The sequence below is a fragment of the Bos taurus genome, chromosome 17, assembly GCF_002263795.3.
Source record: "Bos taurus isolate L1 Dominette 01449 registration number 42190680 breed Hereford chromosome 17, ARS-UCD2.0, whole genome shotgun sequence".
Classification (NCBI taxonomy): domain Eukaryota; kingdom Metazoa; phylum Chordata; class Mammalia; order Artiodactyla; family Bovidae; genus Bos; species Bos taurus.
Window position 1 is genome coordinate 63,002,882 of NC_037344.1, and position 144,179 is coordinate 63,147,060.

Below are 144,179 nucleotides of genomic sequence, written 5' to 3' on the forward strand. Positions count from 1 at the left end.
CCACTTGGTCATCGTGTATGATCTTTTTAATGTGTTGTTGGATTCTGATTGCTAAAAGTTTGTTAAGGATTTTTGCATCTATGTTCATCAGTGATATTGGCCTGTAGTTTTCTTTTTTTGTGGCATCTTTGTCAGGTTTTGGTATTAGGGTGATGGTGGCCTCATAGAATGAGTTTGGAAGTTTACCTTCCTCTTCATGGCAGTGCTTTCTCTTGTTGCAGAGTGCGGGTCTAGGGCAGGGGCTTCAGTAGTTGTGGTGACGGCTTAGTTGCCCTGCAACATGTGGAATCTTCTTGGTCCAGGGATCAGACCCGTGTCTCCTGCATTGGCAGGTGGACTCTTTTTCTCCCCCACTTTGGAAAAGGAGTACGTCAAGGCTGTATATTGTCACCCTGCTTATTTAACTTCTATGCAGAGTACATCATGAGAAACGCTGGGCTGGAAGAAGATGGAGTCAAGATTGCCGGGAGAAATATCAATAATCTCAGATAATGCAGATGACACCACCCTTATGGCAGAAAGTGAAGAACTAAAGGGCCTCTTGATGAAAGTGAAAGAGGAGAGTGAAAAAGTTGGCTTAAAGCTCAACATTCAGAAAACTAAGATCATGGCATCTGGTCCCATCACTTCATGGAAAATAGATGGGGATACAGTGGAAACAGCGGCTGACTTTATTATTTTGGGTTCCAAAATCACTGCAGATGGTGATTGCAGCCATGAAATTTAAAGACACTTACTCCTTGGAAGGAAAATTATGACCAACCTAGATAGCATATTAAAAAGCAGAGACATTACTTTGTCAACAAAGGTCTGTCCAGTCAAGGCTATGGTCTTTCCAGTAGTCATGTATGGATGTGAGAGTTGGACTATAAAGAAAGCTGAGCGCTGAAGAATTGATGCTTTTGAACTGTGGTGTTGGAGAAGACTCTTGAGAGTCCCTCGGACTGCAAAGAGATCCAACCAGTCCATCCTAAAGGAGATCAGTCCTGGGTGTTCATTGGAAGGACTGATGTTGAAGCTGAAACTCCAATACTTTGGCCACCTCATGCAAAGAGCTGACTTATTTGAAAAGACCTTGATGCTGGGAAAGATTGAGGGCAGGAGGAGAACGGGACAACAGAGGATGAGATGGCTGGATGGCATCACCGACTCGATGGACATGAGTTTGGGTGAACTCTGGGAGTTGGCGATGGACAGGAAGGCCTGGCGTGCTGTGGTTCATGGGGTTGCAAAGAGTCAGACACAACTGAGCAACTGAACTGAACTTGGTTCTTTTTTTAAAAAAAAGTTTTTAACCAGAGGATAATTGCTTTACAATGTTGTGTTGGTTTCTGTAATACATCAACATAGGTATGCATATGTCCCCTCCCTCTTGAACCTCCTTTCCACCCCTCTAAGTTATTACAGAACCAGGTTGAGTTCGTTGAGTCACACAGCAAATTCCCAATGGCTATCTATTTTACATATGGTAATGTGTATTTTTCAGTGATATTTGTTTTTCTGACCTACTTCACTCTGTATAACAGGCTCTAGGTTCGTCACTCGAACTGATTCAAATCCATTCCTTTTCATGGCCGAGTAATATTCCATTGCATACACACACACACACACACACACACACACCCACCCACACCCACACACACACACACACACCTCCCCCGCAACTTCTTTATCCATTCATCTGTTAATGGACATCTAGGTTGCTTCCATGTCCTGGCTATTGTAAACAGTGCTGTAATGAACATTGGGGTACACGTGTCTTTTAGAATTGTGGTTTTCTCAGGGTATATACCCAGTGGTGGGATTGTTGGGTCATATGGTAGTTTTATGGAGAAGGCAATGGCACCCCACTCCAGTACTCTTGCCTGGAAAATCCCATGGGCAGAGGAGCCTGGTAGGCTGCAGTCCATGGGGTTGCTAAGAGTCGGACACGACTGAGCGACTTCACTTTCACTTTTCACTTTCATGCATTGGAGAAGGAAATGGCAACCCACTCCAGTGTTCTTGCCTGGAGAATCCCAGGGAGGGGGGAGCCTGGTGGGCTGCCATCTATGGGGTCGCACAGAGTCGCACGACTAAAGTGACTTAGCAGCATGGTAGTTTTATTCCTAGTTTTTAAAGAAATCTCCATACTCTTCTCCATAGTGGCTGTATCAATGTACATTCTCATCAGCAGTACAAGAGGGTTCCCTTGTCTCTACATCCTCTCCAGCATTTGTTGTTTGCCAAGTTTCTGATGAAGGCCGTTCTGACTGGTATGAGATGATACCCCATTTTCGCTTTGGTTTGCATTTCCCTAATGATAAGTGATGTTGAGCAATTTTTTCACGTGCTTATTAACCATCTGTACGTCTTCTTTGGAGAAATGTCTGTTTAGGTCTTCTGGCAAGTGGATTCTTAACCACTGGACCACTAGGGAAGTCCAAGGAGGGATGTTTTAATAGCGTTTGAGATAATTGTGGATTTTTTAAAATGACTGTATTTATTTGGCTGTGTCAGGTCTTAGCTGTGGCTCTCAGGATCTTGGTCATGTCAGGCAGGATCTTTAAGCAAAGATCCCGAGACTGCTCAGGCTTCAGTAGCTGTCGTGAGTCGACTTCGTTTCTCCAAGGCACGTGGGATCTTTGTCCTCTGACCAGATAGCAATGCCTGCTGCACTGCAAGGCAGATTCTTTAGCCCTGGGCCACCAAAGTGAAAGTCGCTCAGTCCTGTCCGACTCCTTGCCACCCCATGGACTATAAAGTCCATGGGATTCTCCAGGCCAGAATACTGGAGTGGGTAGCCTTTCCCTCCTCAGGTTTTTATATTAAATGTGTTCGGTTGGTTTAAAAGTGAAAACCACTTCATCTGAACACCACCACCAACAAAACCTAATTGCTATACCACAGATGACCTCTGCCTGCATTTGAACTTCATGAAATTACGGTACAATGTGGACTCTTTGCAGTCTTTTTTCACTCAGCACTGTCTGTGAGATTCATCTGTGATGTCAAAGTATGGTGAGCAGTTTATTCTTTTTTCCAAGCTGTGTATTTACTGCGTGAATATGCCATGAGCTGTTTATGCATTCTACCGTTGATGGGTTTTTGGGTGGTTCCTAGTTTTTCATGTAGGTCATGCAGATATGAGCATTTTTTTGCCTGTGTCTTTTGAGACACAGCTCTCAGTTGTGTTGGATGTATGCCCGGTGGGGTGGAATTGCCAGTCACGGGGCACGGATATGTTTAGGGGTTACTGGGCACTGTTTCTCCACAGCAGTTCTACCTATTTACTCCCCTGCTCACAAGAGGGACAATTCCAGCGGCTCCATGTCTCAGCTGACCCTTGTTTTGAGATGCCTTTTTCAGGGCAAGGGGCAGGTCTTTTTTTAAAATTCAGTTTTAAGACTTTATTATTATTATGGCCTCACGGCATGGCATGTGGGATCTAGTTTCCTGACCAGGGATCGAACCTGCCCTCCCTGCATTGGAAGCATGGAGTCTTAACCCATGGACCATCAGGGCAGGGAAGTCCTATTATCATTATTCTTATTTGGAGCAGAGAAAGATTTATTGCAGGGCCATGCAAAGGAGAACAGGCAGTTAGTGGTAAAAAATGAACAAACAAACAAACCGCAAGCACAACTGAACCTAAGACTTTATTTGAGAGCAGTTTTAGGTTCCCAGTCAAATGGGGAGGAAAGTAGTGAGATTTCCCATTTCCCTCCCCCCAACGCGACACTCGCAGCCTCCACCATCGTCACTGTGCCCACGAGATGGGGACTTTGTCACTAGTCACGGCCCTAGGGTGACACACACTTACCCAGAGTCCAGAGTTTATATCAAGGTTCACCCTTGGTGTTACGTAGTTTGGACAAGTGTATAATGGCATGGACCCTCCTTTATAGTATCATATGGTGTTTTCCCTCAGAGGGCAGGTTCTTAACTGTTTTTTCAATTTGTTCTAGACTAACTGGTCTAGTCCTTTTTTCTGCCCCCCTGCTTCTTCTAGGATAAATTCTGTTAATTTCTGTTTCCCCAGAAAATAGACCATTTATGTAGATTTAAAATTTCACAGGTGTAACTTACAGGTTTTGACATATACTGTTTTCATTTTATAGTAATTTTTTCCCAAAATACAATATGCAAAGATTAAATCATATTGCAAGTCTTCTAACAAAACAAAACCCTCGGTGTCCTGTCTCACCTTCTCACTTTCCCAGATTGGCTCCGTACTGATATACATATGCGTTTTAAAAATAAGTGAATGCTGATGTTTACATATTTATTCCATTTAGGCTGTTTTTTTAAATATTTATTTACTTGGTTGCATCTGGTCTTAGTCGTGGCATTTGTTGTTGTTGTCTGTCGCTAAGTCGGGTCTGACTCTGCGATCCCACGGACACAGCACTTCAGGCTTCCCTGTCCTCACTATCTCCTGGAGTTTGCTCAAATTCATGTCCGTTGAGTCAGTGATGCTACCAAACTATCTCATCTTGTGCCACCCCCTTCTCCTTTTGCCTCAGTCTTTCCCGGCATCAGGGGCTTTTCCAATGAGTCAGCTCTTTGCATCAGGTGGCCAACATAATGGAGTTTCAGCTTCAGCATCAGTCCTTCCAATGAATATTCAGGGTTGATTTCCCTTAGGATTGACTGGTTTGATCTCCTTGCAGTCCAAGGAACTTTCAAGAGTCTTCTCCAGCACCACAGTTCAAAAGCATCAATTCTTCAGTGCTCAGCCTTCTTTATAGTCTAACTCTCCTCATGCATGACTACTTTGTACATACATACATAGCTTTGACTGTATGGACCTTTGTCAGCTAAGTGATGTCTCTGCTGCTTTTTAATATGCTGTCTAGGTTGGTCATAGCTTTCCTTCCGAGGAGCAAGTGCCTTTCAATTTCATGGCTGCAGTCACCAGCTGCAGTGATTTTGGAGCCCAAGAAAATAACATCTGTCAATGCTTCCACTTCCCCCTTGTGTTCACCATGCAGTGATGGGACTGGATGCTGCGATCTTGGTTTTTCCGATATTGCATTTCACGCCAGCTTTGCCGCTCTTCTTTTACCCTCATCAGCAGCTGTGGCACGTGGGGTCTTTTGTTGCAGCATGTGGAATCTAGTTCCCTGACCAGGGATCGAACCAGGCCCCCTGCATTGGGAGCACATGGTCCTAGCCGCTGGACCACCAGAGAAGTCCCCTAGTCCATTTCTGGATTTATAATTTTTGAATTTCCTTGTTCGTGTCCCAGTTGTAAAGGTTGAAATTGTAGCACTCTTTCCCCAAAGCATCCTCCCAACCCTCTCCCTCACATTCGCTGTCTAGCTCCCGACTCTACTCTTGGCTTAGCTAGTACTCAGCGTCAACCCTTGTCACACTGAACCAAGTTGTGATTTCCTTTTTTTTTTTAAAACAATGCTCTTTTTTCCTGGAGTTAGTAATTGCCTCATTTTCCCATTCATTAGCTCTGTGTATCTGTCACTAAGTTTTTCCATCTCTGCATCAGAAGGAAACAGCTCTTCTGATTCTATTTTCTGCATATTCACACACATCACTTGTCCTATAGGATCTGAGTTTTTCTTGGTACCTTCCCTTCAGAAGGCCTCCTGTGTTGGTCCAGGACCTTCAAGAAGGGACACCAGAGTGAGACTAAATGTGCGGGGTTGGTGGGGGTGGGTTATCTGGGGAAATACCCAGAGAGACAAGGAAAGAGCTGGTCAAGGCTGCAAGGACTCCAGGGAAGATGAGCAGCAGAGAAGGGTGGACAGAAGCTCCCGAGACGGCCGTGCACTCCCAGGAAGCTTCCGCAAAGCTGCCAGGGAGTTCTCAAACCAAATTTGGCTCAGAGGCGTCCTGGGTCCCCCAGCAACCAGCCTGCCTCAGCATCCCTGATGTCCTGTGCTCTCAGCAGGGGGGAGGCCCGTGGGAGGCATGGCCTCGACACAGACTGAAGGGTGGGTTTCAAAGCTCCGCAGTGGCTGGGGCTCTTGGTCAAGGATCCTCCGTGAAATCGGAGGGCTTTGAGGCATGTGTTCAGTTCCGTTTCTCCACAGGTTTGGGGAGCTGCAACCCCGTGGTTTCCGTGGGTCCTCTTTCCTCAGGGGACACCCTGAAGTGTGCTCATCCTCACCCTCCCCCACTGTCCGTTTCAAACTCCTCTCACCCCCCGGCCATCACCCGAGCAGGCGCTGGGGGCCTGCCTGGACGAGCAGCCCAGACCTTCCTTTCTGAAGCCTCTGAACACTTACCGTGCGTCTCCGGCGGGGGTTCTGCACATCTGTTGGCCATTGTGGTGGGGTGAGGGGAGACCAGCCGCGTCCAGGTGGATCACCTGAGGTCCACCCACGTCGTCTCCCGTCCCCCCGCCTGCTGAGGGTCACCCCCACCCACGTGGCAGTTCCTCTCTGCTCCCGCCCGTCCTCAGGCAGCAGGAGCCACCGTGTCCTGGCGGGAGTTGCAGCTTGCAGCACGATAGGATCCGGGCTGTTGGTCCCAGGGCCGTCCAGCCCTGCAGAGCCCAGAGTTGTGGTGAAATGGGAGTGGGGCCACTGTTGCCCTTCTCTGTTTCAGCCAAGAGCCTTGTGTCCTTCCTTTGGGGGAAGGAACTAGTAGAAACCTCTGATTTAATAAAACAGTCCCATCCGGATGGACAGCACTCATCCTATGAGAGCACTTCCTCAGCTGGCCTTTCAGCTGTGCCTTTAGGCTATTCCAGTGTCTCCCCCCCGGCTGCCTCTGGGCAGTGTCCAATCTGAACGCCATCCCACGAGGTGGCTCCTTCACGGCCATGTGCTGTGCCGGGCTCTGGGCCCCTTACCCGCCGGAGTCAGAATCACCATACTGTTCTCCATAGTGCCTGGATCCATTTTATTCCCACCAATAGTGCAGGAGGGTTCCCTTTTCTCCATAGCCTCTCCGGCATTTAGATTTTTCGATTAAGTGTTTTTAGATTTTCTTGGTGATGGCTGTTCTGACTGGCATGAGGTAGTACCCCACTGTAGTTCTGATTTGCATTCTACTGATAATTAGCGATGTTGAGCATATTTTCATGCGCCTCAAAGAGGCCATCTGTATCTCCTCTTTGGAAAAATGACTTTTTTTAAGGCAAAAAATAGGTCTTTTGCCTATTTTTTGATGGGGTTGTGTTTTTTTTGGGGGGTGGGTATTGAGCTGCATAAGCTGTGTATTTTGAAGATTAATTTTTTTTAATAAGTTTTAACATTTATTTATTTTTGGCTGTGTTAGGTCTCTGTTGCTGTGAGGAATTTTTCTCTAGTTGAGGCAAACAGGGACCGCTCTTCATTGCAGCGTGTGGGCTGCTCATTGTGGTGGCTTCTCCTGTCACGGGGCTCAGGCTCAAGAGCACAGGCTCAGGAGCTGTAGCGCTGTGGCTCAGCTACTCTGTGGCATGTGCAATCTTCTGGGACCAGGAATCAAACCCATGTCTCCTGAATTGGCCAGTGGATTCTTTACCACTGAGCCACCAGGGAAGCCCTAGATGTTTATGAATTTTAATTTGATCTTCTCAAATAATTGGCTTTTGGTTTAACCCCTGTCTCTATTGTTTTTCTGTATTTGATTTCATTGATTTGTGTGCCTTTATCTGTGTTATTTCCTCTTGTGCTGACTGTGGTCTTTGTATTCTACTTTCTTAAGACAGAAGCTTAGGTAATTTGAGACTTTTCTTCATTTAATTATAAGCATTTAAAAGATAAATTCTCAGGAAATCTCCGACAGTCCAGTGGTTAGGACTAGGAACTTTCACTGCTGGGGCCCAGGTTGAATCCCTGGTCAGGGAACAAGATCCCACAAGCTGCATGGTGTGGCCAAAAAAGCAAAAGCAACTCCTGTGTATCAGTGTTTATTCTGTCCTTTATTAACCCCTTGTATGTTTGGCTGGGTGTAGAACTCTAGTTTTCTATATTTCTTCAGAATTTTAAAGGTATCCATTGTCTCGTAGCTTCCATTTAGGCTTACCATTTAGGCTTTACCATTTAGGCTTCTCAGGCAGCGCTAATGGTAAAGAACCTGCTTTCCAATATAGGAGACATAGGAGATGTGGGTTTGATCCCTGGGTCAGGAAGATCCCCTGGAGGAGGGCATGGCAACCCACTCCATGTTCTTACCTGGAGAGTCCCACGGACAGAGGAGCCTGGCAGGCTAGGGTCCATAGGGTTGCAGAGTTGAACACGACTTAGAAATGCAGAGTCCTTTTGATTCTCGAATGTTTGTAGGTGACCTTTATTTTCTCTAGGAAAGCTTGTAGCATTTCTGTTTCCAGTGTCTGCAACGTTAAGGCGATGTGTGGTCATTTTGGGTGTGGGTGATTTTCCTTTTTTTAAGTTGACCTATATTTGATTTACAATGTTGTTAGTTTGTGGTGTACAACAAAGTGGCTCAGTCATACATGTATGTGTGAATATACATTTTTTCAGGTTATTTTTGATTTTAGGTTATTACATAATATTGAACATAGTTCCCTGTGCTGTACAGCAGGTCCTTGTTCTTTTTCTGTTTTATATATAGTAGAGTGTATCTGTGAATCCCAAACTCCTGAATTGTCTGCCCCTCTTCCCCTTTGTAACCAGCAGTTTGTTTTCTATGTCTGTGAGTCTGTTTCTGTTTTATAAACAAGTTCATCAGTCATATTTTAGATCTGGCTGTGATAGCATATGTATGTTTTTTTCCATCTTAGTATGATGGTCTCTAGATCCAGCATTGTTGCTGCAGATAGCATTATCTCATTCCTTTTTATGGCTGAGCAGTATTCAATTGTGTGTATGTGTATGTCACATTTTTTTTTTTAATCCATTTAGTTGGGTGCTTGTGGGCTTTCTCAATCTGGAGATCCATGTTCTCAACTTCTTAGAAAATTACATTATTTCTTTGATCATTTTATTCTGTTTTCTTTCTAAAATTCCTGATTATTCCTTCTTGATTGAACCTCTGATTTTCTCTCCTATCTTCCTTCTTGTCTCTCCATCCTACTCTTTGGGGGGTTGTCAATTTCATGTCCATGTTTTTTTGTGTTCATTTGCAAATATGTATCAACACTTATTTTAAGTGCCGGCGATACAGCAGTGAATAAGTCTATGCCCTTGCTGTTTCTAATTTTCCTATGTGTTTCTAGTGATATTCCAAAGCAATTATGCTAGCATATTCTAGTGCTTTGGAGAGAAAGCAATCAGTTGTTTGCACATTACAGAATATGTGATTTTGTGAGGGTCTAACTTATGATCAGTTTCCATTGCTATTCCATGGGAAACTAAGAAGGCTATGTTTTCTGTGACAGTAAATGAGTTGAATCAGATCAATCTAATAAGTATTGATACTTTGATTCAGGTTCATTTACGGCTCCCATGTTTATTGCAGCACCTACTATATTTGAGATACTGTGCAGGCCACTGGGGGAAATGGTAGGTGAGCAAAAGCAGGATTCCTTTACTCAGAACTCTCATAGGCTGGTGGTGGAGGTTGTGGTGGGGGCAGACATTAACCAGATAATAGCCTCAATGGGAGAAGTCCTGCACGGGAAAGGAGCCGTGCTCTCTGGGGGCATAACACAGAGGCATCTGAGCTGGAATGGAAGGTCACAGAAGGCTTTCCTGGCAAGGTGACAGGTGAGCTGAGATCTGAAGCATGACTTGGCCTTAGTGAGACAGAGCCGGAGGTAAGCAGTCCAGGTCCAGGATATGGCTGGTGCAGATGAATGCCCAGAGGTGGGAGAGGAGCCTGGTCTTGAAGGAGTGGAAGGATGTCCAGAGGACGGAGTAGTGATACTTGGTGTGAGAGGAGCTGGAGAGGCAGGGAGGGCCATGGTGGACACGGCCCTGAGGGTTGCAGGATGGATTTCTGCCATACCCTGAGAGCAAGGGCAAGTCCTTGGCTCGTGGACCCAGCAGAGTGGTAAAAGGTTTCCATTTTGTAAAGATGGCTCTGGCTGTGGGGTGCAGAGCAGGTGATGGGAGGTGGAAGGGGAGGTTTGTCAGAGTGAGTTAGGAGGCTCCTGTCATAATCTAGGGGCAAGACCCTAGTGTCTGGTATCAGAGTGGAGACAGAGGTGATGGAGAGAAATGGACAGATTCCAAGGGCATTCAGGAGGTTAAGTGGACAGGACTCAGTGATGGATTGGTTAGTCATGGGGGTAGCGGGGCTCGTCCGGCTGTGTAGAGGGACATAGCTGTCAGAGGTGGAGCTGGGGAGAGCACTGACCTGGCTCAGACATGATGAGCTTTTCCTTTCTATGCACACTTTTTTTTTTTTTTTTTAAATGCACACTCCTTTTATTCCTCAATCCCTACTTGACTTGTCCAGGACTGAGATTATGTAATTCTTCAACCACGTTTTAATTTCTATCAGTTTCTTGTCTTGCATTTTCTTCTTAGAGTTTGATATGTTGACAGTTAAGGTTCATAACGATGTCAGATCTTAAGATTTCTATATTTAATTCTTGTAGTAATGCCTGAGACTGTTACCAAATATTTGAAATTATGGGCAGTCCATATTTGTGCCACCCCCCCAGCCCCATTCCCCTTTCTGAAAATCGTGCCGGTTCACAGCTTGAGCTGAATGATGAAATACTGAGTGGAGTATGGTCCTCACACTGTGAAACTTTTGTTGTGCTTCATGCTTGTTACTGAATTCCAGCTCTTCTGGGTGTGACTGTCACGGCCTTCCTTCTCACGTGTGTGTGCTTGCTGTATCTTTTCTCTTTTACTTTGGAATTGAGTCACTTACAAGCGTTTGGATTTATCTTTTTGGTCGAATATGAACTTTCTCTTCTAGTAAATGACTTTTTCCCTCCTGGATTACTGCCAGTCACTTGACCTTCACTTTCCTATTTTTCACACTACCCCCTGATTAATGCTGCCTAAGTTTTTCCCAGAACACAAGTACAACTATGTATAAGATAAAACATCTGATGGTAACAGTTATATAGTTGACTGATTTAAGGCAATGCTGATGGAAACCATGAGAAACACTTATTTGTGCACATCCAGAAACATGAATTCCAGGATAACATTTTCTCAGATTCCTATTTTCTGTTGATTTCCTTCAACATTTAGTATGACTCTTGTATTTCAAATTAATTTTTATTGGAGCATTGTTGCCTTACAGTGTTGTTAGTTTTTACTGTACAGCAAATGAATCAGCTGTATGTACACGTATATTCTCCTTCTGGATTTCTTCCCTTTAGATCAGTGCAGAGTACTGAATAGACTTCCCAGTAGGTTCTCATTAATTATCTATTTTATACATAGTATCAGTACTATAGATATGAAGCATAACTCATTTTTTGTAGGTGCTGTTAGCAAACAAGGACGTTCCTTTCTGTTGCTAGTTTGCCAAAACCGTTGAAAATGAATGGATGTTGGATTTCGTTAAATGCCTAAATGGGTGTCGGCAATTTTTCTTTAGTCTGTTGATATGAATGTTTTTTAAAAAGTATATGGTGTGCTGGTTTTCCCGTTATGGAGTGTGGGCTCACAACACGGGCTCCAGGGCACTCGGGGTCATTGTTGCAGCGTGTGGTATGCTGGATCAAGACCACAGGCTCATTAGTCGTGGCGAACCATCTTAGTTGCTCCACACCATGTGTGATCTTCCCGGACCAGGGCTTGAACCTGTGTCCTCTGTTTTGCAAGGCAGATTCTTAACCACTGGACCACCAGGAAAGCCCTGAATAATTGAATGTTAAGCCAAACCTGCATTTGTTGAATAAACTCCACTTGGTCGTGATACATTATCCTTTTTATATGTTGCTGGATTCAGTTTGCCAAAAGTTTAAGGATTTGTATGTCCAGGTTCATAAAGGATACTGATCTGTAGTTTTCTGATGTTGCAGCCATCTGTCTGGTTTTGTTACCAGGGAAATGCTTCCCTAATAGAGGAAGTATTTCCTTGTTTAATTTTCTGGAAGAATTTGTTTAGAATTGATAATCAGTTTAGTTGCTCAGTCGTGTCCAACTCTTTCCAACCCCATGGGCGGAATTGATAATATTTCTCTTAAATATTTGTTAGAATTCACAATTGATGATATCTGAACCTGGAGTTTTTTTGTAGGAAGGTTTTTAATTAGAAATTTAGTTTAATAGATCTAGGGCTTTTCAGGTTATCTATTTCCACTTCACTGAGCTTTGGTAGTTTTAATCTTTCAAGAAATTTGTCCATTTCAGGGATTTCCCTGGTAGTCTTCTGATTAAGACTTGGCACGTTCACTGCTGTGGCTGGGGTTTGATCCCTGGTTGGGGAACTAAGACTCCCACAAGCTGGGTGGCCAAAAGAAAAAAATCTGTACAATATACATACACACAGACACACACATATGTGAATTCTCTGTAAGCACTGCTTTTGCAGTATCCCACAAGCTTGACATGTCATGTTTTTCTTTCCATTCAAAGTATTTTTTTCTAGCTTCTCCTGCGATTCTGTTTTGAGCCGTGAGTTATTTGTGCCAAGTTGCTTCTGTCACGTCCAACTCTTTGTGATCCTATGGACTGGGGCCCACCAAGGCCCTCTGTCCATGGATTCTCCAGGCAAGAATACTGGAGTGGGTTGCCATGGCCTCTTCCAAGGGATCTTCCTGACCCAGGGATCGAACCCCCATCTCTTATGTCTGCTGCACTGGCAGGTGGGTTCTTTACCACTAGTGCCACCTGGGAATTAGAAGTGCATTATTTAGCTTACAAATATTTGAGGATTTTCTCTATTTTTAGTTTTGTTGTAGAGGACATACTTCGTATTGTTTCAGTACTTTCTCATTATCTTACTGCTCAGACTATGGTGTATCCTGGTAAATATTCTTCATGCACTTGGAAGGAATATGTATTCTGCTATTGCTGGTTGGAATGTTCTATAAATGTTAATTAGGTCAAGGAGTTTGACTGCGTTAATTCTATGTCCTTCCTCATTTTCTATCTACTTCGTTTATGGATTAGTGAGAGAGGGGTATTGAAATTTCAACCATACTTGTGGGTTGGACTATTTTTCTTATTTATATCAGTTTCTGCTTCAAATATTTTGAAGTTTTACTATTAGCTACATAAACATTTAGGATTATTATGTACTTCAGATAAATGAACCAATTTATTATTATGGAGGGATCTGCTTTAGTCTCAATAATATTCCTTGTCCTGAAATCTATTTTCGTATTAGTATAGCCACTCCATCTTTCTAATGATTGGTGTTAGCATGAAAATGTTTTTCCACTCTTTTAATCTTTATGTCTTTATGCTTTAAAGTTGGTTTCTCAAAAGTAGCATATAATTGAACCCTGCTTTTAAAATCCCATCTGAGAACTTCTGCCTTTTAATTGGGGTGTTAAAATATAAGTAGTCCAATGTGAATATTTATGTTTCGTTATATATCCACCCTCCTGCATTGTGTTTCCTATTTGCCTCATTTCTTCTTTTGGATTATTTTTATGATTCCATTTTGTCTCCTTCACTGGCTGACTTTGTGTTTCTCTAGGATTTACAGTATGCCTCTTTATCACAGTTTATTTTCAAACAATATATTACCTCATATGTAATAAAGAATGTTGATGTTCCTCTCTTCCAACCTTGTGTGATAGCTGCCATACATTTCTTTAATATTATGAACCTCACATCTTCTTTTGCTTGAAGCTATTATTCTCTCTATCTTCCATAAAAATAATTATTTATACTTAAGTAGTTAAGACAGAGGGAAATAAAACAGTTGGAAGATAACAAAGGGGAGCATCTCAAGATTGTTAGAGGCTAATTTCTTTAGCATCTCATTTAGTAGTATACTTGATAAGGTCAGTGTGATGAATTAGCATTGGGAGGAAAAGCTCACCCCCAGACTTACATGATAATCAGACAAGTTTTCCTGAACCTGTGAACTCAAGATGCTATTCCTCAGCCCGCACATTATCCATCTGCCTGAAGAGTCAAGATCTGCTGGCACTAATAAATCTCAACCGTGTGTTCCCTTCAAGGCCCATTCATCTGTCACAGATGGCAGAATATCACTTCTCTTCTTTATAGCTGAGTAGTATTCCACTGTGTATCATATTTTAAAATTCTTTCACCATCAATGGACACAGGTTGTGACAGGCAGATTAACTCAGGAACAGCCAGAGAGACAGATGCATAGGGTCCTGTATGGGGAAGGGCACACATTTTATGCCAAGTCATAGGTATTTCATCTTTATACAGCATACAACACATACAGTGTCTACCAGACGATGTCAGAAATGTTTGCTGTTATATGCATTAAAGAAATGGAGACAAGCCTTTTTAATATTTAATCCACACATTTACTATCGCCAGTTTTATTTTGTATTGCTCCATAACTACCCCACAGCTTAGTGACTTAACGCAGTAAATGCTTGTCTTCCACAGTTTCCATGAGTCAGGAATCCAGAATTGGCTTGTGGTTTCGTGTGAGATTACAGTGAAAATACTGGCCAGGGCTGAGTCGTTTGAAGGTCTGACTTGGGTTGGAGGATCCGCTCCAAGATTTCACATCACAGCCCTTTGATACAGCTCCTCCCCAGTATGAGCGACCCAGAAGAGTAAGATGGAGGGGTCCTTTTGGGGTAAGTTTATATATAATTCTCATATAATTCACCCTTTAAAAGTATACAATTCAATGTTGTTTTTTTGTAGTATAGTTGTGGGATATTTCTTATAATTGAAACCTTGTTCCTCATATAGTATGCCATTTCTATCTTGTTGGCTTTCAAGATTTTTCAGTTTTTAGATTCTATAATCATTAAGTTTGATTAAGAAGTCTCTGGGAATGGGTTTCTTTATATTTATCCTACCCGTGGTTTGCTGTGATTCCTGAACTATCCCCCAATTTGGGAAAATTCAGCCATTCATCTTTGAAAAAACATGCCCCAATTCTCTTCTCATGCTGGGACTGCAATTATGTCTATGTTAGGGCTGATGTTGGGCTTCCCTGGTGGCTCAGTTGGTAAAGAATCTGCCTGCAACGCAGGAAACGCGGGTTCGATGCTTAGGTCGGGAAGATCCCCTGGAGAAGGGAATGGCAACCCACTCCAGTATTCTTGCCTGGCAGGCTACAGTCCAAAGGGTAGCAGAGTTGGACACATATGAGCAAATAACACTCTCACTTTAGACTGATGTTAGATGTTTATGTTAGATCAATGTTTACAATCTTTTTTCTCTCATTAATTTTTTTAAAATTGTCGTTGTTTTACCATGTTGTATTACTTTCTGCTGTACAGCAAAGTGAATCACTTATACATTATGTCCACTTTTTAAAAAGATTTCCTTCCCCTATAGGTCACCACAGAGTACTGAGTTCCCTGTGCTGTAACAGTAGGTCCTTATTATCTATTTCATATCCAGTAGTGTGTATATGGGGAGAAGGAAATGGCAACCCACTCCAGTATTTTTGCCTGGAGAATCCTGTGGACAGAGGAGCCTGGTGGGCTGCTGTCTATGCAGTCGCACAGTCAGACAACACTGAAGTGACTTAGCAGCAGCAGTGTGTATACATCAATCCCGATCTCCCAATTTTACCCTCCCCCAACCCTGGCAACCGTAAGTTTTCTATATCTGCGACTATTTCTGTTTTGTAAGTAAGTTCATTTGTACCCTTTGTTAAGATTCCCCCTATCAGTGACATATGATATTTATCGTTCTCTGGCTTGCTTTACTCAGTATGATAACCTCTAGGTCCATCCATGTTGCTGCAAATGAATGGTAATAGTTGATTTAAAACTCTGAGTGTTAATGTTAACATCTGGGTCATCTCAGTTTCCACTAATAGCCTTTTCCCTGGAGTATGGATCTTTCTCTTGTCTTTTCATATGTAGTGATTCTGAATTACAGCCTGGCTATTGTTAATAATACACTGTAGAAACTCTATTTCCATGTATTTTTTCAACACGAATCAGCCATAGGTGTGTATATGTATGTCCCCTCCCTCCTGAACCTCCCGCTCCCACCCGCCTCCCCTGAAGAACACTTAAAGTAGGCAGTCAACTGGGCTGAACTCATACTTCAAACCCTGGCTCTTCTGCGGCGGGCAGCGGCTGAGAACTTCCCTTTAGTTCTTTTAGCCGCTGCTTGGAGTCTGCTCTGTGGGTGTGTATTTACAGGCCATAGCGTCGGGCGGAGTTTGTACACAGGCTGTGGGGCCAGAGTTTTAACTACCCCACACAGTGCCCCTTGGGGCCTGTCTTCAGGCAAAAAGCCATAAAAGTGGGCACTAACTTGGTGCCACTCCCTTCCAACTGTCACCTCCCCTCCAGTGTCTCCTGAGTTTGGTTGTCCTACGCGGCCTTAAGGTTGCTTCTGTATTTTGTTGAGAATGTATAGCTGTCATTTGTGGCAGGGTTGGATGAAACAGGAGTTCTTCTCCCATCATTAGCAGAAGCAGAAGCTTCTCCATTGCTTTTCAAAAGATATTTTCGGTATTTCATCTTATTTTTAGCAGGAGGGTTGGTCTGAATTACAGCCCACCATTACTGGCGATCGGAACAGCAGCTGACAGTTGTTTTCGTTTATTTTTATGGTTTGCTGTTTTAATGACAGCGACGAGGGAAACTGAGGTCCGGATGTGGCTTGCCAGGAGGCATGTGCGCTGGTCCCTGTGTGAGGCCGTGAGTGCCCTAGCTTAGCAGTCACTTAGCACTCACCTTGCTACAGCCTTCCGGGGAGGGAGGCGGGCCTGCGCACCCTGTGGGCAGCAGCTGCGTCAGCGCAACGCTCAGGCAACCAGACCCCAGCTCCTCCTCGCCTAAGATGGTCAGTGGTTCCCCCACTTCTAGTAGGAAGTTGTTGGCACGGTCCTTCCCTGTTGACAGAAACTTTAAGCCAAACAAAACGTGGGTGTGACTGTCTTCTGATAATGAGCTCAGGCTCTGGAGGCAGGAAGATCTGGGGCAAATTAGCTGACCATGAACCTCCTCGTCTGTTATAACGTGGGTAACAAAATTTGCCCTGCCTACACTGTATCATGAGATTTTACTACAAGTCTGAGATGTCTGACCACCACTCTGGCCCACGGTGTGGAATACACACTGGGTTTGGATTTGGGAAGACGAGGACAGAGGTGGCTGTGACAGTCCTTGATTCCTACGGGCAATGGTTGGACTGAAAACGTTTGCGAGCAGGGAGTAGGCCACTGAGCCAGCCGAGTGTGTACTGACTTCTCTGTATTTCCTGAGGGCGGGGGCTGTGAGGGATTCCGCGGGGGGAGGAAGGACAGTGGGCAAGTCCTCAGGCCTGTGTTCCCGCTGCCACTTCGCAGGCGCTGGCCGCAGGAGTCCTCTGTGCACTGGTGACAGCAGCGCCCACCGCAGGGGCCCCGGGCGCTGTCGCCGCTTCAGAGTGTGGCGCTCAACACCAGACTCCCCTGTGTCTGATCTGACCCAAATTTGCTAAGCTGTGTCTGCAGCCACATTCTCAAGAGACGTGTGGGCAGGGCTGGGGACAAAGGCGAGAACCTTTGGGATAACAGGACCATTCAACTAGTTATTTAATCTGCTTCGTCAATGATACTCTGGATGCCCCCACTTCCCCACCTTAACCTAGAGGATAGAGACTCTTCCAAATGCTTTGTTGACATCTTTTATTAAGAGTGGACTTCTTGAGAAAAGACAGTCTTATTCAATAGAGGTGCTGGGAAAACTGGGCAGCTACGAGTGGAAGAATGAAATCAGAACACTCCTAACACCAGACACAAAAACAAACTCCAAATGGATTAAAGACCTAAATGTAAGGTCAGATACTATAAAATTGTTAGAGGAAAACATACTCTGTGACATAAATTACAGCCAAGATCTTTTTCAATCTACTGCCAAAAGCAATGAAAATAAAAACAAAATTAAAAAGGACCTAACTAAACTTAAAAGCTTTTGCACAGCAACTAAAATCCTAAACAAAACAAAAACAGCCCTCAAATAGGAGAAAATTATTTGCAAACAAAGCAACCGACAAGGGTGTAATTCCAAAATATACAAACAGCTTGTGCAGCTCAATATAAAAAAAAAAAAAAATTCAAAAATGGGCAGATCTAAATAGACATTTCTCCAAAGAAGACATTTAGATGGGCCAAAAGACACAAAAAGATGCTCAATGTCACTGATTCTTACAGAAATGCAAATCAAAACTATAACAAGGTTATCACCTCACACCAGTCAGAATGGCCATCATCAAAAGTCTACAAACAATACAATGCTGGAGAGGGTGAGGAGAAAAGGGAAGCCTCCCACACTACTGGTGGGAAAAGTAAATTGGTACAGGCACTACGGGGAACTGGAGGTTTCTCAGGACACTAAAAGCAGAGCCACTGTGTGACCCAGTAAGCACGCTCCTGGGGTATTCTCTGGAGAAAACCATAATCTCAATGGATGCACGCACCTCAATGTACATTACAGCGCTATTTACAATAGCCAAGACATGGAAGCCACCCAGGTGGCCACTGACAGATGAATGGATAAAGATGTGCTACAGCTATACAACAGAACATCACTCAGCCATAAAAAGGAACGAAATAACGCCATCCGCAGCGCTATGGATGGACCTAGAGAGTCATACAGACTGAAGGAAGTCAGAAGGGTAAGGTGTGATACTGCTTGTATGTGGAATCTAGAAGAATGGTACAAATGAACTTATTGGCGAAGCAGAGTCACAGGTGTAGAGAACAAACTGAAGTTATCAAGGGGGAAGGAGAGGCGGACGAGCTGGTCGATTACGACTGACCTACTTACACTACTCTGTATAAAACAGACAACTAACCAGAACAGACTGTACAGCACAGGGACCTCTACTCAATGCTCTGTAGTGACCTAAATCGGAAGGAAAGCCAAGGAAGAGCGGATACACGTATATACACACGTGTAACTGATTCACTTTGCCGTACAGCAGCAACTGACGGCACTGTAAAGCAACTGCACTCCAACAAAAGTTATTATTAAAAGACAGTAGACTGCAACCTCCACCTAGCCTGGTCTCTGTTTTTTCCCCATCTGTGGACTGACTTGAGACAAGAGGCTTATGATGACACTGCTCTTTATTTGCAAACAGGCTGGGAGTTTGGTCCATTGAGTCATCTGTTACAAAGGGTGTTTAAGAAAAGCTTTCAGATTTAAGGCCCATGATGATGGACAGGGAGCTTTACAGTGGAACAATTACCTTTTCCCTCAAAATAGGCAGATTTCTAAAGTACAACAAAGAGGGCATAGATAGCATTTATTATGAAAAAGCTAATCAAAAGGATAGAAAAATAAAAATGTCAACATTGGGCAAAAATATGTCAATATTGGTTTGTTTGCAGAACCTGGTCAGAGGCCGAAATGCTTGGCTTTAAGCCCCACAATGTGAAGGATCCGTTCGGCAGACCAGCCCCCAGGTGAGCTCCTGTCAGGCCAAGTCCAGGACCCCTCACAGGCCCCCCGGGTCCTGTCGTGAGGACACTTCCTGCTTCTGCTGTGAGCAATCTGCTCACACATGGCTGCGAGATGATTAAGGCCTGAGGTGGCCTCTTAAGGAAAGGCTCTAGGAAGCCCTCAGGGGTGCGCCTCAAACCTGCCCAGGTGGCCCCTGGGCCCTTTTCCCAGAGAAGCTGTGGCAGCGGACACGCGCGCAGGCACCCCAGGACATATGGGTGTGCGGCACCTGTACTCAGGCTGACTCAGCCCCTCCCTGCACCAAGTCCTCCAGCGTGTCCAGACCCTGGACTGGCCTGGGCTAACGGCAGCGGCCCTGCTGCAACCCAGCCACTGCCGAGATCCGAAAGCTGAGACGAGGAAGGCGGGGCTTTCACCCCTCAACAGGGGAAGCCTCCTCAGTGACGAGCTGTATTACCAAAGCTGTGGTCATCTGGATAATGGAAGTGTGTCTGTTTAAATCTGATTTTTTTTAAGTGTATTTTAACTCTGTGAAGACTGGCAAATTGTCTGTGGAGTACACGAAAAACTCAATAAACCTGAATGGTGCCTAGTATTCTTGCGATACTTCAAATAAGGCCCCTCTATTCCCACTCCAGACTGAGAAACTAAGGCTCCGAAGAGCTCTGTCATCGAGGAAGGTCCTGTGTGGCCGTGAGGGCCACGTGCTTCCAGGTACCTTGACACACAGAACCTTGTGGGAGCGATTCTCTGACCTGTCACTGTTGAGTACAGCTTGTATAAATATATCCCCCAAGGCTTTGAATACCACTTCTAAGCTTTCATCCTGACACTGGGAAAGATCGAAGGCAACAGGAGAAGAGGGTGGCAGAGGATGCATCACCAACTCAATGGACATGAGTTTGAGGAACCTCCAGGAGGTGATGAGGGACAGGGAAGCCTGGTGGGCTTCAGTTCACGGGGTCACAGAGAGCCGGATACAACTGAGTGACTGAACAACAACATGCTTTCATCCCAATCTTTGAGCTTTAGTTACTCTACTAACTAGACCAGGACTCCCTATCTTTTCCTTATCTTAGATTTGGCAATTAATTGTTTTCAGATCAGAAGCCAGAGTCGTCATCTAGCCCCCACCCTCTGCATCCACCGTTGCACCAAGTTCTGTCTGGACCTTCCCACTCCAAGAGCCCAGGTCAGCTCTCACGGGAAGGCCTATTAGCAGAAGAGCTCAGTGAAGGACAGAGAGAGGCAGGGAGACCCAGCAGGTGACACTGAACGATGCAGACACGGAACGTACCGGTGGCCAGGGTGGCGGGGCCGCGGCCCCCGTGGATGGCGCTGGGGAGGCAACACCGTTCCCGCCGTCGCGCAGCTGGCGAGGCCGTGACTCGCCGCGCCATCAGCTCAGAGGCCAGGGCCGCTCCTCCCATATGACTGAGTCCTCCATCTCCTCTACTGACGCCAGGTTTCTGCCCTCCCCTGTGAGCCTGCACAGCTGGGCACAGCTACCCTACACTCGGGGCGGGGCGGGGGAACTGAAAACAAGCCACAGTGCTGACCCAAAGTGTGAGAAATCCACTGCCTCCGACAGAAAAGGAGCGACCGCCACAAGTCAGCGCATGAGCTCGCCAGGCCCAGGAGGATCCAGTGAACTCTCCTTGGAAGGCTGACGCATAACCTGCCCGGGGCGAGGCCCCCAGAACCCCGGGGCTGGAATGCTGGCTAGGGGGACCCCCTGCCCCCTGCTGCCTTCTGCCTTTGTCTCCTGGACACTCACTTCCTGCCTCTCATTCCTCACAAGACATAAGTCTGTGCCCATTGCCTGGCAGACCTCTTCGCTCCCCTCAGCCTCCCCATTCCTCTGTCTTCCTGGGCTCCAATGGGCACTGGAGGAAGCCCGGGCACCCCGCCCCCCTATCTCAGGACCCTCAGAGCCTCTGTTCATCTGGGAACCAGCGGCAGGCTTCACAGGTTCTACCCAACAGGGGGTGGACTTCCTGGATCTTAAGAAACTGACCAGGCAGAATCCATCTCTCAGCTGGAGTCCTCCAGGTCCAGCTCCACTAACTTGGGTATCTAAGAGCACCACTGCACAGCCAAGGGTCACCACTGAAGAGCACTGCACTGAGTGAGATTTCCACAGCGGGCCACGAGGCACTGAGGTGAGACCCCTGCTGACCGCCGGCTCTGAGCGGTAAGACATCCAAACTGAGCTTGGTGCTGCATTCAGCGGGCAGAGACCCTTGGCCCAGTGCTGGCCTCTGTCCATCGGGACAGAGGAGCACTCCCCACCCTGCTCCCAACCTCCTCCTGGCCAGCACACACAGCCCTGTGGGTCGGCATTCCCGGCTAGGCCCCCAGTCGTGCACTGAGAGCTACTGTTGCACACCCGCCTCACAGGGGGATGCCCGGCACCCCACCTGCCTCACACGCCAGGTGAGCTGAAGCAAGGCTGGCGTTAGATCACGAGGGTGGGATCAGGGTGTCTGGTTCTGTTCAAGGAGCACTTAGTGACTGACACAGCTTAAACTGAAACGTAACTGAAATACTTCAAACGGAGGCAAAGGGCTTTGAATTCCGAGGAAAAGGTTGGGGAGGAAACAAGTCATAGCTGACACAGTCCTGGGAGAGCTCCATACACCAGAAGCTGGATTCCAAACCTGGAGAAGACCTCACAAGTGGAAAGCAGTGTGTAAACTGCGTGGGAACAGAATTTCTGGATTAAAAAACAAACAAAAGTCTCTTACCTGGCTTATACCTCCAAGAAGAGCGGAGGGCCTGGGTTCTGATTCTAAGTCACAGCTCTTCAGTACAAACTTCCGTGGCAAGGTTGACTCTGGTGTTAGGAGCCCTGGTTCCTGAAGTGATTCCATCGCTGGCAACTGCCAAAGCAATGGGACTGAGTGAAGGTGGGAGGCTGTCCAGGCCCCTACGCACTGGAGGACCAGGAGCCGAGCGGGCTGGTCTCCTTCTCAGCCTGTCAGGCTGGCCTCTGTGGAGGAGGAGAGCTGCACAGCGGACATTCACGTATGTACCAGACTGCTACATTCTGAGGCTGTGACACACGTCAGACGTTACAGAACACACAGCTGCGAACGACGCTGGAGCCGGTGCTACTGTGAGCGCTGCTATGCAGGCATGGCAGATTCTATTTTTAACACTTTATTGGCGAAACAGAGCTCCCTTCCCTCCACCCTCACAGAGAACTAGCCCTTTTCCCTTTCTTGCGGCTAACGTTAACTTACCTGCTTCGCCAAGGCCTGTGCTGGCATGCTACAAAGGCCGTTCACACAGCAGCCTGCCGCAGCCCTGCAGTGCCCCAGTCTGAACTGCTCCTACACAGGGAACTGCGCAGCTGTCTTATTCAGAAAGGCTAAGTGGTGATAATAGTAATGTGACGTGCTAGGCTTTGCATAAACTGCTGTCGTGTCTCCATTCGTTCAAATGAGAAGAAAGTGACTGCAAGTTAGTGGGAGTTCCAACATGCAGACTTGTTGCACGAAAAAGATCCCCAGACTGGGGGTGTGGGGGGCAGTCCATGATGGAACGTTGCCAACATCCCTTGCCTAATTAATGCAAGAGACTTCTTAGAAAACCCCAAAATTCAAAGAATATCTGAGAAACCAGTAAAAGACAGACCAGGACCTAAGTGTATCAAGCAAGGCTGAGAGGCTGGAAGGAGAAACTGGAAGCAAGCACGCAGTGTAACTGCACCCCACCCTTCCCTGTCAGAAGACCACACCACCTCCAGAACCGGGCACGTTCTGGCGCAGCTCCTGGGCTTAATTTAAAACAAAAGGAACATCTGTGGTCACTCTGCCAAAGTTTCAAGTGCCCTGCAGACTACAGCTGGAATCCCGATTACATTCAGGAGTCCTGTATGGGTATTCCCCCTACTAAACCTGCATAGGAGTGATGACAGAAATTTACCTTCTGTCTGGAATTGTTTTATAATGAAAAGTCAGAAAAATGAAAATGACTGCCAGGAGGTTATTTTTGACTATGGTCGGCACTTGCCCTTAATCAGGGTCATTGTGGAAGAGTCCCCCCCACCTCTCGCCCCGCCCCTTAGTTAGCCATCGGCATCCTTGAGGGCTTAAGAGGGCTGGCTCCTCAGCAGGGGTCGCACCGTGTACTCCCCGTCTCCGCTGAACCCAGAGACTGCTGGGAGCTGTGTGGACAGCGGAAGCCTCCGTCCTGGGACGTGTGCAGCATGAACCACAGCTGCAGGGGATGCCGCTGGTCTCCTGGACAGGCTGAGCAGGTAGGTGGTGACGGGAGCTCCACTTGGTACCAACACCCAAAAGTGAAGGTGAGGTAACAAAGGCTAGAAAGGAGGCACTTATTAAAAACAGTAAACAAAAACCAACAAAACCACCAAACAGCCTTCAGTGGGGCCTGAAGACATGGAGGAATGCAGCACGCTGACGGCCACGTGCACCGCCCGCCTGTGAATGCCGCACACCGCGACCTCCAGCCACAGGGCCCCCAGGGCCCCGGTTTCTACACAGATCACCTGTCTCAGGGAGAGTCCAGGACAGCAGGCCCCTCTGCAGCCTGTGCTCCCAGGTGTACAGGCCCATCCCCGGCTTCTCTTGATCCAGACGACAGGCGACTCCCCCGTCAGTCCACAGATGCCACTCACATTAGCCACCGCCTGGATGCTGGCCCCCAGTTGCCACTCACATTAGCCACTGCCTGGACGCTCGCCCCCAGTTGCCACTCACATTAGCCACCGCCTGGACGCTGGCCCCCAGTTGGCACTCACATTAGCCACCGCCTGGACGCTGGCCCCCAGTTGGCACTCACATTAGCCACCACCTGGACGCTGGCCCCCCAGTTGCCACTCACATTAGTCACCGCCTGGACGCTGGCCCCCCAGTTGCCACTCACATTAGCCACCGCCTGGACGCTGGCCCCCAGTCGAGGCTGTAGCTGCAAGCTCGAGCTGCGACTCCTGCAACGGAGGGCCCGTCTTTGGGGGGTGTTTGACATTTGTCCCCAGTGCCCAGCTGTCACCACAGGGAAACCAAGACTGCAATCACAACAGCAAGGACAGGCTCGTGTTGCTTTTTTCCTTTTTTTTTCTTAAAGGAGTGAGGGCATGGAAAATACAGCACACCAATGAAACAAAAGGCCAAAAAAAAAAAAATACAAAAAAAATAGAAAATAGAAAAATGTATTTACAAGTAGTACATTACTATGATCAGAAGCACAGACACCTGCTGCCATAATACATGCATTGGTTCAAGAAACTACTGAAAACCCTGCAAGGAAGAAGCCTGTCAGAACAAAACAAAAAAACGGGCCAGAAAGGTTTAACTTTTCATCCCTAATTTGCTACACTGATCAAAACCAAATGAGAGTCCCCTACAGTCCATGAGTCTATCAGTATAAATACTATACTGGTTTTTAACTGCACGTTCAGTCGTGGAGGGAGAGACAGCAGCTTGTCTGTATACAAGGAAGCCAGCGTGAACTGCTCTACATGCTAGAAATTACAGCAAGCCCCTGTCCGCTACACAGCATGAGCTTAGCGGGTTTTAATTTCTGTTTATTCATATATATCTATGTGCATGTGGGTGTGTATGTACGTATAAAAACCGTGCCCTCGTTCACTGCCAACACAACGTCTGGGTGGACATGAACTCATTACAACAAATTCTTATGTGTATGTTGTAAGAAGTCACTCAATGTCTGTGGATTTAATAAGTCACTTCACACCACAGAAAATATTTAATAAATCCAAAAAAAGGAAAGAAGAATATAACGACAGAAGAGCTTCTGTCTCAGTTCTCTGAAACTGAGTCCCCCATAGGAAACTGGTCCCAAAGTTCTTGAGGGTTCACTGAAGAAACCAGTTTGCTAAGGTTTCCATCCTTTTAGTGTTCAAAGGTACAGAACGACTCCTTGCCGTTGTCAGTGTCAACAGTCGCATCTCCGTCCCCCGCAGGTAACAGTCTGGTGCAGATCCATAAAAACGGGGGAGGGAAGCGCGCTGGGGGGTGGGGGAGGACCTGTCACTCCAGGAGGGGCTCCACCTCTCCGGCGGCAGGAAGAGAAGGAACCACGCAGGCTCCAGCACCTCGCTCCCGAAAATGCAAAATCTGGGCACACGGCAGTCCTTACACAGGTGCATCTCCGAGTACCAGGCCAGCTCTAAGAGGAAACAAGCCACACGTTGACAGAGAAGGACTGAGAGGCCATTCTGGTCGCCCGCTGTGATCCATCATACTTCCAGGAATCGGGAGCTGCTGGACTTGGAGTGGAATGGCTCAGACCACATTCGCCGTAGGTCACCCTGGGAAAGACACAACTTCAGCCACATGTTTCAGATCGAGGCACACCTATCTATGTACAAGCCCTTCCTGACTCCTGACCTCAGAGCAGATTGATTCTGTGCAGAATCAAAGAACATTCACATTTTACTCATTGAAAAGTAACCTCCCAGGTCTCTGAAGAACTTGCTAGAAGGGCTCCTGGCACCCCGAGCAGGAAACGGCTCTGACTCGGTCCTGGGGGCAGTTCAACCACTTGTGAGTCAAATGATCCAGGCTCATACTTAACCTCTGTGTCTGCTTCCTAGTCTGTAAAATGTGAGTGACAGTATAAACCTTGTGAATCAGGGCCCTCAGGTTTTACATTTCTTATTTCCAATCTTTAATGCAGAGTACTAAAAGAGCTATTAGGTGGTAATAGCATGCTGCTTTTAAGAGAAACAGGAAGTCTCTGCAGCAGGGTTTTAGGGATTTCAGTTAACTAATCCATGACTAGGTGGTGAGGGGTCTAACTCATTAGTATTTTCAGCCAATGGCTGTTAAAAATCTGGAAGAGGTTGCTAGTAGCAGGTTAGCAAAAACACACACAGAGATCCCAAGATGAAGAGCTTAGGGGAATACCTCAAGCAAGGGGAATACCTAGCCAAGTCCAGGGTCAATGTCATTTTATCGTTTCCACTGGCTTATACCTGCCTTTCTCACCTTTAAATAGGCCATCGTGAGGAGTGGCAATAAGGTAAATGGCACCAAATAGAGAAGGGCAGGCTGGGCTGCTCGGTGAATTCGAGACGCCACAGTCGCAGTGAGCAGACCTGAAGGGAGAGAAACGCTGGTGAGTAACTCCAAGCAGCCAGCCCGAGGGAGGAGACCTCTGTCACCTGACGGCTTCGCAGCATGGCCCTGAGACTGTGCAGCTCTAACGTGACACCCCCTCCAGTGGTAGGGAGTGACATGCCTAGCTTGAGCAGGGAAAGAAACAGGGAGCAGCACAGCTTTTTAAAAACTTAGAATTCCAAGGACCTGCAAGTGGCCCAAGTCCCTGGTTCCAGACCTCATTTTGGCCCCAAATGTGCCTGGTCTCCCCGTCTCCTATATATATGATGATGACAGGCGTGTGGACGTGCTAAGCTGCATCAGCCGTGTCCGACTCTTTGTGACCCCATGGACTGTAGCCCGCCAGGCTCCTCTGTCCATGGGATTCTCCAGGTGAGAATACTGGAGTGGGCTGCCATGCCCTCCTCCAGGGGAGCTTCCCGACCCAGGGTGGAACCCGCATCTCTAATGTCTCCTGAGTTGGCAGGAGGTGGGCTCTTTACCACTAGTGCCACTGGGAAGCTGGATGAGGACAGACTTGGAAGCAAAAGACCTGGGTTCAAGTTCTAGCCCTGCTGCTTATGACAGCCATGTGGCCTTGCACATCTCAAGCCGCAGGGCAGTGGCCTTGCCCACTGGGAGCTGCTGGAGTGGAAATGAGCGCAGGCCTAGGAAAGCGCCATGGAACTGTGCAGGGCTCCCTCAGCAGGAGGCACTGAGGTGAGCAAGGTGCTCCTCTCCCCTCGCTGTCACAGCTCACGCAGGGCAGATATACAACCGTCTCTCCCTGTCCAGCCAAAACAGAGCTGGCTAGAGAAACACTAGCCAAGGAGAGTCCAGGTCAGAGGTGATGGAAATGTTAGAGCAGATGAAGGGAAATATCTGTCAAACAGCAGAGGAAATAAACATGACATCCATTAAACTCACGCTGAAGATGTAATTAAGCACACACACTGCTCCATCACCGTGGGGTAGGTGTTCTCAGCTCTGAGGCCCGACCACACTTTTCCTACAATGTCCTTCAAACACACTATTATTGGATAGGGAACGAGGCTGCTGGCCTCACCTCAGGGTCAGGAGTTTCCTTCCCCTTTGTGGTTGTTTATAGCAACGACTAGAGTGACTGCTCTTCTTCCTCCAGCATCTGTAGCTGCAAGATCTGGGTTAACTCCAGGGCTTGGAAGATAGTCAGGGAGGGGATCGCATGCAGCCTCCCAGGTCCTCTTACCTACAAAGTATCCAATGAGGGTGCAATGAAAGTAGGAAACCTTCTGCATGCGCCCGGAGATGTTGGCGGGTCCGGAGGCACCGCAGGAGTCACCGCTGGCTTGCTTCTTGTAGTTGTCATAACGCAGGACAAAGCACAACAGGAGTCCAGGCATCACGATGTCTCCGATGCCCAACATAGAGAAGTGGCTGCCCGTGGAGCTGGAATGCAGTGTCACACGTCAGGGGTTTCACCCTCTACAACCCCACTCCTCCTCCTGCTCAAGGTCTGTTCGCTTTTTAGGAAGCCAAAAAGAATTTATCTGACGGCTGATGGCAATCGCTACTGGTTTAACAGCACTAGCTGTTAGAGGAGTGTGGAGACTGAACGCCACTAGAGTACTGGAAGAATGGTCTGCAGCAGCCAGCGCTTTGGGACAGCACCACCTAAGCGGCTGCTGAAGCTTCCGCGTAGTGCTGCCGCCTCTAGAGATGTCAACTCACCATGTGTCACACATTCACTGCTGAGATGTCCAGTAAGCACCCGACTACTACCAGACATGGGAGATGAAAGCAGCACCTTAATTTTTCCAAGATTATAGTTCCAGGGACTCTAATTTTAGCATTAGCACATTTTTACAAATGTCTGAAAAGTAAAAAAAAAGACCCAGATCCTCCTGTTAATTCCCTCTAGCCAACTTGCAGTACAGCAGTAATGTATGGCTGTTTGATAACATTAATCAATTATTAAAAAGCTGCATCCGTATCACTTGATGACCCATCTCTGGAAGTTGTCAGTACTCCTGTCCTGTCATCTGTAAGATGGAGACGATTCACAACCCTTTTCTGGTCCCCATCAGAATGCTGATGACAATGACAACCAAGCGGGGACGAAGGGGCAAAGGAGGGTGGGGTCCTCACCCTCCCGAGACGAGGCCCAGTCCTACCTAGGGAAGACCAGTTTTCCAGGCAGAGATAGGCGCGGGACATCGCGCCCAACGTTGGGCCCCAGGTGGAGTTTCCGGGATAGGACGTCAAGGGGATTGTCAGCCGGCTGCGTGGCCACCTTCACCATGACGTTGCTATTAAAGATGTAGGCGGAGAAAAACACCTGCCAGGGGAGAGTCACCTTTACCAGAGGGAGCTGGAGGCACCCCGACCTCAGCACCAGCCCTCTTTGTTTCTGAAAGCAGAGTCTCAGGACTGCAGCATCAGGCTTTTCAGACTGCACGCTTTGAGGAACGAGAAGAGCTCTGCTCTTGTACGTGTTGCAGATTTGTTCTCTCCACACCCAGAGAGGGAGCCCTAAGCGCACAGCTGGCCATGCTCCAGGGTTGAGAGCCTTGCTTCTCTCCAGGGCAGAGAGCCTTGTGCTCCCTCCTCACCCAAGAGTCACCCGCGGACTCTCTACTCTGACAAGTCTCCATGCACACAGGCCCGCTCATCTTCCAACAGGTGTAGTGCTGGCCCGGAGGAGTGGTCTTGGACAGGAGGTACCCTGGCCAGCAGACTTAGGGTACCGAGTACATTTTCAGGAGTGAATGTTCTAGTCAGACCCGAAGGAGAGCAGCAGCTCCGGGGGGACACTCACCCAAAAGACATCGTAGATGAGAAGCCCTGAGAGAAGCAGGCAGGAGACCTTGAGGCTGGGCAGGCGGACAAAGGCGATCATGGCGACACAGAGACCCATGGCCAGGGCTGGGGAGGAGACAGCGGTCAGAGTGGAGCACACGCACAGCCACCCTCCACACGCTATTCAGCTTGGAAACCTAACAGAGTTTGTAGGTCCCTCAGCCCTACGCCCCAGGTGAGGTGCTTACACTCCACGAGTGCCATGTGCCCACCTCAGCCCATTCTGACCTCCTGGTATTTGGGAAAACCCCTTGCCTCATGCTGGCAATGGTGGTCAACTAAGACCCCCTGGGCTGTTTTGAATGATAAAGCTCTAGGCCAAGCCCAGCTCTCCCAGCTCTGTCTCCTGCCTCCCCCACTACTTCACTGCATTGCCCTTACTCCTTTAAAGCCACACCCTAGAGCACATCTTCTTCACTTCCTTAAGGACACTGTTCCAGTCAAGTCACTCCTTTATGCTCATCCTCTCCACCTGGGTCTATAGTAAAGGGGACAAGACAGAACTGCTCAATGACAGGGTTTCTCATGACTCCACACAATGTCATCTTATTGCTCATCTTCAAAGCAAGAAACCCTGCGTTCCTTTTCAACTTAACACAACCTTCCTCATGCATGCACAGGCTGCTGCTACCATCTGGGGTGCTCCTCTTTACCACCACTGCACATCTTGGTCCGGATTCCCCACACTTCCTGCTTTGCTGTGTGTATCCTTTCCTGTTTTCTCTCTCCCCCGCTTACACTCTTCACTGCCCTTGTCAAAAATCATCCCCTGCCTCAAGTCATGAGGTCCCCTTCTCTGTGATGGATTACTTCTGACTGAGGAGGCACGACTCACACACAGGCAATGCCGCAGGGGCCTGGCCCCAAGTTTCCTCTCGTGTTCCTACTCCTCCACTGACTCCTCCTCTCCATCTGAGTTGAGCAATAACCTCTTTCCAACCATGCCAACCAAGTCTCCCCACCAGACTCCCAAGTTCCGTGTTTGAAAAGGCAGCGTGCATCCCGTCTGACTACTTCAGAGAAGGTTCTCAGCACAAGTAAGTTCAATGACAAGTAAGTTCAATGCCCACCAACCAAACAGCGCCACCAGCCGGTCACAGCCCCAAAACACACTCTCAAGTATTCATCCAGTTGGCCTTTCTTTTTCTTCATTCTTTCATTCAAGTCATCCTTAAAAAATCTTACCTCCTCTTCTGGGTTCTTCTAAGGAACAGAGGTGACAACTTTCCCTCACTGCATGCTGCCTGAGAAAACCCAAGACTTTCCCTAATAGATTTACCAACAGACTTAACTTCTGGTTAAATGTAAATTAATCAAAAATGTTAGAGAGGTAAATTATTAATCTCTGCCATTTAGTTATAATTATTTTTAATATACTATTGATAGAATCTCTATCACTTTCTCCTTCTCAACCAGGAGGGCCAGGAACAAAGAAAAGGACACCAAGCCGAGATGCAATGTTCTCTAAAAGGATCGTGTAACCTGGAAGGCCTTAAGCAGTGCTCACATCTAAGACAAAGGCTTCCGCAAAGCCAATCTGGTTGTGGACCAAGCGCCAGGGTCTAGCATTTTAAAACCAAACCAAACCCAAAAAAAAAGATCAATTGCTAGATTTCTGGGATTGACCATTTTCTAATCCTAGGCAAATAGCAAGAGCTATAAAATGAGACATCTATCTGTCAGGGCTCTTCTAGGCCCTGAACTGCTCAGGGGAAGTAGAGTATGAACGTGGCTCAACGGTCCTTGAACATGAGGAATGTGTGTACAAGATTCATCAGCCTTTGTAACATACCAAACCACTTACTGGTCAAATTCTTTCAAGTCCTTCCAAATTTAAAAGGTTAATTTGTTAAGAGTAGGAAACTGAGTAGGTAAAAAAGAAGCTATAGATTTAGTTCAAGAAAACTCTATAAAGTACCTTCTTAATATTACTGCTTCTCAGAATAACTCTGAAAATAAGCTTTAAGCCTCACCCTTTAAAATAACCATATTTATCATTCTGTTTTCACTGTAAATTAACTTCAAAGAACAGGATTTAATTGAAAAAACACTCATTTAAAAGAAATCCACATTATCATTACCTACAAAATGATACCTGATTCTGCACAGAAGTCTGGAAAGACAGTTTGCATGTCAGGGGAGAACATATTTCAGAATGTTACAGATGTGTGGCTAGCAAGCTAGCTTTTCTGTAACAGCAGAAAACAAGTCACAAACACATCAGACAATGATATATATGAGAAACAAACAACTAAAAGCTCAAAGGCTCTCTCTCTTTTTAGGGAAAACTGTAAACTTGGTCACAAGGACAATTTAACCAGTATAACCAGTAAGAGATCCTTATCATTTGGGGAAGTAGCAAAAATGATAGAAAATGATGTAAGTTTACAAGTTAGGGCCACTAAGGGTTTGGGGAGCCTAGATGAACACTCAAAAAAATTTCAACTATTAGGTACCTTTCACAATGGAAATTTGTTTCTGATCCTGGTCTCTGGGAAAATAAAGCTTGTCCTTTATGGCCCATTTGTACTGACTCTAGTCCAGAGGCAAGACTCCCGTGGCGAGATGGCCCCGTCCCTGTACAACAGCGTGTGGGGAGCTGCTGCCCCCGCTTCCCTACAGAGTCTAACAGGGCTCTTCCCACCCTACCTGCAGCCGTGCAGTGAAGACCATTCAGCTGACTGCCCTCAAAACTGAGCTTCAGAGGGCTATGCAAATCAATTTATCTGGAAAAGAACGTCACCTTCCCTCATGCCAACCTCTTCTTTTTTAGAGGCACACTACTTTGGTATTTTCTGGTCCTACGTAATGCTCGAGGAGAGGAGAGAATAGAGTATGAAGGACACACTGCTTGCTGTTTTGAGAGGAACCTAATCTTTTAAAAACTGGGTCAGCAGCTTAGTAAACTTCAAATCCTTAGCAAAACCTGTAAACAGCATTATGTGTGTCCAGCTGTTGTTTAGTTGCTCAGTCGTGTCTGACTCCTTTGTGGCCCCATGGACTGCAGCCCGCCAGGCTCCTCTGTCCATGGGATTTCCTAGGCAACAATACAGGAGTGGGCTGCCATTTCCTTCTCCAGGGGATCTTCCCAACCCAGGGATTGAACTCACGTCTCCTGTGCTGGCAGGTGGATTCTTTACCACTGAGCCACCTGGGAAGCCCCAGTTCCACCGACAGTATGAGTGGGATTACAGAGCCTGTAGCAGAGCCACCGACAGTATGGAGTGGGATTACAGAGAGCCTCAGACTACCCAGGGGCTAGAAGCTCCAAGGTTGTTTAAGCATCACCATCACCACGTCAGCTCTGAGTGTCAGGATGGACACTAACCAGTCCCAGGTAGGTGACTGTGGTTTCCAGAGGTCTAGGTGAAACTGTAGTGCTTGGAGCTTTCCTCTGTGTACATGAACTTAGGGGTGCCATTTACGGGAAAGGGCTCTGTCATTTAAGGACATCATCATAGAACATTTTCTCTTAATATGTAGCTAACAATCATCCAAACTGTCAATTTATATGGGACTGAAATAATTCAGTTTAGATTTTAACCAACTAACCAACCTTTATATCAAGTTTTTGTTCAGAAGTAGTAGAGGAGAAATGTCTGTTTGCTTCCTCATCAGGAAGCACTGGACTGGATGAGATTAAAGGGCTATAATCACAAAAGCAGCTGTGAGACTGACTGACTGACACTACTCTAATCATTAACAGGACCAACACTTCTTAATTTTCTACAATACATATTTTAAGGAGCAATTAGGTTCTATTCAAGTCTTTCAAAATCACCTACATGCTCAATTTCAATACTGCTTTTGGTTAACAAATCAGCCCTTGGAAGGAATCAGGAGTTAATGTTAGGAAAAGTCAAATGCAGGTTAATGGCTACATTACGACTACTAACTTCTAGTATCTATAAAACAGTTCTTACCCTTCTGCTATAATCTGGCCAAGCCCTGCTGTGACTTTGGATGGAATTTCTTCTTCTCAACTTATTCTTTATCAACCTTCAGAAGCACTTAAGTTATCAACCACCAATCCACAAGGATACTGAAAGCACAGATACTTGAATCTGGGAAATTTAGCAGTTCGATAAACCACTTAAAAATTCTAAACACTGCACTTCAGAATGCATATTTATATGCGCAGTGGGTATTCAAGTACTGAAGCAAATGATCATAGTTAATTTTTTTTTAATCAGGCAATCTATGGCACTACCACAAGAGACCACGCCTGTCAAGAGCTCAGTCCGCCACTACAGACCGGGCCTGGTGACTGAGACCCTGACCTCCTACTGAGTCACTTAAAGGTCTGTGTGTAAGTCTAAACGGTAACTTGATCTGCAACCTCAAGGAACTGCTTTTGAGTTCCCATACTTGGTCTATGGTAGGCACTTAAAAAAAAAGGCACTCAACAAGTATGACAGCAAGTATGCAGAGTCATAACCCAGGCCGCAGGTGCGAGGCCTTGTACCACCGCCACAGAAGCAGAGCCCAGAACCAAGGTCACCTCCAAAGCTAAATGATCCCCTTTGTAACCGTTGACATGAGCCCCTGACCATCACTATCAGGCTTCCTGACTCCCAATCAGGCAAAGATGCCCACTCCGGTAAACACCCTGTGGCGCCCCAGCCTGACACCTAATGCCAACCTTCCGGCGGGAAGGTACTTTGTCTTCAGGCTATAAAAATTGGCTATTAACTCACGAATACTGTCAACTCTCCCTGGTCTGTCCAGAGGTCTGCCCACTGTGCTCACAGTGCCCACAGTATCTCTGCTCTTTGTCTTAATAAACTCCTTCCCTTCTGAGATGCTCTGTGTCTGGAAATTCTTTTCCGACCCGCACCTGGACAGCCTCAAATGTATACAAACAAATTATATAAAATCGTAAGTACGTATATTTAACGTTTCACAGATTATCACCGGCAGAAACAGCAGTCTGGCTTCAGACATGCAGTTCTGTGGATGTGAACATGTGTAGAGACGTGTAGAGTGACCCCCACACTCAGCAGAGAGCCGTGTGTCGCCCCACAGAAGCCCTGTGCCGTGCCTTCACGGTCACACCCTGCTCTGCGCTGAGACAGCACCGAGTGACAGCTCCGCTGCAGGCGTGCCATCCTCCGAGCTGCAGGACACGGAGCCTGGCAAGAAGAGGAGCCCTCAGACCTGGCAGTGCCTTCAAAAAGCTCTGTCCTAAGGCCTGGATTAGCCTTGTGGTTGCTGGACTGGGTTAGAGGAAGAAGTGCCACCCATACCCATATCTCTGCTTTCCAAATTTCCCACTTTAAAAAATTCCTTAGATAGTGCTGATACACATTACAACATGGATGAGCTAAAACAGCATAAAACTGACTGTAGTATTTCAACTTCCTTCCCTTCTGAAACATCAAAAGAAAGAAAAGGGTGAACAGACTTCGTGGGGCAAGGCAGTTAGATAAAATCTTATGAGATTAGTAAAGTGAACTGTGAAGACGAGAGAAGAAATGAATGAAAAAGGAGGTGAAGATGGTTACAGGGTCTTAAATCAAGAAGAGACTAAAAGTCACTTCTCTGAAATTACTTCCTCTTCTGTAAAATAAGAACAACAACAACAGTACCTACTTCAAAGAGTTGTTTTCAGGATTTCATGAAAAAATCCATGTAAAACACTCAGCAGCTCAATGTTAGCTATTATTAACCTGTGTATAATGATATAGACATGTATTTATATCAATACACTATTATATATTCCTCACATTATACTATAATTCCCATGTATATTAACAAAGTACAGAAAATTTGTACTCCATTTCTCACAGTAGCATTATTCACAACAGTCAAAATAGTGAAAACAACTAATGAATGGATAAATAAAACTGATGCATCTATAAAATTAAACAATATCTGGCCATAAAAAGGAACAGAGGAGTACTGATGTATGGTACAACATGGATGAACCTTGAAAACAGCATGCCAAGTGAAAGAAGAGACAAAAAAGGTCATATGTGATGTCATTTCTGCAAAATGTCTGTAAGAGACACGTTCACGGAAACACAAAGTAGACCAGGGTACATCTGGGGCTGGGGAGGGGACGGGCAGTGACTGCTGATGGGTGTGGGTTTTGGAGGGTAGGTGTTAAAATGCTCTCAAGTGGTGGCTGCCCAACTCTGAACATACTAAAAACGACTGAATTGTACACTTCAAGTATATCAATTGCATGATATGTGAATTACATCTCAAAAAAGCTGTTATTAGAAAGTATCTTAAGAGTGTGGGTAAAAACTGATACAAAACACCATCTCTGGACACCTAATAATTCATGGTAATCAGAAGTAGTATACTACTAAAACACAGAAAGTAGAGGAAGAGAGGACAAATTTAACCATAACTGATATTACAATTTCCACTTGTCACCCAGTAGTTACTTACCATCCATGAGAAGCCAATGGCCAGTGAGAACCCAGATGAGGACGAGCATGACAGACAGAGAGAACGACAGTAACTCAGCAGCAGTGAAACGTCCACAGCAACCAAAGGAAATCCTGGGAACAGACAACACTGACTGGACTAACAGACAGTAAATCACGTTCAGTAAGCAAACTCTCCTTTGGTTCTTCATGTTCAGAATCTGAGATGGCCAGAGTGAAATAGGAGGCAATACCGAGATACCCAGAAATCCAAAATACCCAAATTTCTTTGGAAGAAACTACAGAAAGTTCAGAAGGATTACATTTCTGCACCCATTAGATAATGTACCTTTTATCCCAGATACCAACATGGATATTGAGAAGTTTAAAGTGATAATATCAATATTTGAAAAATTAAATACAGAGAAATTTCTAGTTCTTATGAGGAAAATAAAATGAGGAAAGTCAACAATTCAATTCATTAACCAAAGGTGAATAAAATTAAGATAGTCCGTCTATTTGGTTATCACTAATTCCTGGGAAAATCAGCCACCCCAAGCGACTGATTTCCTAAGAACTTAGAGCATCTCCATTAGCATAGCATTTTGTTTCCATGAAGCAATAGCTTTAGGAGTTAAGGTGTGAACACTAGAATTAAACCTAAGCAGCTAGTATATATCTAGGTCATCAGAGACAAAAGGGAAAGAATGTCTGAGTCAAGCACGATTTTCATATTCTATTAACTAGTAAAGGGATAAAAAAAACTGCTCATCTTTAAATAATCTAAGCAAGGAAGCATACTGCAATGACTCTGACTTCCTAAGATTTGTTTAGATTTCCTCTGCTATGAGAAGGTGCAAAAAGAAGTATCACTTTCCAGTTTTAAAAAATCAAAACATCTCATTTTCTAGTCTTCTGGCATTTTTGTGCTTCAGTCAATATCAGAAAATGTACTCTTAATATTGCTATCAAGTACAAAGAAAAAAAACATACACTTATAGTTTAGAGGAATATTCCAAGTCCTTACTTGTTCTGAGGTGAACAAGGCCTTGTTAAATACTGGCACATCGGGAGAAGAAGAAAAGCAAAAGCTATCGTTGCAAGAACTAGAGAAAGAAAATGTATGGTTAATTTTTTTGTTGTTTAATGTTTTACTAATCATAAGAAAAATGGCATGACTTACAGAAATAATTATTGCCTACAATACTTTCCTCCACAAGTGCATACAATAATATTAATTAACTAGAGAAAAGAACAGTGTCTGTCTTTAGCTGCGCACAGATAACCGCTTTGCACTCCTGGTTTGAGGTAGGGGTAGCACTGGCAGGTTTTCTCTTTCTCGTCTATCTCAACAACAAACGATAAATGGCAGGCCAGAGTATGATCTAACAAGGCTGGCATTTAAAAAATTAATTTATTTTAATTGGAGGCTAATTACAATATTGAAGGCTAGCATTTTAATGTTTTACATTGATACACGTCCACCATCAATCATCTTGAAAACTGATCAGCTAGCTGACAGTCGAATTACTGTGATTAGCTCTCAGTGTTTCTATCTGCAGAAACATACATGGGTAAGGGTTGCCAACAATGACTCTACCAAACTGGACCTTCTGGTAACTTATCAGACAAGGAGTCAAAGCCAAAGCAATTCTGCTCTGGTGCCACAAAGTTCTTGAGTTTTTAAACCCTAGCCTTTCATCCAGACTGAGTTGGCGAGTCAGAACTGATGACAGAGCTATCAAGTGGTTCAGGGAGGGGTGGGGAGGAGGGCGGAAAGGCAGACTTGGGGACAAAGAAGACTTAGGAAGAAAAACTTGCAAAAGAGTGGTGTATAAATCTTAATTTTTGAATGGTGATTTTTAAAAACGTTAAAAAATTTCCTTTTAAGCTTAAGACTAGATAGCAGAACTCATTTACCTGCTGTACATATTGTAAAAACTACTTGAACTGAGTCAAAGAAGAAGAACATTACTAGGAGAGAGACAGATGCTCCAATCGGAAGGAACAGGGCCTGGGTAGAGTCAATGGTCTGGATACCTGAAAGAGAAAGGAGCATAGTAACAGCTTACGTAACAGGCTCTGCGCCCATGGACTGAAATACATTAATGCATCAAGATGCAGACAGCTCTAGGGATTAGTACATACGATACAGAATACCGAGGCGCTCGGATTCTTTCCCAGGAAACGCGACTATGTACTCCCTGCTGTCCTTGTAGTGCCTTCACTATAGCAGGCGCTCGTCTCCTGCTCTGCGCCCATATGCTATGCTCTTCCAGTGATCCAAGATCACTGTTTCATCTCAAATTCACCTTCTCCAGGAGAACCCCTTACTAACTTGACCCACTGTTGCCCATCTTGGCTTGTCTTTCTCTCTAGTCTCTTTGTACATGGAGGTCAAAATGACTTCACCACTGGTGCTTACTCTGACCTACTGCCAGCAGATGCTGGTTCAGAAGGGACTCTGAGGCTATGGTAAAGGCCCATAAGAAAAAGCACCTGCTCGAAGTATAGGGTGGAAAGTGGTATTTGCTGTCTCAGCACTTTATTAACACCTTGTGGGTATTCTGGCCACACTGCCTATGCGACAGCTTGGGTACCAACTCTTTTTGCAACTTTCAAAATATCTAATAAATATCAAGTGAATGGTGAAAGAAAAGTGAAAGTGAAGTCGCTCAGTCACGTCCAACTCTTTGCCACCCCATGGACAGTAGCCTGCACCAGGCTCCTCTGGCCATGGGATTTTCTAGGCAAGAGTACTGGAGTGGGTTGCCATTTCTTTCTCCAGGGAATCTTCCAGACCCAGGGACTGAACCCAGGTCTCCCGCATTGTAGACAGACACTTTACCATCTGAGCCACCAGGGAAGTCCTGGTGAATGGTAGGCACCCAATATCAATCTCTTAATATTATCAAGTCTCCTTATTTCTAAATTAGTACCTTCTATGACAAGCATTACCAACTTTCTAGTACAATTCACATACCATGAAATTTACCAGTATTAAGTAATTCAGTATTTTTTTGGTAAGTTTATCAAGTGTGAAGCTACCCAGGTGGCACTAGTGATAAAGAATCCACCTGCAAATGCAGGAGACATAAGAGACCGCGGTTTGATTCCTGGGTCCGGAAGATCCCCTGGAGGAGGAAACAGAAACCCACTCCAGTATTCTTGCCTGGAGAATCCCATTGACGGAGGAGCCTGGCAGGCTACAGTCCAAAAGGTCACAAAGAGTTGGACATGACTGAAGTGACTTAGCATGCACCAACTGTGAAAGGTTCACTTTAATCTAGTTTTAGAATATCCTCATCTCAAGAAGATCCCTCATGCCAGTTAACTGTTAATTCTTCCCATCTCTTGACCCAGGAAACCACTAATCTATTTTCTGTCTCTATTTGTCTTTTTGGAAATTTCATATAACTGGATTCTTAAAATACGTAGTTTTTCTATCTGGCCTTTTTTACTTAACAATGTTTTGATGTGCATCTATGTTGGAGCATGTTTCAGTAATTCATTCTTTTTAATACTGAACAGTATTCCATTGTGTGGACATACTGTACGCTGTTATCCCATTAACTAGTTTACTGACCTTTGAGTTGCTTCTACTTTTTGGCTACTATGAATAATGCTGCTAAACACTTGCCATATAGCATACTTATGTTTCTTCAAAGCAAACATCCTTTAAAATCTGAAGTACCAGAGGAGATACAACAGTTCTACAAGTACTACAAGTAGCTATCTTTACGAGTCACTAAATGAATTTACGATCAACACCTACAAAATCATCAATCTCACCAAAGGACCTAAATGAGGCTACAAGCAGACAGATACCCATCTATCTTGCTTGTCTTTAAGAATATAAAGAATCTTGGCTGCAAGCTTTGAGGCACAGTTAAAAGGAATTCACAAGAAATCTGTAGCTCAGATTCAGAACATAAAACTTTAACAAACTATACCATACAGATTCAACTGTATTATTATACCAACTGTAATCCTTAAACCTAGTAAATTATCAATTGGGGTTATAGAAAGAATCAAATTAAGACCACTACATGTAGACAGTTAATTGTCAAAAAATGCCTTACTATTATTGGTGCTGTTCCCATTGAAAGACCCAGAAGAACTGTTACTGTCTTTCTCTTTATCTTGGTTTTCAAAGTCCATATTAAGGGACCTGTGGGGAAAATTGTATAGGTAAGTTTTAGTTTCAAGAAAGAAGTAGATCAGCAAAGTCAGTAATGAGACATAGTTTTAAATGTTAAAGCACTAGGGAAGAAAGGAGGATTTCTTTTGAACAGCTCTGCAAAGTTCTCCATGCTAGTTCAAGAGTTTTCCTGACAGCAGAAAAAAGCATTCCACTGTGGCTGGATATTCCAGCCATATCTCTGCACATCTTTAATTACTTCCGTATGAGAAATACCTAGAAGGAGAAATACTGGGTCAAAGGACAAGCACAATTTTGAAACTTTTACATACCACACAACTGCTTCCAAAAAGGGTGGACCAATTTACTCTCAGAGCATTGCATGAGAGTGAGAGTCAATTCCTAGGCAGGTGGATAAGAAGTCTGGGGTCCCCGAGGAGGAGAAAGGGGTCTGGGGCTCTTGAGGAGGAGACAGGGGTCTGGAGTTCTCAAGGAGGAGAAAAGGACAAACATTTTTTTTCCTTTAAGCCCAGAGCTGATGATTGCACAACAAAACAACTCATCTTGCTCAAGGATGTATGTTTTCCCTTAAATTCTGCACCAATGACTATATAACAACAACATATCTTGCTCAAGAATTTGTTTCTCCTTAACAAGAACCTTCTGACTCATCTTGTTATTTTAAAACTTGTACACTGTGAGAGTGGGTTTGGTAAGACCTTTCTATTGTCAGTTCTAATCTTGTTAACTTAAGATGTATGTTGTAGGAGTAGGTCTGGTAGAAAGTATGTAAGGCCTTGCTAAGACTACGGACAGGGCACTCTCCGTCCCCCTTCTGAGGTCTGTGTCAGAAGATTTCTCTGTCCCTTTTTCACTTTAATAAAACTCTGCTACACAAAAGGTCTTGAATCATCAAGCCTAGTCCCTGGTCCCAAAGCTAAATCTTCTTTGGAGATCACAAATTCAACATCGTACACCATCAGCTATCAAGAGCACTTGTTTCTCTTCACCAAATCAGCTCTCCCTCAACAGCAACATGTATTGAGTTACTGCTGTATCCGAGAGTGTTTTAGGTACTGGAGAGAAACAAGTGGAGAGAAAAAAAGGCTCTCATGGATTTTATATTTGAGGACCAGGGAGACTGACAATAAACAAGAAAAATTAAATATTGTATGTGGTATGTTAATGGTAACAGCTAAGGAAAAAGGCAGGAAATGGAGAGGGTAGATATGAAACTTTAAATGGGGCATGCAGGGCTCATCGGTACTATTTCTGAGTCAAGACCTGAAGAAAGTAGACACATTCAATCTGGGGGACTAAAAATGCTGTGCATGTCCTAATTTGGAATCCTTTAACCACTAAACAATTTTATGTACTGACCTTGACCATTTCTTTCTCTTTGAACCGTTCAAGTCCTTAGCTCATTTTCTACTGCCGCCTTCATTTAAAGTGTCTGTGTGTCCAAAACAACTTCCTGTGATGGTGGAAATGCCCTGTAGCCTGCACTGACCTACTTGGTAGACATGAGCCCATTAACACTTGAAACGTGCGAGTGCAACTGAAGGACTGAATTCTGCATTCCATTTCATTTTAATTAATCTAAATTTAAATAATTTGAGAGCTAAAACGAGAAAACTTGGGACAAAACCTTTGTGACCTTGAATTTGGCAGTGGATTCTTACCTATGACACCAAAAAACACAACTAAATAATTGATAAATTGGACTTCAACAAAATTAAAAACCTTGTGAGCACCAAGGAACACTTTCAAAAAAAAAAGAGACAACCGCAAAAGATGGGATAAAATATGTGCTCTCATGTATCTGAGAACGTTTAGAATATAGAAAGAACTCCTCCAATTCAATAATAGACAACCCAAATAAAAAGTGGGCAGTGAATAATCTCTCACCAAAGAAGATAAGCAAATGGCCAGTGAGAACATGAAAAGTTCTTTAACAACACTAGTCATCAGGGAAATATAAGTCCAAATCACAATGAGGTACCACTAATACCAATTAGGAGGGCTGTGAGCAAAGCGTCGGATAACCACCAAGGGTCAGCAAGCCTGTGAGGCATCACACACTGCAGGCGGGGCTGCCAACTGCTGCAGCCTTTGCGGAAAACGCTGGGGCGTTTTCAGTTTCTTTAGTGAGTGCAGGCCACTCAGGCTACCTGTTTCTCTTGAGTGACCTTGGGCATGGATTGTGATTTATAGATACATCAAAAAATTTACCCATTTCATCTAAGTCATCAAATTTATTGGCATTAAGTTGTTTACGGTCATCCCTTATTAGCCTTTTAATATCTGTGCACTCTAGTAGTATCACCTCTTGTCCCTGATATGAAGTCTGTGTCTTCTTTTTATCCCAAGGGTAGTCTGGCTAGAGGGGTACCAACTTTATTGATTTTTTTTTTAATCAGCTTTTAGTTTCAGCCGTTTTTCTCCACAGAGAAAATCTATTTGATTTACTTTGGCTTTGATCTTTATTCTTTCCTTCTGTCTACTGAATACAGTTTCATTTGCTCCATTTTCCTGGTTTAGTCAGAAATGGTAAAAGGTTTAAATCAATGATAACTTTTTCTTTATTCTAATCCAGGTATGTGGAGCTACAATTCCCTTTGCTTTCGCAGCAGTCCATAAATTTGGTATGTTTTCAACTTTAATTCATAATATTTTCCAATTCCTTCTTGATGTCTTGGTTGATACATGGAAGAGTGTTGCTTTTTGTTTCCAAACATCTGGGGATTCTCCAGAGCTTTCTCTGCTCAATCCAGTTGTGATTTGTTAGGAACCAAATGTTTGGGTCCCGGACAAGATTCATTTGTGGAAGCCCTAACCCTCAATGTGGTGGATGGTATTTGGTGATGGTGCCTTTGGGAGGTAATTTTCCTAAGGTCTTGAGGGTGGGGCCCTCCCAATAGAAGTGTATCCTTCTAACAGATCTCTCTCTCCCCTTCTCTCCTTGTTTCCCTCTCTCCCTTCCAGAGCAAGCATACGCCCAAGAAAGACCATGCACATGAGCGCCTTGTAAGAAGGTGTCCATCTGCAAGCCAGGGAGACATAGCTCACCAGAACCCAACTGTGGTGGCACTCTGACCTTGGATTTCCTTTTTTTTTTTTTTGACCTTGGATTTCCATCCTCCAGAACTATGAGAAAAATTTCTGTTGTTTAAGTTACCCAGTCTGTGGTATTTTGTTATGGCAACCCCAGCTGACTAACAGAGATCAGCGTTCATACTTTGTATGCCTTGAATCCTTTTACTGAGACTTTTTTTTAATGTCCCCAAATACATCCTATCCTGGTACATATTTCACATATACTTGAGGAACATGTGTATTATTACACTGCTGAAGTGTTCAATAAATGCCAGCTTGACCTGGTTGAGAACATTACTTAAGCGACTATAACCTTACTGATTTTCTGCTTTGTTCTTTCGATTATTAAGAGAGAGGTACTGGAATCTTTATCTACATCTGTGCATTTGTTTTATTCTTCCTTGAAGTTGTATCAGCTTTTGCTTCATGTATTTTGAAAATCTCCTGTTAGATGCATAAACATTAGGGATTATTATGTCTTGTTGCTTAACTGACCCCTTTTATCATTATGAAAGAAGGGTTTCTGTCTGTGGTAATATTACCTGCTCTCAAAGTTGCTTTGTCTGACATCAGTATAGCCACTCCAGCTTTCTTTTGATGAGTGTAAGTTTTATCTTTTCCCAACCTTTTACCCTAAATCCTTTTTCTGGCTTTATTGTGTACTTTCTGTAAGTATCATGTAATTGGATCTTACTTTTTTATGCACTCTACTGACACTTGTCTTCTAATTGGGGTTTTTAGGCCAATTTCATTTAATGTGATTTTTGTTATGATTAGGTTGGAGACTATGTTTTTTGTTGTTGCTCCCCTGCACCTGCCTTCTTTTGGATTAACACAGTAATTTTTAATGACTCTGTTTTATTTCCTTTGTTGTCTTATTAGCTATAACTCTTTGCTCTTTTATTTTAGTGGCTGTTGTAAAGTTTATAGTGTACATCTTTAACAACACAAGGTATACGGCAGCAGTTCACTTATATAAAACCTGACAACAGTTTACGTTTATTTCCCTCTCAACCCTTGTACGATTATTACCGTGCCTTTTATTTTTACATGTCATACTATGAACTCCATGTTATATTATTACTTTTGTTTATATAATCCATTATCTTTTATAAGCAATTTTAAATAAGGGGAAAAAAATCTTTTGTATTTATCACTGTAGTCAATTTTTCTTTTTTTTTTGGCCTTGCCCTGTCAAACATTATCATTGGTCACTATCACACAAAACAGAAGTCTGGCTAAATGAGGCTGTGAGGATCCATATATTTGCTCAAACATGAAGATACATGTATTCCAGCTTTCTAAAACAAGATCCATGGACCTAGGTTTAACAGGTCCCAGGCTACTGTGACTGAGGTCCAGTAATGGTTACCCACACTGCACAGCTGTCATTTCACAAATTAATCTTCATTCAATAGTACGCCAAGGATATATTTCCACATCAATACATACAACTCCTTTACTTAAAAAAAAAAAAATAGGGACTTCCTGGTGGCACAGTGGATAAGAATCCACCTGCCAATGCAGGAGACACGAATTCAATCCCTGGACCGGGAAGGTCCCACATGCCAAGGAGCAACGAAGCCCGTGCGCCACAACTACTGAGCCAGCGCTCTAGAGCCCAGGAGCTGCAACTACCGAGCCCATGCACCCTAGAACCTGTGCGCCAAGGAAAAGCCACTGTAACGAGAAGCCGGCGCACAGCAATGAACAGTAGCCCCTGCTTGCTGCAACGAGAGAAAGCCCTTGTAAAGCAATGAAGACCCAGCACAGGCAAAAATAATTCTATTTAAAAAAGCCAAAATATTTCTCCTTGAGTTAACTTGATCTGATACCATTTTTGGCTCAATTCCTGCCTTACTAGGGACAAGCAGTAAGAAAAGCAACCTTTTACAGGTGGATGATACAGTTTTGATCTTGAACTGGGTGGGGTATAACCAACAACTGAATCTGCCAGATAAAATAGTGTCAGAAAGAATGACAACTGATCAACATTCTTCAAATTTAAGCTGATATACAAGTACAAATCCCACTGTGCATTTTTGGGTCACTTTGATATATTGGGTTAGCCAAAAAGTTCATCTGGGTTTTCCCATAACATCTTATGGAAAAACTCTAACAAATTTTTTGCCAACCCAATAGTTTGATTCAATTACTACATCAGGAAGTAGTTTAACATTCTCTGAGTGCTTTACTAAGGTTTTATTGGGATGGAGGTGGAGATCTAGTGATACTTGCTCTAAATGTTTTTTCAGGCTAAAACTGATTCAGCTATAAAGAATAGAACTTAAGGAAGTCAACTTTTAGTATCTGTAGGTACCAGACTGAATTACAGGGCATTTTCTGGGAAAGTCCTGGGCCCATAAGAACTTCCACTGCTTGCTCGGGAGAAGGGGAAATGTGGGCTTATAGTTAGGCTGTTTTAGGTTCCTAGGTTGTGATAAAAATGCAAATGTGCCGTGAGAACTGTTAAGACAAAGAGGCCTATATTCAGCCAGCCATACAGTACATGTCTGGACCACTGTCCACGTTTATCAAGAGATCAATATTCAGAAATAATCAGCTGAAGAACTAATAACGCATTGATTTCTCTAGATATTATAAAATGTAACGTTAGATCACAGTAAGCTAGCAATCTAGACCACAACTTTCTGCTACTGGTTTTGTCTCCTCAATTTTGGCAAAACTGCTTTTGCTGAAATCTAATTTCATGAAACGCCACCAGGTTATATTGAAGAGTACTATAATTCAGTCAACAATCAATGTCTGTTATGAAATGCTATGCAATACAACATTGCATCCTCTTTCTGAGGGTCTTTGGGATAAACCTATGTCTGATCTTAAAAGCAAGAGTAACTGCAATTCACCTACACAATTTGGTTTTTTTATTCAGGACATTGTAAAGTTTTCAATTTCTTTCATTCTTCTGCAAGTTGGCTGCTAGAAAGCTTACTGCGTATCTGTGGACCACCAGGAGGGGTGTTGGCCACTATGGTATGTATTTTTAGACTTATTTTTGGCTCTACTTTGTCTCCACCCATACCTTTTCTTTGGCCCCATTCTAATTTACCTTATCTCATCACAGCTTGTAAAACTTAATGGTCTGAAATACTTTTGAACAGGGCAGAGTGAAAATAAACAATTGACAATTGCAGGAAGCAAAAGGGAGCTGAGAACACATTTACTGAAAAGTTATGCTTGTTCACCTGTTTGAATTCTGATAATGGAATACAATTATGAATACTGGAGAAGAAAGGCAAAATGGAATTTTTTATTTTAGTATTTTAAGACTACCATGTTTTTTGATCATTCTAATATTGGAAGGAAGTACCATGAAAGGGAGCATTCACTTGGTCAAGGTAAACACTATATGGTGGAACTTTGCTGTAAGCTAAATGTGTGTTCCTAGAAAAATTATACAGTGGTTTCTATAAAGGGAACCTTGAAAAAGGAACTGATGAGGCTCATATATATCAAGGAACTTGTCCATATGCATTACAATGTACATAACCATTCCCCACACTATCCGATGAATTCAGATTTCTATAAATGTTTTCTTAAGATAGGACAGGATATGAGATGGCGAAAGTGAAAGGTTGTTGTTGAATCATGCGAATACACCGGGATTCTTGGCCCCCAGAGGAGAAGAATTCAATCCGGGGCCAGAGACGAGGCTTGATCGCTCAGAGCTTTTGTGTAATAAAGTTTTATTAAAGTATAAAGGAGATACAGAAAGCTTCTGACATAGGCATCAGAAGGGGGTAGAAAGAGTACCCGCTTGCTAGTGTTAACAATGAAGTTATATACTCTCCAGTGAATCCAAAGAATGTCTGGAGGTTGTAAAGACCTCATCAGACCTACTCCCATAATTTACATTTTAAGATAACAGAATTAGCCAGAAAGTTTAATCCAAAGACTGTCCTTAATCCAGAGACTGTCCTCAGGCAGGATACATTATTGTTATATAATCCTAAGGAATGTGGAGAAAGAAAAAAAGTTTGTCCTTTCTTCCTCCTTGAGAATTCCAGACCCCTCTCTCCTTGGGGACCCCTAGACCCCCTATCAACCTGCCTAGGAACTGACTCTCTCAAAAGAACAATTCAAAAGATAAACACATCACACATTAGTGTGTGATAAATACATCATGACATGTGTTTAGTCACTCAGTCGTGTCCAACTCTTTGCAACCCCATGGACTGCAGCACGCCAGGCTACCCTGTCCATCACTAATTCCCAGAGCTTACTCAAACTCATGTCCATTGAGTTGGTGATGCCATCCAACCATCTCATCCTCTGTCATCCCCTTCTCCCACCTTCAATGTTTCCCAGCATCAGGATCTTTTCAAATTAGTCAGTTCTTCGCATCAGGTGGCCAATGTATTAGAGCTTCAGCTTCAGTATCAGTCCTTCCAATGAATATTAAGGACTGATTTCCTTTAGGATTGACTGGTTTGATCTCTTTGCAGTCCAAGGGACTCTCCAGAGTCTTCTCTAACACCATAGTTCAAAAGCATCAATTCTTCGGCGCTCGGCTTTCTTTTTATAGTCCAAGTGTCACATCCATACACAACTACTGGAAAAACCATAGCCTTGACTAGACGGACCTTTGTTGGCAAAGTAATGTCTCTGCTTTTTAACATGCTGTCTATGATCATAACTTTTTTTCCAAGGAGCAAGCGTTTTTTAATTTCATGGCTGCAGTCACCATCTGCAGTGATTTTGGAGCCCCCCAAAATAAAGTCTGCCACTGTTTCCACTGTTTCCTCATCTATTTGCCATGAAGTGATGAGACTGGATGCCATGATCTTAGTTTTCTGAATGTTTAGCTTTAAGCCAACTTTTTCACTCTCCTCTTTCACTCAAGAGGCTCTTTAGTTCTTCTTCGCTTTCTGCCATAAGGGTAGTGTCATCTGCATATCTGAGGTTTATTGATATTTCTCCCAGCAATCTTGATTCCTGCTTGTGCTTCTTCCAGCCCAGCATTTTGCATGATGTACTCTGCCTATGAGTTAAATAAGCAGGCTGACAATATCCAACCTTGACTTACGACTTTCCCTATTTGGAACCAGTCTGTTGTTCCATGTCCAGTTCTAACTGTTGCTTCTCACCTGCATACAGATTTCACAGGACGCAGGTCAGGTGGTCTGGAATTCCCATCTCTTTAAGAATTTTCCAGTTTGTTGTGATCCACACAGTCAAATGCTTTGACAGTCAATAAAGCAGGTGTTTCTCTGGAATTCTCTCACTTTTTCTGTGATCCAATGGATGTTGGTAATTTGATCTCTGGTTCCTCTGCCTTTTCTAAATCCAGCCTCAACATCTGAAAGTTAACAGTTCACGTACTGTTGAAGCCTGGCTTGGAGAATTTTGAGCATTACTTTGCTAGCGTGTGAGATGAATGCAGTTGTGTGGTAGTTTGAGCGTTCTTTGGCATTGTCTTTCTTTGGGATTGGAATGAAAACTGACCTTTTCCAGTCCTGTGGCTGCTGCTCAGTTTCCCAAATTTGCTGGCATATTGAGTGCAGGACTTTCACAGTATCATCTTTTAGGATTCGAAATAGCTCAGCTGGAATTCTATCACCTCCACTAGCTTTGTTCGTAGCGATGCTTCCTAAGGCCTGCTTGACTTTGGGACTCCAGGATGTCTGGGTCTAGGTGGGTGATCACACCATCGAGATTATTTGGGTCATTAAGATCTTTTTATGTATAGCTCTTCTGTGTATTCTTACCACCTCTTCTTGATAGCAGATCAAGGATATTAGAAATAAATGATATTTCTGTCCTTTATTGTGCCCATCTTTGCATGAAATATTCCCTTGCTATCTCTAATTTTCTTGAAGAGATCATTAGTCTTTCCCATTCTATTGTTTTCCTCTATTTCTTTGCACTGATCACTGAAGAAGGCTTTCTTATCTCTCCTTGCTATTCTTTGGATCTCTGCATTCAAATGGGTATATCATTCCTTTCCTTTGTCTTTTGCTTCTCTCCTCTTCTCAGCTATTTGTAAGGCCTCCTCAGACAACCATTTTGCCTTTTTGCATTTCTTTTTCTGGGGATGGTCTTGACCCCTGCGTCCTGTACAATGTCACGAACCCCTGTCTATAGTTCTTCAGGCACTCTATCACATCTAATCCCTTGAATCTGTTTGTCATTTCCACTATATAATTGTAAGGGATTTGATTTAGGTCATACCTGAATGGTCTAGTGGTTTTCCCTACTTTCTTCAATTTAAGTCTGAATTCTGCAATAAGGAGTTCATGATCTGAGCCACAGTCAGCTCCCAGTCTTGTTTTTGTTGACTGAATAGAGCTTCTCCATCTTTGGCTGCAAAGAATATAATCAATCTGATTTTGGTGTTGACCATCTGGTGATGTCCATGTGTAGAGTCTTCTCTTGTGTTGTTGGAAGAGGGTGTTTGCTATGACCAGTGAGTTCTAAAATTCTGTTAGCCTTTGCCCTGCTTCATTTTGTACTCCCAAGGCCAAACTTGCTTGTTACTCCAAGTATCTCTTGACTTCCTCCTTTTGCATTCCAGTCCCCTATAATGAAAGGGATATCTTTTTTGGGTGTTAGTTCCAGAAGGTCTTGTAAATCTTCATAGAACTGTTCAACTTCAGCTTCTTCAGCATTAATGGTTGGGGCATAGACTTGGATTACTGTGATACTGAATGGTTTGCCTTGGAAATGAACAAAGATCATTCTGTCATTTTTGAGATTGTACCCAAGTACTGCATTTTGGACTCTTCTGTTGACTATGATGGCTACTCCATTTCTTCTAAGGGATTCTTGCCCACAGTAGTAGATATAATGGTCATCTGAGTTAAATTCACCCATTCCAGTCCATTTTAGTTCGTTGATTCCTCAAATGTTGATGTTCACTCTTGCCATCTCCTGTTTGACCACTTCCAATTTGCCTTGATTCATGGACCTAACATTCCAGGTTCCTATGCAATATTGCTCTTTATAGCATCGGACTTTACTTTCATCACCAGTCACATCCACAGCTGGGTGTTGTTTTTGCTTTGGCTCCCTCTCTTCATTCTTTCTGGAGTTATTTCTCCACTGATCTCCAGTAGCATAATTGGGCACCTATGACCTGGGGAGTTCATCTTTCAGTGTCCTATCTTTTTGCCTTTTCATAATGTTCATGGGGTTTTCAAGGCAAGAATACTGAAGGGGTTTGCCATTCCCCTCTCCAGTGGACCATGTTTTGTCAGAACTCTGCACCATGACCTGTCCACCTTGGGTGGCCCTACACAGCATAGCTCAGGGTGAGTTGGTTTGTGAACCATAATAAGACTTATTTTGGTTAACCTGGTCTAACTTTACAGTTACCTGCATTTGGTATAAAGGTCAAAAGAATCATATAAAGTACATTCCTTATCATCTCTGCACTGTCTTCCTAGAGTAGGTTTGGGTATAAGCAAATAAACTACCCTCAAAATTAAAGAAAGCACAGGGAGGTGCTTGCCTTAAAAAAAGAGAGTAGTTACTCTATAAAAGTTCCATTGTTCCTTTATATAGTAACTGTACATAAAGACATACATCTGTATTATATTTATGTATTACCTTTTTATCAATTATAAAGTATATCTTCCTTTTGATTTCCTTTTAGACCTACTTCAAACCTGCTGTTCTTTTTTTTGTCTGTGATTCCTGTGGGGACAGAACTCAAGTATCTTCACAGTAATAAGCTGCCTAAAAAATTCTAAACCATCTCACACTGTGTTCCTGGGTCCCTATGCCCATCTGAGTGGTCCCTTTCACCTTCCCTGCCCCTCCATTAATGTTTTCCTGTTGGTTTGCCAAAGGCTGGGGGGAAATACTTATTACATGAGTAATTATGCTATTTTCTCCCCCTGAGCAGCTGGAAAGATTAGGGTGATCAGGTGTCATCTTTAAGTAACACAGGAAGTCCAGCAAGCAGAGCTCAGCCAAGGCATGGCAAACGTAACGGCTCTTAGATTGAGGATTTGTTTGGGGCTTTAAAATCTAGTTTTATTTGCCACAGTTCTCCCCTCTGTACTTAGAAATGTGAAAGCCTGGGGGAAAATAACCAGTACAGTGCACAAACCTTTCATCCTGCGTTTTATGATCTTCTCTCAATAAAATGTATTATTTAAATGAGCAAATAATGTATTTTTTATGGTCCTAAATCAGAGGAGGTAAGAACATTTGGCTGGGCATCGGGAGAGACAATAGGGATAGGGCTAATCAAATTCAAGAGGCATTTCTCGTGCAAGTCCTATATGGAAGGCAACATGAAAGCGGAGGCCAAGGGAGGAGAAATCTGCAGGAAGTAGTGGTGATAAAACCACCAAGGCTCAGCAAGGATGAAGACTGAGAAGAAATGTTTTTGACTTAGCAAAAAAAGGAGACTCTGAGAACTTCAGGAGAGCTTCAATAGAATTGTAAAAGGTTAAAAACATATCAATGAGTGGGTCCATAAAGTGCCACCAGCAATGAAGGGCCAACAATGTGCAATAACGGAAAGAGTTTATCCAGTGTGCAGGTCACCTCAATGAGGCTAGAGTACAGGGCTCCCATCCTAAGCCTACCGAACAGCCTTCCCCAGATGATTCTTATGGTTGGAGAATCCTATGGAAGAAAAACAAAAAAATCACAAAAAGGGGTTTTTAAGAAACTTCTCATTTCTTCTGACTTTACTGTCAGATCAATTTATTTGCTTCACAATTGAAATGTTATTGTTCTCAACAGCCAGCAGCAGTAGAGTACTGCCTGAGTTTAAATCCCAGCTTCATCACTTATTACTTGGGCGAGCTACGTAACATTTCTGGGCCCTAGTTTCCTCACTTATAAAATGGGAATAACAGTATCTATTCTGTTGAATTGATACAAAGATTAAATGAGAGTTTAGGTAAAGCATTTACCACTGTAGGTGGAACATAAATGCTCAGTAAAACATTAGCTATTTTCTTCATCAGGTTTCTTTAATAAAGTCAACATCTAACCAAAAAAAATTCTAGTAGCCAGTGACAATCATACATCTCTAGACAACCCCCTCAGAGTAACAAATGGAAGTCACTCACAACGTCTGAGAAGCATCTAAACTGGTAGCAACAGCAGAAGCGAGACAGCAAGATAGACTAGTCAGCACCATTTAGCACCCCAGGGGACCCAGAAGAACTATACAAAAAGATCTGCATGACGCAGATAACCACGACTGTGCGATCACTCACCTAGAGTCAGACACCCTGGAGTCCGAAGTCAAGCGGGCCTTAGGAAGCATCACTATGAACAAAGTTAGTGGAGGTGATGGAATTCCAGCTGAGTTATTTCAAATCCTAAAGGATGTGAAAGTGCTACTCACTATGCCAGCAAATTTGGAAAACTCAGCAGTGGCCACAGGACTGAAAAAGGTCAATTTTCATTCCAATCCCAAAGAAAGGCAATGCCAAGAATGTTCAAACTACTGCACAATGGCACTCATTTCACACGCTAGCAAAGTAACACTCAAAATTCTCCAAGCTAGGCTTCAACAGTACATGAACTGAGAACTTTCAGATGTTCAAGCTGGATTTAGAAAAGGTAGAGGAACCATAGATCCACTGGATCATAGAAAAAGCAAGAGAATTCCAGAAAAACATCTACTTCTGCTTCACTGAGTATTCTAAAGCCTTTGATTGTGTGGATCACATCAAACAGTGGAAAATTCTTAGAGAGATGGGAATACCAGACCACCTGACCTGCCTCCTCAGAAACCTATAATGCAGGTCAAGAAGCAACAGTGAGACCTGGACATGAACAATGGACTGGCTCCAAATTGGGAAAGGAGTACATCAAGGCTACATACTGTCACCCTGCCTGTATAACTTATATACAGAGTACATCATGCGAAATGCTGGGCTGGATGATTCCACAAGCTGGAATCAAGATTGCCAGGAGACATATGAATATGATATACAGATGACACCACCCTAGCGGCAGAAAGCGAAGAACTAAAGAGCCTCTTGATCAAAGTGAAAGAGAATGAAAAAGTTGGCTTAAAGCTCAACATTCAAAAAACTAAGATCATGGCATCCAGTTCCATCACTTCGTGGCAAATAGATGGGGAAATAATGGAAACAGTGACAGACTTTATTTTCTTGGGCTCCAAAATCACTGCACATGGTGACTGCAGCCATGAAATTAAAAGATGCTTGCTCCTTGGAAGAAAAGCTATGACCAACCTAGACAGCATATTAAAAAGCAGAGGTATTACTTTGCCAACAACGGTCCATCTAGTCAAGACTATGGTTTTTCCAGTAGTCGTGTATGGACATGAGAGTTGGGCCATAAGAAAGGCTGAGTGCTGAAGAACTGATGCTTTCGAACTGTGGTGTTGGAGAAGAATCTGGAGAGTCCCTTGGACTGCGAGGAGATCAAACCAGTCCATTTTAAAGAAATCAGTCCTGAATATTCATTAGAAGGACTGACGCTGAAACTGAGGCTCCAGTACTTTGGCCGCCTGACGTGAAGAACTGACTCACTGGAAAAGACCCTGATGCTGGGAAAGATCGAAGACGGGAGGACAAGGGGAAGACAGAGGATGAGATGGTTGGATGGCATCACTGACTCAACAGACATGAGTTTAAGCAAGCTCCAGGAGATGGGGAAGGACAGGGAAGCCTGGCATGCTGAAGTCCATGAGGTTGCGGAGTCGGACATGACTGACTGACTGAACAACGGTACCAGCTGGCTGTGCCCTAATGAATTCCCTGTATTTTCATCAAGCAATCCATGTCCAAATAAGTAATCGGTCAGTTCTTCATTCAGCTATGCCTTGTTTACATTAAGGCAAGAACCCAGGAAGTCACTCTAGCAGCTTTACTCACTGGCCACTGCCAGTTTTGCTTCTGCTGCCGTGAAAAGGACTGTCTTGGCTGCATTGGGTCATCACCCCCATCACCACCCGAGCTCCGCCTCCTGCCAGGTCAGTGGCAGTGCAAAACGGGCTGTGAACCGTGCGTGTGAATGATCTGGGTTGCACGCTTCTTATGAGAATCATCCAGAAACCACCCTCAGCCCCCTCACTCTGCCAAAGTCTGTGGGAAAACTGTCCTCTATGAAACTGGCCCCTGGTGCCAAAAAGGCTAGGGACACTGGATTTAAACTATAAAAATGTACACAGTATGTAAGTACATGCCAAATAAAACGTCATTTGAACTAACGAAAGGAGTTTCAGAGTTGTGAGTCTGAAGTTTTGGGTTTTTTTTTAATTGTAAAAACTTCTGAAATGTTATTATATACTCAAAAAGAAAAAACCAAAAATTTGTCTATACAAAAAATATAGGATTATGCTGATGAGGTTCTAAGCTGCTCTGGCTTGACTGATGCTTCCTAAGGGTGGCTAGGAACCTAGGGTTCTCAGCAGAAGTCTCAATGAGTAAAACATTTATCAACTGATACTGGAATTATCAACAGTATTTTACTTGTTCTACTCAATGCTGAGATAAAGCCTGGAAGTATGTAATTTTACCAAATACTCATTAAAATCCAAACATAGTACTGGGTAATTCAAAATCCTTAAGCTTGTTTATTTCCTTTAACACTGCTGCTCCCTTTCAAGTTCTCAATTTAAAATTTTCCAGGCAGCTTTCATTTTTAAATTTATCCACCATAAAACTATCAGTTATACAACCACTAAGATTTCTCTAAAGTAAGAATAGTGAAAAGAAGGGAGTTGAGTATCTAGCTTCCTTATCTTTGTATTTCTATGGCTGTCTGCTAGGATGGGAACTTCAAGAAGATCCAGTCTCAGCATTCCTAAGGTTAGCAGAGAGAATACTTGGTCAATGCAACCGTGCACAATTCTCCTAATAGTAGCCTGAACCTTATAAAATTACATGCGTATGTCAAAAAAGTTGACTATCTACTGGCAATATCATATATGGTCCACATAGGTCAATGCATTTTTTTTTTTAATTAAGAAGAACATTCTGTCCCTTTGAGACACTGCAGAATCACTGTCAAGGACTCTCTCCTTAACTCTCTCAATAAGTATACTTAATGTGAATCATTTTTCCCCCAGAACCAGAATTTAAGCGATTAGTTTTCACTTATTTGCATTAAAATGCCAAAGACATAAGCAAAACCAAGAAGTGTTTTAACAGCCAACCAAAGAATAAATATCAGAATTATCCTGTTCAACTCAATTCCTGTCAAAGTCATGTTTCTCTTCAAAGAAGCAATAAATTCTGGTCCCAACACCCAGAACAATGTGTCTTCCACCTCCAACAGAAATCAATCCCATTTTGAGAGCATCTTACCTGAAACTACCATAGACTATAAGTAGAATGGAAATCAGAAAAGTAGACACTTGACTGGAATCCACCAGGGAATAGGCCCTAGAGAAACAAGAGGGAAAAAAATTTAATCACATGGCAGCAAACTCATGGAGTTTACAGTCTAATGGAGTTCTATAAACTCCACTAAGTTTTATTTTTATCTAAGAAGGAAAAAAAGTATAAATTGGCACGAACAAATATTAATTGAAACACAGATCTGGTACAGATTCACAGTTTTCATTAGTTGGCCTCCACTGGGTGTTCAATGGTATCAATGCAAAACCCGTCTCAGTAATAATACACACACGTGCTTCCACTCCCAAGTACCAAAATATCTGCCAACTCTGTACTTGTGAATTATCAGTAGTATCTTAGTGATTTTACTCAGTAATAAAGTAAAGCCATGTCTCTCCTGGATTCTAGTTTCGTTTTTTTTTTTTAACTGTCTATTGGTTCTCTTCATGTGGATATCCCACAGAAGGTTCTTGAAAGTCAACAGGTTGAAAACTACAGTCATTGCTCTTCCCTTCATACCTGACCCTCTCAGGGCATATCATGATTCCTTTGGCATTCTTGACACCCTCTTCCCTTCCTTTCCATATTATGATGACAGTCAGAAAGTCCCACAACTTCCACTTCCCCAAATAACCTCCCCTTCACGGATCACAGCCTTGTGACAAAGGGGCTTGTGTAACTCAGTGAAGCTAAGAGCCATGCTATGCAGGGCCACCCAAGATGGACGGGTCATAGTAAAGAGTACCGACAAAACGTGGTCCACTGGAGGAGGGAATGGCAACCCACTCCACAGTATTCTTGCCAAGAGAACTCCAAAATTATATGAAAAGGCAAAAAGATATGACACCAGAAGATGAGCCCCCCAGGTCGGAAGGTGTCCAATATACTACTGGGAAGAGCAGAAGGTAATTACTAATAGCTCCAGAAAGAATGAAGCAGCTGGGCCAAAACGCAAACGATGCTCAGTTGTGCATGTGTCTGGTGGTGAAAGTAAAGTCCAGTGCTGCAAAGAACACTATTGCCTAGGACATGAATTTGAGCAAACTCCAGGAGACAATGAAGGACAGGGAAGCCTGGCATGCTGTAGTCCATGGTGTCACAAAGAGTTGGACACAACTTAGCAAGTGAATAACAAAAACCAATACCCTATTTCTCTTAACTTTACTGCCAATTCCTTAGCTCCCTTCTATGGCTTGACTATCAGAAGTAAAAAAAAAAATTTGGGGGCACACCGTGTGGCATGCAGGATCTTAGTTCCCTGACCAGGAGTCAAAGCTGGACGCCCTGCAGTAAAAGCTCGGGGTCCTAACCACTGGACTGCCAGGCAAGTCCCAGTGTTTTCAAGTCTGTCTTCTGAAATTCACCCTTCCGAGTGAATCCTTAGGGATTTTCCCATAACAAATTTTTCCTCTTTTCATTCATCAAATATTTAATGATGATTCTGTGCCTGGCACTCTGCCAGCCCCCAGGGATGGAATAAAAAATGAGGTTGTCTTGGTCCTGTCTCTTAATGTCTTCCTAAAGGAATTTAAAAATTAAAGTTTGGGCTAAAGGAATGAAAACGAAAAGCTAACATAAGCAAGTGAATGTAACTGCTGAAAATGTTATAAAGGGGAGGAAGACAAGTACAGGATACCCTGAGATGTGTAACAGGTGGAGCCTACTGAACTGGGGGTGGGGGGCTTCCTTAGGGTGGTAGATGAATGAGAGAGACACAAGACTCAATAAAACAGGATTTGGTGACTGTTCAGGAGAGAGGACCCCAGGTTTCTGCTAAGCAGCTGGTAGATGGCCGTACCATCTGGCAAAAAAGGCAACAACCACAGAAGGAGCAGAGTCGAAGTTCCCAATGTGCCGAGGAGCAGCTGGCTCCCTGGGTCCAGAGTTCAGAAGCAGCTCTACGCTAAGGACACAGACCGGGAGCTCACGACCCTCCACATGGAAACTGAAGCCACGGGTTGCATGAGAGGAGGACCCAGTATGAAAGCCCGAAAAGCCAGAAATCTAAAGATCAGGAAGAAGACCCAGGATAGCAAGGTGAAGTGTTTGCAAAGAGGCAGCAGGATCAGATGAGATGGTGCCTGAACCTAAAACTGTTCTACCCCTGACCGCAGCTGACCAGTTATTTAACCTCTCTAAGCTTTAGCTAGTTCCCACCTGTAAAATGAGGATAATGACAACACCTCCCTCAAAGAGCTGTCAAAGGATTAAATGAGGCTTTCCCTGGTGGCTCAGTGGTAAAGAATCCGCCTGCCCATGCAGGAGATGTGGGTTCGATCCCTGGTCCGGGAAGATCCCACGTGCTATGTGGCAATTAAGCTTGCTCCACAACTACTGAGCCTGCACTCTAGATCCTGCAAGACACAGCTGATGAAGCCCTGCGCCCTAGAGCCTGAGCTCTGCAACGAGAAGCCACTGCAATGAGAAGTCCGCCCACCGCAACCCAGAGCAGGCTCTGCATGCCACAACCAGAGGAAGCCCGCACAGCAACCAAGACCCTGCGCAGCCCAAAATAGATAGATAAATAAAATTTTACAGAATTAAGATTTAGACAAAGCTCTACATTAGTAAAACAAATTGCTTAAAAAAAGAATGAAATGAGAATTCACACACAGAGCTGAACCCAGTAATTACTCAATGTTCACTGCTTGTATTAGGAGGTAGAGGTCATGAGTGCTGAAGGTGGCTGAGTTGTCAAGTAAGATGAAAACTGCAGAGTCACTGGGTTTATTTAATGTGTGAGTCACTGATGACTTTAGCAAGAACAGTTTTAATGGAGTGAGCCGTGGGGACAGGAGTCAGGCTGGAACTGGCTGAGAAGTTAAGGTAAGGAAACGGAGATAGCTTTTTGAAAAGTACAGTTCCAACGGAGACAGCAGCTAGAGGGGAATGAATGTAAGGTAAGGGAAGTCTTAATTTATTTTTAAAGACAGGAGATACTCAACCTTTCTTGTATGCTGACTGGAAATTATACCAGTGAAGAGGAAAGACGGATGAACACAGAGAAGGATAAGTTTCCTTTAACCTTTCTAAAAAAACCCAGGACATAAAATGAAATTTCACAGTAAGACACTGTGGCCTGTACTGTCAAATCTTTCATCTTTAGTTATTAAAGATATATGCTGAAGTAGCTCTGGGTAAAATGATATAAGGCTTGCATTAAAATATTCCAGGAATAAGAAAAGGTAGGAAGGATTTTTTTTTTTTAAGGTGAAATTGTTTTTAATTATTGAAACTAGAATGACAGGTATATGGAGGTTCCTTATACTCTTCTGCTTTTGCATATTTTCTGAAAACCTCCACACACACACACAAAAGGAAAATTTCTCTTTTTTACAGCAGTCTTTGAGAAGGTGAGACAATGAAAAGCATGAGAGGTGAATGAATACAGCCATTTATTTTCTGGGTCGTGAGTTCTGTCCCACAGTGGGCACCCACAATTTCCTAAAATTTCAGTCAGCAAAGGGGATGCAGATGCAGGAGACAGTGGACGGCCACTCCAGCCCCTTCGCTAGCTTCTGTCCAGCTATCAGCTTACCCACTAAGAGATACCTGCAATAGGACATTTCCTATACTAGGAAAACGGATTTCAATTTCCCTTTACTCTAAAGTTATCTCATGCTCTGCCATAATCTTTGCACACATCTTTCAAAATTCTCAAAACAAATGACCTCTCTTTAGAGGGAGTGTTTTCTAGAAGTTAAAAAATACCTTCGGGGGGAACAGGAATCAAAACTGTGTATAGTACACACTGACAAGTCTCACTCCCACCTAGCCTCCTCCCCATATCCTCTTTACATGACCAGTTTTATGAGTTTCTTCAGTAGCCTTCTAAAACATATAAACATACTACTTCTTACCATTTCTTCACACACAAGACAGGCCGTTAAATACACTGCTCTGTACTCCTCCACCTTCCCCTTTACCATATAGCCTAGAGATCATCCCCTATCAGTACACAGAGATCTTTATTTTTATTTTCTTTAAACATCTGCATAGTATTCCACTGTGTGGACATACCGCATTTTTTTTTTTTTTCCAAAAAGCAAAAATCCCTTTTGTTTCTAAAAATTCTGCTACAATTCTGTTATAAAGAGCTTTGTAAGTTATACTCACAGTCACACACAAGAAATAACACATCTCCAGAGAATAAAGTTCCTGAAAATAAGGTTGTGGGATGGAGGAGGAAATGCAGCATGATAAATGTGGAGGAAATGCAGCGTGATAAATGTGGTTAAGCTGCTCACCAGAGAGGTTTTATCATTTTGCACTATGACCATAACAAACCAGCGTCTCTGTTTTCCAAAGTCTTATCAACAGTGAGTGTTGTCCAACTTTTGAATTTTTTTTAGCCAATCTAACAGATGAAGATTCATATTTCAATATGGTTTTCATTTGCATTAATTACTTTTGTGATGTAATTAATTTCAAAGTGAATTAAAGTGAGATTGAGTAGCTTTTCATATGATTAAAAGCCTGGTCTATAAAGCATGAAATGAGTGTGTGTGTGTGTGTGAGCGAGTGAAATGAGTGTGTGTGTGTGTGTGTAGGAGAAGGACTTGACTTTTCTTTTGCTAGCGTTTTACTTGGATGACTTGACTTTTTCGTACCCTTCACATTCTGAAGCATACTGTCATTCCCTAAAAGGTAGATTAAACGTTTAAACTTGCCAAACTCCTCGTCTTAAGTCTGATACTATTGTTTCCTTGCTACAACTGTCAAATAAACACAGACTCTCCAGAGACATCACTTAAGACTTCTATAAGTCTGGGTTGAAGTTTTGTTAAAGCAGCCTTCCCTCCTCCACAGATCCCCTGTGCTCTGCTCTGCGTGACTAACTATACTGAGTCACTGATGTTCTTCACAATCTACTTTTCAAGGTGAAGTCTTGGCCATGTGCAAAATATCTTATGAAGAGGCTGATTAGCACTACCAGTTCTCATCTCCATCTCCTGGCCCCGCACACTACCCACCAGAGAGCTAAATGCATGGTTTCATTTAATGCTTTCTTCTATACTGGACCATTTTATTTTCCAAATAAATCTGTACTAAGGAAATCCGGTTAAAGCTGCCTCGTAATATAGTTCATGGCATAATTTATAATAAAACTTTAAAAAAACTTTTAACAACTTTGCAAACTGTACCAAATTTCACATAATTAGAAGTTATGATTTATTCCACAGTGTTATTTGAAATTTCATATACTTTCAACTCAACCTACCACTCTGGCAGTTTTACAAAAAGTATTATAAAATAGAGAACATGAATTAAAATCAAAGCCCGGTGGTCCACCTTACTTTACAGCCTATCCTACACTTCAGACCCCACAAAGCGCCAACAGGCGTGTATCGTCTCTCGGGCCCTCCAACAAGGTGTCTGTTTGCAGCAACTCTGGACTCACTTTAAAAAGACAGGAATTACTCTACACTCTGAAGTAAAAGGAATTCCGACAGAAATGCAAACAGGAACTAAATACATGCATTTGAGACACACTGCAATCAGGTTAGCCAAATGTACTAAAAACAGACTCAAAGACTGGCCAAATGAGGTAGGAGTATTGGTCAGCTGTTGAGCTGCAATATTTTATATGGTTATTACAAAAACCATTAATTTTTTAACTGCATTCCCCCAAGCCTTAATAGACAAAGAACTACCAGAAAGTTCTCGCATATGTAAGGTTATATTCCACACCCTAAGATTTTTAGAACCATACTGGATTTTAGTAGCTGCTCTACAGTCAAGCATCTATTTCTAGCTGCTTTACCAGCAAGTGCTTAGACACATATCCTGCTAAAAATCATGCCAAACCGAGACACAGAGTGTACTGTTCTATAGCGTGTCCTGTGTCAGCCTTGCAGCTATACAATGAAAGCATTCTTGTCCACCCAACAAACCAAGTCACTACTATTCCAACCCTGCACAATGACTGAGAATAGCACTTGGCAAATTTTTTGGTCTTGAGACCATCTACACTCGTAAAATTAAGGACCCTGAGAACTTCTGTTCCTACAGGTTACATCTACTGGTATTTATGCCACTAGAAATTAAAAGTGAGAAAAGTTTTAAATGTTTATTTACTATTTCACTTAAATATAATGAAACCATTACAACACGAGCACCTAAATTACATTTCTAAAGAAAATATAACAGTTTTCCAAAACAAAAAATTTAGATGAGGGGCATCCTTTTAAGTTTTCAAAAACCTCTTTAACGTCTGACTTAAGTAGAAGTCAGCCAGATTCTCATAATTGCTTCTGCATTCAATCTGTCGCTGTATGTTACTTTAGTTGAACTTTATGGGGGGAAAAATCTGGCCTCACAGAGATGGGTAGCTAGAAAAGGGAAGAACATTGGAATAATCTTTTCAGATAACTAAGGATACTCTTCTTTGATACTACCCTAAAATTCAACAAGTCGTCATTTCTTACAGGTTACCTGAAATGTGAAATCTGAAACCTTGTCTGTGAATTAAAAAAAAAAAATTATTACATTAAAATCTCATGGACTATGCTATCAAATGGTTCTTTCACCCATGGGTGATGTAACATCACACACTAGTCACTAAGTCGCACAGCTCCTCCAGATGTTGTCACATTTCATTACAAAATATCTGAAAAACCTCATTTGTTAATTTCACTCTTGAGGCTAATGATAATGGGGGCAAAATTTCCAAAATGCCTTATTTCCATGCAAATTTTATCACTGGCAAAAATAACTTTTTCCCTCCTTGAAGTGACAGGCTCACTTTATTCATTTGTGAGAAACTGTCAGCCACACACTAAAGTGTGAATAACTCCATAGTTTGTCTACTATTTATTCTTCAAGTAAAAATGGTGTCCCAAGAAAACAGAAGCTAGTTCAGCTAGCATTTTAGATGACCACACAAGTTTTTTTGTCTTTTTTTTTTTAAGAGAACTAATAGTACTTTTATTATATAGCTGAAGTGCTTAACAATAACATTTGGGGTTTTGTTTGTTTGTTTGTGTTGCTTTAAACTGAAGTATGTAGTTGACTTACAATATACTAGTTTCAGGTTTGTACAGATTACACATGATACAAAGTTATAAAATACTGACTACCTTCCCTACACTGGATATTACAGCTCTGTGACTTATTAACTGCTGGTTTGTACCTCTTAATCCCCTCGCCGATTTTGCCTCTTTCTCCCTGTGCTAACCACTAGTTCGTCTCCTGTATCTGTTTTGTTCTATTTGTTTGTTTGGTTCTTTATATTCCACATACGGTATTCATCTTTTTCTGTCTGGTTTATTTTACTAAGCAAAACACCCTCTAGCAGCTCCATCCTTATTGTCACAAATGGCAAGATTTCATTCTTTTTATGGTTTAGTAATATTCCACAGTGTGTGGGTATGTATGTATACACAGGTCCCCTTTATGCATTCATCTATCAATGGGCACTTAGGTTACTTCCACATCTTGGCTATTGTTAATAAGGCTGCTATGAGCTGTGAGCATTAGGGTGCATTACTTTCTCAAATTAGTTTTTTTGTTTTCTTTGGATAAAGAGCCAGAAATGGAACTGCTGGTTCATATGGCAGTTCTGATTTTTTGAGGAGCTTCCATACTGTTTTCCATGGTGGCTGCATGGATTCACACTCCCACCAACAGCGCTAGAGGGTTCCTTTCTCTACATCCTCGCCAACTCTCGCTACTTCTTGTCTTTTTGACGACAGTGATGCTGACAGGGGTGAGTGGTATCTCACCGTGGTTTTGATTTATATTTTCCTGATGATCAGTCTCAATGGGCATCTTCTCATGTGCCTGTTGACCATCTGTATATCTTTTTTGGAAAAGAAGGTCCTCTGCCCATTTTTTTTAATAAGGGGAAATTTTGCATTTTATTAGAGAAAAACAAGTGTGCTCAAGTGCTGAGATTTAATAAAAGCAATTTTCACTGCTTCACCGTAAGTGAAACTTTTCTTTTTTTAAAGCAGTATGTGCATGGTGGTGAAGAATACAATGATTACTAGTTCAGCTTGATTTGTGTTACAGCATTGCAGTGACTTTTTTTCTTTTTAAACCCACCACTGCTTTTCACTGTAAGAAAAAAAAAAAGTCAAAATGAAAAAGACAAATTAAAAAAAAACAGCATTATGAAAACAGTCTAACCCTGTAGATTCCCTGATATGGTCTGAGTAAACCCCCATGACCCACTGGTCACAATCTGAGAACTGCTGGCTATATAAACTACTGCTTTTTCTCACATGCGGTTGTAACAGATCACAAGGCAGCAGGGCAGCTACGATTTGTTTCTGCAAAACGCCCAACTTCAAATACAATATGCAAAATATGACTTACATTCCAGGCCTAAGAAATGGTACAATCTTTCCCTAATCGGTGAAATACACTGAAACAGAAATCTGTATTTTTATCTAAAATATTGTCTATCACAATGTTCACAGGAATGGTCTTTCACATTTTTTTCTTATTTTCAGGGGAAAAAAAGCCAAGCATGTATTCTACACATAGTAATGGAATAAGTATCTTATCAGATGAAATTTAACAAATCTTCATGTGTAAGATACAAAACAAAGAACTAGTGGAGGTGATGGAATTCCAGTTGAGCTATTGCAAATTCCAAAAGATGATGCTGTGAAAGTGCTGCACTCAACATGCCACCAAATCTGGAAAACTCAGCAGTGGCCACAGGACTGGAAAAGGTCAGTTTTCATTCCAAAGAAAGGCAATGCCAAAGAATGCTCAAACTACTGCATAACTGCACTCATCTCACACGCTAGCAAAGTAATGCTCAAAATTCTCCAAGCCAGGCTTCAACAGTACATGAACCAAGAACTTCCAGATGTTCAAGCTGGATTTAGAAAAGGCAGAGGAACCAGAGATTAAATTGCCAACAACCCACTGGATCATCGAAAAAGCAAGAGAGTTCCAAAAAAAATCTACTTCTGCTTTATTGATTATGCCAAAGCCTTTGACTGTGTGGATCACAACAAATTGTGGAAAATTCTTAAAGAGACGGGGATATGAGAGCACCTTACCTGCCTCCTGAGAAATCTGTATGCAGGTTAAGAAGTAACAGTTAGAACTGGACATGGAACAAACTGGTTCCAAAGAGGGAAAGTCATACATCAAGGTTGGATATTGTCACCCTGCTTATTTAACTCATAAGCAGAGTACATCATGCAAAATGCTGGGCTGGATGAAGCACAATCATGGAATCAAGACTGCCAGGAGAAATATCAATAACCTCAGATATGCAGATGACACCATCCTTATGGCAGAAAGTGAAGCGGAACTAAAGAGCCTCTTGATGAAAGTGAAAGAGGAGAGTAAAAAAAGTTGGCTTAAAATTCAACATTCAGAAAACTAAGATCATGGCATCCAGTCCCATCACTTCATGACAAACAGATGAGGAAATAATGGAAACAGTGACAGACTTTATTTTCTTGGGCTCCAAAATCACTGCACATGGTGACTGCAGCCATGAAATTAAAAGATGCTTGCTCCTTGGAAGAAAAGCTATGACCAACCTGGACAGCATATTAAAAAGCAGAGACACTAATTTGCCAACAAAGGTCCATCTAGTCAAGGCTATGGTTTTTCCAGTAGTTGTGTATGGATGTGACACTTGGACTATAAAGAAAGCTGAGCACCAAAGAATTGATGCTTTTGAACAGTAGTGTTGGAGACTGTTCAGAGTCCCTTGGACTGCAAGGAGATCAAACCAGTCAATCCTAAAGGAAATCAGTCCTGAATATTCATTGGAAGGACTGATGCTGAAGCTGAAACTCCAATACTTTGGCCACCTGATGCGAAGAACTGACTCACTGGAAAAGACCCTGATGCTGGGAAAGACTGAAGGCGGGAGGAGAAGGGGATGACAGAGAATGAGATGGTTGGATGGCTGGCATCGCTGACTCGATGGACATGAGTCTGAGCGAGCTCCAGGAGTTAGTGATGGACTCTGGAGAGAAGCCTGGCATGCTGCAGTGCACGGGGTCGCAAACAGTGGGATGCAACTGAACTGAACTGAAGATACAGAAAATAAGACAGTCATTTAAGACAGTTACAATCTAGTAAAGAGACACTGAACAAGGCAAGGTGGAAGAATGTAACATTTAACAGAGAAACTTGGAAAGTTTCCAAAAGAGGGTGGGATGGGGTTCGGGGAGATTGGAATTCAAATATGATCTGTATTTTTTTAGCTGTCCTTTCAGATGAATTAAGGTATGGAAGTTAGCTGCTGTTTCCTACGTGAAAAGCAGTATTAGTAACCAGAATAGCAGCATTTACCTGCAACAGTGTTTAGTGCTGAATCAAGATTCTCAATTGATGTGATGTGACTAAATAAATTTTAAAATATATATATGTAACTGCAATGTTGTTGATACTTAGTTTTAGAAAAACTTCATCTTTAATTGTGGCTCTTTGAAATAAAATTCTACTATACAGGAATGTTATATTTAATCATAAAATATAAGCTTCTAGCATTTGGTTAAAAATAAAAAAGTATAGCCAAATAAGAAATGACAAAAACTTCTTTGTCCTTTTCTTAACATGTACACCACAATGTTTAAAATTTAAACACAATTTAAAAAAAACTTAGTGTTATTTTAAAAATTCAAATAATAAAGAAATGTGAAATATTGAGTCCCATTTTTAACAAAAGGAGGATTATGTGATATATTGGTCTTCAGCATGCTTCTTCCTGTAACAGTTTTCCAAGCTGATCTTTTAAATTTCTTCACAGCAGAGTGAATTATATGCGCATGTTTACAGCAGCTTTATCCAAAACTGACAAAAACTGGAAACAATCCAGACACCATCAACTAGTGAAAGCAGAAACCGCTTTATACAGTGGAGAAGTACTCGGCAATGAAAAGCCACCAACTCTTGAGCGATCCACTATGGATCAATCTCTAATGCATTCTGTTTAGTGAAAGAATCCAGACTCAAAGCACTACAAATATACCCCATTTATATGACATTCTAGAAAAAAATCTCATGGGAGAAAAGAGACTAACTTCCAGGGGCTGGGAGGAAGGGATGATTACAAGGGCATAAGGGAACTTTTGGGGGCAATGGAAACATTCTATTTCTTGACTATGATGGTTGGGCCAAGAGTGTGTGTTGTGAAAATCCACAGAACTCTACAGCTACAAAAAAGTGAATTTTACTGTTTGTAAATTGTACCTTAAGAAATCTGACTTTAAGGAAAGTAGGGGGAAAAGGGACTGGTCGATGTATTAAGAATAGATTACAGAAAAAATCTAAGGGTTCGTCAACAGATGAATGGATAAAGAAAATGTGGAAAATATATATTTTATATAAAAAAATATAAACAAAATGACTGCTCAAACACAGAATGAAATTTTGTCATTTGTAAGAACAACATGAATGGACCTGTATTATGCTAAGTGCAGTAAGTCAGACAGAGAAAGATAAATACTGTAATGGTATGTAAGTGCATATGTGGAATCAAAAAAATACAGCTAGTGAATAAAATATAAGAAAAAAGAAGCACAGATACAGAGAACAAACTAGTGGTTAACAGGAGGGAGAGGGACGGGGGAAGGAGAAGATGGGAGAGGATTACGAGGTACAAACTACTATGTGTGAAGTAAATAAGCTCCAAGGCTACACAGTGCAACCCGGGGAATACAGTCAATGTACAGTAATTACAAGTGGGATGTAACCTTCAGAACTGTGAATCACTATGTTGTACACCTACAACTTACATAAATTTGTATATCAACTATACGAAAATAAAATACATATTAACCTGGAGAGTGGGGGAACAGATTCTAGTGGGGTAAGGCAGAAGCAGAGAGAATGGGCTACTGTGGTAATCCAGGCTCGAGGCGACAGAAGGTGGCTGGCACAGGGGAAAGTCATGGTAGTGATGAGAAGTGATCTGATTCCGGTTCTATATTGAAGACAAGCTCTGCCGAATTTCCTGGTAAGAGTGAGCATGGACCAGGAGAGAAAGAGGAGCAAAGGATTTGATTACTATGGTTTCAGCCCGGTCAAGTGGAAAGATGGAGCCACCATCAAGGCAGATGGGAAGGCTACAGATGGAACAATGTGTGTCCGCGGAGGTAGGCAAGGGGGTTGGGAGCGGGGTCAGGAACTCAGTTCTAAGTTCTAGTCTGCTATAAAAATACATAATGCCATTATTAAACTCATGGTTTGTTTTTTTAAGGCAGATGGGAAGGCTACAGATGGAACAATGTGTGTCCGTGGAGGTAGGCAAGGGGGTTGGGAGCGGGGTCAGGAACTCAGTTCTAAGTTCTAGTCTGCTATAAAAATACATAATGCCATTATTAAACTCATGGTTTGTTTTTTTCTGTAAACACCACTGCGCTCTCCATTTCAGTCGGAAGTCCTACTATGTAGACTTTGTTGTGACTCTAGAGGGAAGCCCAGCCACCACACAGTTCTGCTCACTGCAGCTGGAAGAATTTACCCATTCTCTCCCCAAGTTAAGCCTGCTTCTCTTACAAAAGGGCAAAATGGGTTCACGACCTTTGGCCCCTTTAATCAGGTTCCACTCACACCCCTGTACAAGAAATTCCTCCATGTTCCTATTTCTGTATTTCACTCCTTATGTTAAATGTTTACCCCACCAGTTTATGTGGAGGAGAGGTTGTATCCTTCGGGAGTTCATATCTGAATCACTTATAATTCTCATACAGCTTCTCCTTCCTATCATGCAGTTTTTCATTTCCACTAATAAAGTGCGTGCTTAACAGAAACAAAAACAGCTTCTCATTTCTGCTATCTCTTAGCAGTTCCTCTGAAGTTGTGTAGCTCCCAATCCTTTCTGCAGGGGCTCTCTATTTTCTCCTTTACATTGACTATCATTTTAACCTGAGAGTTGAAAAGACAGAAAAGGCTACTCTAGATTCCTACTGAAAGGTTTCTCCTCTGAAGGGATGCCAGTCCTGTCTCTGATGGTAGCACTGTCACCCAGAAACCAAAATCCTCAGCTGACATAACATTTCCAGGCTAATCTCATTCCTAGGAAACTACTTGGCACAGTTCAATCCATAAAAACCAGCAGGACACTCGCCTTTATACCGCCAACAATCTTAGCTCTCAGACTGTAAACTGCTGATCGTAACTACAGCTGCTTGGGGTCACTGACCATTTAGTACGTGTAGGGTGCTGTGCTGTGTGTTTTAAATAAATCAGTCCACATGACACTCAAAATAATTCTGTGACGAAGTTATCATTACTGTTAATCCTATTTTACACGTGCCACATTAGCCTTCAATTCACAGTAACATTCATAAAAACAGGAGGTATTACGTCAACCTTAGAAATAAAATAAGCATCAAGTACTTAAAATTTGGTTTGAATGTCCAATATTTAGGCCATATACTAAGGAGTAGAGTATGGCATTTAATTAATCCCCAAAGGATCATTAAAGATCTAACACTGCCTTAGACTATTATTTCCTGGCTCTAATGTTTGAAAGAAAAAAGAAAAACAGAGGTATGCCCCCTCTTAGAGAAAACGGGTTGTTTGAAAATGTCAAGTTGCTCTCACAGCAGTTCAGGGCTCACTATACTGTACAGGCATCTTGTTTGCACACTGTTGCTTAATATAAGAGATCTGACTGCAAGAAGACTCTTCAAAAAACAGGGGCTTGGGACAGATGTTTTACTGAGCCCTTCCAAAGTATAAGGGGTACTTCATGCACTACATCAGCCCTGTGGCAATATGGTGATAACTCTCAGCTCGTGACCTCAAGACTACCATCTAGGTGGGAAGAGAAAACACACACAAACAACTCTAAGTGACCCAGCAAGAGAGCTAAAGTCCAGTAAAAGGAGCAACACACGAGTGACAGGAGAGGAGGAAGAGGCTGCTTCTGACCAGAGTTAACTTAGCCTCTTGTAAAGAGGCAGAAGAACATTCAGAAGCAAAGGCTACAAGAGGAATGTGGCAAAACGACAAGGAAGTGTGGGGTGTGCTAAGTACTTGGAGGTAACCGGAGCACAAGGACCAGAGGCGAAACAGAGGAAAACAAGACCGGGTAGGCTGTGGGCAGACAGGCAACAGGCCTGAAAAAAGGGGCAGTGACCAGGAGACCACCTAGACAGGAAAGACTATTTCAATCATTTTAAGAGGTAGAAGACAGGCAGAATGGCCAGCACTTGGCAGCTGACTTGATACGGTGCAGTAAGAGAGAAACAGGAGCAAAGCAGGTAAGTAAGAGGGTGGTAGTACAGTAACAAAGATAAGCATGAAGCAAAGGAGGAGAAACAGATGCATGCGAGAAGGACAGGGAAAAGAGTTTTTCCTTATATACTGAGCTTCAGGTGACAGCTATGCAAGTGGAGAGATCCACTTCTGTTTGTTTCATATAACTCAAGTGGGCTGCCAATGTGGGGCTAGAGCTCAAAATTGAGATTCATCTTAACATACACATATGAAAGGGGATTGTAAATTTGCAGAGCCCTGACCTACGAAGGATGTGATGGTTAGAGAGCATCACCGACTCAATGGACATGAATGTGGGCCAACTCCAGGATGCAGTGGAGGACAGCGAAGCCTGGAGTGCTGCAGGCCCTGGGGTTGCAAAGAGTCAGATGTGACTCAGCAACTAAAAACAACAACAACCTTTGTAGACTCAGAATAAATGTGTGTCAAGGATTAGACACTTTCACTTGCATTCTTCTTTAATCCTAATGAGATGATACTTATCTCACAAGATTACTTATCACTAGCTCCTGAGATTTTAGTACTTGGCCTATCAATTCTTCCTAGCTTGTGAGTTCACAGTTAGAACGCTTATGTTTCCCCGAGTCTGGAATGCAGAAACAAAGCAAACCTCACCAGGCTGAGTTTTAAAAGCATTCAGTTCATAACAGGCACACAAGCTAGTATATGAGAATCTTTTAGTTCATTTTTATTCCTCCAAGCTCGCTGATCTCTTTAGCACCGTTACACGCGCTACCCAATTTCAAGCCAAGTGTGCCACCCATGGTTAATAAGGGGGCCGCAGTAGTGAGAGGGGCTCAGCGGTCCAGAAGTCGGCTTGGTGACCTCCTACAGCGGTGGTGAGCGGCGGGGGCGACAGGACGCCGCCCTCTGCAGTACCTTTAAGACACTGTGGAAAAGATCCGTGGCGGGGCCACAACAGTACCCACCTGGACACCTAACGTTCAGGGGGCGGGCAGCCAAAGAGGACCACGGGTGTTGCCACAGACGGAGCAGTTGGCAGCCTACTACAACAAAGGGCCTATGTGACACTGCCTTCTGCAATTTTAGAATTCTCCTTTCCTACTAGAGTGAACAGGGATCAGTTGTACTATTCTCACCATCATGAATGGTATGAAAAGCACTAAATGATGGTCTTACACTGCTCTGGTTTAACCAAAGATAAAAACACCCTTTTGGGTCTCCCTTTCCATAATTCTGTGTTTCATTAATGAATAATAAAACAAGTATTCATCTGTGTACTGAGTAAAACGTGCCAAAAATACACGGTAATAAATCTTCCACGTCATCACATGGAATCTGATATGTCTTTAAAAAAAAGTACAAGCCTCCAATAATTGAAACATACATTTCAGAATTACAGTACTTTAGAGATGGAAGAGAACTGGTCTACAATTATTTTATAGCAATGAAAAATAAAGTTCAGACAGCTTACTTAGCTTGTTGCTTTCATGTTTTCTCCTGGTTTTGAACTTCAACGTTATCACCATAGGGGTGTTACATACCAGCTATTAGTGAACATCTTTTCTGTTCTGTTGGACCACAATATCCTGGAAAATAGGGACCCTGTTCTAATTTCCTTTTAATGATATCCAACAGAGTGTCCTATGCATACAGAAAGAAAGTGGAAGTGAAGTCGCTCAGTCATGTCCGACTCTTTGCGACCCCCTGGACTGTAACCTACCACGCTCCTCCATCCATGGGATTTTCCAGGCAAGAGTACTGGAGTGGGGTGCCATTTCCTTCTCCAGGGGATCTTCCTGACCCAGGGATCAAACCCAGGTCTCCCACATTATAGGCAGACACTTGACCGTCTGAGCCACCAGGGAAGTACAGAGTGCATAGTAAATGTGTGTGAAATCAGTCACCACTCAGGAAGAAAGGAAGGAAGGAAACTCTCAGCCAAATAACATATTGTTCTAAAGCTCAGAGTGAAAAACTCCTTTCTATAATGGCAACCACACTGTATTTAACCATCCTCCTGATTCACAAAGGCTAACCATGTAGTCCTCACTGAGCAGTAGCTCTGGTTATCTCTCATTTCACAAATTCTATGAAAGCTTATTCCTTACAGTTGAACAGATGATCGAGAATTCTCCCAGCGAAGTCCAGAATCTCTAACCTTTAACTTACCCGGCTGCCACTCTCACAACAAAACAAAGGAAGCGTAACATTTGACAGTCAAAAAAAATCTTCAGAGAAAACGCTTTTCTGCTTTCAAATCCTTTGCTGAAACGAGGGTCTCTTTCCTTCTATATAACACTGCTGCTGCTGCTAGCTGCTTCAGTCGCGTCCGACTCTGTGCGACCCCATAGACGGCAGCCCACCAGGCTCCGCCGTCCCTGGGATTCTCCAGGCAAGAACACTGGAGTGGGTTGCCATTTCCTTCTCCAACGCATCAAAGTGAAAAGAGAAAGTGAAGTCGCTCAGTCGTGTCCGACTCCTAGCGACCCCATAGACGACAGCCTACCAGGCTCCTCCATCCATGGGATTTGCCAGGCAAGCGTACTATTCTCCCTTAAAAGATCTTTTATATTAAGTTGGAAATACCTTGGAAAAAATACAAACAATATCCTTACATCCTACCCAAAAAGCCTAATGAAAAAACAAAATTCTGTATGGTCTCTTAAAGTTAGTAATATAGAAAGCTGGAACGATGTATACAAAAAGGCCCTGGTATTGTAAGATCAAAGGAAAACAGCTAGCCTGGGAAAATAAAGAGAGGTGAACCATCCCTAACATCTTAACAGCCACTTCAAGCAACCACTTGTTCTGAAAAATACCACAGGCCCCCTGGGAATTCTTAGATCTGGTTGGTAACTTGAACTTAGCAACTTGTCTTGCAAAGGAACTGTTCTATTTGAAACAGGCATTAATGGAAGAGTATTACGTAATCTTATCATATTCTTTGCACTTTTTATGGAATTAAAATTAATTCACGACTCAAAATGAAGATAACGTTTACAACAGACCCAAGCAGACACATGTGCCATCACTTCTATAATGCAACTGTCTTGTCTTGAGCACGCAAAGCTGGCCACCAGCAATGCTGCTCATCTCCGCACAAGCTGGCAGTTCCTCCCATTAAGAGGCAGAGTAGATTTCCCCTGCCCTGGAGTCCTGCTTACCCCTGTAATCGCTCCACCGACAGACTGCTACAGAAGTAAGGCTGTGCCAGTTTGGGGCCTAGCTCAAAACAGACTTGGCAGCTTCCATTTCTGCTCTCTTGGAGCCCAAAGCTGGCAAGTAAAGAAGTCCAGGCTCTACTGCTAGAAGCAAGAGGCCATGTGGAGAGAGGCCCTGTAGCAGAACAGACCACACGAGAGGCTGTAGGGAGGAGCATTAGACACCTTAATGGAAAGCCAGCACCGAGGCCCCAGGCATGTGGCTAAGCCCACTCTGGATTCTCCAGTCCCGGCAGAGGCCAGCAGATACCACACGGAGCAAAGACAAACCAACTCAACTGAGACCAGCCCTAACTGCAAATCCACAGAGCAAACATACTCTTTCTGAAAGGTCAGAATTTAGAAACGGTGGACAGTGGTTGCCAGTGGTTAGGAATGGAAGCGAGGGTAGCAGGTCAGCCTCAAGGAGGAGGTGGGTGTGGGGTATGCTCATAAAAGGACAACATGAGGGGCGCTTTTTTATTTTTTAAACTATTTTAAAAAATAAACTAGTTTAAAAATATTTATTTATTTATGTGGTTGCTTCAGATCTTAGTTGCGGCATGCAAGATCTTCAGTTGCTACATGGGGGATCTACAGTTCCCTAACCAGGGGTCAAACCCCTGAGCTCATGGTGTTAGCCACTGGTACACCAGGGGCGTCCCCAGGCGTCCTTCTTTAGTATCAGTCCTGCTCAGAACCTGGGCTTGGTGGTGGCTATACAGACACAGCTGATCAAACCGTGCAGACCTTAACACATACACATGTGCACACATACCTGTGCAGATAAAATTGATAACATCTGAGTAAGATCAGTGGATTTTATCAATGCCAATATCCTGACTGTGAAACTACACTGCAGTTTTGCAAAACTTACCAATGGGAGAAACTGGGAAAAGAAGACATGGGATCTCTCTACATTATTTAAAAAAAAAATTTTTTTTAACAACTGTATGTGAATCTACAATTATCTCAAATTTAATGCCGATTAAAAACAGTTATTTTAAGCTATGAGATTTGGAAGTGGTTATACAGTAATAGATAAGTGACACAGAGCAGTAAACTTTAAAATAACTAAGAGCTCAGCTTTATAAGAGAAAACTTAAGGGTGTGCTCAGTTGTGTCTGACTCTTTGCAACTTTCAACTCTTAGTGAGCCTATGGACTATAGCCTGCCAGGCTCCTCCTCTTGCCATTTCCTTCTCCATGGGATCTTGTCAACCCAGGGATCAAACCCTCATCTCCTGCACTGGCAGGTGGATTCTTTACCAATGTCATCGGGGAAGCCCCAAGAGATTTATTGGATATAAAACTAACGTTACCAAGTGCTATTAGTAGTAGCAGTATAGTGCATTAGTTTATTTGCCTTTGCCCAAACAGCTCTCAATTACACTCAGAAATGTTCCCTCCAACTGGTTAAAGAGACATGGGAAGAGACAAAAGTCACACATGAAAATGTTTAATACTGTCAATAACACACTTTCCCCACATTTTAACATCTCTGAAGTTGAAGTGTTTAAAAATTGACAGTTTTTAAAAATATTTATTTATCTGGCTGCTCCAGGTCTCAGTCGTGGCATGCGGGATCTTTAGTTGGGGGATGTGGGATGTAGTTCCCTTATCAAGGATCGAAACTTGGCCCCCTGCGTTGGGAGCTCAAAGTCTTAACCACTGAATCACCATGGGAAGTCCCCCCCCCTCCTTTTTTCTGTTTTTAGTGGCACAAACATAATGGGGTCATTTTAAATTAGCAGTCTGAGGTTAGCTGAAATACATTAAAATATGAGCTTTTTTAAAGTTCAAATATGTATTTAGCTGCATTTTAAACACAAAACATTTGTGTTTTTTATAGCTGTTTCCTGTTTCTAAGTCACTATTATCTTGAGTTTTTATTACATATGTTGTTCAGTGGCCCAGTTGTGACTGACTCTTTGCAACCCCCTGGACTGCAGCACATCAGGCCTCCCTGTCCCTCACCATTTCCTGGAGTTTGCCCAAGTTCATGTTCATTGCATCAGTGATGCCGTCCAGCCATCTCATCCTCTGATACCCCTTTCTCCTTCTGCCCTTGATCTTCCCCAGAATCAGGGACTTTTCTAATGAGTCGTCTGTTTGCATGAGACAGCATCAGTCCTTCCAGTGAACATTCAGGGTTGATCTCCCTTAAGGTTGACTCGTTTGATCTCCTCACTGTCCAAGGGACTTTCAGGAGTCTTCTCCAGCACCACAAGAGGAAGGCATAAATTCTTTGGTGTTCTGCCTTCTTTACGGTCCAGCTTCCACAAATGTACATGACCACTGGGAAGACCAGGGGTCTTATTACATATTACTTATACTTCTTACATATAGGTAAACTTATATATTACATAAATATGGTCTACAACAGTATAATCCAAAATGTATCTCCTGGAATCATAGTTTTTCAAAATAACCCTTTCTTGTGGAAAAGGGTTCCATAGTTCAGTTAGGAGGGAAAATACTGTTCTAGCTATTAAAATCTAGATTTCTCCAAGTCTACAAAAGTCACTCCTCTGCCAGCACTGGAATTGGAAACTCTCAAAAAAGACAAAAACAATTTTATAATTCTCTCCATGGGAACATATGACATTTCTGAAATGTTCCTTAGATGACCTGGATGTTTCTAAATATAATTTTAAATGCCCCATTTTTTCATTGATTCTATATTCTAGCAGTTACGAAAGTCTTATAACAAATGATGTATTAATATAAACTGGGGCTTCCCTGGTAGTTCAGTAGTAAAGAATCTGCCTCCCAATCAACGCATGAGGCACAGGTTCGATCCCTGGGTTGGGAAGTTCCTAGAGAAAGAAATGGCAACCCACTCTAGTATTCTTGCTTGGGAAATCCCTTGGCAAGAGGAGCCTGGAGGGCTACAGTCCACGGTGTCGCAGAGCCAGACACAACTGAGAGACTAAACAACAACAGAAGCAGTTTAGTAAAGGTCTCCAGACCCTGAGGTGAGGAACTGAACATGGTACCACCATGACTACTTTCTCAGTTCAGTTCAGTTCAGTCGCTCAGTCGTGTCCGACTCTTCGTGACCCCATGAATCGCAGCACGCCAGGCCTCCCTGTCCATCACCGACTCCTGGAGTTCACTCAGACTCACGTCCATCGAGTCGGTGATGCCATCCAGCCATCTCATCCTCTGTCGTCCCCTTCTCCTCTTGCCCTCAATCCCTCCCAGCATCAGAGTCTTTTTCAATGAGTCAGCTCTTCGCGTGAGGTGGCCAAAGTACTGGAGTTTCAGCTTCAGCATCATTCCTTCCAAAGAAATCCCAGGGCTGATCTCCTTCAGAATGGACTGGTTGGATCTCCTTGCAGTCCAAGGGACTCTCAAGAGTCTTCTCCAACACCACAGTTCAAAGGCATCAATTCTTCGGCGCTCAGCCTTCTTCCCAGTCCAACTCTCACATCCATATGTGACCACTGGAAAAACCATAGCCTTGACTAGACGGACCTTTGTTGGCAAAGTAATGTCTCTGCTTTTGAATATGCTACCTAGGTTGGTCATAACTTTCCTTCCAAGGAGTAAGCGTCTTTTAATTTCATGGCTGCAATCACTATCTGCAGGTATATACTCAAGAAAACTGAAAAAACATGTTCACGCACAGAAAGAACATGTACACAGATAATTCATAACCACTCAGGAATGGATAAACAAATTGTGGTATATCCATGCTATGGGCTAACATGAATCATAAAAAGGGATGAAGTACTGACATATGCTACTACCTGGATGAATCCTGAAAACACTACGCTAAGTGAAAAAAGTTAGGTACATAAGGCCACATATTGCATAATTTCAATCATATGACATGTCAGAAGAGGCAAATCAACAGAGACTGAGAGTAGATTAGTGGCTTCTTAGGGCTAGGGTGGGGGATAGGAGAATGGAGTGACTGTACATGGGAGAGTTCTTATGGGAGGAATAAAAATTAGATCATGATGGTGGCATAACTAAAAACCAGAGCACTATCCATGATGAAAGGCTGAATTTTATGTTAATTACATCTCAATAAAGCTGTTATTTTAAAAAACAATAAAAGCTTTGAACTGTTCATATCTTTATTATTCACTGGTTTTCTTGGCTATGCACTTTTAAATAAAAAGATTACTTATATGGAAAACATCTGGGCTGTCTCCTTCCTGCAACTCAGTTTTTTATTATTATATATTCCTGAAACCTTGTTGCAAGAGGATAAATAAAAGGCCACATTACATATTTTCCATAAAAGAGTGAAAACAGAAACTGCCTCATTTGTTCCTTCATGTGAATTAGGTTAAATTACTTGACTGTGTAAGTCAGAAGTTCTGGAATATGAAACAAAATGTGTTAATTGGGCAAGTCCCAGTCTGTGCTTTATACAATTAGCCCAATGTTATCTAAAAACAACTATCCCTTGTTATCTAAATCTATTCAGTTTCTGAGTTGGGAAAGTGAAAGGTCAGACACAGAGTGATAACTGAATTTTCCTTGGGTTGCAGTCTCAGTATCTAACTGCCTCACAATTACAACTTCTTTCTTCAAAGCAAAATAAGCATCAATGTAAGTTCTCTTTCTCCTCTGACTGCTAATCAATAAATAGCCTGAATCACAGAACTACTGGCTTGCATATTTAAATATGCACCAGTACTATTAGGCATTTAAGGAAAGCATGACACAGTAACACTGACATCCTAAGCTTCTACCACACCACAGTACTAGCTTACTATCTGGAATGGCAAAGTTAAGGATCTGCAGCCTGGATTTATTTTGATCACCACCAGAGACTGTCTTGAATCTCTTCTACTGGACTGTAGCAGTACAGAGAGAAAAGAAAGTGCAGCGTTAAGCTGTGGTGGCAAAAAGAAGGGTACAACTTGATTTTTGAGATAGTGGGTCAGAAGCACACACAGGAAGTTGATCCTTAGGTAGAGTAGTAAGAGAAAATAGTCATTAAGGTTGTCTGATGGTCTATCTGACTGATAAAAGTAACAATGCCAACGCATACCACAAAGTTAAGGACATCTATCAATACAAACAAATATCAGAAAACTTTTGTTTCTCGACAGGACAAAACATTATATTACACTCCAAATTACAGAGGGCGGGCGGAACCTCACCAATAGCTTAGAAGACGTTCCTGTGAAAAATGTTTCCAAACAGATTATTTTTCAAAAATAGAGAAAAGGAAAAAAATACAGTATTAAAGACAGAGTGCTAACGTTCAGTTAATGGAAAAAAACACCAAGGCATTTTTTCTTTTTAATGCAAAAGAATAGGAGCTGATCAATGATCTGGAAGCTCCAAGACGCAGTACACACAGACACACAACTACACATTTTGCACTATTTCTAGCTTGAAATATATTAAACTATAGCCTCAAACTAGTAGAGTGAATTCCTGAGCCCATTGGCAGGAGTGCAGCTACATGAAGGACCACTGAGCCTGTGCTCCATTCAAGAGCATTCACACCATGGGGGCTCACAGTTCTACTAATATATGTCTGGGTCCCCAGGTGGCAGATATATATATTATATAAATTACATAGGGACATTTTTCTTGACTTGTATTAGGAACAAAGTATGTTTGGTATACCTGTTCTCTCTCAGAAAGCATTAATTACCTCTTCTATCTATTCTTGATACAACACTTTTTGATTCAAGAGTTTGTATAACCGCTGTCTCCTTCCTCACTTCTAATCCCTGACCACCGAGAATGCTCTTGTCAAGATCACGTGTGACTCTCAAAACCAGTGTCACTGTCATCCTTATTTAACTTGATCTGTGAGCAGCATGTTGATTTCTACCCCTCCTTCTTGAAACTTTCCACTTTGGTTTCTCTGAGGCCACAATCCACTGGCTTCCTCCCACGTCAATGGTCATTCTTCTTCAGTCACCTTTGCTGGCTCTTTCTCTTGGAGTCCTCAGGGTTCTGTCACCTACAAACTGGCATTTGCCATTTACCTCCACAGGGCTTCCCTGGTGGCTCAGTGGTAAAGAGTCCACCTGCCAATGCAGGAGATGCAGGTTTGATCCCTGGGTTGGGAAGATTCTCTGGAGAAGAAAATGGTAACCCACTCCAGTATTCTTGCCTGGAAACGCCAGGCAACAGAGGAGCCCGGCGGGCTACAGTCCATGAGGACGCAAGAGAGTCAGACACAACTGAGCTATAACAATTAACCTCTACAAGGATAAAATGATGAGCCACTGCAGCTGCTGACCCTCAACACCCCCTGAAATGAGCTCAGGGTGGAGATCAGAAATGAGGCCCCCTGGACTCTGGGAAAAACTGGCAGAAAAGGTCTTCACATAGACATTTTAAAGAGATGACTTTATTTATGAGTGCAATTCTTGCATCTCCTTCTATCTTGAAAAACACTAAAATCCTTCTTGGTGAAGTCCAAGCCCAGTAACCAGCAGAAACTTTTTCCAAAAATATGTACCTGATTGCATGTACTCCCCCTTCAGCAAAATCACATATATACTGACCTTCCCTCCTACCTCCAAGCAGTTTTTCAGAGCTATTTGAAATGCTGTCTCCCAGGCTACAGTCCTCAATCTGGCCCCAATAAAATTTAATTTGTTAAGGCTCACACTGGGCAGCGTTTTCAGTCGGCAGTATTAGGTCTTCCTTCCTCAATCTACAACTTCTCTAATGACCCTATAAAGGCCAGTACTTTGACACAGCACTTGTTTTCTAATGCTTAGTCCTAAATGTGCACTCACAGACCTGGCCTCTCCTGGGGACTCCAGAGACATACACCCAATTGCTATTTTGAGATCTCCAGTTGACTATCCAGTAACAGATATCTTGAGCTTAAAACAGACAAAACAGAAACACTTGATTTTTCTCCAAAGCTGCTCTTCCCCCAGTTTTACCATATCAAGTAAAGGGCAGCAGGCACCCTGATACTCAAATCAAAATCTGCAACACAAGTGAATCAACCATACCTCCAAAGACCTATCCCAAATCCTTCCACTTTAATCTCCAGTGTAAGCATCCTAATTCAAGTCCCCACTATGTCTACCCTCAACTACTGTAATAGCTCCAAACTGGTCTGTCTTCCATTCTCCTTCTCCCAACCCACACAACCAATTCTTTATGCCTCTGTTAAATATCCCCCCGTGGCATGCCACTGTCTCAATAAAATCCTCACTCCTGTCTGCCTACCTGACCTCAAACTTACCCTTATTCCCTAAAACATCCCCTCCCTCACTCCATACTATACCAACACAAACACTATCAGCCTCACTGCCCACCTTTCTGTTTTGAATATCTGACTCATTCCCACCGAAGATACTAGGCCCTCTGCTTAGAACATGCTGCCTCTGATCATGGCATGGTTGGCTCGTTAGACATCAGCTTAAATGTCACCTTCTCAGCCAGGCACTTCTTCCCCACCCCATTTTGGGGCCATCCCCATCACTAGATGGCGTTCTTTATTCATTCTCTGCTTAGAATTCCTTCTTGGTACCTTTCTTACACTAGTTCACTGCTTCCCATGAGCAGGGAAGCTCCCCTGGAGCAGGGCCTTTGACACTGTGACCACTGCTGCATCCCTACCACCTACAGGAGCGCCTCGCACACACCCAGAGTTCTGAAAACATTCTACGTAACTGAAAAGTAGGGACATGCTACAGGGACTGATCCAATACTTTTCTCATTTCATAATGCCATTTGCAGAAACATCGATGAATCCAGAGACTGTCATACTGAGTGAATTAAGTCAGAGAATGACAAATATCATATACTGCTTATATGTGGAGTCTCAAAAAAAAGTGGTACAAATTAACTTATTTTCAGAACAGAAATGGAGTCACAGATGTAGAAAACAAACTTTTATGGTGACCAGGAAGAAAAGCGAAAGGGGCGAGGGGATAAAATCGGGAGACTGGGACTGACCTATATACACTACTATATATAAAAAAGATAACTAATATGTACTGCATAGCCCAGGGAACTCTCCTCAAGACTCTGTAATGACTACAGGGGAAAGGAATCTAAAGAAGAGTGGATATAGGTGTCTGTGTAACCAATACTCTTTGCTGTACAGCAGAAACCTACGCAATACTCTAACAAAAGCTTTGTACATCAACTACACTCTAACAAAAATTTTTTAAATACTGAAGTGAAAACAAAGCCTTCAAATTTCATAAAACCATTTCAAACGCACGCAGGGCATGGCGTATTTGTTTAGTGTGTCCCCATTTCATCAATGGTGTATGTCGAGCTCTTCAAATAAGATTTTTAATTGTAAAGGCACTATTTGACTGTTTTAAATTGATGAAACATGAACCATACTAGTTTCTGGTTTACTCCCACAGCTGTGATTTCACTTTAAAATAGTCGTATGAGAATCCTAAAGCCTGAGAATGTTTTATCCTATGAAGGCTTTGGAGAATAAACTAGTGGGCCAAGGATGTTTTGCTTATTTACTTTATGCTACATAAGACTTGAAAGAGAAACGAGTTTTACAACTGGAGTTTAAAAAACGTGCAGCAAAGTAGGTGAAATACAGTAAGTTTTCAAGAATAACAACCATTTTTTTTAAACTAAAAAAAAAAAAAAAGGCTTGGAAAAAGCTGGCAAAACAGAAGAGAGGCAGAGTTTTGAGCACTCAGTGGAGTAATTTATAAGGTTTTTAAACCTGTTTCACAGAACCTCTTGGAACGGATTTCATATTTTTGTTTGCAAGACAGAGGGCAGGATCAGGAAAGCCAGAGAGTTCATGGTGGTGGACTGTGGAGGCTTCTCCCCAGCTTTCATCTGGGTATTTATATTGTGACAGCAAATTCTGTGGTTAATCCTGTGCAGTAATTAAGTGGTGTGTTTATAACTTAAATCTCAATGGACTTTTCTGAGATCTCCCCTCAGGCTCGGGAAGAAGTGAGACAGGATTCTGATTTAAAAACATCAATAAATGGAAGTTTTATGTCACTGAACACCCGAACCAACAGCCTGGAGCTTCACTATGCACAGGACGAAGCATCAGGAAAAAGGAGATTCAAACAAAGGAGACCCCTTCACACGCACACACAAAAGACTTAACACTGATTTCAACACTAACCTGAGAGAAAGAAAACAAGAAAGCGGGGGAAAAAAAACCCCACCTAATCTCGTTAGTCCTCTGGGAAGGCAGGAAATACAGATTAGGTTTATTTTTAAAGTAGCCATTTGAACCCAATTTTAATCTAATTAAAAAATAGTGCCAATATTCATAACTAGTGTTCCACAGCAGAGCACTGTCTTCCTGTTCTTCTGTACTTACATGCCGTAATCGGTTTGGGTGTGTACCCTTACTTTCTAAATGCCAGAGTGAATGTGAACCTGTAGGCAACTTGACTACGGATAAATGGGAAAATCTCTATTTGGTAGAGTCAGTTTTATAGGCAGTTGAATGTCTGATGACAGAGAAGAAGTAAGGCATTTTGCAACAAAACTAAACTAGTCTTGTTCATCAGCACTGGAGTGGAATGGAGAGGTGGTCTGTGTTTACAAGACTGGACTCTGACCTGTAAGTCCAATGCTGTAAAGAACAATACTGCATAGGAACTTGGAACGTTAGGCCATGAATTAAGGTAAACTGGAAGCAGTCCAACATGGACATGAGCTTGAGCAAGCTCCAGGAGTTGGTAAAGGAGATGGAAGCCTGGCGTGCTGCAGTGCATGGCGTCGCAGAGTCGGACATGACTGAGAGATTGAATTGAACTGAAACAGGAGATGGCAAGAGCAAACATGACATTTTGGGAATCAGTTTGGTTCAGTTCAGTCACTCACTCGTGTCCAACTCTTTGCAACCTCATGGACTGCAGCACACCAGGCTTCCCTGTCCTTTACCAACTCCTGGAAGCTTGCTCAAACTCATGCCCATCGAGTCCGTGATGCCACCTCTGGAGCGTGGAACCCACCACGCTTACTAATTATGCCTGGGCTTCTAAGACCCACTCGAGAAGGTGTCTAGGGTGAGGCACCTTCCGCTATTCGAGAGGGCGCCTGCGGCCTACCTAAGTGGTGCAAACTTCTTGTCTTGAAGTTTTATTGGTCTCCCGCGTAAACCAAGCTACTCAGCCTCTTTTCTCCACTGAATTTTCCTACTGAGCTATCCTCATTCTATTATTCTTTATATCTCTAATTAGCATGTAAATAGTCGCCTAGGCCGTCTCTCCTTCGAATACCCTGGATCAGCTGGGGCTGGACCCCCGCAGCCACCCAACCATCTCATTCTCTGTCGTCCCCTTATCCTCCCGCCTTCAATCTTTCCCAGCATCAGGGTCTTTTCCAATGAGTCAGTTCTTCACATCAGGTGGCCAAAGTATTGGAGTTTCAGCTTCAGTATCAGTCCTTCCAATGAATATTCAGGACTGATTTCCTTTAGGATTGACTGGTTGGATCTCCTTGCAGTCCAAGGGACTCTCAAGAGTCTTCTCCAACACCACAGTTCAAAAGCATCAACTCTTCGGCGCTCAGCTTTCTTTACAGTCCAACTCTCACATCCACACACGACTACTGGAAAAAACCACAGCTTTGACTAGATGGACCTTTATTGGCAAAGTAATGTCTCTGCTTTTTAATATACTGTCTAGGTATGGACCGGAATGGGTGAATTCAATTCAGATGACCATTATATCAACTACTGTGGGCAAGAACCCCTTAGAAGAAACGGAGTACCCCTCATAGTCAAAAAAAGGCTGAAATGCAGTACTTGGGTGCAATCTCAAAAACAACAGAATGATCTCTGTTCCTTTCCAAGACAAACCATTCAATATCACAGTGATCAAAGTCTATGCCCTAAGCATTAATGCCGAAAAAGGTGAAGGTGAACAGTTCTATGAAGACCTACAAGACCTTCTAGAAATAACAACACCAAAAAGATATCCTTTTCAACATAGGGGACTGGAATGCACAAGCAGGAGGCCAGAAGATACCCAGAGTAACAATCATGTTTGGCCTTGGGAGTACAAAATGAAGCAGGGCAAAGGCTAACAGAGTTTTGCCAACAGAATGCACTGGTCATAGCAAACACCCTCTTCCAACAACACAAGAAAATACTCTACACATGGACATCACCAGATAGTCAATACCAAAATCAGATTAATTATATTCTTTGCAGTCAAAGATGGAGAAGCTCTACACAGTCAGCAAAAACAAGACCGGGAGCTGACTGTGGCTCAGATCATGAACTCTTTACTGCAAAATTCAGACTGAAAGAAAGTAGGGAAAACCACTAGACCATTCAGGTATAACGTAAATCAAATCCCTTACAATTATATAGCGGAAGTGACAAATAGATTCAAGGGATTAGATCTGACAGAGTACCTGAAGAACTACGGATGGAGGTTCGTGACGTTGTATAGGGGGCAGTGATCAAAACCATCCCAAAAAAAAGAAATGCAAAAAGGCAAAATGGTTGTCTGAGGAGGCCTTACAAATAGCTGAGAAAAGAAGATAAAGGCAAAGGAGAAAAGGAAAGATACACTCATCTGAATGCAGAGTTTCAAAGAATGGCAAGGAGAGATAACAAAGTCTTCCTAAGTGATCACTGCAAACAAATAGAGGGAAAACAATAGAGTGGGAAAAATTAAGAGATCTTTTCAAGAAAATTAGAGATAACAAAGGAACGATTCATGCAAAGATCGGCACCATAAAGGACAGAAGTGGTAAGGACCTAACAGAAGCAGAAGATACTAAGAAGAGGTGGCAAGAACACACAGAAAAACTATACAAAAAAGATCTTAATGATGTAGAAAACCACCATGATGTGATCACTCACCTAGAGCCAGACATCCTGGAATGTGAAGTCAAGTGGGCCTTAGGAAGCATCACTACGAACAAAGCTAGTGGAGGTGATGGAATTCAAGTTGAGCTATTCCAAATCCTGAAAGATGATGCTGTGAAAGTGCTGCACTCAATATGTCAGCAAATCTGGAAAACTCAGCAGTGGCCACAGGACTGGAAAAGGTCAGTTTTCATTCCAATCCCAAAGAAAGGCGATGCCAAAGAAAGTTCAAACTACCACACAATGGCACTCATTTCACAAGCTAGCAAAGTAATGCTCAAAATTCTCCAAGCCAGTCAACAGTACATGAACCGAGAACTTTCAGATGTTCAAGCTGGATTTAGAAAAGGCAGAGGAACCAGAGATCAAATTGCCAACATCTGCTGGATCATAGAAAAAGCAAGAGAATTCCAGAAAAACATCTACTTCTGCTTCATTGACTATACTAAAGCCTTTGACTGTGTGGATCATGACAAACTGGAAAATTCTTAAAGAGATGGGAATACCAGACTACCTTACCTGCCTCCTGAAAAACCTGTATGCAGGTCAAGAAGCAACAGTTAGAACTGAACATGGAACAACAGACTGGTTCCAAATTGGGAAAGGAGTATGTCAAGGCTGTATATTGTCACCCTGCTTATTTAACTTCTATGAACATGTGAAATGCCAGGCGGGATGAATCACAAGCTGGAATCAAGATTGCCAGGAGAAACATCAATAACCTCAGATATGCAGATGACACCACCCTTATGGCAGAAAGAAAAGAGGAACTAAAGATCCTCTTAATGAAAGTGAAAGAGGAGAGTGAAAAAGTTGGCTTAAAGCTCAACATTCAGAAAACTAAGATCATGGCATCCAGTCCCATCACTTCATGGCAAATAGATGGGGAAACAATAGAAACAGTGACAGACTTTCTTTTCTTGGGCTCCAAAATCACTGCAGATGGTGACTGCAGCCATGAAATTAAAAGACGCTTGCTTCTTGCAAGAAAAGCTATGATAAACCTAAAGAGCATATTAAAAAGCAGAGATATTACTTTACCAAAAAACAGTCCATATAGTCAAAGCTATGGTTTTTCCAGTAGTCACGTACAGATATGAGAGTTGGACCATAAAGAAGGCTGAACAATGAAGAACTGATGCTTTTGAACTGTGGTGTTGGAGAAGACTCTTGAGAGTCCCTTGGACTGCAAGGAGATCCAACCAGTCCATCCTAAAGGAGATCAGTCCTGAATATTCATTGGAAGGACTGATGCTGAAGCTGAAACTCCAATACTTTGGCCACCTGATGTGAAGAACTGACTCATTGGAAAAGACCCTGATGCTGGGAATGATTGAAGGTAGGAGAAGGGGACGACAGAGGATGAGATGGTTGGATGGCATCACCGACTCATAAACGCTGGGAGTTGGTGATGGATAAGGAAGCCTGGCGTACTGCAGTCCATGGGGTCGCAAAGAGTCGGACAGGACTGAGTGACTGAACTGGACTAAAACTACTTTAATCATATTTAGAATTGCTATATGACTTTAATCATCTGCCTATCTCATACAGATTAACTGTGAAATTAATCTACATGTTTAAGATTAAAGGAAGCCAAATCTATAATTTTTGTAACTACTTCCTAATGGTTTCATTTCCAAAAGTCAAACTTAGGCTAAAGAGAAACGCTAGGTTTTTCACAGGTATTTTTTTCTTTTAAATTAATTTCTTTAATTGGAGACTAATTACTTAACAATATTGTGGTGGTGTACATGTGTCCCCCCATCCTGAACACCCCCCCAACCTCCCTCCCTACTCCATCCCTTTGAGTTTTCCCAGAGCACTGGCTTTGAGTGCCCTGCTTCATGCATCAAACTTGCAGTGGTCATCTATTTTATATATAGTAAAATACATGTTTTAATGCTATTCTCTCAAATTACCTCACCCTCGTTTTCTCCCACAGAGTTCAAAAGTCTGTTCTTTACATCTGTGTCTCTTTTGCTGTCTTGCATAAAAGGTCGTCGTTACCGTCTTTCTAAATTCCATATATATCCATTAATATACTGAATTGGTGTTTCTCTTTCTGGCTTACTTTGCTTTGTATAATAGGGTCCAGTTTCATCCACCTCATTAGAACTGACTCAAAAATGTTCTTCTTTATAGCTGAGTAATATTCCATTGTATACATGTCCCCCGACTTCCTTATCCATTCATCTGCTGATGGACATCTAGGTTGCTTCCATGTCCCAGCTACTGTAAACAGTGCTGCGATGAATACTGGGGTACATGTGTCTCTTTCAATTCCGGTTTCCTCAGTGTGTATGCCCAGCAGTAGGATTGCTGGGTCATATGGGAGTTCTATTTCCAGTTTTTTAAGAAATCTCCACACTGTTCTCCATAATGGCTGCACTAGTTTGCATTCCCACCAACATTGTAAGAGGGTTCCCTTTTCTCCACACCCTCTCCAGCATTTATTGTTTGTAGACTTTTTAATGGCAGCCATCCTGACCGGCGTTTCACAAGTATTTTAGAATACTGCTGTTGCAGCATATCTTATTACATCTAAGAATAAGGAAATCATGAAGGAAGTGAACAGTAAGGAAAAGAATTTTAAAAAACCGCATAAACTATTCTTTCTCACCTCTGTTATAACACCAATGACAAAAAATAAGCTCACCAGAGATGATCCAAAAGACATTCAGTTATTTATTTTAACCATCTTTTGGGACCCAAGGTGTAATGCAAACTTGATTAGGGTATATAAATGTTTTTACATTAATGAAAGTAAAACTAACGTTAAACTTACACATACCCCCCCATCCCCCACACAAGTACTCTTCCCCTAACAAAGTTACCACAGATGGGATCAACTCTAAACAGCTTTATCATTGCTGTTCAGTGGCTAAGTCGAGTCCAATTATTTGTGACCCCATGGACTGCAGCATCCTAGGCTTCTCCATCCTTCACTATCTTCCAGGGTTTTCGCAAACACACATCCATTGAGTCAGTGATGCTATCCAACCGTCTCATTCTCTGTCACCCCCTTCTCCTTCTGCCTTCCACCTTTCCCAGTATCAGAGTCTTTTCCAACAAGTCCGCTCTTTGCATCAGGTACCCAAAGTATTGGAGCTTCAGCATCAGTCTTTTCAATGAATATTCAGGGTAGACTTCCTCTAGGATGGACTAGTTTGATCCCCCTGCAGTCCAAGGGACTCTCTAGAGTCTTCTCCAGCACCACAATTCGAAGGCATCAATTCTTTGATGTTCAGCTGACTACTGGAAAAACCACAGCTTTGACCATACAAACCTTTGTTGGCAAAGTGATGTCTCTGCTTTTTAATATGCTCTCTAGGTTTGTCATAGCTTTCCTTCCAAGGAGCAAGTGTCCTTTAATTTTATCGCTACAGTCACCATCCACAGTGATTTTGGAGACCAAGGATATAAAATCTGTCACTGTTTCCACTTTTCCCCCATCTCTTTGCCATGAAGTGATGAGATTAGATGCCATGATCTTCATTTTTTAAATGCCAAGTTTTAAGCCAGCTTTTTCACTCTCCTCTTTCACCCTCATCAAGAGGCCTTTTAGTTCCTCCTCACTTTCTACTATTAGAGTGATATCATCTGCATATCTGAGGTTGTTGACATTTCTCCCGGCAATCTTGATTCCAGCTTATGATTCATCCCACTCAGCATTTTGCATGATGTACTCTGGATATAATTTAAATAAGCAGAAGCAGGGTGACAATATACCCTGTGTGACGACCCAAGTCACTATGGGTGACCCGATGTTCTCCTTTCCCAATTTTGAACCAGTCAGTTGTTCCATGTCCTGTTCTAACTGTTGCTTCTTGACCTGCATACAGGTTTCTCAGGAGACAGGTGATCTGGTATTCCCATCTCTTTAGGAATTTTCCACAGTTTGTAGCTTTATGGCACAATATATCAAACTACTTGGGCTTCCCAGGTGGCTCAGTGGGTAAAGAATTCACCTGCAATACAGGAGATGCAGGTTTGATCCCTGGGCCAGGAAGATCCCCTGGAGGAGGGCATGGCAACTCACTCCAGTATTCTTGCCTGGAGAATCCCATGGACAGAAGAGCCTGGCAGGCTTCCACAGGGTGGCAAGGATTCCATAGGGTCGAAAAGACCATTTGGTCCATAGGGTCACAAAGTCAGACAAAACTGAAAAGGACTGAGCACATACCACACATATAAACCACCTAAGTCAGTTTTCTAAAGGTAGAAAACTCATGTAGTTTATACCAACTTCTACAAAGCTGTGGCCAACCTGCAGGACATCTCCTAAGGTACTGTTTACCTAGCTACTGACAGATTAATGGGTCACCACGAAAGCAGATGAAATGGTGATCTGTTTACAAAAGCAACTGTTTAAAAAATCATGACTTTTACCTAGAAAATCAAAACTGCTGTAAAAAGAGAGACCAACATTCTGTGTATGATTTTTGCATATGGCATCTGAGAAAATCTCCAAGAAACGACCTGGCTTTGTCCGAGGCATTCGAGGACTGGGCAAATGCTATTTAGCGAAAATTTTTATTGGAAAATTTAAGACTGAAAAAAATGTGGACAAGGAGTCAGTAAAAACAATCATTCCTAACGGTGTAACAGACATATTCAGGCAGGCACTGGTCAGATGCTCCCCTTGGTGGAATCGCCAGGCCGCGGAAAACCCCAAGTTTGCACTTCAGAGGTTCTGAAATACTACCCTCTGGTGTACACACGTAAAATATACTAAGCTTGGAGAAACAGTTCTAAAGAAAGTTCCTGGACCAAACTAAACCTGGAAATGGGATGGATGATCAGTAAAAAACAAACAAACAAACAAAACCCAGCTCCAGAAGCTTCCAGGAGAAAGTTCTAGAACCCTCTTCACTAAATTAAGCCTTCTGGAGACACTCTTATCACAGACGCACCAGAGGTTTAGGAGTCCTCCCCATTGCCCCTTTCCAATCTAATCACTTAACTCAGTCTCTAGAGCCAAAGGCAATCCTCCACACCACGGAAGCTTATACCACAGGGTGGAAGTCTGAAAAGCCGACTGCTGCTATCCCAGACTTCACACTAGGAAAAAGAATGTTGAATAATGGACTAATGACTTCTTAAAATTTCCCCTTTTCAACTTGAGTAATACCCTGTTAGTTTTCTATTACTCCTGCAACAAATATCACAGACTGACTTAAAACAATAGAACTTCTGGAGGTCACAGACCTGCAAGGAGTCTTATGGGGCTAACGATCAAGATGCTGGAAGCACTGGTTCCTTCTGGGGGTTCTGAGGGGAGAATCAGTTTCCTTGCCTCTTGCAGCTTCCAGAGGCCTGCCCTTGAACACACCACTCCAACCTCCCCTTTCTAAGGACCCCTGTGATTATATTGGGCTCACCAGTATAACCCAGGCTAATTTTCTCATCCACGATCCTTAAAATAATGACATCTGCAAAGTCTCTTTCACCATTTCACACACAAAAGGAATTGGGATGTGGACATCTCTGCTGGCCATTATTCAGCCTGCCACACACCTGTACAGAGATTTTAAATTCTATAAAGTATACTTATCAACAATATCTCACTCAAACCTTATGAGGTGTTGTCATTAATTTTTTCGGGGCGGGGGGACTGCGTCTCAAGGCATGCAGAACGTCCCCAACCAGGAATGGAAACCACACCCCCTGCAAAGGAAGCGCAGTCTTCACCACTGGACCACCAGGGAAGTCCCTCATTACTTTTTTTAAATTAAGGATCAAGTGGGTCTAGAAAGCTAATTTCTCTGGCATCATAAAATCAGCCAAAGAATCAGGACTCAAAACCAGAGCTACATATTGCCTTCTCCTCTACAATGCTATTTATAATTCCCTGGCCTTTCTCCTCTTGTTTTCAACAATTTTTTTAACATAATGAAAGCCCAAACTGCAAAGTATCAAAAAAAATCCAGACCACACCAGAGGTTCCTAAGCTGTCCCAGGTCACTGCTCCCTCAGAATGTCGTTTACTCCTGGCGCGCCCAAGGGCAAAAGAAATGCCTAACTGTTTGGTCCAAACTTCACAAGCTGCTGCTGCTTAGTTGCTAAGCTGTGTCTGACTCTGTGCAACCCTATGGACTGTAGCCCACCAGGCTCTTCTGTTCATGGGATTTCCCAGGTAAGAATTTTGGAGTGGGGTGCCATTTTCTTCAGGGGATCTTCCCAACCCGGGGATTGAATCCATGTCTCCTGCCTTAGCAGGCAGATTCTTTACTGCTGAGCCACCAGGGAAGCCCAAACTTAATAAGCATTTATGACCTAACAACTTAGCATCTTTTGGGTACTCCACAACTTTTCAACTTCTGATTCTAATAACTTACGAAGTAGACTTTCCCAGCGGAAGAGCTTCCAGAGAGCTCAATAAATGAACAGAAATAACATAGATTAATGGTATTTTTCAACTACCCAATTAGAAACTGGCAAACATAAATAAACCAATTTTTGTCAAATAAATCATAGGTCCCTGTTAATTAGCATTATGACTTAAAAGCTTAAATTTCAAAAAAAGTTACTGGTCTCAAGGAAAATAAGTTGCTTCAGAAATGTGCTGTCTTCTCTTTCTGGCAGTGCGACAGCCTTGCTCTTGTCCACATGTGGATGGACTAAGCCACTCCTGTAAGGAGCAGAGGTGCGCCTGAAGTCCGAGAGCCGCACCAGGATGGAGTCACTGCCAGACTCTGCGCACATTCCCCACCCAGACACCTCTGGAGGGCAGCCGAGAGAACTCCAGTCTCAACAGTGGGATTCTAAAAGGCCCAAAGGGTGACTCCTGATAATCCTAAGCCAGCACTGTCCAACAGAAGTTCCTGCAATGATGAAAACATTCTATATCTGCACTGTCCAGAAAGTCAGCACTAGAAAAGTGGCGAGTGTGACTGAGGACCTGATTCTGTCATTTTATTTTAAATTTAAATAACTACATGTGGCTAGTGACTACCTTACTGAACAAGAGAGATTTAGGACAATCCTGGAGATTCCAGCCCCCCTGGCAGTGATCTGGCTTGGGCTTATGACACAATTCTGACCAATGAGAAAGGAGGAAAAAGTTCCTCTTGTACTAGGGAGGTGGGGCGGGGGTGGGGGGTGGGGAGACACACACACAAGGCAGAGAAAATTCTTTTCTCTTTTTCTCTGCCTTTGGATATGGTCTTGAGGATGTGGAGTCTAGGAAATGCTGCAGCGATCTTCCCAGTAGTGGGGCAGCAAACCTACAGTGACACAAATATGGTAGAGAGAGCAGAACAGAAGAATGAGAGAACACGACCCCGTGAAGCTAACATCAGTGAGCTGCCTGACCACTCCTGAGAAGATAACATTTTCATCTAGTAAGAGATTTACATATTTTCATGTATTCAGATATTTCCTAAGCACTGATTACAGATACAGTACTGATCATAAGGGATAAAAATCCCTGTCCATAAGAATTAAACAAATTCTTACTGTTTAAGTCAGCAAAATTAGGATTTTTTGGTTAACTGCAGCTGAAGAGATACTAATTCACAAAAGCAACAAACCAAAAGTGGATGAAGTAAACTCTCTTCCTTGGAACGGTAGTGAAGTAAACCGGGGCATTTAAATATCGATATTGATGTCAACTCCAAAGAAAGAAAGAAACTCTAGAATTTATCCTCAATAATGGGTCATAAGTACTTCGCTAAAAAAATCACATCAGCAAATATTAAGGCCAGACTACTAAAGGAACACAAGTAAACACATGTCATTAATAGTAAACTAACCACCTATATACTACCATCCAAGGACTCATTTAAAGTTATAACTAGTAAGGTATAAGTACAAACAGAAAAATTTTCTAACTTAAGTTCTCCTCCATTCACCTCCCTCTGTACAGTTTTACATTAAACAATTACAAAATACATATTATTTAATTGTCTAAGTGATCTGAAACCAAATAATGGTCCAATAACACATTATGAATTTTACTAATCATATAAACACAGACTAAGTGAAATAATTCAAATCTGTCTGGATCAAGTAAGTGGATCACACTGGAACTTTTCTACTTTATTGTGTTAAACAGGCCATATGCACACTTGAAGTTAAAAAACAAAGCTAAAACACTATTGCTCACAATTTTTGGCACTTCTGTGCTAAAAAATTTTTTTAAAGACATTTAATTATGGGACAGGACATCTAGAATGATGCCAGCAGCCAGGGCACAGTTTTTTTCTGAATCCTCCTAAATTCTCCCATAAAAAACACTGAGCATCTGCAGAGCAAAACTGACTGCACTCACAACAGTACTAAGTGAGAAGGTATCCTCACAAAGCCCCAAATACAAATAGGTGGGGAGGCACTACTGACCGCTAAAGGCTAATGTGGAACTACCATCTGTGTGAGAAAAGCAACAGGGTATTTGATGAACCTGAATTTAAGAAAACCCCAAAGAGACAAGAGATAGTCACTGGAAAGTGCAGCGGGCCAAAATGAGAGTAGTTGGAAAGTTGTGTACATTTCTACTTATGGGTGAGACTGGCAGTCCGTCTCACCCATAAGTAGAATGGGTGAGGAGTACTCTGGGCCCTATAAACTCAAAGTTAACCATCTGGGACTTCCCTGGTGGTCCAGTGGTTGAGTGTTTGCCTGCCAATGCAGGGGGGAAAGGTTTGATACCTGGTCCAGAAAGATCCCACGTGCTGTGGAGCAGCTAAGCCCATGAGCCACATCGATTGAGCCTGTGCTCTAGAGTCCGGGAATGGTCTACTGACCCCCCCATGCTACTGAGCCCCTCAAGCCCTAGACACACACACCTCAGCACAGCCAAAAAATAATCTTTAAAAAAAGTTAGCCATTTGAAGTTCTTTTCAGAATAGAGTCTTATACTGAGGAGAAACTAGTATGGAACAGAATCCATATTAAGCAGAACAGAGACAAGAACAGTAAAGGAAGACTGCAGCCCAGACACGGAACTGGGAGGAGAAAGGGCCAGAAAATGAGAAAATTAAGAGGGAGCTCTAGAACCATGAAGCTAGAAAAGTTTTCAAGACTCACCTTTTTCTGATAGTTTAGAAAAATTAATCTCACTTTAAAATGAGCAAGAAATAGTAGTGTAGTTATACCTAAAAGATATTACATGGAAAAGAAAAAAAATGGGGGGGAGGTACAGATAGCATACCTAAAACAATGAAAGCATACTAGAAAAACAATCCTTTAAAAGCACATGAAAACGGTATTTCAAAGCAAGCTTTAAAAATTTAACAAAATGATGTAACAATGTCCTAATGCCCCAAAGGGGGAGAAAAGATCAAAGCAAAGCAGCATAATACTTAAAAAAAAAAAAAAAAAAAAAAAGTAAGAAAAACTTCACACACAAAAAAGTCTACATTGAATCACCCAATCCCTAATGACCAACTCTAGAAACAGTATAGTATAATTACTGGATCTTTTATAAAGTCGAAGTCCTGGCATGCTGGCAAAAAGTCAAAGTCACTTGCAATGTTAAGACTATCAGAATATTGTTAGTCTTTGACAGCAATGTTACATGGCACTGAGGAAACCAAATATAAGTCAAGAATTTACAAGCAGTCAAACTAGGAGGAGTGAAACTGCAGAGTCATATGGCAAATTTGCTTAACTTTTTAAGAGCCAGTTCCTTTTTAGAAACTATTAGTGTTTCCTTTACTTATTAACTGAACAGTGTTTTATTTTCATTTTTTAAATTTTGTCTCATTATGTCTCTTGGAGGCAGAGTACAACAATTTTCCAATAGGAAGATTTTATATATGCAGTAAATTTATAGTGTGCTATACACAAAATATAAGGCTAAGTGCTAACATGTCCTCCTAAATAAAACAAAGAATGCCAAATCTGCATGCTTTTATCGAGCAGTAACTGAGGTTAGAATTGTGGCAGTACAGTGCCCAGACTACACACAGTAGTGTGGTGTGTTACTTCACCCTCCTACCAAAACAACTGCAGTACGTGAAACAGAAATTTTTAAAGAATTACTGATTTAAAAGAATTTTTTGAACACTTCTGCCTACAGTCATACTGTCCCCATTAATAAGAAAGCTCTGTTAAATTTCAATAGAAAATATATAGAGTCCAAAAGTCCCCTCAGTTGCTGATCATGTGATCCAGGAAGGGCGCGGCTCACCACTGGAAGAGTCACATCACTTTCAGGATGTAGCTTCATCCTCTTTTGGCACACTTAACCACAAGTGTATAATATACCTGGTCTACAAAATACTGGCTAGAAAGGGATGAGTAAACTGTATAAATGTCAAAGTTTTCTCATCAAACACTGACTACTAGAGCAGGACTATTCAAAGTGTGGTTCGGCACTGGTACTGGTCCACAAACCATTCGTTACCGATCCATTTAAAAGTACGGTTAAAAACAAAGAATAAATGTTGCAAAAGCATTTACACAATTTGGTAATTTTATGTCTGTTGACCCTGAGAATGAAAATTGGGGACATGCATTTTGTAAGGTTTTTTTTAATCTGGTAATTTATGTTTAGTGTATTTTATCCAAAAATCTGTTTGTGACAAACTGGGGGGAGGAAGGAAGGAGGAACTGGTATTTTATCAGAAATAGTTTAAGAAGCAGAAGCCAGCAAACTTCTTCAGTAAAGGGCCAGATGGTAAATATTTCAGGCTTTACAAGCCATACAGTCTCTACTGCAACTACTCAATTCTGCTCTTACAGCATCAAAGAAGCCACAGATGACAGGCAAACAAAACAGGTCTGGTCGTGTTGCAACAAGACTTGAGCTACAGAAACAGGCGGTGGGTCAGATTCGGCTTGCAGGTCATAGTTTGCCGACTCCCGTAGCGTAACATTAAAGAAAAATAGGCTAAGGAAGGAGACAAAGCACAAAATATTCTGAAAGGAAAGAACCTTGGGAAGGGTTTTGGAAAAGAGTATGATTTCTGGAAACCAATCCTGAAGAGACTGCTACCCACATGATCTAGATTTCCTTTAGCTATCCATCAGCCATGTTTCTCGTCATTCGTGAACCAGACTGTGGTGGACTTCTGCTTCGTTATAATAAACAAACTTCAGTGCCCTAAGATGACACTACACAGATAAAATATCCTTGTTTATATACTTTTTAGCAAAGGACTGAATCGTAGTGTAACTGGCAGGGGAGAACACTGTCTGACATTACACTTACAATCAAATCTCTGGTAGATTTTTAAAACATCACGTTCTTCAAATAACATATAAAAAACAATCCAATCTCCTAACAGATTAGTCCTGTCCCTCAGTATTCGTGTTTTAAAATAGTTTTTGTAAAAAAATAAATAAATAAATAAAATAAAATAGTTTTTGTGCCTAGGAAGTACAAAGCTCTGCTGGTGGTATGTATTACTAAGAGTATAAAAATAAGATTTTACCTTCAGTCCCCAGCTCTGAGCTGCCTCAGGAGAGGCCACAGACATCACAGAACGGACACAAATCATCCACACTGTGCCCCATTCAAGGTTTGCAAAACTAATAGCATAGTTTTAAGGTACTAAGTTACTGGTGGCTTCTTATTCCATGAACGTAACTGAAACAGGAAAAAGTAAAGTATACCATTGTAAACTCCTTAAATTTTGGGTGAAACTGCATAACATTATTTCAAGAGCATTGGTGATAAATTAAAGATGTACACTGTAAATCTTGTATCAACCACTAAAATTATAAAACAAAAGACATTAAGTTAAGTTAGTAAGCCAAGAAAGCCAAAATGGAATCATAAAAATACTCGGCTAATGTTAAGAAGGGGCAGCAAAAATGAGAAAGGAGGAAGAAAAGATGGAACAAATAGAAAACAAAAAGCAAGAAAGAAAATATCTTAATACAAGAATATCAACGATACAGTAAATGTGAATGAAATTAACTAATTAAAAGCCAAAGATTGGACTGGATTGGAAAAGCAAGACCCAACCTATGCTAACTAACCCAGTGTAAAAACAAAGACACAACTAGATTAAACGTAAAAGGATGGAAATATATATATACACTATGCAGGCACTAATCTGGAGTGGCACAAACATCAGCAAAATAGACTGTGGAACAAGAAATAATAGGGGATATTACATAACAAAGGAAGGGTTAATCATCAAAAGGACATACCAATCCTAAACACGCATCCTGAACAGAAATTCAACATTCAGTGAACTGAAAGAAGAAGCAGGCAAAGCAATTAACATTGGACACTTCAACACATCTTTCTCAGTAATTGACAAAATTTTAAAAAATCAGCAAGGATTTGAACACTATCAATTAACGTGACCTAATAGATATTTATATAATGTTTTACCCAAAAACAGCAAAATCACGTTCTTACCTAAAACATGAACATATTTTGGACCACTAAAAAAAAAAAAGTACACATATACAATGAAATATTATTCAGCCATAAAAAGGAATGAATTTGAGTAGGTTCTAGTGAGGTAGATGGACCTAAAGCCTGTTAAACAGAGTGAAGTAAGTCAGGACGAGAAAAACAAATATTGTATATTAATCCATATATGGGGACGACAGAGGATGAGACGGTTGGATGCATCACTGACTCAATGGACATGAGTTTGGGTAAACTTCAGGAGCTGGTGATGGATGGGGAGGCCTAGCATGCTGCAATCCATGGGGTCGCAAAGAGTCGGACACGACTGAGCGACTGAACTGACTGAATCCATATATATGGAATCTGGAAAAATGGTACTGATGAAGCGATTTGCAGGGCAGGAACAGAGACTCAGACACAGAGACCAGACCTGTGGACAGCAGGGGAAGGAGAGGGTGGGAGGAACTGAGAACAACAGTGAAATATGTACATTACGTGTGTCAAACAGATAGCTACCGGGAAGCTGCTGTACCGGCAGGGAGCTCAGCCTGCTGCCCTGTGACAGCCAAGACGGGTGGCGTGGGAGACGGGAGGGTGTCAAGGAGGGGACGTGTGTATGCCTATGGCTGATTCAGAAACGAACACAACGCTGTAAAGCAATCTTCCTGCAATTAAAAATAAATTTTAAAATAAATAAATTAATTTTAAAGTTAAAATTTTGCAATCAGAAAAACAAAAATTGGTGAGGGACAGGGAGGCCTGGCATGCTGCAGCCCATAGGGTCGAAAAGAGTCGGACACGACTGAGCAACTGAACTGAAATAATAAAAAGCACATTCTCTAACTAGAAGAGAAACTATAAATTAATAGAAAGACATACTTCTAAATATATAAGCCATGGGTCCAAGGAGACTGTCAGAGAAATAGAAAATATTTTGATTTGAATGAAAAGAAAACAGATTAAAGTTTATGCGCTAGAGGTAAAGAAGTGCTGAGGGGTAAATTTATCACTTTAAATGCTTATTTTGAAAAAGAAGAAAGATTTCAAATCAATGACCTAAGCTCTCACCTTGAGAAACCAGAAAAAGAAAACCAAATAATATACCACATAAGAAGAAAGGAAATAATAAACATAAGGCCAGACATTTAAAGTAAAATTTAAAAAAGCCCACTGAAGAGTCAGCAATAAAAAACAAAAGTGACTCTGAAAAGATAAAATTAGTAAACTAGCTAGACTGATCAGGAAAAAGAAGACACAAATTACCAATACCAGACATTAACAAAGAAGACAGACTAGTTTTGACTAAACACGTGTAAAGATGCTCAACATCATCAGTCACCACGGAAACACAAATTTAAGCCAATAGTGAGATGCCATTATACACCTAGAATGCTACAGAATGAAGCAACTAAAACTGTCTGCTAGGAGACTGGAGAAACTGGACCTTACACTCTGCAGGTGGGAATGCAAAATGCTACAGTCTTTTTGGAGACTATGTGAGAACAGTCTCACAGTTCACCAACTGAGACAGAACAACTAACTCAACTGACAGTCAGTTGACAGTTTGACAGTTTCTTTAAGATTCAACATATACTTACAACATGACCCATTCCTGCTCTTGGGTTTTACGCAAGAGAAATAAAATCATGTGTCCACAAAAAGACTTGTATTTAGATATTCATAGCAGTTTTATTTATAATAACCAAAAAAAATAGGAGAAAGTGTCCATCAACTGACTGGTGAATGGTAAACATATTGAGATATATCCACAGAGCAATTAAAAACAAACTTCTAGGGAATTCTCTGGCAGTCCAGTGGTTAGGACTTGGCACTTTCACTGCCGGGACCTGGGTTCAATCCCTGGTTGGGGAGCTAAGACCCTGCAAGTTTTGCAGCAGAAAAACCAAAACAAAAAGCCCCACAAACATTCCTGCAAGCAAAGTGAAGAGTTACACTAAGTGGAATAAACAGGTCACATAACTAACTTCACATCAATTCAAGTCTTGTGTTTTTACTACAGAAGAGCTCTAAATTATATTTTACTACCAGAGGAATGGAATTATTTAGCTTACAAGACAAGAGAAGAAGTAAGGCTTCCAATTCTGCTCCACTGGCCCAACCAACTCGAAGCTTAGCCACTTGCAGACTGTGCACTCAGCTGAGAACAGGCATTAATAAAACAGCCCTTAAATTAATATTTCATCATACCAACAAACCAAAGCATTTAAAACTCAACACTAAAAAGCATCATTATTTTTCTGTTAGGCGAATGCTTGCAAGCCCATTTCAAAAAGTTAACGAAGAGTCAGACTTTATTTGGAAATTATCAAAATCATAACGTGTGCCAAAAACACAACATAGCCAAAGAAACTGTTGACCCCCCCCCAAAAAAACCCCACAGTACCACTCATAGTATTCCTTGATCCCACAACTGTGCACTAAGCACCTACAGTACACAGGGTTTCACATGGCCTTCAAATCCATGAACTCAAAAACGGGTCCTGGGGCCACATTATCAAAAATGCCAAGAGCACAAAGATGAGTGCAGTAGGCTGTGCCACGTACATGTGTGCATTAACTCGTGATCTTTGTTTTCTCGGTCAGGACACCACTCACGGACCCCAGTCCAAAGGCATGTGAATCTCACTGAGAGTAACGGCATTTTAGCACTCAGAAAATCACGACGGCTGACAGAACATTTGTTAGAACATTAAGGTACCCAAGAGTCAGTGAGTGATGCTGAATGCAGTGGTCACATTTGGTGACAGTATTTGTGCCTTCAATATGCAAGTGTCTGTATCCAGTGTCACTGGGGCACTGATCTGTTATCTCCCCATCCTTTTTTTAAAAAATATTTATTTTATTTATCTTTGTTTATTTGGCTGCTCCGGGTCTTAGCTGTGACATGCAAGATCTTCAATCTTCGTTTCAACATGTGGGATCTAGTTCTCTGACCAGGGATTGAACTTAGGTCCCCTACAAGGGGAGCATAGGGTCTTAGCCACTGGACCACCAGGGAAGTCCCCTTAACCCATCCTTGAGGCAATGAATTGATCAGACACCAGGAGGCCACAACCTGCCTTCAGGGCTAAATAAATAACACAAACCAGAGATGTAGAGACTCAGTGTACAGGAACAGAAAGTGCTAGGGACTGAGGCAAATCAGAAAATGTACACTATGAGTAAAGACACTCAAATATTAAGACACTTGACCAAATTTAGTCCTTCTGGTAATCAAGTGATTGGGACACACAACCTACTCTTGACACCTCCTTTCTCTCAAAGCTGTCTTAATCACATTTGCTGGCATTTGACCCAGCAAATGCCAAACAGTCTCTAACAACACTGCAAACTCATAGGAGAGAGAGTCCCAGCAGGCATAAAGTCATTAATTAATTATAGAGATCAAACCTACAACTTTTAATGTCTAACCAAGTGAGTTATTCGGTCAAACAGTACAAGTAGTGCCTAAGTGATAAAGAACAGGCCAAAGCAGACCCTAAACATACAGAACAATTATAATCAGGACCAAACAATAGCAGATCTAACAGATTTCTTTCATTTGCTAAGAACAATGGAAACTCAAACACCCTTAATGAAGGAGACAAACTGTTTTTACCTCTTGCTAATCTTTACTCACAATAAAAAAATTGACCTGTAACGAGTTTGCTTCTCTGTACCCCTTTAAAGACTGTCTTCCCCATTAAAATAGAACAACAAAAAAAGTCAGGCATAAAATAACATAAATTTAAACTTAAATGTGTTGTTAGAAATTTTATGTAACAACTAAAATTTAAGAACCAGAAATACAGGCTGATCAGCACTCATCTGTTTCTCCAGAGATACACAATCATCATACACGTGAGCAGAAAATCTAGATCAAAGCTCTTAGACCTTCAGGACTGTGTTGTACAGTATGGTAGCTGCTAACCACGTGTAGCTACTGAGCTCTTGAAATGGGGCTAGTCTGAATTGAGAAGACCTTGTACTAAAAATATAAAATATCTTGCTAATAATTTTGTACTGGTTACATACAATAAATGATTCGATAAATACTTTTGATATATTTATAAGTAAGTAAGTGTTGGTCGCTCAGTCCTGTCTGACTCTCTATGATCCCATGGACTGTAGCCCAGCAGGCTCCTCTGTCCATAGAATTCTCCAGGCAAGAATACTGGAGTGGGTTGCCATTCCCTTCTCCAGGAGATCTTCCCAACCCAGGGACTGAACTCAGGTCTCCCACATTGCAGGCAGATTCTTTATTATCTGAGCTACAGGGAGGAACCATATATTGTTATGCGTGCTAAATTGCTTTAGTCATGTCTGACTCTGCAACCCTGTATGGACTGTAGCCCACCAGGCTCCTCAGTCCATGGGATTTTTCAGGCAAAAATACTGCAGTGGAGTGCCATTTCCTTCTCCACAGCAAATTTTCGACCCAGGGATCAAACCTGCATCTCTTACTTCTCCTTCATTGGCAGGCAGGTTCTTTAACACTGAAGCCACCTGGGAAGTCCTATATATTGATATATACAATATTAAATAAATAAATGATATTATTAAAGTTAATTTCATCTATTGATTGTTACTTTTTAATGTGGCTACAACTAAAGTTTAAATCATATATGTTCCTCATATTTCTACTGGACAGTGCTGCCCTAGAATTTTACAACTAACTCCTCCAATGATTACTTTCCTGGCAAAAAGAGATCTGGAGCCTCACCCCCACCCATACAAACAACAACAACTTCAGTCATTAAACCAGTCCCATGACTACTGACAATGCAGCCGGTTGCCAGAGTAATCTGGTCCCTCACAAACCCAGAGGTAGGTCACTACTTTAACAATCACCTGAGGCTACTTTCTTCCTAAATGATTCTAGCATGTAAAAGAAACAAGGAGTGGGAAGAAAAACCTGTGAGTCAAAAGATGGTTTTTTTTTTTCCCTCAATGCTAGATTTTTAGGTGACTAAAACTAAGGTTCAATTTTGGTACTAAACTGTTAAGAACAAACAGATGTAATATTCTAAAACCACCATTTCCTTCCTCTTCTATAAATCCTTAAACATAAATTACACAAAACCACTTCACACCCACTAGGATGTCTGTAATTAAAGATGGACAGTGAGGGACCTCCCTGGTGGTCCAGTGCTCAAGAATCCACCTTGTTATGCAGAAGACTCAGGTTCACCTCTAGCCAGGGAACTAAGATCCCACAGGACACAGGTTAACTAAGCCCAAGAGCCACAACAAAAGTTCCTGCATGATGCAACAAACATTCCACATGCCACAGCTGAGACCTGATGCAGCCAAATAAATAAATACTGAAAAAAAAAAAGACGGACAATGACAAGAACTGGTGAGGATTGTGGAGATCAGAACCCGCATACACTGCAAAGGGAATAAAAAATGGTGCAGCCATTTTGGAAAACTGTTCAGCAGTTCCTCAAAACGTTAAAACCCCCAAACCCTAAGAGCCAGCAATTCCACTCCTAGGATTCTACCCAAGAGAAATGGAAACATGTGTCTTCACAACAACATTATTGTACATAATAGCCAAAAGGTGAAAACAACCCAAACAATTATAATGTGTATAAACAGAATGTGGCATATACATACAATTGAATGCTATTTGGCAATAAAAAAGAATGAAGCACTAACACACGCTACAACATAATGGACTCTGAAGACATTACGCTAAGCAAAATTAGTCAGAAGACATTATTTTATTATTCTATAATTATATGAAATAGACAAGTCCACAGAAACCAAAAGCATGTCAGAGGCTGCCAGGGCTGGGGAAAAGGGAAGGAAGGAGTTGCTAACAGGTACAGAGTCTCTTTGGGGGTGAAAAAAACGCTCTAAAATTGATTGTAATCATGGTTGCACAACTCTGTGAATGTACGAAAAACTACTGGGTTGTACACGTTAAACTAATGAATTGTATAGCATAGTATGTGACTGCAGCCATGAAATTAAAAGACACCTGCTCCTTGGAAGAAAAGCTATGACAAACCTAGACACTGTATTAAAAAGTAGAGACATCACTTTGAAAGCAAAAGTCTGTATAGTCAAAGCTATGGTTTTTCCAGTAGTCATGTTATGGATGAGAGAGTTGGACCATAAAGAAGGCTGAGCACCGAAGAACTGATGCCTTCTTGATTGTGGCGCTGGAGAAGACTCTTCAGAGTCCCTTGGATAGCAAGACGAGTAAACCAGTCAATCCTAAAGGAAATCAACCCTGAGTATTCGTTGGAAGAACTGATACTGAAGCTCCAATATTTTGGCCACCTGATGTGAAGAACTGACTCTTTGGAAAAGACCCTGATGCTGGGAAAGATTGGGGGCAGGAGGAGAAGATGGTGACAGAGGATGAGATGGTTGGATGGCATCAGCGACTCAATGGACATGAGTTTGAGCAAGCTCCGGGAGATGGTGAAGAACAGGGAAGCCTGGTGTGCTGCAGGCACGATTTACTGACTGAACAACAATAGTACGTGAATTTTATCTCAATAAACCCATTATAAAATATAAAACATTAGAATGAAAACCATAATGCTCCAGAAAGGGACCTATATGAAATGCTTCATTTTAGAATAGAGAGAACAAATGATAGCTAGCCATACGAAAAGAAAGAGAAAATTTCAATTATGACCGACTGCCATTACCGGCCCAAATGCCTCACTCCTTCCCAAATCTACTCCTCAGCCCTGTGATTTTGCAGCTCCTCCCACCAAACAGTCAAGATTGAGTTTTGTGGCTCCTCGTCTCTGGGTTCCACCACGTGACTTGTTCTGGCTGAAAGAATGAAGGACAGATGGCAGTGTGCCACTCCTGAACGTCAAGAAGTCTTGCACGTTTCCATGTGCCCTGCTGAGCTTCTGCCACCGTCATGAGAACTTCCCTTGGGCAGCTGCTGCCCATGCAGCCTGAGCTCCGAACTGCACACACACGGAGCAGAGTCACCCGGCTGACTGACAGATCTGAAGCCAAGGGCAAAGTTGCCCAAGTCAACGTGCAGATCGATGGCTATTTTAAGCACTGAGTTCTGGGGCACTTTGGTATGCGGTATTATGGTGGTGATATTAAACTAACACAGTAACCAATTCTCCCACTGTATTTTGAAGAAGTTCCATGAAAGAAAGTGATTATCAAGGTAGTTCCAGCTTAACACCGTGAATAAAAATAGTTTAATTTACTCAGCTTAAGAGAAGGATCTATGCATCTCAAATTTTAATGCTTGTCCCTTTGACCTCTTAAACTAAAGGTTGAGAACTTAAGATACTATACACTCTTTCATCTTACTAATTTTATTATTTTAGGATTTTTATTTTAAAAAAATGAAAGATGGAATAATACTAATTTAAATAAACTATGTACTAAACCACTAGGGATAAACATATGAACAAAGTATAACCCACATCCTCAAAACTTTACAGGGATATAAACAAGGAAACAAACAACAGCTGAAAGAGGCAATGAAGTGTTCTAAGAGAGCACGAAGGGTCATCCAGGAGCAAAGATAATGAAGAGGAGGCAAATGTTTAAAATTATATACATGTAATATATAATTATAAAGGGCTTCCCAGGTGGCACTATCGGTAAAGAACCCACCTGCCAATGCAGGAGACCTAAGAGACGAGGGTTTGATTCCTGGGTTGGGAAGATCCCCTGGAGGAGGGCATCGCAACTCACTCCAGTATTCTTGCCTGGAAAATCCCATGGACAGAGGAGTCTGGTGGGATACAGTCCATGGAGTCGCAAAGAGTCAGACATGACTGAAGCAACTTGGCACGCATGCACAAAGATGTCTCCATCATCAGGACTTACTGACATGCTTGATGAAAATCAAGAATGTCTTCAAGGTTTCTGGCTGTGACGCTCAAACCAGATGCTTTCAACAGCTATGGGACAGGATGAAAGATGCGGACTCATTATAAACTTAAGGCTAAACTGAGGCACAGAGCTGAATTCCCAGAGCTCCATGAAGCCTTGTGTACCTTTGTATGCAATGACTCTGGTTTAGTTTCCTATCCTCTAGTAGCAGGCACTGGACCATCTGGTCTCACTACTGGAAGCTTCCTGAGTCTCTAGCCTTTGCCTTTGCTTCCACTGTCCAATCATGTCTGTTATTCACTGCTGTCCACTGCTATGAACTTCTCTACCTGTAATTCCTTTCTAAGTTCGTGATAACCTGTAGTTCAGCTTTTAGAACTTCTGCTATTCACGAAAGCCAGAACTTGCTAGCCAAGCTAATACATCATCCTTAGGCCTGCAGGTTATTTTTCACCATTGCACAGAAGGCAAAGGTTCAAAAACAAGCTCCTAGTTCCCCAGCTTCAGGTTTATGCCTATTCCATACGACTAGGTTAATTAATTCTGACCTAAGATTGACTCACTACTGTTATCTATGAAATTTAAAACATGCACACACCAATTCAGGAGATTTTTTAAAATTGCCCTTTCTGACAAATATCATATGATATCGATTATATAAGGAATCTAAAAAAATGGTACAAATGAACTTATTTACAAAACAAAATTAGTCACAGAAATAGAAAACTTACAGCTATCAGGGCGGAGGAGATAAATTAGGAGACTGGGATTGACACGCTATTTTATATAAAATAGATAACCAATAAGGATCTACTGTATAGCACAGGGAACTTCTCAAAACTCTGTAATGACCTATATGGGAAAAGAATCCCCCAAAAGAGTGGATATATGTATGACTGATTCACTCTGCTGTACAGCAGAAACACAAAATTTTAAATCAACAATACTCCAATAAATTTTAAAAATTAAAATTACAACTCTAATTGCCATTCTGAAGAATTATTAAACAACAAAAAAAGTTAATAGTCTTTTAGAAATAGGAAAAAGATGAAATATAAGTTTCTATTTTTAAAAACATTAACTTTTAAAACAGAAGCTTAAACACAAAAAATATTAATTTCTGAAATAGTAACGAGAGAGAAAATGTTAAATTGTTCAGAAAGTAGTTTCCATATAGCTTTGAGCTCTCAAAGGAAGTTTCCTGCAAACTATCTTCATTTGAAAAAAATTTCCCCAAAACTGTTTCGCTAACTGCAAAAACAAAATAGCAGAGCTCCTCTACTTGTATAAGTGTCATACATGTCCTATATGTCACATATTTAACAAGTGCTGATTTGGGAGAATTATAAACAAATAGTTAGCAGTCAGTGTGCGGGCGTTGAGGACTGGAGATAAACGAAGATGACTACTCTAAAGGGCCGGTGGTCCTTTGTAAATGTCTCCCCTTAGGAGTTCAGTTCCCAGGCTGAGGCCACTTTCATTCTCTATGTGCTGAATGGATATTAGGAAGTCAGGTACATCTGGCCACAACAGGTGACCCAACTTCACAGTAACAATTCTACTCTTGTATTTTCTTCAGAGTAATGAGACATCAGGCAAGTATCATGTTCTCTCTTCTGTGTGCTCTGTCATTTTATTTTTAAGGACACATTCTATTCTAAAATCCTGCACCTGACAAACTTCACCGCTAAAGGAATCATTCTTTGGAGGAAAATAAAAAAAACCTGATCATCTATTATGTATTACAGATCCTTAAACCGCGAAATTAATGACTCTGATCCTACCTTTCCAGAGTTCACTGCCAAGGTGGGAAGAGAGCCACATAAATACATTCAATACAAGGTCAGAAAATCGTAAAAGCACAGCCATCTGACAAGATCAGATAAAGAAGTACAGGCATCAGAAAAATATTTCTCCTGGGCCAATCAGAAGGCTGTAAAGAGGACAGCATTTCAGCTGGACCTTGAAAGACAGAGAAAGGCTAACCAGGTATACCAGCCAGCTTAAAGAAAAAGGGAACAGTGAGTAATCCAGCCTGGCAGAAACAACAGATTTTTAAAGAAGATATAGGACAGTAGGGTTAAAAAGCCAGGTTATTTTGACAATCAGACCGAAGACTGGATTTTACTCTGTAGGCAATTAAAAAAAACCCTAAGAATTCAAATGCAATACAGTCCAAACAAGTGACAAGTAAAGATCAAAAGAAACAAAGACTATATGTACATTACACAGCATTCATTCTCCACTGAGTCCTCTGCACAACTCCTAACTGAAATCCATGAGTTAAAAAAAAAACTCTCAACTACAGTAAAAAAAAAAAAAAAAAAATTCTTTTCAAGATCAATTTCTCCTCCTTGGCTTCAAATACACAATTCTCTCCCTTACTTAAAATAAAAACAAAAGACCCTAATGACTCTGCTGTCTCTATCAACCATCCTTCCTTGTGTCTTTCACATCTCATCTCTCAAACAAATGGCCAGTACCCAAAGGATTCCTTTATTTCTTCATTATCCACCCCTAATTTGGTTTTCACTCCCTCTACTCTGATCTTTATTAGTGCACTTTCAGGAATGACGTCCTTTGCAAATTCCATAGCCCGTTTTTTCTTCATTCTCTTTGAATCCTGAAGCTTTTTACACTCAGATCAGATCAGTCGCTCAGTCGTGTCCGACTCTTTGCGACCCCATGAACTGCAGCATGCCAGGCTTCCCTGTCCATCACCAACTCCCGGAGTTCACTCAGACACATGTCCATCGAGTCAGTGATGCCATCCAGCCATCTCATCCTCTGTCGTCCCCTTCTCCTCCTGCCCTCAATCCCTCCCAGCATCAGAGTCTTTTCCAATGAGTCAACTCTTCACATGAGGTGGCCAAAGTACTGGAGTTTCAGCTTCAGCATCATTCCTTCCAAAGAAATCCCAGGGCTGATCTCCTTCAGAATGGACTGGTTGGATCTCCTTGCAGTCCAAGGGACTCTCAAGAGTCTTCTCCAACACCACAGTTCAAAGGCATCAATTCTTCGGCGCTCAGCCTTCTTCACAGTCCAACTCTCACATCCACACGTGACCACTGGAAAAACCATAGCCTTGACTAGACGGACCTTTGTTGGCAAAGTAATGTCTCTGCTTTTGAATATGCTACCTAGGTTGGTCATAACTTTCCTTCCAAGGAGTAAGCGTCTTTTAATTTCATGGCTGCAGTCACCATCTGCAGTGATTTTGGAGCCCAGAAAAATAAAGTCTGATACTGTTTCCACTGTTTCTCCATCTATTTCCCATAAAGTGATGGGACCGGATGCCATGATCTTCATTTTCTGAATGTTGAGCTTTAAGCCAACTTTTTCACTCTTGACTTTCACCTTCATCAAGAGGCTTTTTATAGTTCCTCTTCACTTTCTGCCATAAGGGTGGTGTCATCTGCATATCTGAGGTTATTGATATTTCTCCCGGCAACCTTGATTCCAGTTTGTGTTTCTTCTAGTCCAGCGTTTCTCATGATTTACTCTGCATAGAAGTTAAATAAGCAGGGTGACAATATACAGCCTTGATGTACTCCTTTTCCTATTTGGAAACAGTCTGTTGTTCCATGTCCAGTTCTAACTGTTGCTTCCTGACCTGCATACAAATTTCTCAAGAGGCAGATCAGGTGGTCTGGTATTCCCATCTCTTTCAGAATTTTCCACGGTTTATTGTGATCCACACAGTCAAAGGCTTTGGCATAGTCAATAAAGCAGACATAGATGTTTTTCTGAACTCTCTTGCTTTTTCCATGATTCAGCAGATGTTGGCAATTTGATCTCTGGTTCCTCTGCCTTTTCTAAAACCAGCTTGAACATCAGGAAGTTCACGGTTCACATATTGCTGAAGCCTGGCTTGGAGAATTTTAAGCATTACTTTACTAGCATGTGAGATGAGTGCAATTGTGCGGTAGTTTGAGCATTCTTTGGCATTGCTTTTGTTTGGGATTGGAATGAAAACTGACCTTTTCCAGTCCTGTGGCCACTGCTGAGTTTTCCAAATTTGCTGGCATATTGAGTGCAGCACTTTCACAGCATCATCTTTCAGGATTTGAAATAGCTCACCTGGAAGCTTTTTACACTACTGCCCCTAAAGGTTCTCTGAGCCTTTTCTTTTGTCACCATCACACTTTGCTAATCATTCTAACTCTGATGAAGCATCCCTTGACTACTCTTCTTTCCTCCATTTCTCAAATGAGTATCCCAGGGCTCAACTCGAGTCTTTCATTCTTCCTCTCTGTACTCTCCCTTCAGCTCTCCCACCTGTGGTCCCAGGAAGTATTCCTGTAGTAAGACTCAACTGAGCCCTATGAAGTCAGACTTGAAAATGTTTTTAAGGATTAAACCTTAATATTTTTAAGATATTAGTGCTTGTTCTACTCAATGGCATAGGTAAGAGAATTCATTCTCTAAAACTAGCTTTTACTTCTAACAGGAGTATTTTTGCAAGCACTTCTGAGAAATGAATGTAAATTTCTGGGCATTTACAAAACCAGAGCATACAGTCAAAGGTTTAAAAGTTAAGACTGTCAGGCAAGGCCTGAAGATTTAGTCAAGTTTGGAAAGCCAAGCCAGACTATTCTGGGCAAAAATTAAGATAAGGAAACATAAAGTCATGCACTATACTTAGGTCAAATGTGTATAACCAGGTTGAAGAAACAATTAACAAAACTTGGCTATACATGTCCTATTTAGGTCAAGAGTGAAGCCGAAGCCTGAGGCCTTCAGAGGGAAGTGGGTGTGCCTGGCAGACTTGAAGAGTGAGGAAAACAGATAACCCACCACTCACAGCCCCTCCTCAGGCACTTTAAGGTAGAAAAATTTCCTGTGCACTTCAAACAAAAACAAAAAAATAGGCAAAGAAGAGGATTATCCACGATTATGAAGAAAACTACCTTCAAAAGATCAAAATAAACTAAACTTACAAAAAAATTTAACTTTAACTCAAGTCAGTTTTTCTTGTTTTCTGGTTAAGTAGCAGTGGACTGTGAAACTTGTTACTAAAAGATGACCTTGTAACACCAAGACCTCCCTTGTGGCTTAGATGGTAAAGAGTCGGCCTGCAATGCAGATCTGGGTTCAATCCCTGGGTTGGGAAGATCCCCTGGAGAAGGAAACGGCAACCCACTCCAGTATTCTTGCCTGAAGAATTCCATGGACAGAGGAGCCTGGCAGGGTTATGGTGTCTCAAAGAGTCAGAAACCAATGAGCTAGCGTTTCACTTATAACACATTTCAAAGGCAACAACTGAAATCAATGACAACTTACAAACTAACATTTCTAGTTCTTTTTAAGCAGCATTATTCAAACATCTCCACAGAATTCTCACCAGAATAAACATCTCAAAGTTTCAATGTTGGTTAAATTGTGAAACAAGAAAAATCTTTTCTTGTGGGGAGGGACAAGAAAGGGATAGGGGATGAAGAAGGACAAGCCCAATGCATAAAACAAATAACCTACAAGGATATATAGTACAGCACAAGGAATACAGCCAATATTTTATAACAACTTTACATGGAGTATAATCTATACAAATATTAAATCATTAAATCACTATGTTGTACAGCTGAAACCAATAACGTTGTAAATCAACTATACTTCAATTTTAAAACATGGTTGTTTTTTTTTTTTAATGTTTTTAGAAAAAAAAAAATCTTTTCTGCAGTGAGGAACTCTACCTAGAGCCAATTTGGGTCTATAAACGTAGAGAACAAATAACTTGCTTTTATATTGCATGCAGCAATTCTCAAAGCCTTTTCACATGTATTATCTCACTGAATACTGGCAATAACCCTGTGGAGGAGGACAGGCATTAATAACCACTGTACAAAATTCAACCCTGGGACTAACACAAGACTGTGCATGTGTGCTGATCCAAGTCACTTCAGTCATCTCTGACTCGATGCGACCCTATGGACTGTATTTGTAGCCTGCCTGGCTCCTCAGTCCATACATTCTCCAGGCAAGAATACTAGAATGGGTTGCCATGCCCTCCCTCCAAGGAATCTTCCTGACCCAGGGACTGAACCAGTTAATCAGAGATGAAAGTGAAAGAGAAGAGTGAAAAAGTTGGCTTAAAGCTCAACATTCAAAAAACTAAGATCACGGCATCCAGTCCCATCACTTCACTGCAACTAGATGGGAACAGTGGCAGACTTTATTTTGGGGGGCTCCAAAATCACTGCAGATGGTGACTGCAGCCATGAAATTAAGACTTCTTGGAAGGGAAGTTATGACCAACCTGCTGCTGCTGCTAAGTCGCTTCAGTCATGTCCGACTCTGTGCGACCCCATGGACGACAGCCCACCAGGCTCCCCCGTCCCTGGGATTCTCCAGGCAAGAACACTGGAGTGGGTTGCCATTTCCTTCTCCAACGCATGAAAGTGAAGGTGCTCAGTCGAGTCCGACTCCGTGTGACGCGACAGACGGCAGCCCACCAGGCTCCCACGTCCATGGGATTTTCCAGGCAAGAGTACCGAAGTGGGGTGCCATTGCCTTCTCCAATGACCAACCTAGACAGCTTATTAAGAAGCAGAGACATTACTTTGCCAACAAAGGTCCGTCTAGTCAAGGCTATGGTTTCTCCAGTAGTCATGTATGGATGTGAGAGTTGGACTATAAAGAAAGCTGAGCACAGAAGAATTGATGCTTTTGAACTGTGGTGTTGGAAGACTCTTGAGAGTCCCGCGGACTGCAAGGAGATCCAACCAGTTCATCCTAAAGGAAATCAGTCCTGAATGTTCATCGGAAGGACTGATGTTGAAGCTGAAACTCCCAATACTTTGGCCACCTGATGCTAAGAACTGACTCATTTGAAAAGACCCTGATGCTAGGAAAGATTGAAGGCAGGTGGAGAAAGGGATGACAGAGGATGAGATGGTTGGATGGCATCACCGACTCAATGGACATGTTTGAGTTAACTCTGGGAATTGGTGATGGACAGGGAGGCCTGGTGTGCTGCAGTTCATGGGGTCACAAAGAGTCAGACATAACTGAGTAACTGAACTGAACTGAATCAGAGATGAAAATCACCCTCCAACTAAAGATTTATCAATTTAAAAAAAACAGAACAGAATTAGACCCTATCTTAGGGTTTCAAATAAAATTTAATGAGTAATCACTTATATTCAGTATAATTTACAAACATGTAAAAAACAATCAAGACACACCTCTACTTTAGTGCCTTTCAAAAAAATCCTTTAGCAGTTCTTCATCATACCAAACCTGGAACTCCAAAACAGAGATTATCAAGTTTTCTTTCCAAGATAGAGTAAACTGAACAAACCAAGAAATAGGATTTTCTATTAGGTCTCTATTAGACTAATGCATATTCATCAGACTAATGCCTTAAAAGTATTTAAAAACCTACCTTTTTCAGAGGAGCTCAATCTAGTCTTATCATGGCAAATGAGTGCATCTGCTTTATTTTAAGCTTCGGCTCTAATGAGACCTATTAACAAAATCTGAGAGGTAATTCATTGTGAGCATCATGGGAACTAACTGTAGATTTTCCCTGTAAAATTGAATTTGATCACCTGGAGCTCCTCTAGATACCCAAGGGGTTAAAAATTCCAGAAGATGCGCACTCTGCCTCTAATTCTTTAAGTGAGGATTAGGAAATAACCCATAGAAACTCAAAGTTGCTAACGTTTCTTGATTTATACATACAACAAATAAAATCACTACTTTCCTTTAAATCCTAAGAAGGAATCGTTAAACTCCAGAAAATACAGAATTCTGAAAAATCAAATTATACTTATGGCTCTACTGTCAGAGACAGCAATCACATAAAAGTTTCAGGTGCTAAACATAGCCAACTAAAACAGTACCTCATGAGACGCTCTCAGGACATCCTTGATTTTGCACAGGATGGCTTAATGAAACAGGTAAGAATGATGAAAACTAAGTTACTAATGTTAAAGTAAAATACAATTATAGAGAACTATGTAATACCTCGATGCAGTGGCATTTATATCTCTAAAATAAATGATTACTGAAATGTATTTTGAGAAATGCTTGAACAATAGGCATTTTAATTCATAGTACTACTTGATAAATTACAGGCTGACATGGTTACCAACTCTTCAGCTCTCCCCCTCCCCGAGGCTTTATAAGAAACACTGAGGAAAATTATTTCAATACAAATTCATAGTCTTAGCTTCGGCTAATTTTAGCTTGAATCATGTATCACCAAAACATTACTACTACAGCACTGTAACTATAGGCAAAATATGTTTTAAAAATAAAAGCAAATCTAAAGTCTACAATGCTGCTCACACATCTTCAAGTAAATAGTTTCTCTCTGAAAAACTTTCAGCAGATGCAATGATCACAATGCACAATCAGATATGATCACAACAGATACAGTGATACATAACAGAAATCCAAAAACAGATGTAAGTCCCATTTGCTCCAGAGATCCACCTTGTTTTTCACTCTCCAGTTTTAGCATTATTCATAAGCATCTGACGTAACGATGTCCTTTATCACAACAACATATCACCCCAATATAATGCAGTCCTCAGAGCAGATCTTCAGACAGGCAGCCCAGGGGGAGGCACGCACATCCACTGGTTCGGTAACTATTAATATTTGCCAAACCACCTGCTGTATGCCGGGCACTGGGCAGAGCACCGCGAGAAAGACTTTCATCTGTGTAACCTGTGGTTTACTGACATCCTTCAAAACACACAGAATGTGAGGAGCCCCATTAAGGGATTTGGATTCTATTCTAATGTGGCCAAAAGCCATTGAAGAGTTTTGAACAGAGGACTGAGGTGATCTGAATCAGGCTGTCAGAAGACCACTCAGGAGAATGGATGGTGATTGTGCAGAGAACGGAGGGAACCAGTGCGGAGACTAAAAAGAGATTCAAGCAGAAGAGGGTTGGCTGAGGGTAGTGACTACGGACAAAGCAGCACACAGTCAATGTCAGAATTTTGGTGTCCAATAGTCTAGACTTAGAACCATTTTTCCATTTACATACTTGGGCAAGTTACTTATACCCTTGAGCCTTGGTTTCCTTATCGATCAATGCTTCTAAAGCCGCAGCACACAGAAAACACAACAAATTATGATATACTATCAATTCTTCAATAACAAATTCATCTGAATGAGGTTCACATGGGCTCACTTCCTCCCCCCAACCCTTGCTTACATCAAAATGAACCCTAACGTAAGTAATTTTTACCAAGAGCAATTATACACAAGTACTGCAGTGACTCCATCAAGAGAGAAGGATGTTTCTCACCCACCTTACGCTAAAACAACTGCTCATATATATAGATTAGCAAGGTGTTTTTCTCAAATTAACGAAACTCTAGTTTGCACCTTCAATGTGTGTTTTCACATGCATTATTTTATTTCCTTAGTGTTTATGAATAAAAACGAGACAAGGAGAACCTTGCGGTTGATCGTGATAAAGACTGTGGTGTTACTACCAATTATTTTAACTTCTGTCAATCGTTTTTATTTAAAACTATTAAGGGACGGTACCCTCACTCTGACAGCACTGAAACACCAGGGAACTAAGTTACCAGAAGCTTTCTTCTGTAACTATAAGTTTACAAACATTCAGCTGTCTGCAGCTTCCCCTTACATTTTTTTCTTTTTTCAGTGTGAAAAAATTTTTATTGAAGTTGGCAGTTAATAGGATACTGGTGACATTAACAAAATAACCTGTTTGGTATTTTGGTTGAGGAAGCTAGATTAATGTAAGTTTAGGCTTGAACTGATATTAAGAAAATGTATTCTACTCTCTCTAGAATGTAGTCGGGAAACCTGTGCACAGGAGAGGATTATTTTCTGGGTTTTGATTTTAAAAACGATCTGAGGCTTGGCTGCATGAAAAAGGGAAGGTGGAAAACTGAGCAGCGAGGTAGATACTTTATGACATTCAGCCCAGGAAGGAAGTGGCAGTACTGAGATCCAAATTCAAGCTCTCTCAGGGACAACACCTATAAACACCCTGGTATAAAGGTTCTGGATCTGCCCCGACACTTATCCTTTCAACAAAGGATGAACTACCCTTTGAAAACCTATATATTCAATCATTCAGTAATTAATAAGCACGAGCTATAGGCAAGACAAAGTGCTGGGCGCTAGAGGAGGACAAAAGTTAGTGCAATTGCATCCTAACCCTCAAAAAGCTTGGGTTTCCCTGGTGGCTCAGTGGTAGAGAATCCGCCTGCCAATGGAGATCCCTGGATCTGGAAGATCCCCTGGAAGAGGGCATAGCAATGCACTCCAGTATCCTTGCCTGGGAAATCCCATAGCCAGAGGAGCCTGGCGGACTACAGTCCAAGGGGTCGCAGACAATCAGACAAGACTTAGCAACTAAACAACAGACCTTCAAAAAGCTTAGCTGGGCTCGGTGGCGTGCACCTGTAGTCCCAGCTACTCGGAGGCTGAGGCTGGAGAATGGCTTGAGCCCGCGAATTCTGGGCTGTTATGTACTATGCTGATCAGGTGTCTGCACTAAGTTTGGCATCAATATGGTGACCTCTCAGGAGTGGGGGACCACCAAGCTACCTAAGGAGGGGTGAACCTGCCCAGGTCGGAAATGGAGCAGGTGAAAACGACTTGCTGATCAAAAAGCTTACCATCCAGTGAGGAGACTAGGTATTCACACGTGAAAAGAAGAAGTAAGGCAGACAGAACAAGTGTCAAAAACAAAGAGCTCACTTTCAGTAGGGGTGGTCAGAAAAGTATCACAGCTGGGTAACAGAACTGACCGAATCTGTTAGAAAAAAAGCAGGCACAAGAAACCAGAGAACAGCATGAACATATGTGTAGGGGCTTTATGGAAAAAAAAAAAAAAAAAAACCTATCATGAAAAATTTCAACATGTAAAATGTACACAGGATAAATGCACTCACCACTGAGCTTCAACAATCATCAACTCAAGGTCAATTTTTTCTTATAATTTACATGTCTGCCTCACAAAAACCCTAAAGGAACCTATTTTCGAATGTTCCTACATTTTTCACTGACTCCATCTTCAGACAAATCCATACCACAGTAGTCTCCACAAGGCTGACTTTCCTAAAGGCCACATACAAATAAAGTGCAAGACTATTTTCAAAAAAATCAACTCTTGATTGTTTACACAAACCAACGGAACAGTGACAAAGTTATTCCAATATGACAAGACAATCCAAAGAGGTTTGCATGTACTTTGAGATTACCTTTTCCATACTTAATATGTTCAACAGTTAAGTTCTCATTGACTATTAAGTTCTCATTGAACTTAATAGTTCAATGAACATGAATAAAATGATGGAGAATTCATGTCCTAAAAAAAAAGCATCACAGGTGAAGTATCTTGGACAAATCATTCGGGCTCCTGAGCCTAAGTTTCCTCCTCTATAAAACAGAGAAAGATCACCTGCCTCAGGTACTTGTGAGAATCAACTGAGTGTATATGTTAAATGCCACATGGTTGGCTCTTTATATCACCCCCCGACTGACTTGGGAAGAACTAGTCAGGAAGAAAGCTGCCTCGTTTCCCAATCCTCTCTCCCCTTTCTCAGGATGATGCCTGGTTTCCGAACTCTCTCTCTCAAGATAATGTAAAAACTTTCTCCATCTCAAAACGTGCTAAAGATGAGGAGCTAAGCGTTCTGATTTCAAGGAGCTTCTTTCTTCACCTTAAAGCAAATTCAGGGACCTGAGCTTGAAGCAAGTATTCAGGAGGATAAATCTTACAGAGTATCAAACTTCACAAAACACCTCCGCCTTACACCACTCCCCGCCTCCCCCAAGCAGAGCCGTCCAACATCACACAAGAGTGTGGCCTACCTAGTAAAACACTCCCACTATCCCCACTTCTCGGCTGCTGCGCTTACTCTCTGAGCCATCCACAGCCCCTCTACAGCGCGCTACAGACAGCAGGGCGGCCATCAGGACACTGAGCGGGGCCAGCGTGTTAAGAAGCTCAAGATGAGGCATGCAAGGGCATCTGCACTTGCTTTCTTACTCTGTCCACGAGAAAGTGCGAATTCTAATCCCGGTGTTCCGAATCACGTGCTATGGAGAGGCAGTTGACCGTTGCTCAAAATAATTCACCGTTGCTCAAAATCATCAAGGAAGTTTAAACAGCTTTTAAAAAATACATATGTTGTCACAACTGTTCATTAGGATTTTCATTCTTCCTTTAGCATTGCTTTCTCTAAGTTATCTTTTTTTTTCTTTTTTGTATGTACGTAACTGAAGTTCTCTTTTGAATTATCTTCTTCAATCACCAATCCTCTTTCCCTATGAGAAGACATAATGCGTTCCTCACTTATCATAACCCCATCCACCACAAATCATCCCCTGGGTTAAAGCCTTCATCCAAAGCCATTCTTTTCAGGTATTACTCATTTCTTTGCTGTTCCCCTAAGATAATTATAATGTAGTGAGGTATAGCACCTTACAGTTTACCCTGTAGTTTGTAAACTTAATTCATTTACTCCTTACAGCTTATGAGAAAGATAATTCTATTTTGTAGGTAAGGGGAAAAGAATGGAGAACTATCTTGTCGAGTTATAAAGCAAGTTAAGAGGTGAACCCGGCGTCCAAACCAACTCTAAACGCCAAGCTCTTCCCACTCTATTATGCTCTTTTCTAAGAAGGGAAAGCCTACAGTTCTATCAAAAACCACATTTGCTTCCAAGAGAAAACGATCTTCGAACAATCACTCTAGATTGCAACCAGATTTTCCATCTCTGCACCTACCATCATCCCATTTCTCGCTTCCTCTTCACTCCACTCCTCATGGATATTATCGTCACTCCTTCAACCCCCTCCAGCATATATTCCACCTCAGCCTGCTAAAGGGAGGTGCATCCCCCTCGCCCCAAAGCTCAGCCCTCCCTTCTCAGGACAGGTATAGTTCTCACTCCATGAACTACACAGTACGCTTGTCAGCCCTTAGCAAGCTATTTTACAACTTTTAAAAAGTCTCTTTACAATGGACACGACTTGTAGCTCCTTCATCCCTATACTTGCCCCCGGGCACCAGGCTACGTCCTATTCTACAGAACAGGGTACCAACCCTCACAAAGATTTCTGCCAGGCCCCACTGTCATCAGCGACTTCCTCTCCAAAATCTAGTTATCCAAACAGGCTCCCTTTCCAACCTCTTCAGCAGGGGGTAGCCTCCAGGGTTCCTTGGACTCTCCCCTTCCGCGGCTTTCCTCTGCTCACGTCTGGGCCTCTGCCCACCGCACCAACTCTTCCCTTCACTCCCCATCCCAGGGGTAAGGGGCAGCCCCAGTGGAGGTGGCTCCTCCTCCCTGACAACTTCCAAGTTCGACCTCGTATCACCTGTTCCCAGAAGATGCCTCTCGGCCCGGTGGACCCCGCCTTTGCCCCGACCCGCCCCTCTCCACCGTGTCCATTCCTCTTTTCCAGCAGCCTCCCGCCTCGGGTCGGTTCCGGAGTGCCCGTGGGAATCCATTTCCCTCGCGTGGGCTTCCCACCTCGGGGTCAAGCTCCCCTTTCTCCATCACCTGCTCCGCCCATGACCAGATGACATCCGCCGCGGCCGCCGCCTCCTCCAAGCCACTCCTCGGATGCCGGGCCCCCGGCCGCTCACCGCCTTCCGCGAGCGCCAGCCGCCCCCTCCGGCAGAGGGCGAGGGGGGCGTGCACCCCTATGCCGCGGTCCCCAGCCCCCCTCCACCCCCGAAGCGCACCTGTTCCTCCTCTTCCTCCCCGGCCGGCCCCGCCGGCGTCCCGACCCCCACCCTCGCCGCGTCCCGGCCTCCCCGAGCCCCGCACTCACCAGGAGTAGGTCTGCTCCGCCATGGCGCTGACTCTCGAGGGCTCTGCTGCAGGCTCGGGCCGGGCCGGGCCCGGCGGCAGGGGAACAAACGGGCGGCGGGCTCGCTCGGGCCGGGAGCGGAAGGCGCGGCCGCGGCCCGGCGCTCGCTCGCTCGCTCGCTCTCTCGCTCACACCGCGGGCGGGCGGGCCGGGAAAGTGACTGGCGGGGAGAGGCCGGCTCCGAGGCGGACCCGCTCCCTGGGCCCCGGGGCGGGGCGGGCTCCGCTCTCGGCCTCCCTCACCGGCGGCGGCGGCGGCGGCTCCGCTGCGGCTCTAAACCCAACATGGCGGCGGCGGCGGCGGCGGCACTGAGAACAAGGGGGCCCCGGGGCGGGCGAACGGCAAGAGGGCCCCGCGCTCACTGCGCGCTGGGCCGCAGGGGCGCCGCGCTCGTGCGGCGGCGGCGGCGGCCCGGGGACATGGCCGGCGGGCGCAGGCGGAGGCGGCGGCGACTGAGGGGGGCGCTAGGCGGTGAGGCGAGGCCGCTCGGCTCACAGCCGCCAAGGGGAGGCGAGGAGGGGGCGGGGGGGCGAGCCTTGGCCCTGCGCGGGTCACGTGCCCAAAACACGCTCACGTGACGCGCGCGCCCCGCCCCTCGCGCCGGGCCCATGCGCGGAGACGTCGGTTCCTCGGTTCGAGGCGACTGTTGCTTGCTCGGCTTCTGGCGGTTGCACCGCCTCCCGCCGCTTGGTGCCGCCCCCTCCCCACGCGGGGCGGTCGCCTCGGGGGGTCCCTCTTCCCTTACCCTTTCCGAGGGGCTGCTGCGGCCAGCCAGTCAGGAACCCCGTGCGCGTCTGTTGACTGCCGCTCAGCTGTCACCCATCCATCAAGAGTCTTCTGGCCACGGGCTCCCAAGTGTCAGTCAACCCGTCAGTCAGCAGGCGGGACGCTGCTTCGCTTAGTTGGTCTGCTCGTTGTTTCGTTCATTCGTTTAGCAAATAACTCCACGCAGCCAGCTTTTATTGCGCCCAGGCTCTGTGCCAAGTCCTCGAGGGGCCAAGTCGAATACCCCGTACTGGCCTTCATGTGATCCATCAACAGATATTTATTGGGTGCCAACCATGTATCAATTCATTCTGCTGGGTCTGCCCTCTGAGCGCTTACATTCTAGAGGAAAAGACTTACAGGTAGCCCAAGCCGACAAATAAGTGAAGGTGCTTGCAGATGCTGCTAAGTTTTATGAAGATGATAACACAAAGTAATGGGACACAGCGTGAGTAGGTGCAGCCTAGTTTCCATGGTGAAGGAAGGCCTGGCAGAGAAGATGACAGCCGACACCTGAAGGATGAGAAGGAGCTGACCACGCAAGAGCAAAGCTCAGGGAACAGTCCATCTGGAGGCAGACATAGAAGTAAATTTAATGGGGCTAGACCAGATTCACGGAGAAGGCAATGGCAACCCACTCCAGTATTCGTGCCTGGAAAATCCCATGGACGGAGGAGCCTGGAAGGCTGCAGTCCATAGGTCGCTAACAGTCGGACACGATTGAGCAACTTCACTTTCACTTTTCACTTTGGCACATCGGAGAAGGAAATGGCAACCCACTCCAGTGTTCTTGCCTGGAGAACCCCAGGAACGGGGGAGCCTGGTGGGTTGCTGTCTATGGGGTCTCACAGAGTCGGACACGACTGAAGCGACTTAGCAGCAGCAGCAGACCAGATTCACAGAGTGAATCTGGGGCTTAGGAGGAGAGAAGGGAGAGATGAACTGAACCCCGGGGCACAGGGGAATGCTTTGCCAGGAGTTGATGAGACAGTCTGAAAGAGTGAGCCTGTTACTAGGAGAAAAGACACTCTTTAGAAAGAGAATGACATGAGGCAAGTCCCAATGATGTGAAGGCTTGGAGTGAGCTTGGATCCAGGAGTGAGATGGATGATTCCTGCTTCAGAGTGTTCAGAGAAGAGACTGAAAAACTGCTCTGAGGCTAAACTGTGAAGGGCCTAGCTAAGCCTCCTGGCCACTTACTATGTTCATGAATGAAAATGATCAGTGCAGCTCCAGGCTTTAGAAGCATGCCTGGGCAACAGACACAGTAGACTTCTCAGACCCGTAGTCTCCACAGGGAGCGGAGCTGGCACACCCAAAACCAGTATTCTCAAGATCCTCTGTAGCTGGCCCAATTTCAGGCCGGGATCAAGCACTGCTCCAGTTTCCCAGGGCCTGCCCAGCCTTACGGGGGAACACCACGCCCTGAATCTATCTTCAAATGGATCAGTTGGCCATTGCCCATACATCTGCTGCTTGCCTGTTCCCCAAGGGGAACCCTTTCATGAAAAAGCCAAATGTACTTTTCGTTCAGAAGCAATCTCTCCTTCCTCCTTCCCCCACTGCTGGCGACCAGGACCAGTTGGGTTCAATGTGTTTCCTGAAGCTCCACTAGTGAGTCTTGGGAGAGGGCCAGATGATAAGATCAGGTTCACCCCGGACATTTGGAGGCAGGACCCCAAGAATATACCAGACCACCAAGGGCCCTTCGTCTGACCTTTCACAGAAAGATACCAACCTGCAAATACCTGCTGCTGCTGCTGCTAAGTCGCTTCAGTCATGTCCGACTCTGCGCAACGCCATAGATGGCAGCCCACCAGGCTCCCCCGTCCCTGGGATTCTCCAGCCAAGAACACTGGAGTGGGTTGCCATTTCCTTCTCCAATGCATGAAAGTGAAAAGTGAAAGTGAAGTCGCTCAGTTGTCTCCGACTCTTTGCGACCCCATGGACTGCAGCCCACCAGGCTCCTCCGCCCATGGGATTTTCCAGGCAAGAGTACTGGAGTGGGTTGCCATTGCCTTCTCCCTGCAAATACCTACCCAGCTCTAAATGGCGCTGGATGTGGGGATATAATGGGGAGATGGAAAAGCAAAGAGCCTAAATTTTTGATGTTCATTTAGCCCTTACTACTTTTCCAGATGCTCTTACAGAATGCCAAGTGTACCCTTGAATGTGACACGTAGTCATTCTGAGTCTCCAAAACGTGGAACATCGGGGCCCTGGAAAAGGCTAGAAGCTACTGGCACAAATGGCTTTGGGAGGTGAGGAAGCTCCTTCCCTGGAGAACTGAGAACAAAACAGATCAGACATGTCACTAACAAAACAAAAAGACACACTGCGCCCCTGGGCAGTTCACCTGGGCTTTCATTCCCGGTGAGTCACAGGACGCAAAGCCAAGAGAAAACTCAAGTTTTGGAGGAATGGAACAGGAGGTGCTGATGAAAGAAGGTCAAGGCCTTCCCAGAAGCAAAGGGACCCTTCTGGACCCTGAGAATCCTGGGCCCTGGATTCCACTGAAAGAAAGGGGCGAGAAGGGTTCTGGGAGAAAGTATGGGGTGAGAAATGAGAAGAAAGGTTTCCTTCTCTTCCATGTAAACTAGAGGCCCCTCCAAGTGTCTCTTGGGAAAACACGTGAACGCGAACCATTATAGGAAGCCAAATAGCACTGGGCAGGGCCAGAGGACACCCAGGCCATGGAAGCCTGTGTATGTGGTCCCGGCAGATAGAGTGTGCGCCGAGAAACTGGTAGCTGGAGTATGTCAGGCTAAGGTTGCCCAGATGGAGAAGGCACCTCCAGGTGCCGGTCAGGACTGCTGCAGGCTTGAAGCCTCCCGGAGAAGGCCAGGCCAGAGTAAATCTCAAGTCTGTGCATCAGCTGGAGGCTGCCCAGCCTGGGGCACCTGGGGAGTCACTGTCAGTCCTTCTGCCAGCAGCACTCAGCTCCAAGCTGGAGCAGTCCCAGGTGGTATCCGTGGCACCTCTGGGCCTCAGCCGGGGAGTCAGGTGTGCCTGGCAGGAGACGCAGGCACTGGCTCCCCACAGGAGGGGTGCCCGGCTCCCCACACCCCACCCTCCACCGCTGCACAGGTGAGAGGGCCACAGCTTGTGAAATTTATGTTGAAAGAGGCAAGGGAAGTTCCTCTAATTATCACCACAGTAATTATAGGGTTGCTCCTCCTACCCAGTGTGTTCAAAAGAGACTTGGTGAGTCTCCCCATGACGCGTCACCCGCCTCAGGTGCAGACTCCAGGGAGCAGGCGTTGCCAGGTTTGACTGGGCTGCGTAGGCGCTGCTTCTGAGAGGGTTAAGGGCTCAGGTCTGACCAGTCCCTGCCTGCCTCTCCAGCCCACTTATCACCTTATCACCTCTTTCCAACACTCCCTTCCAATACACACACACACACACACACACACACAGAGTGAACCGCTTGCAGCTTCCAATGGGCTGTGCTTTCTGCTTCTTAACAGCTGCTCGTAAACTTGAGGCTTGGTTTCTATCTCCCTGGGATTCCCTGGTGGCTCAGTGGTAACGAATCCGCCTGCGCATGCAGGAGACACAGGTTCAATCCCTGGATCCCATGGAGGAGGAAATGGCAATCCACTCCAGTATTTTTGCCTGGAGAATCCCACAGACAAAGGAGCCTGGAAGCTGCAGTCGTGGGGTTGTAAGAGTCAGAAATGACTAAGTTCTATGTCCCCTCCTTCAGAAAGTCTCACTTGAGCAAATCCAGGCTGAGTTAAACACTCCTCTCCCGCATTCCCGCAGACCCCTGAGTTGCCCCCGTGTCCTTTAACTTAGCACAGTGAACTGTCACTGCCTGTTGACTTGTCATCCTCTCCCTTGGGCTGTGCACGCCTTATGGGAAGGGACTGTGGCCAGTTTCACCTTCAGATCCCAGTGCAGAACTCAGCGCAAAGAAGCTCAAAGTTCATGGAATGAATGCTTGAGTGAGCGAAAAGGCAAACCAGGTTTCAAAACAACTGGTTCTACCTGATAGTCCCATGACTCCCATGATCTCGAATTCAGCATCCCTCCCTGTTCCCCACGACCTCCTCTTTGACTGAGAAAGAGAAGCCTTAAGGGAAGAGAAATCTCTCTTAGGGACATGGGTAAGACAGAGGATTGGAGGGAAGGGACATCATGCTGATCTTATTAGGTGTCAGGTCACTTTCAGTCTTTGATCATGAGTTCCTTTAAAAAATTTTTTTTTAACTTTTTAAGACCAATTTTAGGTTTACAGAAAAATTGATGGGAAAGTTCAGAGTTCCCACACACCCCTTCTTCCCCAACAAGTTTTCCCTTATGATTTATATCTTGCATTAGCGTGGTACATTCAGTACAGTTGATGAACCACTAACGGTACATCTTTATTAACTAAAGTCCGTAGTTTACATTAGGGTTCACTCTCAGTGTTGTAGATTCTGTTTTGACAAATGTATAATATGTATTCACCATTATAGAGAATACTTTCATTGCCCTAAAATTCCCTTGTGTTCATCCTTCTCTCCCTCTCTCCCACCCTCCCACTCCCCCCGCCCCCCACTCACTAAATCCTTGGCAACCACCAATCTTTTCATTGTCTCCATAGACTTGCCTTTTCTAGAATGTCATATAGTTGGAATCATACAGTATGTAAACTTTTCAGTTGGGCCTTTTTTTTTTCTTTCCACCTAGCAATATGCTAAGTCTTCTCTGTCTTTTCATGGTTTGATAACTTTTCTTTTTTTAATCACTGAATTATATTCCGTTGTATGAATGTACCAGAGTTTGCTTATCCATTCACCTACTGAAGGACATCTAGGATGCTTTCAGGTTTTGGCAAGTATGAATAAAATAGAATAAATATCCTTGTGCAGGTTTTTGGAATACCATGGGATTTTTAGATGTGTGCTGTTTAATTTCTAAATATGTGGGGCTTTCCTAGCTATCCTATGGTTATTAATTGCTGATTTAATTCTGCTGTGGTCAAAGCACATCCTCTGTAAGGCTTCAACCTTCTGGGATTTGTTAAAGCTTGTTTATGGCTCAGCCTTTGACTTATTTTGGTGAATATTCACAGAGATTTTGGAATCTATACATTTTTTATGTTCAATTAATTTATGGCAAAAGAGGCAAGAATATACATGATGAAAAAAACAGTTTCTTCAATCAGTGGTTCTGGAAAAACTGCACAGTTACATGATATTAGAACATTTTGTCACATAACATACAAAAATAAAGTCAAAGTGGTTAATGCTTAAATACAAGACTGGAAACCATAAAACTCCTAGAGGAAAATATAGGCAGGACATTCTTTGACATAAATTGTAGTTATATATATATATATATATATATATATGTATATATCTCCTAAGATAAAGGAGACTAGGCAAAAATAAGTCAAATGGGATCTAATTAAACTTAAAAGCTTTTGGACAGCAAAGGAAACCATTGACAATACAAAAAGACAACCAACTGAATGGGAGAAAATATTTGCAAATGATATGACCAGTGAGGGATTAATATCCAAAATGTATAAACAGCTTATACAATAATATCAGAAAAACCCAATCCAATTAAAAATGGACTAAAGACTCAAATGATATTTTTCCAAAGAAGACATAAAGATGTTAAACACATCCATGCAGAGATCCTTAATGTCACTATTATCATTCATGTGCATGCTCAGTTGCTAAGCTGTGTCCACCTCTTTGCGACTCCATGGACTAGACAGCTCGCCAGGCTCCTCTGTCTATGGGATTTTCCAGGCAAGAATCCTGGAGAGGGTTGCCATTTATTTCCCCATGAATCTATAAATGTATCTATTAAATTTGAGAAATCATCAGGAACTATATCTTCAAATATTTTTCTTTTGGTCACACCCCATGGCTTTCAGGATCTCAATTCTCTGACCAGGGATTGAACCCAGGCCACAGAAGTGAAAGCTTGGAGTCCTAACCACTAGGTCACCAGGGGACTCCCTCTCTCTGAATATTTTTATGCCCCATTCTTTTTTCTTTTTCTAAAATTTGAATGACATGTGGTATGTAGATCTTTGAATGTTGTCCCACAGGTCCATGAAACTCTGTATAATTTTTTCCAGTGACTTCTTTTTCTCCCTGGTCTTAAGGGTGAATAATTTGTGTTGATCTATCTGCAGATTCACTCTTTCCTTTGTCATGTTCATTCTGCTACTGAACCTATCAAGTTAATTCTTCATTTCAGTTACTGTACTTTTTACTTCTGGAATTTCCATTTGATTTTGTTTTAATAGTTCCAGTTCTCTGCTGAAGTTCCTCATCTGTTCCTTCATTATGACTATATTTGGGGGGGGCGGAGTTTGAAAATATTTATGAGTTGCTTGAAAGTTCTTGATGCTAATTCTGACATCTGGGTCATCACTTTTTCTCTTTGAGATTGAGTCCGTTTTCTATTTCTTCCTATGTCTAGCACTTGATTTTTGTGTGCTGGTTATTGTACAGACCCTGGATTCTGTTGTTTCTCTCAAGACTGCTCATTTTATTCTCTGGTTAAGAGACAATCATTCAGGTGGTGCAGCAGTAAAAGAATTCACCTGCCAATTCAGGAAATGCAAGAGATGCGGGTTTGATCCCACTGTCTAGAAGTTCCCCTGGAGGAGGAAATGGCAACACATTCCAGTTATTCGTGCCTGGAAAATTGCATGAACAGAAGAGCCGGGCAGGCTACAATCCATGAGGTCACTAAGAGTCAGACACGACTGAGGCCACACACACAAAAATATTCTGATGAAACTACTTGGCCATTGCCACCCCTTACATTCCTTAACCCTTTTATTAATCAGGATGTCCCCTTACAGTCAGTATAATTAGCCCCTTTTATTAAATTGAGGCTTTGAAAAAAGTGAACCCATTTGTTCAAGGTGACATACCTAGTTCACGGCAGAGTCACAATTTGAAACCAACCAAATGACATAACCATATCCTCGATCCACTTCACACCCATTCCCAAACATCTTCAGGATGATTTGGATTCCAGCCTAAAGCCCACTGGAATTGGGAAGAGGTCAGCTCCCTGAAAACCCCCATTCAGGGTGGGGCAATAGTTTTCAACCCAAATCAACAGAATCATTTACAAAACTGAAAAATAAGGATGCTAGGCTCCATTTACTGGATTAGTATCTCCGGCAGCAGGGACTAAGAATCTACATTTTATACTGTTTCCTGGTTGTTGTTGTTGTTTTTCCAGCGGTGCCGCGAGGCTTGTGGGATCTTGTTCCCCAACTGGAGAGATCGGGAGATCGGAGATCGAACCTGAGCCTCCTGCAGTGGAAGTGAGAGTGCTAACCTCTGAAATGCCAGGGAAGTCCCTGTTTCCTTATGAGTCTAGTGCCTAGCCAGGGTTAAAAATCCCTGTGGTATGGGAATTCCTTGGTGGTCCAATGCTTAGGACTTGGCGCTTTCATGGCTGTGGCCTGGCTTCAGTCGCTGGTGGGGGAACTGAGAGCCCTCAGGCCACGCAGTCAAATAAAAAATCCCTCTAATAAAGGCAAAGCACCTCCCACCAGTATTCCTTTTCTTCTGTAGCTCAAGACTCTGACTTTGGCATCATGCTTTGCCCAGGTAGTGACAGTGGCACTGGGCCCACGTCCTGGCTCCGTCACCTGTTAGCTAAGTGGCCTTGGGCGGCTGACCTGACCTCTCTGAGCCTTTTGCCTTCTTTCCTCTTCAGTGCAGATGATAACAGCAGCAACCTCATGAGGCTGTTGTAAAGATTCCATGAGATAATGCATATGATGTATTTTGCACAGCACCTGACACCTGTAAACACTCCATGGAGAGTAGCTATTATGATAAACATCCTCAGCTTTTCTGCTGCCTGGAGCTCTGTCCTGTCTCCTACCTAAATCCAACTTCCAGAGTTAAACCATATCTATAACTTCTAAGGTATTTCAAAATCCCTCTCTCCATAAAGTTAACCCAGCCTCTATCTTTGCAACTGATCCATCCCCACTGATGTCCCTCTGCTCTGGAGCAAGAAGGTTTTTTTAAAAAAAATTCTTCCAGGTCTTCATTTTGGTGAGCAAAATGAAGTTGCCCCGAGGCATGTGTGATCTTGGCTCCCCAACCAGGGATTGAACCCACTTCCCCTGCATTGGAAGACGGATTCTTAACCATTGGGCCACCAGGGAAGGCCCAAAAAGCATTTTAAATTGAGCCCAGAGCCTGGAAGTGCTTCTTACAACGGACTCAGATACCCTCCGCCTCAGCCTGTGCTCTTTCTTGCCTATGATTGGGACCTCCTAGGCCATGCCCTCTGCGTGCATGGTGGTAAAGAATCCATCTGCCAATGCAGGAGACTTGGGTTTGATCCCTGGGTCAGGAAGATCCCCTGGAGAAGGAAATGGCCACCCACTCCAGTATTCTTACCTGGAAAATGCCATGGACAGAGGAGCCTGATGGGCTACAGTCCATGGGGTCGCTAAGAGTCAGACACAACCGAGCAACTAAACCACCACGACCACCAGGCCACACCCTCACGTGAAGCCCTGAGTGGCAAGTCTGCATTCCAGAATGAGATGTGAAAGTTGCAAAACCAGACTTAAACCTTTGAGACAAACCAACTTTGTTGCTGAGAGTCAGGCCTGAGTCAGTGTCCTAAGGGGAACCTGGGCCCGACCAAGAGGACTCATGGAAGGCAAACTCCTGACACCCCATTTCTAGAAGCTGGCTGGGATACGAGAAAGGACTCACCACCACCCTCGAAGTTGCTCCCCCCCATCTGCTAGACTTCTCCCCAGGACTCCTCCCCAGGGAAATTTTCCTAGGTGGCACATGGCCCACCCCAAGGTGACTAGACACTCTGGGGGCTCTACCGCCAGCCAAAAGCATCTCACAACCTCCATCTCAGGTCAGGCCTATAGGTTTGATGAACATAGAACCAGAGGGGTCTCTGAGCTGGGAATACTCCTAGGGAGAAAGGCAGGAGGACCCCCTTACTTATTGGGGGTCCTTAGGTGTCAGATGCCGCACATCCTTTATCTGACCTCATCCATTGTAATATTGTCTGTTTTCCTCACCACTGAATCCACAGGGCCTAGCAGAATAGACACTCGGTAAATATTTAATTACAGTAATAGTGAAATAGCTACCATTTATTGAGTGCTTATTATATGCCAGGCACTTTTCAAAGGGCTTTGGGTCTCTTAACTCACACAGTACTTGCTGGATGAAAAATCTGATAACTGCCCTATGAGGCTAGACTGTTCCTAGTTTACGAATAGCGAAACTGAAAATACAGAGGTAATAAATGGATGGGGACCAGGCTTTGAATCCAGAGAAAGGTGACGACCTGGGAAGCAAAAGGGCGGGGTGTCCCAGTTTAAACGAATGCGATGGGGGTGCAAAGGCAGAAACAGAGTGGACTTTGAAGCAAGTACTTTTGAGGGAGAGGAAGCAAAGGGGGTGGGGATGGGGGGGACAGCCAGCTGGTCGCCTCCTAGAGCAAGTGTTCTGGATATGACAAGACAGCCCAGGCCCCTGCCCTAAGAAACGCTGATATAATGTCCCCCAAAACCACACCCCCTGCCCACAGGAAGGGGTGGAAAGGAGCCTTGAATTTCGTCACGGCCACCGTGGGGCCTGCAAAGGGGAGGGTTTGGGCTGCTGCCCCAGTGATCATAAGCCCCCACTGCCATAAACACCACTGATCAGGTCCTCTCCTAGAAGTCCAGAGCCGGGGTGTGTGTGTGTGTGTGTGTGTGTGTGGTGTGTTTGGTGGGGGTGGGGCATGGCAGGCTGCTCCCCAGCACCACCTGGGATGAGTCACAGGTGACGCCCCAGCCCTGGAGCCTGGACAGGCAGAAGCACAGTGCCAACCCCACCAGTGGTTCTGAGCATGCTCACCCACTTGGCCTCATTCCTAAGATGAGAAGGCCCAGGTGGCCTTGCTGAGGGGCTACCGGGCTGACCTGCCCTCCTGGGCAGGCCATTCCGCCAACCTGACTTCTCAGGTGGGCCAGGCACCCCCACAAGGCAAATACTGGTGGGGAAAGAGCAGTGGCCCCTCTGCCCCTCTCTCACTCTTCCCACAGTGACACAAAGGACCGAGTCTGCCCTGGGCGCTCAGCCCCACCCAGCTAATCTACCCCAAAAGACCAGTGACTCACCTGATCGCCTGATCACTTGCTTCTTATCTCCCCTGCTGCCCTGAAGCTCCTCCCTGTTGCTCCCACTGTACATCTGGGGTGGAGCTTGGCATAGAGCTGGCAAACAAACAGTTGCAGTTGGGCCTCGAGTACAGCAGGGACCACGGCCACAGCCAGGCCTACGCTGACGGTCTTGGTGCGCCAAGGCCTCCATAACTGCTCGTGCCCCGTCCCCACCGCATGGTGGGCACGCAGGTCCTGTCCTGGACACCGTCCCCTTCACTGAATATCCTAGTGATGCTGTGGGTTCTGACAAGTGCTGTGGCACTTTGTGAGGTCCCAGAAGAGAGCAGTTACTTCAGGACAGCTTGGGCTGCTGTCTGCTGTCTGGAGGGTGGGGTGGAAGGGGTGCGTCTCAGGCCCTGTCCCCCTGCCTGTTGACCAGGGAGGCTATTTGCTGACCCCTGCCGTGTTTCCCGTGGAACTTCTGCAGGGAGGAGGGGGGCCCCTTGCCAGAGCTCCACGCGAGTCCCTTTTAGCCTTCTCACCACAGGCTTCTCCACCCACAGCCAGCAAGGACCACGTGGGCACACACAGTCTCCGATTGTTCCCAGCACACCCGGTCTCTCCCATCTCAGCCCCGTCCTCTGTCAAGCCTGCTCTCTCTGCCAGTTGCCTTCCTCCTATGATTTTTGCCTCAGGGCCCTATTCCTCCCTCTATCCGGCTTCTTTCTGCCCCTCCAAGCCTGCTGGGCTGGTTTGAGCCTGTCTGAATTCCAGGTTCACCTGCCTGGACAGGATATCAATTCGTTTCCAAGAAGCCCACAGGCTGTGCCTTATACCTGTGGTCCCCAAGCCATTTGGGGACTCGTCTGTTTCTAACCCACAGGGCCTCACTGGAGGGCATTGTGGCCTGAGTGCCCAAATCTAGCTCAGCCAAAACATCCTTACCCAGGAACTCCGCCCAGCCATCAAAAAGCTGGGGGAACAAGGATTTACTGTATAGCACAAGGAGCTATATTCAATATCTCATAGTAACCTATAATGGGAAAAAGAGATTAAAAGTGTGTGTGTGTGTATATACATATATTTTTTTCACTTTGCTGTACATCTAAACCTAATACAATATTTAAAGCAACTGTATTTCAATCAAAAAAGATTATTTCATCCTTCTGTATAGCACAGGGAACTCTGCTTAAAGTTCTGGCAGCCTGGATGGGAGGTGAGTTTGGGGGAGAATGCATACATGTGACTGAGTCCCGTCTGCTGTCCACCTGAAACTATCACTACATTGTTAATTGGTTATATACCAATGTGAAATTAAAAGTAAAAAAGAGAGAGAGAGAGAGATTACTTCAAAAAAAAAAAAAAAAAAAAGCTGAGGGAAGAGAAAGCCCATTTTCAAAGCACCCACTCTGAGCCAAGACTCCTGCTGTGCCCTTCCAAATTTAAGATCTCAGAATCCCGTCTTTCATAAACATTTAATGAATACCTCCTCAGTGTCAGGCTGATCTTTTTCACAACATTCTTGCAAACTATTATTTCCATTTGAGAGGTGAAGAGACTGAGGGTCAGAGAGGTTAAGGGACTTCCCAAGGGTTACACAGCTAGTGAATGACTCCAAAGTCCGTGCTCATCTCCCTCTGCCACCCCTATCCCAGTCATGGCCTTAAAAGACATTCAAGGCCAACAGGGGCTTCCCAGGTGGCGACAGAGGTAAAAAACCCACCGACTGATGCCGGAGACACAGGTTCAATTCCTGGGTCGGCAAGAGCCCCTGGAGTAGGAAGTGGCAACCACTCCAATACTGAAAAAATGGAAAATCCAATTTTCCTTGCCTAGAAAATGCCATGGACAGAGGAGCCTGGTAGGCTACAGTCCATGGGGTCGCAAAGAGTCGGACATGACTGAGTGTGCACGCTCACAAGGACAATAAGGCAGAAACTGCAGCATTCTACCCACCGAAACAAGAGATGCAAATTCAAGTGCCTCTTGAAAGTCAAAGTTGTTCAGTCATGTCTGATTCTTTGCGACCCTATGGACTATACATTCCATGGAATTCTGATATAGCCTGGCTATATCAGGCTGACAATTTGACCCTCTAGAAGATGCTCCATGAACTTTGGAAGGATTCCATTTCTATGAAACACCTGGTTTTGATTTTTTGCACTGCTTTGGAGCCCTCAAGATACCCCTGTATCTGGGGAGGGGAGGTTAAGGGTGAGGAGACATAAGTCACACGCATCCGAAAGGCAAGACACACTTAAGGAAAGACACACAGGGGGAATGCCATGGCTGTCCAGTGGGCAAGATTCCATGCTTCCAGCGCAGGGGCTGAGGGTTTGATCCCTGGTCAGGGAACTAAGATCCCACACATGTTAAAAAAAAAAAAAAACAACAACTAGGGTTTCCCTGGTGACTCAGTGGTAAAGAATTCATCCGCCAATGCAAGAGACACAGGTCCCATCCCCGATGCAGGGAGATCCCACATGCCACAGAGCAGCTGGGCCCGTGTGCTGCAACTACTGAGCCTGTGCGCTAGAGCCCACGTGCTGCAACCACTGAAGCCCTCGTGCCTGGAGCCTGTGCTCAGCAACAAGAGAAACCACCGCAATGAGAAGCCAAGCACTGCAAATAGAAGCTGGCCCCCCACTAGATGCTACTAGAGAAAACCACGTGCAGCCACAGGGAGCCAGCAAGGCCATAAATAAAATAAATATTGTTTTCAGAAAAGACAAGACATAACAAAAAAAGTTAAGAATAAAAAAAAAAGGGCAAGACCTGTGGTTATGTCACAGGGGACCACTTGAAGGTCTGAGCCCAGGGTTGCCAATAGAATCTAGGTAACTTTAGCAGAAAGGAGGTTGTTGGAAGGATACACAGCTGTAAGCTTAGAGAATTGGCGAGTGAGACAGGTCTGAAAATTGGCAGAAACCCTGGGGAGCGGAACTAGATGACTGAAACCACAGCTAAGGATTTTGCCACAAAGAGCCTGCTGCCTCCAAGGGACACTGGTGGCCACCCGAAGTCCAGGCCACCTCTCCTCCCATGGAGCCTTCTGCCTGTGCTTCAAGGGATTCCATCCAAATGATCCAGCCTGGTGAGAACAAGTATTTGATATTTTTGTTCCATACAAAATCTGATATCTGATCTACAAGGTGGATCCTCCAAACTACAGGAATGAGAGTTGGGACTGGAAAGACACACACACACACACACACAAACATAGACAGTCCAATCCATGGTCTAAGCTGGAAGGGGTCTTGAAGAGGCTCTTATCTTTCGGTTTCAGGATGGAGAAACTGAGGTACAGAGCAGACCAATGACTCGCTCAAGGTCACAGAGAGAGCCTGTGTTTAAGCAACACGTTGAACCCAGGACTCCTGACTCAGGTTTTCTAACTGAGCTGTAAAGCGCTTCAGGACTCATCAGTAAGGAGACAAATGTGAAGTGTGGCAAACAGGAAGCCGTCTTGATGGAGGAGGATGGAGAAAGACTGAAGGACCGCTTCTTTATTTTTGGCCACGCCCCCTGTGGTGTGTGGGATCTTAGTTCCCTGACCAGGGACTGAACCCACACCCCCTACAGTGGAAGTCCTCAGTCTTAACCACTGGATCGCCAAGGAAGTCCAGGGGGGATCTCTTAAGATGGCTAAAACTGGGGTAGGCTGTAATAGAGAAACGTAAATAATAATATGACAGCCATTGCTTTGTTGGGGGCTTCCCAGGTGGTGGTAGTGGTAAAGAACCTGCAGGAAATGTAAGAGATGTGGGTTTGATCCCTGGGTTGGGAAGATCCCCTGGAGGCGGGCATGGCAATACACTCCAGAATTCTTGCCTGGAGAATCCCATGGACAGAGGAGCCTGGTGGGCTACAGTCCATAGACTCACAAAGAGTCGGACATGACTTCACATGCATTCACGCACCCATCACTCTTTCTACAGGCTAAGTTCTACAGAGACAGCAATGAGATCTTAGTCCCTGCTGTATCCCCAGTATCTACCGCGGGTTCTGGTACCCAGCAGGTCCTTCATCAATGTTTTTAGAATAAATATGTCACAGGGTATGTGCTGACTATTATGTAATAAAATGTCTTTTAAAAAATAAAAAAGTTAGGGACTTCCCTGGTGGTCCAGTGGCTAAGATGCCAAGCTCCCAATACAAGGGGCCCTGGTTTGATCCCTGATCAGGGAACTAGATTGCTCACGTTGCGACTAGAGATCCCACATGCCCCAGTGAAGACTGAGGATCCTGCGTGCCACAACGAAGACCCAGCACAGCCAAATAAATAAATATTTTTTAAAAATGAAAAGTGTTATTGGAAGTCACTGCGTACCACATTGTGGGTTGAACACTTTGTGTACCGAGAAATCTCCTTGAATCCTCACAAATCCTCGTGATGCAGATGGTGAAACTGGGGTTCAGAGAGCCTGTTCCCCGCCCCTGGAGGCCGGCTGGGGACAAGCCTGGGCTCAAGAAACCATGGAAGAGAGGTGCGGTCCTGGAGTGGGGACACGCTCTCCTAACGCAACGCTCTGTCATTTAAGAGCTGAGGCTTGGCCGGGCGGGGCCTGGAATTTACCTAGAGACTCTGAAGCCATGCGTAGGAGGCGGTGGCGTGGGGACTCCAGCAGTTGTCAGCACAGCCCGGGGCTGGTCAGAGTACAACGTGCTGAGAAACGCTGAGAAGGCAGCTCAGAGCCTCACAGCCTCACCTCCCCCAGTCCATCCAGAGCCCCCAGAGGCCCAGAGAGGGCAAACTATTTGCAGAAGGATACCCAGCCGATAAGCCATTGAGTGTGTGTGTGTGTGTGTGTGCACACATGTGCTCAGTTGTGTCCAACTCTTTGCAACCCCATGGACTGTAGCCCACCAGGCTCCTCTGTCCATGGGATTCTCCAGACAAGAGTACTGGAGTGGGGTGCCATTTCCTACTGAAGGAGATCTTCCCTACCCAGGAATCGAATCCACCACGTCTCTTGCATCTCCTGCCTTGGCAGGTGCGTTCTTTACCATTGTGCCCCCTGGGAAGCCCAATAAGCCATCGAGGGGAGGTCTCAAAGTCTGAGTCCCAGGGCTGCGTGGTCTCTCCCCTGCCCTGAGACGCTCACATTGGGAGCCAGCGACTCTGCTACAGGCTTCACAGTTGCCCTCGCTTCTGCCTTTCTCCTAATAATCATGCGAGGGGAAGCTGGGACTTGGCAGGGACACCCCCTGCTCCCCTCTGTCCCTCTTAGTCAGCGATCTTCACAATACACCCCCAATTCGACCACTGTCCTCTGTTGGGTTCTCCACTGGCTTTCTGCATCACGTCCACATTTCTTCTCCCATCTGTCTCAAGGTTTTCCAGTCTGCCTGTCATTCCACCTCCCCACTTTGTTCACCAGCACTTCCTCAGGAAAGTCCCTTTCTCTGACTCCCCAAACCAGAATGGGTTCCACTTCTCTAGGCCTGAATAACTCCTGCCCACCCCGCTTTTCCTCTATGGAGATGATAGAATTTTTAAAGTTATTTATTTATTTGAGTGCTTTTTATTTGATTAGCACAATGATTCGACTTACAAACATCACGAGACGGTGACCACAATAAGTTTAGTGAACATTCATCATCTGTCAACATTGTTGTTGCTGTTCAGTCGCTGTCGTGACTCTTTGCGACCCCATGGCCTGTAGCCCCGTAGGCTCCCCTGTCCATGGGATGTCCTAGGCAAGAATACTGGAGTGGGTTGCCATTTCCTTCTCCAGGGGATCTTCCTGACCCAGGAATCAAACCCACATCTCCTGCCTTGGCAGGCACATTCTTTACCACTGAACCACATGGGAAGCCATAGATACAACATTAAAGAAATAGAAAAAAAAATTTTATTTCTGATGAGAATAACCCTTGGGACGTACCCTCTTAACTTTCGTAAGTAACATACATCAGTGTTAATCATATTTATCATGTTGTACATTACACCCGTAGTAACTGAGATTTTATAACTTCTGTTTTTGTCCACGCCCCACAACTTTCAGGATCCTCGTCCCCATACCAGGGATCCTCAGCAGTGGAAGTGTGCAGTCCTAATCACTGGATCTCCAGGGAGTTCCCTGAGGGCTGTGCCTTTTGACTACCTTCGTCCAATTCCTCCTCCCCCTGCCCCCACCTCTGATAACCACAAATATGTTCTCTTTTTCTATGAGTTTGTTTTTTTCTTTTTTTAATATTGATTTATTTGTCTGTTAGGGGTCTTAGTTTTGGCATTCAGAATCTTTAGTTGTGGCATGCCAACTCTTATTTGTGGCAAGTGGGACCTAAGTCCCCGACCAGGGACTGAACCCGGGCCCCCTGCATTGGGAGCGCAGATTCTCAGTCACTGGACCACCAGGGAAGTCCCCCAGTTTGTTTTTTGAAGTGTAATTGATCCACAGTACCACGTTAGTCCCTGTTACACAACACAGTGATTCAGTATGTCTATACATTTCAAAACAATCACGATGATAAGTCTGGTTACCATCTGACACCGTATAAAGATATTACATAATTACTGACCATATATAATAGCTTCCTTAAAGTGACCTTACCTGCATTATATCCTAGGATGTTCAGACACAGATGAACTCCTTACAAAGGGAATTTATTTTAAAAAAAATCAGAGTCGTAACAGGCAGCGTTTCCAACTCCTTTTTTTCCCTGGAATGTCCACCAGGGGGCTTCTTGAGCTCTTTCTCCTTCCAGAACACCCTTGGTCTCAGAGGTGACCACTGTGAGAATGGAGAGATAGCTGAGTTTTCTCCACCAGAGTAAACAAAGCTAATACAATCAGAGGTGCAGCTGGATGGGGAAAAACTCAAGCCAGGATGAGAAGCAGAAAGGCAGAGTCTTAGTTTCACTGGCCCTGGGTGGGAGTCCTGGTGAACATCCATTTTCTCATCTAGAAAACGGGGATAATCCTATCAAGCATACGGTGTTGTCAGGAGGACCGAATAAAAGCATGTTGTGAAATGTCAGTTGATGCTGCAATTCCCCAGCAGTCCAGTGGTTAAGACTCTGCCTTCCAATGCACGGAGTGAGGGTTCGATCCCTGGTCGGGGAACTAAGATCCCACATGTCATGGGGGTGTGGTCAAGATTTTTTTATATATAAAAACAAAAAAAATGTCAGCTGTTGCTATCAAATCACTAAGTTTCAAGGACCTGCTTGACCTGATGTATTCTGTCATAGGGATAGTGCAGGGACTGCCATGCCATCCCCCACCCCAAAACATGTCCAATTCAGGCCACCCATGTGTGCTGTTTAACACTTAGAACCTGAATGCATTTGGACCGGACATAAATTATTTTTGCCATAGTCTCTGCCATTGTGTGTGTGTTAGTCGCTCAGTCCTGCCCAACTCTTTGCAATCCCATGGACTATGGCCCACCAGGCATTTCCCAGGCAAGAATACTGGATTGGGTAGTTGTTCCCTTCTCCAGGGGATCTTCCCGACCCAGGGATTGAACCCGGGTCTCCTGCACTGCAGGCAGATTCTTTACCGTCTGAACTGCCAGAGAAGCCCAGTCTCTACCACTACCTATTATACATTCCTGTCTCACTGTTGCTTTATTTCACCTGCCTGGCCCCTAAAGTTCTCTGAATTTTCAGCCTCTGGTCTAAATAGAGAATTCATTCAGATGGTACCTGGAATGCTGCATTAATAATCCCAATCACTGCTTTTCATTGAGCCAGCCACCAAGCTGTCTGCGTAATATATGTAAACTGAATATACCCAGGGCTTCTGGTGGCCTTGTCGCTGCATGGTGACTTATTTGTCAGGAAAAATGAAAGTAATTAAGACCCTTTCCCAGTCTCTCAAAAGAATGCAAATGGGTGAGTACATTTTTAACAAAGGCTCTGTTGCAGTGTAATTGACATACAATAAGCTGCACATGTTTAAAGTGTATAATTTGACAAGTTTTGACAGAAGTCCACCTGTGAAACTATCACCACAATCAAGATAATGAATACACCTGTAACCTCCAAGGGTTTCCTCCTGCGTTTTGGAATCCTTTCCTCCTGCCTCTCCTGCCCTCCCACCGTACCCAGTAACCACTGGACTGCCTTCTGTCACTGCAGATGACTCTGTATTTTCTGGACTTTTATCTAAGTGAAATCACACAGTAATTCTCATTTTCGCCTGTCTTCTTTTGCTCCGTGTAATTATCTTGAGATTTGCTCACGTAGTTTTATGTATAATTAACTCCTTTCACTTTGTTGCCGAGTCCCAGTCAATGGTATGGATGGAATACCCTGTGTTTATCCATTCACTGGTTGATGGTCACTGGGTTGCTTCCAACTGGGCTTCCCTGGTGGCTCAGATGATAAAGAGTCTGCCCGCAATGTGGGGAGACCCAGGTTCAATCTCTGGGTTGGGAAGATCCCCTGGAGAAAGGAATGGCTACCTACTCCGGTATTCTTGCCTGGAGAATTCCATGGCTCGAAGGGCCTGGTAGGCTCCAGTCCATGAGGTCGCAAAGAGTCAGACAGGACTGAGGGACTAAACTGCTTCTCACTTTCACAAATAAAGCTGCTAGGCACATTAGTGGTACAAGTTTGCTTCTGCACATGTTTTCGTGTCTTAAGGGTGGATACCTAAAAGTGAAACAGTTAGATCAGATGGTAGTTATACATTCAGCTTTTTAAGAAACTGCAAACTGGGAATTCCCTGGCAATCCAGCAGTTAGTACTCTAGTACTCTAGTGTTCTCTGAAGTGTAGGGAACACAGATTTGATCCCTGGCTGGGAAAAAGATCCTGCCTGCCCTGTGGCCAAAAAACAAAAGCAAAAAGCCCCCACAGAAAACCAGAACTACGAACTACAAAGTATTGGCATCGCTTTACATTTCTTGTGTGTGTGTGTGTGTGTGTGTGTGTGTGTGTGTGTGTGTTGCAGGACTGAACCTGTGCCCCGGCAGTGGAAGCATGAAGTTCTAACCACTGAACCACCAGGAAATCCTCCCACTTGACGCTTCTAACAGCAGGGCATGAGAGTTGCATTTGCTCCACATGCTCACCAGCACTTGATTAGGTCGGTCTTTTTCCTTGCAGCCATTCTAATAGGTATGGATTTAGATTTGGAAGGAGCTTATTTTCAATGCAGAGTATGACTTCTTCAAAACATTTCTTCTTCCCTTACAGAGAGCTCTCCCTAGAGAAGGCAGTCCCTAGACACACTCTCAGATCTCAAAACTGCCCGACCCCTTCTCTCCCAAGATATAACCCAGGACTAGGGTCCTGCATAATAAAGGCAAGGTATCATGGAGCTGAGTTGGCAAGAATCCTCTCCGCTTAGAAGGTGGGGACGGAAAAAGGATGTGAATAACCACACCTCAGTAAACAATAAATTAGCTCATCCAATCCTCATATTAACCCTAAGAGATGATAAACATCCTTAACCAAATTGTAGAGATGATGGAACATGCTCAGTGAGAAAATGACCTGCCCAAGCTCACATGGCCACATCCTGGATTTGCAGCCAGGCACACCCGATTCTAAAGCTTGTGTTGGCTCTCCTCTCCTGCAGAATTCTCCTCTCTGGATGCCACAGTCCTAGAAGGCCTCCAGTAGGCTTTAGAGGTGACACTGGGCAAGCAGACATCTGAAATGTGTCAGCTGAGGAGCAGACAAAGGAATTAGAGCCATTTAGCCAGGAAGAGAGAACTCTCAGCAATGACATAAAATTGTCTTCAGACATTCGAAGAATTGTACTTGACCCAGCATATATCATCTTTAACATTCCCGAAAATCCCATGGACAGAGGAGCCTGGCAGGCTACAAGCCATGGGGTCACAAAGAGTCTGTCTGCCTTTTGCCTGTGGAAAACTTTAGTCTATGAATAAGTTTAATCAGAGAAATGAGAAATACAGAAAAAAAGGGTCAGTCAAAGGAGACCAAATAATGTAGTGATTAAGGACAGTCAAGACCTTTAGCTCTTTCTCAAGGGCCACCAATAATATTCTGAGCCACATCCTGTGAGCTGTCTTATAGATACTAAAACACCAGGGTGAAGAAATTAACTACACGATGACCAGACTGTACCCAGGACATACACCGCCACAATTCCAAGAACTGGCCTCAAAGAAGTGTGAACAAGTGGACCCCAGAACCGATGATGAACTGTACTTAACCAAGATGACACTGGTCAGACCACTGATGACCAATCTGAAGATGACTGTCAGAGCTGACTGTGCTGTTTCTGCATGTAGCCTCCTCCTTCTGTCTATAAAGGCTCTTGCTCCACTGATTGCCAGTGGGGGTGGAGTCGGACTTTGCCCCCAGTTGCTGGCATCTGAAATAAAGCAAACTTTCCTTTCCACCAACCTGTCCTGTTTATTGGCTTTTGAGAGATGAACAGCTGGACCCCTCACCTTTAGGTAACATCTAGATGATAAAAATATTTTCACTATTAATCATCATCATCATCATTTTCTTGATTCATTCTTTCATTTTAAAACTGTCAACAACTAGGAAGTAGGAACGCATTTCAATTTTAAAGGTATTATTGACATTCAGTGCAGGTCAGGAAGCAACAGTTAGAACTGGACATGGAACAACAGACTGGTTCCAAATAGGAAAAGGAGTACGTCAAGGCTGTATATTATCACCCTGCTTATTTAACTTCTATGCAGAGTACATCATGAGAAACGCTGGGCTGGAAGAAGCACAAGCTGGAATCAAGATTGCCAGGAGAAATATGGATAATAACCTCAGATATGCAGATGACACCACCCTTATGGCAGAAAGTGAAGAGGAACTAAAAAGCCTCTTGATGAAAGTGAAAGAGGAGAGTGAAAAAGTTGGCTTAAAGCTCAACATTCAGAAAACAAAGATCATGGCATCTGGTCCCATCACTTCATGGCAAATAGATGGGGAAACAGTACTTTATTTTTTTGGGCTCCAAAATCACTGCAGATGGTGAGTGCAGCCAGGAAATTAAAAGACACTTACTCCTTGGAAGGAAAGTTATGACCAACCTAGATAGCATATTGAAAAGCAGAGACATTACTTTGCCAACAAAGGTCTGTCTAGTCAAGGCTATGGTTTTTCCAGTGGTCATGTATGGATGTGAAAGTTGGACTGTGAAGAAAGCTGAGCACCTAAGAATTGATGCTTTTGAACTGTGGTGTTGGAGAAGACTCTTGAGAGTCCCTTGGACTGCAAGGAGATCCAACCAGTCCATTCTAAAGGAGATCGGCCCTGGGTGTTCCTTGGAAGGAATGATGCTAAAGCTGAAACTCTCATGCGAAGAGTTGACTCACTGGAAAAGACTCTGATGCTGGGAGGGATTGGGGGCAGGAGGAGAAGGGGATGACAGAGGATGAGATGGCTTGATGGTATCACTGACTTGATGGATGTGAGTCTGAGTGAACTCTGGGAGTTGGTGATGGACAGGGAGGCCTGGCGTGCTGTGATTCATGGGGTTGCAAAGAGTTGGACACGACTGAGCGACTGAACTGAACTGAACTGAAACTATTTCATGCAGGAACTACAATTAACACTGACTGAACGAAAGCATTCCACCTTGTCATTTACCTGCTATTTCACTATTTTAAATTTTAAACACAAATAAAAACTCCAAGTGGCCATATAGATTGACAGAAATGAAGCAGGCTAGGTTCTGTTTCTTCATCTTGGAAATCACTGTACTATTTTTTTTTTTTAATCTACTGCTTAAATGAGGGCGATATAGTACCAAAGGGGCTGGAAGTGATAAACCATGCCCTGTAATTTTGTATTATTATAAACTTTCTTTTGAAACCAAGATGGCTGAGACCAACTGTGTCAGGGATCAGCTGTATAACTGAGAATTCTCTGAATTAGCTCCCTACATGGAGGGCTTCCCTGGTAGCTTAGTGGTAAAGAACCCACCTGCCAATGCAGGAGACAAAAGAGATGTGGGTTCAGTCCCTGAGTTGGGAAGATCCCCTGGAGGGGCATATGGAAACCTACTCCAGTGTTCTTGCCTGGAGAATCCCACGGACAGAGGAGCCTGGCAGGCTACAGTTCATGGGGTCACAGAGAGTTGTATACAACTGAAGTGACTTAGCAGAGACTACAATGTTTGTTAAAAGCTGCTGCTGCTGCTAAGTCTCTTCAGTCGTGTCCAACTCTGTGCAGCCCCACAGACGGCAGCCCACCAGGCTCCCCCGTCCCTGGGATTCTCCAGGCAAGAACACTGGAGTGGGTTGCCATTTCCTTCTCCAATGCATGAAAGTGAAAAGTGCAAGTGAAGTCGCTCAGTTGTGTCCGACTCTTAGCGACCCCATGGACTGCAGCCTACCAGGCTCCTCCGTCCATGGTATTTTCCAGGCAAGAGTACTGGAGTGGGGTGCCATTGCCTTCTCCGGTTTGTTAAAGGAGGAGTTATTTAAAAGTGCTTGTTTTTAATTTATATTATTTGTGTCATATTTTAACTTTAATTTTGTCTTTTTTTATTTTTTTTGCCATGCCACGGGGCTTGTGAAATCTTAGTTCCCTGACCAGAGATTGAACCCAGGCCCTCGGCAGTGACAGCACAGAGTCCTATCCACTGGGCGGCCAGAGAATTCCCTATATCATCATTTCTATTATTAAAATTCAACAGTTAACCACAGAGATTGTTTAGAACCCAAAATGAACTCAGGGGAGAGAATCTTGCCTCTGACCTTATTTAGAATTGCTATTACATTTTTTTCTTTTATTATTTTTCCCCAGTTTTTTTGAGAAATAATTAGAATTGCTATTGCATTTTGATCATTAAAAATTGCTGTTACACTTTCACAATGAAGGACTTTTAGCCTGCTTTATTACAGTTGTAAAGTTGTCTACACCGAATGCACCCCTTTGATGCCCACGACTCCCACTGCCCCTGCCACTGGTACATCACGTGGACACGAAGCTGGAAGAGATGCACAGGCAACAGGCGGCTGTGTGTAGCCTTGCAGCAGCGACTTCTCTGAACCTCGATTTCCTCATCACTAAGAACTGAGAATTTAATAACATCCCTTCTAGAGGAAAGCTGTGAGGTCAAATGACATAGTATGTGTGTATTGCTTTTTTTCCCTCCTGTCCGTTTGGCTTATCCTTTTCCTCTGGGGTGGGGGTCGGCGGGTTGGTCCTAAGAGGAGACTTTAGTCTTGCTGTCTCCTTACTGCAGATGCAGACTCCTGAGTCCGCACTGTCCCTGGCATCTTGCTGTCCACAGCAGGCTCTGCAATGCCCACTGAAGAGGGTATTCTTCCCCTCCCCCACCCTCAAATGGCCCTGCTATCTTCCTCCAAAGTCATCCCCACGACTAGACCTTGAGAGCAGTTCCAGAAGACCTTTACCTAAAGCAGGGGTTCCTGGATCAGAATCCCTGGAGAGCTCATGAAAATCCAGCCCGCTGGGTCCCACCCCTAGGGTTTGTGATTGGGCAGTTGTGAGACGAGGCTGAAGGATCTGCATCTCTAACAAGTTCTCAGGCGATGTGCATGTTGCTGGTCTTGGGACCATACTGAGAACAGCTGACCCAACTTTGTCACATAATTCCGTCTGGCTTTGGTAGTGATGGATTCAGAGTCTGGCCTGAACAGGTGGACCAATGAGATGCAAGGAGGGGCGCGGTCTGAGCTAAGGGGTGTGAGCAGCCCCTTCCTTTCCTCCCCCAACCCTCTGCGAAACCAAGGTGCCTCAGTGAGTAGCGGCAGCCACTTTGTGACCATCTGGGCAGTTGACCTTCTGGGAAGCTGATGCTGTGGACTGCTGAGAGGGAAGATGAAGAGAATCAGAAAACGAAGATCATGGCATCTGGTCCCATCACTTCATGGCAAATAGATGGGGAAACAGTGGAAACAGTGTCAGACTTTATTTTTTTGGGCTCCCAAATCACTGCAGATGGTGACTGCAGCCATGAAATTAAAAGACGCTTACTCCTTGGAAGGAAAGTTATGTCCAACCTAGATAGCATATTCAAAAGCAGAGACATTATTTTGCCAACAAAGGTCTGTCTAGTCAAGGCTATGGTTTTTCCTGTGGTCACGTATGGATGTGAGAGTTGGGGACTGTGAAGAAGGCTGAGCGCCGAAGAATTGATGCTTTTGAACTGTGGTGTTGGAGAAGACTCTTGAGAGTCCCTTGGACTGCAAGGAGATCCAACCAGTCCATTCTGAAAGAGATCAGCCCTGGGATTTCTTTGGAAAGAATGATGCTAAAGCTGAAACTCCAGTACTTTGGCCACCTCATGCGAAGAGTTGACTCATTGGAAAAGACTCTGATGATGGGAGGGATTGGGGGCAAGAGGAGAAGGGGAGGACAGAGGATGAGATGGCTGGATGGCATCACTGACTCGATGGATGTGAGTCTGAGTGAACTCCGGGAGTTGGTGATGGACAGGGAGGCCTGGTGTGCTGCGATTCATGGGGTTGCCAAGAGTTGGACAGGACTGAGCGACAGAACTGAACTGAACTGAATGATATCAAACCCTCTCAGCTTTGGGATGATGGTGATGGTGACTGGAATCTGGGAACATCACTTAAGCGTTCTGAAATCAACTTACTCCTGACCCAAGACTTCCACGCATTAGGGAAGTCAGTATGTGGGCTTAGGCTGTGGCTCAGCTGTAAAGAGTCTGCCTGACAATGCAGGAGCCTCAGGAGACGCGGGTTCCATCCTTGGGTTGGGAAGATCCTTTGGAGGAGGGCATGGCAACCCACTTCCGTATTCTTGTCTGGGGAAACCCATGGACAGAGGAGCCTGGCGGGCTACAGTCCATGGGATCGCAGAGTCGGACACGACTGAAGTGACCTAGCACGCACACATGCACGCTTAATTGTAACTCAGGGCTTCCTATCTCTTGTCTTGTACGGGAGTGGTGGGATTCCTATCCAGGCAAAACAGTTTGGGGGAAGCCTTCTGGCCTTAGCTCAGACCACGGCCCTCCTTGCATCTCATTGGTTCACCTGTTCAGGCCAGACTAGCTAGCAAAGCCAGATGGAATTATGTGACAAAGTTGGGTCAGCTGTTCTTTGGTCTATA

At 43.5% G+C, this 144,179-nt stretch overlaps 1 protein-coding gene across 2 annotated transcripts; it reads right to left on the bottom strand.

Annotated features, from left to right (window-relative positions):
• Positions 1-24,493: 24,493 nt before the first annotated feature.
• SPPL3 (signal peptide peptidase like 3) lies at positions 24,494-118,810 on the bottom strand. 2 transcript variants are annotated; one of them, XM_002694525.6, is made up of 11 exons: positions 118,260-118,810; positions 55,143-55,220; positions 39,719-39,807; positions 37,557-37,676; positions 36,664-36,742; positions 35,659-35,771; positions 29,219-29,325; positions 28,575-28,738; positions 27,650-27,849; positions 26,311-26,420; positions 24,494-25,631 (listed from the first exon to the last, which is right to left on the bottom strand). In XM_002694525.6, the coding sequence occupies exons 1-11, from the start codon at positions 118,280-118,282 to the stop codon at positions 25,560-25,562; spliced, it is 1,155 nt and encodes a 384-aa protein (XP_002694571.1). In that variant the 5' UTR covers positions 118,283-118,810; the 3' UTR covers positions 24,494-25,559. The 2 variants fall into 2 exon arrangements, with proteins under 2 accessions (XP_002694571.1, XP_059732388.1); XM_059876405.1 differs by lacking the exon at positions 118,260-118,810 and adding an exon at positions 117,986-118,115.
• Positions 118,811-144,179: the final 25,369 nt, after the last annotated feature.

Bases quoted from the DNA above. Each gene is read 5' to 3' on its own strand.
- SPPL3 (XM_059876405.1), bottom strand. From the start codon at position 118,011: ATGTCATCTGGTCATGGGCGGAGCAG. The intron at 27,850-28,574 runs GTAGGACTGGGC...ACTGCATTCCAG, and splicing joins GGAAAACTGGTCTTCCCTAG to CTCCACGGGCAGCCACTTCT. The intron at 26,421-27,649 runs GTAAGAGGACCT...CTCTCCCTTCAG, and splicing joins CCTCATTGGATACTTTGTAG to GTCTGCTCACTGCGACTGTG.